This window comes from Trachypithecus francoisi, unplaced genomic scaffold, assembly GCF_009764315.1.
Source record: "Trachypithecus francoisi isolate TF-2019V2 unplaced genomic scaffold, Tfra_2.0 Lachesis_group3, whole genome shotgun sequence".
NCBI lineage: Eukaryota > Metazoa > Chordata > Mammalia > Primates > Cercopithecidae > Trachypithecus > Trachypithecus francoisi.
The window spans coordinates 82,862,287-82,972,677 of record NW_022681468.1 but is presented as its reverse complement, the minus strand read 5'-3'; the positions used below and the strand labels follow the sequence as shown (position 1 = coordinate 82,972,677).

The 110,391-nt window shown below is 44.4% G+C and overlaps 4 protein-coding genes, 1 long non-coding RNA gene and 1 other non-coding gene across 14 annotated transcripts; 3 read left to right on the top strand and 3 right to left on the bottom strand.

Moving 5' to 3' along the window:
* The first annotated feature begins 4,010 nt into the window (after window positions 1-4,010).
* Window positions 4,011-38,036, top strand: RNF212B (ring finger protein 212B). Its single transcript, XM_033188561.1, has 14 exons — window positions 4,011-4,606; window positions 7,111-7,163; window positions 8,159-8,233; window positions 24,104-24,219; window positions 25,445-25,505; window positions 26,220-26,248; window positions 28,217-28,263; window positions 28,480-28,522; window positions 29,739-29,799; window positions 30,187-30,235; window positions 33,836-33,875; window positions 34,772-34,869; window positions 35,507-35,568; window positions 37,380-38,036. Exons 1-14 carry the CDS (start codon window positions 4,387-4,389, stop codon window positions 37,446-37,448), a joined length of 1,023 nt encoding a protein of 340 aa, XP_033044452.1. The 5' UTR covers window positions 4,011-4,386; the 3' UTR covers window positions 37,449-38,036.
* LOC117071690 lies at window positions 25,016-25,118 on the bottom strand. Its single transcript, XR_004432446.1, has one exon. It is a non-coding gene; the product is annotated as a U6 spliceosomal RNA (small nuclear RNA).
* Window positions 38,037-40,032: 1,996 nt separating the features above from the next.
* On the bottom strand, window positions 40,033-67,433 carry HOMEZ (homeobox and leucine zipper encoding). 3 transcript variants are annotated; one of them, XM_033188556.1, is made up of 3 exons: window positions 67,388-67,433; window positions 58,707-58,864; window positions 40,033-41,746 (listed from the first exon to the last, which is right to left on the bottom strand). In XM_033188556.1, exons 2-3 carry the CDS (start codon window positions 58,750-58,752, stop codon window positions 40,137-40,139), a joined length of 1,656 nt encoding a protein of 551 aa, XP_033044447.1. In that variant the 5' UTR covers window positions 58,753-58,864; window positions 67,388-67,433; the 3' UTR covers window positions 40,033-40,136. The 3 variants fall into 3 exon arrangements, with proteins under 3 accessions (XP_033044447.1, XP_033044448.1, XP_033044449.1); XM_033188557.1 differs by lacking the exons at window positions 58,707-58,864; window positions 67,388-67,433 and adding an exon at window positions 51,736-51,962; XM_033188558.1 differs by lacking the exons at window positions 58,707-58,864; window positions 67,388-67,433 and adding an exon at window positions 51,568-51,719.
* On the top strand, window positions 58,898-61,634 carry LOC117069973. The gene is made up of 3 exons (XR_004431744.1): window positions 58,898-60,015; window positions 60,645-60,851; window positions 61,174-61,634. It is a non-coding gene; the product is annotated as an uncharacterized LOC117069973 (long non-coding RNA).
* PPP1R3E (protein phosphatase 1 regulatory subunit 3E) lies at window positions 66,286-70,762 on the bottom strand. Of its 5 annotated transcripts, none has more exons than XR_004431740.1 (4): window positions 70,071-70,762; window positions 68,669-69,768; window positions 67,388-67,528; window positions 66,286-66,819 (listed from the first exon to the last, which is right to left on the bottom strand). XR_004431740.1 is itself a non-coding variant. In XM_033188559.1 (3 exons), the coding sequence occupies exons 1-2, from the start codon at window positions 70,485-70,487 to the stop codon at window positions 69,346-69,348; spliced, it is 840 nt and encodes a 279-aa protein (XP_033044450.1). In that variant the 5' UTR covers window positions 70,488-70,762; the 3' UTR covers window positions 66,286-68,096; window positions 69,308-69,345. The 5 variants fall into 5 exon arrangements, 2 of the variants coding, with proteins under 2 accessions (XP_033044450.1, XP_033044451.1); XR_004431742.1 differs by having other exon boundaries at window positions 66,286-66,457; XR_004431741.1 differs by lacking the exon at window positions 66,286-66,819 and adding an exon at window positions 68,060-68,096 and having other exon boundaries at window positions 67,460-67,528; window positions 69,308-69,768.
* Window positions 70,763-74,549: 3,787 nt separating this feature from the next.
* LOC117069968 (bcl-2-like protein 2) lies at window positions 74,550-94,258 on the top strand. 3 transcript variants are annotated; one of them, XM_033188553.1, is made up of 7 exons: window positions 89,315-89,924; window positions 90,289-90,403; window positions 91,108-91,175; window positions 91,487-91,593; window positions 92,068-92,155; window positions 92,241-92,392; window positions 93,353-94,258. In XM_033188553.1, exons 1-7 carry the CDS (start codon window positions 89,574-89,576, stop codon window positions 93,390-93,392), a joined length of 921 nt encoding a protein of 306 aa, XP_033044444.1. In that variant the 5' UTR covers window positions 89,315-89,573; the 3' UTR covers window positions 93,393-94,258. The 3 variants fall into 3 exon arrangements, with proteins under 3 accessions (XP_033044446.1, XP_033044445.1, XP_033044444.1); XM_033188555.1 differs by lacking the exons at window positions 89,315-89,924; window positions 90,289-90,403; window positions 91,108-91,175; ... (2 more) ...; window positions 92,241-92,392; window positions 93,353-94,258 and adding exons at window positions 74,550-74,834; window positions 75,079-75,166; window positions 75,648-76,087; window positions 76,707-79,644; XM_033188554.1 differs by lacking the exons at window positions 89,315-89,924; window positions 90,289-90,403; window positions 91,108-91,175; ... (2 more) ...; window positions 92,241-92,392; window positions 93,353-94,258 and adding exons at window positions 74,552-74,781; window positions 75,079-75,166; window positions 75,648-76,087; window positions 76,707-79,644.
* Window positions 94,259-110,391: the final 16,133 nt, after the last annotated feature.

The window sequence follows — 110,391 nt, the reverse complement described above, 5'->3', positions numbered from 1 at the left end:
TATATTAACATTGTGGCCGGGCGCGGTGGCTCACACCTGCAATCCCAGCACTTTGGGAGGCTGAGGCGGGTGGATCAGGATGTCAGGAATTCCACAGCAGCCTGGCCAACACGGTGAAACCCCGTCTCTACTAAAAATACAGAAAATTAGCTGGGCGTAAGGGCAGGCGCCTGTAATCCCAGTTAATTCGGAGGCTGAGACAGGAGAATCGCTTGAACCTAGCAGGCAGAGGTTGCAGTGAGCCGAGATGGGCGCTACTGCACTCCAGCCCTGGCGACAGTGAGACTCCGTCTCAAACAACAACAACAAACAAACAAACAAACACACATTTAATGGGTTTATTATTGTTTTCAAATGAATTAATAAATATTTAAAAATTTCTCACTTTTAATTGCTAATCTGGTAAATATTGGTAGATGCAGTTATATTAACAAAAGCTCTTTGGAGGGTCTTCAATAATTTTGTAAAGGAAGCCGGCAACCAAAAAGTTTGAGAACTACTATTCTAAGTGTTCCTCAGGAAAAGCTCATTTGCATGCTTTTTGCCAGTGGCCTTTACACCTGAACACAATATAAGGGAATATAAATTTATTGGATCATAATTTCCGTAAAAATCTGGAAAACGTATTCAAATACTATCACTGGTTTTCCTTGAAGTGACAAGGTCATTTTGTTTATTTTTGAGAAAATGCCTACCAAATACCCAAGTGTGAATAGTTTGTACGTTAGATGCTCTTTCAAGTAAAAACAGTATTCATTGGTATCTAGAATGCTTCTGTGGAGAAATCTGATGCCAATCTTATTCTCTCTCTCTCTCTCTCTTTTTTTTTGTTTTTTGGGTTTTTTTGTTTGTTAGTTTGAGGCAGTGTCTTGCTCCCTCAACCAGGCTGGAGTGCAGTGGCGTGCACAGCTCACTGCGGCCTCGACCCCCTGGGATTAAGTGATACACCTGTCTCAGCCTCCCTAAGTAGCTGGGACTACAGGCACCCGCCACCACACCTGGCTAATTTTTTTTTTTTTTTTTTTTAAACGGAGCCTCTCTCTGTCTCCCAGGCTGGAGTGCAGTGGCGTGATCTCGGCTCACTGCAACCTCCGCCTTCTGGGTTCAAACGATTCTCCTGCCTCAGCCTCCTCAGTAGCTGGGATTACAGGTGCGTGCCACTACACTCGGCTAATTTTTGTATTTTTAGTAGAAGTGGGGTTTTGCCATGTTGGCCAGGCTGGTTTATAATTCCTGACCTCAAGTGATCTGCCTGCCTCGGCCTCCCAAGGTGTTGGGATTACAGGCGTGAGCCACCCACTGCGCCTGGCCAAAAATTTCTGAATAAAGTTTGACTTTTTTTTTTTTTTTTTTTGAGATAGAGTCTCGCTCTGTCACCCAGGCTGGAGTGCAGTGGCGCGATCTCGGCTCACTGCAAGCTCCACCCCCCAGGGTTCACGCCATTCTCCTGCCTCAGCCTCCCGTGTAGCTGGGACTACAGGCGCCCGCCACCACATCTGGTTGATTTGTTTTTGTATTTTTAGTAGAGACAGGGTTTCACCGTGTTGGCCAAGATGGTCTCGATCTCCTGACCTCGTGATCCGCCCGCCTCGGCCTCCCAAAGTGCTGGGGTTACAGGCGTGAGCCATCGCGCCTGGCCAACTTTGACATTTTTTAAATTGAAATTTGTTAGTTCTCAATTAATATCACATTGTTCTTTGTCCACATCATTTTTAAATTTTCCTATTTCTGATTTTACACTATTCTTTCAAAGCACCCATTATTTTCATTTCATTTTAGAATATTAGGTAAAAGTTTTCGCCCACTTTATGACCACATTTTATATTGCGTTCTCTCGTTTATTGGAACATTAATTAGGCTTTATTTTCACCTTTTTGTTTCCACAGTAACATGTATGGGATTAGGTTACAGTGTTTGTTTGTCCCCAATCTTTTAAGCGAGATGAATTTTCCTGGGCTGCTAGGAAAAGTTCCTACTCCCCTCTCCCGCCACCGCGAGCCCCTCCTCGCCCTGTGAACGCCTCTGCGGGCCCCGCCCACGCCTCGCGAACGCCACGGAGCCACGTCCACTCTTTTAGCATAGCACCAGGCCCCGCCCACATCTCACACACCGCCCAGGCTGCGCTTAGACTCTTGCCTCACCCGGTGCCAAGTCAGCTGTTTATTTTCCCGCCATTTCCAGCTCTTCGTGAGGAGAAGTGGATGATTTCCTGAGATCTGAGGCCTTCTGGAATCACAGCAGCCAAGCGGGTAGGGAGTGTAGCCAGAAAAAGAACTGGTAAGTTTGAGACGGCTGAGGCCACATCGCCTCTGGAAAGCAGGCGAGTTTTGCCCTCGGGATCGCCTTAATCACTGTTCAGTGCCTTTTTTATGTTGGATTCATCTGGTCAGTTCAGGAGATGACATTGTTGCCGCCCTTAAACAAACCTGGGCATATAGAACGGGGCCTTTTCAGTGGTTTTTTAGACTCACTTGCTGGTGAAAGTTAGTGTATCAGGAGCAAACAAATAGGACAACGAAGCTCGTGGCACTGTGGGATGCGTTTGCGTTGAGCTGTTAATTCAGTACTTTCTTTTTATCGTAAATCTTACGAAGTTTGTATCCCTCCGCGGTTACACACACACGTTCTACGAAAAGGCCGGGTGCAGTGGCTCCCGCCTGTAATCCCAGCACTTTGGGGAGGCCGAGGTGGGAGAATCGCTTGAGTCCGGGAGTTCCAGACCAGCCTGGGTAACACAGAGAGAGGCCTTGTCTCTACGAAAAATAAAAATAAAATAAAAATAAAAAATAGCCAGGCATGGTGGTGCTCTTGTAGTGCCAGCTACTCCAGAGGCTGAGGTGGGAAGATCGCTTAAGCCCAGGAGTTCCAGGCTGCAGCGAGCCCTGATCTGCCTCTGCACTCCAGCCTGGAGACAGAGTCAGACCCTGTCTTAAAATAATAATAATAATTATCCCACACACACAAAAAAACCTTACAAAGTCACATTTACTCAGGTATTTAACAAAGTATATGAAATTGGTATTGGCAGAAAATACAGGATATATGGTTACTGTGTCTAACACGAAAGCTATTTAATGTGGGAGCAAGAACTTTACGTAGGGAATCAGGAAACCAATAATTAAAGATGGAACTTTTGGCAAGTCATTTAATTTCGCTGAATATCAGGTACCTCTTTTGAAAAATGGTGGGACTGAACAAAACATTAAGTGATTTTTCAAAGCCCATTTCACATCTATGATTCTGAGTTTCTTTTTTTTTGAGACAGAGTCTCACTCTGTCGCCCAGGCTGGAGTGCAGTGGCACGATCTTGGCTCACTGCAACCTCCTGGGTTCAAGTTATTATCCTGCCTCAGCCTCCCAAGTAGCTGGGATTACAGGCGTGCACCACCAAGCTCAGCTAATTTTTTAGTTTTTAGTAGAGACGGGGTTTTGCCATGTTGGCCAGGCTGGTCTTGGAACATCTGACCTCAGGTGATCCACGTGCCTCGGCCTCCCAAAGTGTTGGGATTACAGGCGTGAGCCACCACACTTGGCCTGATTCTGAGTTTCTATAGAGTAGAAGGAATGTATATAAGCTGAGACCATACTATCGTTTATCAGCCCTTTTCCCTTAGATAAAATATGTCCCAAGTGGCTAATATGTGATCTTCTCTTTCTGGTTCACTACCTTCTCTTGGCTCCACTCTCACCATATCACAGGAAATAGTTAAAAAATAAATGGATAATTCATTTTTTGTTTTTATATTTTTAGGATTGTATTTTCTTTTTTCTTTTCTTTTCTTTTCTTTTTTTTTTTTGAGACGGAGTCTGGCTCTGTTGCAGGCTGGAGTGCAATGGCGCGATCTCAGCTCACTGCAACCTCTGTCTCCCATGTTCAAGTGATTCTCCTGCCTCAGCCTCCTGATTAGCTGGGATTACAGGCACCTGCCACCATGCCCAGCTAATTTTTGTATTTTTAAAATGTAGAGATGGGGTATCACCATGTTGGCCAGGCTGGTCTTAAAACTCTTGACTTCAGGTGATCCACCTGCCTTGACCTCCCAAAGTGCTGTGATTACACGCGTGAGCCACTGTGCTTGGCCAGGATTGTATTTTCTAATTACAAATTGGCACATGTATTAATCCAGAAAACCTGGAGAAAAAAAAGTAAAGGAAAACATACACACACACACACACTCATAACCTCGCCACTAAAAAAAAAAAATCTCACTACTGTCCATTACTTTTCTAATTGTGTGTTTATATGTACATATATATGTATATGTATATATATCCACATTTATATATAAAATGTTATAACAGTCTGCTGTTATAAAAAGCAGTCTGCTTTTTTTCCACTTTATATGTACATGTACTTCTTCACAACCAATTGGAATACCCACAATCATGTGCCACATCCCAAAAAGCTATCAGAAGCTAAGCAAGCGTGGTTACATAGATTTTGGAACAGCTACAATTATGTTATGCCCTAGGCTATTCTTACTGTTTCTCTTTATCTGCTCCAGAATGGATTGGTTTCACTGCAACCAGTGCTTCCGAAAAGACGGGGCCCATTTCTTTGTCACCAGCTGCGGTCATATTTTCTGTAAAACGTGTGTGACTCTGGGTGAGTGATTCAACTGTGTTCAGATTCAGGGAAAAATGTTTTCATGTAAGGATGTAAGGAGTAGCCATTTCTATGTGTGTCTTAGGATAAAAATCACTTATTAGGTCAATGGTGATACAGATACTGTAGGAAACTGTCAATTTTAGAAATTGAAGGAATCCATTAATAAAGAATGGTGCTAAACTATTTAGCAAATGATTTAGCAAATATATTGCTTGAGGACCAGAGTGTACTCATTAGTGTTTTGAAGTCTGGCAGGGAAAGCCACAAGGCATCAGACTCTTCAGGGAAAAGAGATAGAATAAGTATAATGGATGGGAATAGAGGAAAGTTTGGCTGATAGAAGAGCCATTTCTAAAGGGGAAGTGGTCTAGTATGTGACATCAATTTAATTAGAAATGATGATGATGATACCTTTGCAGCTTAAAAAGCAGTTTCATATGAACCAATTTTATGTAAGCCGTGCCACACGCCCAGGTGGTAATTATTAGTAGAACCGTTTTACAAATGAAGAGACTGGCTCAGAGAGGATAAGTGATTTGACCAAGTTCTTATTGCTATTAAGTCTTAGAAAGGATACGTAAATTTAAGTTTTCTTTCTTTCTTTCTTTCTTTTTTTAATGCTGCAATACTTATAAGGTGTGTAAATCCCTAGAAGAGGGACTTGGGGTAGGGTGTTTTGATCATAGAAGACTTCACAGAAGGAGTGATGCTTCAATAGGGTTTTGAATGATAAAATGGAATTTACCAAGTGGATAAGGCAGGGAAGATTTATTCTAGTTTAAGAGAACAGCATGTACAAAGACGTGTTACATCATAAAACCATAGTGCAGGGGACTACACATAATTGGGATTGTTAGAGTATAAACACTAAGGTAAAACGTGGTGAGAGATGAGGCTAGTGAAGTAGGGAGTGTCGTATGATGGAAGGCTCTATGCACTGGGCTAAAGAGCCTGAACTTCATCCTGCAGGTGATGAAGACCTGTGGAAGTTTTTGTTTTGTTTTGTTTTTGACACGGTCTCACTTCGTGACCCAGGCTGGAGTGCAATGGTGCAATCTTGGCTCACTGCAACCTCTGCTTCCCAGGTTCAAGCGATTCTCATGTCTCAGCCACTTGAGTAGCTGGAATTATAGGCATGCACTACCATGCTGGGCTAACTATTGTATTTTTAGTAGAGATGGGGTTTCACCATGTTGGCCAGACTGATCTTGAACTCCCAGCCTCAAGTGCCTGCCTCAGCCTCCCAAAGTGCTGGGATTACAGGTGTGAGCCATTTTTTGTTTTGTTTTGTTTTGTTTTGTTTTGTTTTAAGAGAAGAATGTTATGTACTTGCTAGCTCACTCTGGCAACGATATGGACTGGGAAAAAGAAAAACCTTTAGTCTTCAGAAAAAGAACAGTCAAGTTAAGCAGCCTCAGGGGAAGCTTTTTTCTCTTTACAAATCTCGTGACCTTTTAAAGTTCTCGCTAATGTAAAAAGCTGTTTACTGTGGTAACAGCAGCTCGCTTTGGAGTGGTTTGTCTCCATAAAGCATATGCCATGTGATGTTTTCTGCTGACATGGCATTTGTCTTAATCAATGACCAGTCCCACTACTAAAATTTCACTTTACAGGGAAAGATTAGGAATCTTAATTTTTGCTTCTTTCAGGTTGGGTTGATTGGGGAATGAGAGTAGCAGAGCTTCAAAGCAAGATTAACAAATATTAGCAAAGTGATGACAAGGTAGGCATAACTGGGGAGTTTCTTACAGTACCCAGTGTGTGCCTGCTGTCAGGTCAATAGAATAAAAAAGAGTAATTTAAAGTTAAGATCTTTGGTATCTTGTACTTTTCCCTACTCTTGTAAATGTACTGCAGTACTTCTGCTGGGAGTTTAGAATTGTCCTTTCTGTTCCACAGAAGAAAACTGGGAATTTATAAAAAGATGGGGCAGGAGGTGCTGGGATGGTGGTTCATGCTTATAAACTTACCACTTTGCGGGGGCCAAGGTGGGAGGATCACTGGAGCCCAGGAGTTCAAGACCAGCTTGAGCAACATATGGAGACTCCATCTCTAAAGATAATAACAAAATTAAAATGAGCTGAGTTGGTGATGTGCGCCTGTAGTCCCAGCTAGCTGGAAGACTGAAGCAGGAGGATCACTTGAGCCTGGGAGGTTGAGGCTGCAGTGAGCCTTAATTGTGCCACTGCATTCCAGCCTGGGTGACAGAGTGAGACCCTGTCTCAAAAAAAATGTAAAATAAAATTTAAAAAGATAGGGAGATGGGTAGAGGTACAGTGTGAAAGCCCTACTTATACATCAACATACTAGTTTGGAAACACTTGTTTAGAGAACAGACCTTAAGTTGGTGTCCTTTTATAACACAGTGATATTCTAAATTCAGTAAGAACCCTTTTTTTCTTCTATTGCTAGCATACTAGATTGTTGTCATGTACTTTAAGTCTTTAAATCTTACCTCATGCTCATGAGAGCCAAACATTTTTTTTCCCTTTTCCTTCCAGAAAAATGTGCTATTTGTGGAACTGCCTGCAAGCATCTGGCTCTTTCTGATAATGTAAGTTTTTCTCCCCCTGCCACAAACGGTCTCATCCCATTTCTGGCCTGTAGGAAGTATATACAAAGTACAGATGATGAATTGTTTTAAAAAGAAAGAGAAGAAGACCAGGCGTGGTGGCTCACACCTGTAATCCCAGCACTTTGGGAGGTCAAGGTGGGTGGATCGCCTGAGCTCAGGAATTCGAGACCACCCTGGGCAACATAGTAAAACTCTGTCTCTACTAAAATATAAAAAATTAGCCAGGCGTGGTGGTGCGGGCCTGTAATCCCAGCTACTTGGGAGGCTGAAGCACGAGAATCACTTGAGCCTGGGAGGCGGAAGTTGCAGTAAGCCAAGATAGCACCACTGCACTCCAGCTTGGGCTCAGAGTAAGACTCTGTCTAAAAAAAAAAAAAAAAAGAAAAAGTAAAAGAAAGCAAAGAAACAAACTTGCAAATAGCCGTTTGTAAAAAGAGTGTAAATAATAGGCCAGCTGAAGAGGCTCACACCTGTAATCCCAGCAGTTTGGGAGGCTGAGGTGGATAGATCACCTGAGATCAGAAGTTCGAGACCAGCCTGGCCAACATGATGAAACCCCCCATCTCTACTAAAAATACAAAAATTAGCTGGGTGTGTTGGTGGGCACCTGTAATCCCAGCTACTCAGGAGGCTGAGGCAGAAGAATCACTTGAACCCAAGAGGCGAGGGTTGCAATGAGCCCAGATCACACCACTGCATTGCAGCCTGGGTGATAACAGCAAAACTGTGTCTCAAAGAAAAAAAAGAGTATAAACACAGATGGAAGCATTATTTGTGATCACTGTTACAGATGCACAAGGTAAGGAGAATTGGACATATAATGTACATCTAGAACAGTGGTGATCTCCCTTTTATACAGAGTGGAGATAATGCCAGATACATTAGAAAAGGTGGTACATCCTTTGTCATATTAGTCAGTATTTTATTTTATTCAATTATGGATATTCTCACAGTGTGTATTGCTCTCTTTATAGCTGAAGCCTCAGGAGAAGATGTTTTTCAAAAGTCCTGTGGAGACAGCTTTGCAGTATTTTAGTCACATCTCTCAGGTATGAGAAACAAAAGCAAGAAAATCTGATTCTCCAGGCAAATTCTAATTGCATCTTATTTCTTTATCAAAGGTTTTCTTTAAACTGCATTTGTACACAATGGAGGGAAATTAACTGCTTTCTTTGCTTTCTTCCTTGATGATACAAATTTCAATCAGTTAACTTTTTATTGACCCAGAATCTGTGATAGGCTATAAAAATCACTATGTAGCTAACATCTTGCCGTGTATTTCCTAGTTGTATTAATTAATTTCTAAGACTAAAGGTTGTTCTAGGGAGCTTTATCATTTTTCTCAGCAGATAGATGCATCTTCTAAAAATTGCTTTGAGTATATAGGCCTGGCCCTGCAAACAATGGGTTTGATGGTTTAACTCGCAATCAGTAACTTATAGCACTAAGATCATGAGAGTACTTCTTGTTTCCCATTCTTACTTTTCAATAACCTTTTTTTTTTTTTTTTTTTTTTGAGACAGAGTCTTGCTCTGTTGCCCAGGCTGGAGTGCAGTGGCCGGATCTCAGCTCACTGCAAGCTCCGCCTCACGGGTTTACGCCATTCTCCTGCCTCAGCCTCTCGAGTAGCTGGGACTATAGGCGCCCGCCACCTCGCCCGGCTAGTTTTTGTATTTTTTAGTAGAGACGGGGTTTCACCGTGTTAGCCGGGATGGTCTCGATCTCCTGACCTCGTGATCCACCCGTCTCGGCCTCCCAAAGTGCTGGGATTACAGGCTTGAGCCACCGTGCCCGGCCTTCAATAACCTTTTTAGTAATACTTACCTCTTCATTTAGTGTTAATAACTGGTTTCTTGAATTTTAGGAAATATTTGTCTTTTCTTGATGTGTCTTATGTTGGCATACAATTGACTTGGTCAGGAGCAACAGGAATGTAGAAGAAGGTAGAGAGAAGGCAGGACAACCATTTGAGAGAATTCCCTAGTTGTAAAAACTTTGATTTTTTTCTTTCTACTCCCCAGTTATCTTAGATTATGCTACAGCCTCATGGAATTCCTATTGTGGCATATTTCTTGAGATTTGTATCACTCTTCCCTTTCTATATTCTTACTTCTTATTCTTTTGAAAGTACCCCTTTTCTAAACCTCAAGATGATCCTTAGTCATTTTCTGGTTGAAGATTTATTTTTCAGTGTCCTGCCTCTCAATCCTCACTCTAGAGATAGAGTAAGGGGAATTAAGGCTTGCTGCTTGCTGTCTTTAGCTGCTAGGTTGAGCCATCATATTTGACATACACTATATTTAACATTGTAAGTATATTAAAATCCAGCTCAGACTCAAGGAGAAATGTAAACAAGGTCATAGGAACAAGAGAAAGAGCAGACCTTTGGTTAATAAATAAACCTAGGCATAGTTAATGATCAGTAGAGAAATCATATGTAGTCTGAATCCTAACCTGCCTGATCATGGGACCAATTACACATGGTCAAACAATCAAGATAAAAGAAATGGAAAGGGTCAGTTAATCATCACTGTAGTGAAGGGTCAATTTAGTGAAGTCAGCAAAGTCTAAAAATGTGTTTTCCTAATTTGTGAAGCTGCATAACTGATCCAGTACCTAGACTGTTTCATTCAGGCTTCTGCTCAAAACATTCTTCTTCAGTCAGTCCTTTAGTGACTCTCATATTTCAAATAGTAGCCCCAGCATTTTCTACTCCTTACCATGCTTTTTTTTCATCGTAGTTCTTTTCTCTAACATTATGTTATATATTTGTTGTCTGAATCCTGCACTGGAATATAAGCTCCATGAAAACAGATTTGGTTGGTTTTGTTTATTGTTCTCTTTTAATAGTCTTTAATAAGTAGTGGACACTCAAAACGTTGTCATTGAGTGAATGATGGAGTATTGCTCTAAATATCTATTTATGTTCCAATTTTAGTATTTATATTTGTACGTTCTCCAATCTTTACAATGACTTAAGGCCATTTTTTCTGCTGCACTTTGTGCTAATAGTTGATCAAACTGCCTGTTTTGAATTCTTTACTCACCTCAAGATAATCTTTCTGAGGGATCGGAGAACCTCATGTAGATCTGTAAGTTTTCTTTTCTTTTCTTTCTTTCTTTTTTTTTTTTTTGAGTTGGAGTCTTGCTTTTGTCGCCCAGGCTGGAGTGCAGTGGCGAGATCTCAGCTCACAGAAACCTCCGCCTCCAGGGTTCAAGCGATTCTCCTGGGGGCAGGGGCAATTTCAGTCTTATTCATTTTATATGACTCCTAACATAGCACCAGGAACATAGAAGGATTCAATAAATACTTTTTGAAAGAATTAATGAAATAATCTTCCCTATTGAAGTTTTCCTTTAATGTATATGAAATACAGTAAAGTGATAATACTGAGAAAACTGTTGGTGTAGAAATCTAATGACCAACTCGGCCTGCTAACTTATCTCTTTATTTCTTTGAGCCAGTCATACTTCCTCACATGTAATATGAAATAATAATACTCATCCTACTGCTTATGAAGATCCAATGAGACAATGTTTATGGAAATATTCTGAAAACCGTAAAGTACTTTAAAACAAACAAACAGAAACAGAGACAATCTTGCTGTATTGCCCAGCCTGTTCTCAAACTCCTGGCCTCAAGCAGTCCTCCCACCTTGGCCTCCCAAAGTTCCAGGATTACAGGTGTGAGCCACCACGCCCAACCTGAAAATTGTACTTTATTAGTTTAAAAAATAATGTGGAAAAGTCATGAAAGGTTATGAGTGATCACAAACTCACTTAAAAATAGTTAAAGATCATATATGTAAAAAGAAGTCTGTATTTTAAAAAATTGTTGGCCGGGCATAGTGGCTCACCCCTGTAATCCCAGCACTTTGAGAGGCCAAGGTAGGTGGATCACCTGAGGTCAGGAGCTTGTGACCAACCTGGCCAACATGGAGAAACCCCTTCTCTACTAAAAATAAAAAACTAGCCAGGTGTGTTGGCACATATCTGTACTCCCAGCTACTCAAGAGGCTGAGGCAGGAGAATTGCCTGAACCTGGGAGGTGGAGATTGCAGTGAGCCGAGGGAGCTATCGCGCCATTGCACTTCAGCCTTGGCAACCAGAGCAAAACTCCATCTCAAAAAAAAAAAAATTGTTTTCAAAGGGAAATATAAACACCCCATCAGCTTTTTTTTTTTTTTTTTTTTTTTTGAGACGGAGTCTCACTCTGTCGCCCAGCCTGGAGTGCAGTGGCTTGATCTCAGCTCACTGCAAGCTCCGCCTCCCGGGTTCACGCCATTCTCCTGCCTCAGCCTCCCAAGTATCTGGGACTACAGGCGCCCGCCACCATGCCCGGCTAATTTTTTAAAATTTTTAGTAGAGACGGGGTTTCACCGTGTTAGCCGAGATGGTCTTCATCTCCTGACCTCGTGATCCGCCCGTCTTGGCCTCCCAAAGTGCTGGGATTACAGGCGGGAGCCACTGCGCCCGCCCCCTTTTCTTTTCTTTTTTAGGTCCACTAGTTTTCATGCAATCACTTACTTTTTTAATAACAGCTTTATTGAGATGTAATTAACATACCATAAAATTTACCCTTTTAAAGTATGCAATTCAATGGTTTTTAATACATCTACAGAATTGCACAAACACTATTGCGTAATTTTCAAACATTTTCATCTCACCCCAGAAAGAAGCCCTGTACTTATTGGCAGGCACTTCCCAAACCCTTCCCACCCTCCCCATCCCCAGGCGATCACTAATTTACTTTCTGTTCCTATGGTTTTGCCTGTTCAGGACATAAATATAGAATCATATAATGTATGGTCTTTTGTGACTTGCTGCATTCACTAAGTATAATGCTCTCAAGTTTCATCCATGTCGTAGCATCTGTTAGGACTTTATTAATATTTCATTCCATTTTATGGCCAAATAACAATCTATTATATAAATGGATATACATTTTACTTATCCATTCATTAGTTGATAGACATTTGGGTTGTTCCTACTTTGGGACTATTATAAGTAATATTGCTGTGGAACATTTATGTATAAGTTTTTACATGGACATATATTTTTATTTCTGTTGGGTATATACCTAGGAGTGGAATTTCTGGGTCAAATAGTAACTCTATATTTAACTTTTTTAGGAACTGCCAGACTGTTTTCCCAAGTGGCTGTAACGTTTTACATCCTTAGCAGCTGTTTTAGCCTGTCTGGGCTGCTATAATAAAATACCTTAGACTGGATAATTTCTAAGTAACAGAAATTTAATTCTCATAGTTCTGGAGGCTGGGAAATTCAACATCAAGGCCCCAATAGATACAGTATCTGGTAAGGGCTTACTCTTTGCTCCCAAGATAATGCCTTCTTGCTGCATCCTCACATGGCAAAAGTGGCAAACAGGCTTCTTTTTTACTTATTTTTTTGAGACAGGGTCTCACTCTGTCACAAAGGCTGGAGTGCAGTGGTGTGGTTGTGGCCAGTGGTGCAATCATGGCTCCCTGCAGCCTTGCCCTCTTGAGCTCAGGTGATCCTCTCACCTCACCCTCCCAGGTAGCTGGGACTACAAGCACATGTCACCACACCCAGCTAGTTTTTGTGTTTTGTTTAATAGATACAGGGTTTCACCATGTTGCCCAGGCTGGTCTTGAACCCCTGGGCTCACGCAGTCTGCCCGCCTCTGCCTCCCAAAGTGCTGCAGTTACAGGCGTGAGCCACCGCGCCCAACCCCAAGCCTTTTTTTTTTTTTTTTTTTTGAGACGGAGTCTCGCTCTGTCGCTGAGGCGGGAGTGCTGTGGCACGATCTCGGCTCACTGCAACCTCTGCTTCCTAGGTTCAAGCAATTCTCCTGCCTACACCTCCTGACTAGCTGGGATTACAGGCGTGCGCCACCACGCCCGGCTAATTTTTGTATTTTTAATAGAGACGGGGTTTCACCATGTTGATCAGGCTAGTCCGGAATTCCTGACCTCGTGATCCGCTCACCTCAGCCTCCCAAGGTGCTGAGATTACAGTCGCACCACCACGCCTGGCCCCCAAGCCTCTTTTTATTTATAAGGCACTGATCCCATTTATAAGGCACTAATCCCATTCACAAGAGCAAAGCCTTCAGGACATAATCACCTCCTAAAGCCTTCATCTCTTAATACTATTGCATTGAGAGTTGAGTGTCAACAAATGAATTTTGTGGCCAGTAAAGACCATTCAGACCACAGCAGGCCAGTAAATATTTTAAGCTTTGCAGGCCATACAATTTCCGATGCAGCTACCCAACTCTGCTGTTGTAGCATGGAAGCAGCCATAGACAGCATGTAAGCAAATGGGTATAATTATGTTCCAATAAAACTTATTTACAAAAGCAGACAGCTAGCCCAGCACGGTGGCTCACACCTGTAATCCCAGCACTTTGGGAGGCCAAGGTCGGTGGATCACAAGGTCAGGAGATCAAGACCATCCTGGCTAACACAGTGAAACCCCATCTCCACTAAAAATACAAAAAGTTAGCTGGGCGTGGTGGTGGGCACCTGTAGTTCCAGCTACTGGGAAGGCTGAGGTAGGAGAATGGCGTGAACCCAGGAGGCAGAGGTTGCAGTGGACTGAGATCGCGCCACTGCACTCCAGCCTGGGTGACAGAGTGAGACTCCGTCTCAAAAAAAAAAAAAAGAAAAAGCAAAAAAACAAAACAGACAGCTGGTCATGTTCAGTTGTTTGCTGACCATTGGTCTATTTTATGTTTTTAAAGGATTTTTGAAGTCACATGTTTTTACTAATATATACATACATGATTGCTACATATACTATTGGAATAAAATCAGGTCAAGATTTGATCTCATCAATAGACCAGAGCTTCTCCATCCCTCATTTGAATTAAGAATTTGAACAACTGAGGTACTCAGTGGGCCAGATGCAGTGGCTCACACCACTTTGGAGGCCAAGGTGGGAGGATTGCATGAGGCCGGGAGTTTGAGACTAGCTTGGCTAACATAGTGAAACCCCACCTCAACAAAAAATTTAAAAATTAGGTGGGCATGGTGGCACACACCTGTAATCCCAGCTACTCAGGAGGCTGAGGTGGGAGGATCGCTTGATCCCAAGAGGTTGAGGCTGCAGTGAGCCATGATTGCACCACTGTACTCCAGCTTGGGTAAAAATAGAGAAATTAAAAAGAGATACTCAATGGCGCTTTTGAAGAAAAGTTGTATTTAGTTTAATATTATTTTACCCAAAAAGGAAAAGCTGTCAGTATTTAGGACTTCCGAAACAGTGTAGTTGAATTCTTCATCACTACTGAGCAGGGGATGGAGGAACCTTAGGCCAGTGTGAGGTTGTATTCCTTTGATCATACAAACTGTGCAACCCAAAACTTAACCCTCTGCCTGGTGCGCTGCTGTGGCTCTCATTCAGAGTGGGTACTTCAGACATCTTACTAACAATCCTCCAATTGCTTTTGCTAAGAAAGCATTTTTAGGGTTCTTTTTTGCTCTAATCTGTTCCCTCTGAGCCATCACGATAATCTATTTCAATTGCAAATCTGAACAAGTAACTGCCTTTTCAAAATCTTTTGGTGGCTTCCCATCACCTAAGTTTCAGACTGCTCAGAGTGATACATAGTTACCTTAATGATCTGGTTCCTCCTAAACTCTCCAATTTCAATCACAACTACCACCTCACATCTCATATACAAACACAAGTTTTTACATAAGGTTATTTATTATTGAATCTATTAGGCAGATTTAGTTCTTTGCAGTTCTTTTACAGACCATATACTTTCATACCTTTATATCTGAAATGCCCAACTTCTACATTTTTTTTTTAATTTATTTTATTTATTTTTTTTTTGAGACAGAGTCTTGCTCTGTCGCCCAGGCTGGAGTACAGTGGCCGGATCTCAGCTCACTGCAAGCTCCGCCTCCCGGGTTCACGCCATTCTCCTGTCTCAGCCTCCCGAGTAGCTGGGACTACAGGCGCCCGCCACCTCGCCCGGCTAGTTTTTTTGTATTTTTTTAGTAGAGACGGGGTTTCACTGTGTTAGCCAGGATGGTCTTGATCTCCTGACCTCGTGATCTGCCCGTCTCGGCCTCCCAAAGTGCTGGGATTACAGGCTTGAGCCACCGCGCCCGGCCAACTTCTACATTTTAAAGACTAAGTTAGGCTGGGCATGGTGGCTCACGCCTGTAATCCCAGCACTTTTGGAGGCTGACGGGGGTGGATCACCTGAGGTTGAGGGTTCAAGATCAGCCTGGCCAATATGGTGAAACCCCATCTGTACTAAAAATACAAAAAAGTAGCTGGGTGTGGTGGTGGCGTGTGCCTGTAATCCCAGCTGCTTGTGAGACTGAGGCATGAGAATCGCTTAAACCTGGGAGGCAGAGGTTGCAGCGAGCCTAGATTGCGCCACTGCACTCCAGCCTGGGTGACGGAGCGAGACTGTCTCAAAAAAAAAACAAAAAAAACAAAACTGAATTAATAGTTACCTCTTAATTATTATCTCTGTATCTTGTACATTCTTGTGTTCTGCATATAACATAGTGTTTTACTTATTGGTTCATGTGTCAGAATGTCTCTTCTACTAGACTGTGATAAGCTACTGTGAACCTGGAAAATCTGAGATAAGTCTCAGTTAATTTAGAAAGTTTATTTTGCCAAGATTGAGGACATGTGCCCATGACACAGCCTCAGGAGGTTCAGACGACATGTGCCCAAGGTCAGAGTGCAGTTTGGTTTTATACATTTTAGGGAGACATGAGACATCAATCAACATATATAAGATGAACATTGGTTTGGTCTGGAAAGGTGGTACAGCTCAAAGTGGGAGAGGGCTTCTAGGTCATAGGTACATAAGAGACCAATGGTTGCCTTCTTTTGAGTTTCTGACTAGCCTCTCCAAAGGAGGCAATCAGATATGCATGTATCTCAGTGAGCAGACGGGTGACTTTGAATAGAATGGGAGGCAGGTTTGCCCTAAGCATTTCCCAGCTTGACTTTTCCCTTGAGCTTAGTGATTTGGGGGGTCCAAGATATTTTCCCTTGACACTACTAAAAGACAAGAACCCATACTGTTCATCTTAGCATTTCCAGTTCTTATGCCTGGCATAATATATTCAGTAAAGTTTTGCTAAATGAAATATAATCTTTGCACTGTATGTTTTCTGCCCCTGTGTGAGACATTTTCTGATACCAACCGGTTCTCTGACACCAACTAGGTGTGGAACAATTCAATTCAATTATTTCCTAGAGTTTTAGTGTCATACTTCACATGTTTAGGGCTCAGCCTCACACGACTGCCCCCACTCTGGACACCAGCCACAAATGGAGTACCTAGGCTACAATACTTCAGACTGGCCAACCACAAACTTGAGGATTCTCATGAACTTCCTCCTGCTCCCCCAAGCTTCAATAACTTGCTAGAATGACTCACAGAACTCAGAAAAGTACTTTACTTATTATTACCAGTTTATTATAAAAGATACAACATGGGGGCCAGGTGCAGTGGCTCACACCTGTAATCCCAGCACTTTGGGAGGCCGAGGTGGGTGGATCACCTGAGGTCAGGAGTTCGAGACCAGCCTAGCCAACATGGTGAAACCCTGCCTCTACTAAAAATACAAAAAGTAGATGGGTGTGGTGGCGGGCACCTGTAATTTCAGCTACTCTGGAGGCTGAAGCAGGAGAAACACTTGAACCTGGGAGGCGGAGGTTGCAGTGAGCCAAGATCATGCCACCGCACTCCAGCCTGGGTGACAGCGCAAGACTGTGTCTCAAAAAAAGAAAAGAAAAGAAAAGAAAACAATACATCATGGGAATAGCCAAATGTAAAAGATGCAAAGTATGTGAGGAGGGGTGCAGAGCTTCCATACCCTCTCCAGATGCACTACTCTCCCAGCACCTCCAAGTGTTCACCAACTTGGTAACTCTCTGAACTCCCTTGTTCAGGAATTGTTATGAAGGTTCCATTGCATAGGCATGATTGATTAAAGAATTGGTCGTTGGCGATTGAACTCAATCTCTAGCCCCTTTTCCTTCTCTGGTTGTCAGGGGTGGGGGTGGGGTGGGAAGAAGGGTTGGGACCCCAACCCTCCAAACAGTGTTTGGTTCCTCTGGCAACAAGCCCCCATTTTGATGCTATCTAGGACCCCACCAAGGGTCACCTCATTAGCACAAATTCAGCTATGGTTGAAAGGGGCTTGTTATGAATAACAAAAGATGCTCCTATCACTCAGGAAATGCCAAGGGTTTTAGTAACTCTGTGAGGAACCAGGGACAAAGACCGTATATATATTTCTTACACCACACCCTGTTCAAAAGATCCTCCTCAAAATCAGCCCATTAAAAAAAGGTTTATTATGATTTTATCACATATAATTTCAAATGTCTAAAAGAGTATAATCATATGTATAATATAATTAATTTCTGAACCGTATCAGTTTCATTGCCCTGTGCATGGCAAGTTAGTACACCAAGACACTGGGTTGCAGCAGAGAAAGAGGTTTAATCATATGACAGCTGAACAAGGAGATAGGAAACCTCAAATTTGCCTCCAGGAGGAGTTCGAGGCTAGAGGTTTTTAAAGGGTTGGATGAGTAGTAACCCAAGGTGTGGGGATCATTGCTTGGTTAAAGAATGCAGGGTGGAGTCATGAGAAGGGTAGATGAAGAAACTGCATTCTCGAAAATGTGATTATAAAAGTTTACAAAAACCCCAATTCCCCAGAGAGCTATGAAATGAGCAGAGTGCAGAACATATTCTATCAGTCTCTTGAAATACTATTTGCCCTCTTAACTGATATGGCAATGGAGGAAGAAAGTAAGAATGTAATAAAAATATGAAAAAAGTGAAAAAAAAAAGAAACTGCATTCTCATGCTGATTCAATTCCTCTGTGGGGGTCTTCAGACTCACTAGTGTCAGCTGTTCCACTGGAATTCAGGATCTGAAAAATATCTTAAGCAACTTTTAAGCAAAAACCTTATGATTCTAATGTCATATTCTGTTTATGAGAACAATGAGGAGGCAAATGGTCAGCATCTAGTGTGACGTGACTTTCGCAGCTAAAAGGAAATGTGCCAAAGTGCAGCCTGATGAATCCTTAATTATAACTATATTTCTGTCCAGAACCAAGCACGTAATTCTTGTTAAACCCTATGAGGACGGTTTCATTTCCATGCATCCATCACTCCACTTCAACAATTATCGGTGAATGGCTAATTTTCCTCCATCCATACCTCTTGCCACCCCACCCAGATTATTTTAAAGCCAAAACCAGATACTACATCATTTCAATCTGTAAATATTTCAGTGTGTATCTCTAAAAGATAGGAACTTTTTTCTTAAATATAACCACATCATGCTAAAATAACAATTTCATAATATTATCAAATAATCAGGCTGCATTCACATTTCTCCAGTTGTCTCAGTTTTAAAATGTTCCCACATTTTGAATTGAGTTTCAATAAAGGTATATATTTCAGTGGTTATGTCTCTTAAGTTTCTTTTACACTGTGAGTTTTCTCTCATTTCTTTTTAAGTTATTATTGAAGAAAATGGTCTTTTGTCCTATAGAGTTATTCACAGTGTGGATTTTGTTTATTGTACCTATGGAGTCATTTTATATGTTCCTCTGTCCTCTATTTCCTGTAAATTGATAGGTAGGTTTAGGGTTAATCACCATCATTGGTTTGGTGGCAGGGGAAGGTAAGGCAAGACCACTTTATTCCAGTGTCGTATTCCACCAAGAGGTACTTAATGGTCTATGTCTCTTATTTTGTATGAGGGTAGCTGTTGATGAACTTTGCAGAGATCCTTAATTCATTAGAAGTTGTAAAATTCCAATTCTGTCATCATTTCTCATTTTTTTAGTTGGAGTACTTAGAGAAATGTCCTTTTATCAAGCGAATGATTATCCAGATATATAGTTCAAAAATACTAAGACTTGCTTGTTCCTATTGTGGCATGAGGGAGTTTCACAAAAGATAGATAAGGCAAACTAATAGGTTTTGAATGTCAAAGAGAGATCGTGAATTTACCAATATCTTTAAAGTGAATTTCTAAAACTTGGTGACTTATTTACAGATGTTCAAAAATTAAATTGCATGCAAAAATAAATCTTCAACTAAATAAAAATGCTGACATTTAAAAATAAGAACTAAGGCTAGGCACAGTGGCTCATGCCTATAATCCCAACACTTTGGGAGACCGAAGTGGGAGGACTGCTAGAACCCAGGAGTTTGAGATCAGCCTGGGCAACATAGTGAGACCCTTTCTCTTAAGAAAAAAAAATTTAAAAATTAGAGGGGTATGGTGGCATGCACCTGTTGTCCCAGCTACTCGAGAGGCTCAAGTGAGAGCATCACTTGAGCCCAGGAGGTTGAGCCTACAGTAAACTATGAACAAACCCCTGCACTCCAGCCTGGTTGACAGGGCAAAACTCTGTCTCAAAAAAAAAAAAAAAAGAAAAAAGAACTAAGACTGGGCATGATGGCTTACTCCAGTAATTCCAGCACTTGGAGGATGACCTGAAGCCAGAAATTTGAGACCAGTTTGGGCAACACAGCAGGACCCCATCTCTATCAAAATAAAAATAAATAAAAATAAGAACTGGGAAAGTCCTTCTTTAGTACAAAAATGATAATCAAACTAATATTCATTTCCAAAGCATATATTACTTTTTTGTATGTGTGTGCTTTTGGTAGAGAGAGCGTTTTGCCATGTTGCCCAGGCTGGTCTCAAACTCCTGAGTTCAAGTGATCTGCCCACCTTGGCTTCCCAAAGTGGTAAGATTACAGGCATAAGCCACTGCACCTGGCCTACTTTTATAAACAAACAGGAATGTTTTGTTTATAATAACCCACATTGGACCAAAATGTCTTATTGTAGTAAACCTACTAAGCTCCCCCTTTGCTTCCATCACTGTGCCTCTCTCAGTATTTTTCAGTTATTTCTCCTTTACTCTTTCTACCCTTTTGTTGGACCTAATTCAGAACTGAAGTTTTAATATACTCTCTCAAGCATATAAAATAAAAATTATGTTTCATATATAAAATAAAGTTTATACAAGGCTGTTGGTTTGGATTGAGTTTCTGCACTAGGTCCAGCAGTCCAAACCAAAATGGAATTACTCATGCTGACAGTTCATCTGATCTTCCAAGAAATCAGGAGAGAGAGAGGTAATAGGTAAATCTCCAAACAGGCCAATTTTAGCTGGCATAATAAAGAAGTCCCCTCTGCTTTAACCTTTACAAGGAGAGTAACTTTGAACCAACCCATGCACTTTTTGTTCTCTGTTTCTGCTTTCTTCAGCCCTTTTCTGCCTAAAAAGCCAACTTGTTTTCTCAATCGGAACACTCATTCTGTTTTTTAGAACAATGTGTTGCTCAAGTCTAGAATTGCAAATCAAAGCCAGTTAAAATCTTTAAACTAGCTGGGCACGGTGGCTCACACCTGTAATCCCAGCACTTTGGGAGGCCGAGGCAGGCGGATCACCTGAGGTCCGGAGTTCAAGACCAGCCTGACCAACATGGAGAAACCCTGTCTCTACTAAAAATACAAAATTAGCCAGGTGTGGTGGTGCATGCCTGTAATTCCATCTACTCTGGAGCCTGAGGCAGGAGAATGGCTTGAACCCGGGAGTTGGAGGTTGCTGTGAGCCGGGATCGGGCCATTGCACTCCAGCCTGGGCAACAAGAGCGAAACTCCATCTCAAAAAAAAAGAAAGAAAAAAAAATTAAATTTGTTGTAATTTTGTATTTTGACACGTTATCAATAGTAAAATGGTAGGAATCTAGAGTGTGAAGACCATTATATCCTTACCTGGTCCTATTATGGAGATAAAGGAAAGGAATCAGGGTATAGAAGTAGATAGTTTCATACCAATAAAATGTTGGTATCAATGTTCCAATAAAACAATATTTAACACTTGAATTATCCAGACAATGTTAAGTGTTATCATCAATAGAACTACTTTATTTATTATCAGCTCTGTGTTACTGTATTAACAAAATAATCCCACCTTTAAGAAAAAGTAAGTGATTGGGAGGCCGAGGCAGGAAGATTGTTTGAGACCAGGAGTTCAAGACCAGTCTGGGCAATATAGCAAGCTATCATTTCTAAAAAATTTTTAAAAATTTTTAAAAAAGCAAGTGAGCAAGCAAAAGTTAATCTTCTTTGGAGACAGGAAAGAGACCAACCTTTTCATGAGGCTGAGGGATTTGAAGGATTGCTAACTATTGGTAATTTTTTTAAGTACTGTACTGAGGTACATTACTGAGTTAGATTTTAGAATCTTCTTCAGTGAATGTATTTGATATAGGCTAAACATTTGTACCCTAGTATCAGGCAAAATCACTTCTTCTTTAATACTCCTTGCTGGTTGTTTTCTGGACTGGTCTTTCTTCTTGGAATGATCAGTTTTTTGGGACAAGTAGACAAAGTAGGTCTGCTTAGGCCTGGCAAAAGACCTTCCCATAATCCAGTCTGGCTCCCTGGAGTTCCACAGTGGGGTCTGTTTGTGCACTTATGACCCTTGGTAATGTCAAACGGAGGGCTAACTAATCTAGGGTAGGATTTGACTTTTCTTGATGCTAGCCTGATTTTGACTTAATTTTACTTCCGACTAACCCCAAGGGTAGGATTAGGATATTTGGGATACTAACATTGTGATTTGGCTGTCTATTATATAGCTTTATCTCTGTTGCCTCTCACCCCCACCCCTGCCATTTCAGGTAATTCCCAGGATTCAGAGTAACTTTTATTCTGCTTCTCCACTGTTCAATTTTTTTTTTTTTTTTTTGAGATGGGGTCTCACCCTGTTGCCCAGGCTGGAGTGCAGTGGCACAATCTTGGCTTACTGCAACCTCCACCTTCCGGGTTCAAGTGATTCTCCTGCCTCAGCCTCTCCATTAGCTGGAATTTCAGGTGCACACCACCATGCCCGGCTAATTTTTGCATTTTTAGTAGAGACGGGGTTTCGCCATATTGGCCAGGCTGGTCTCGAACTCCTGACCTCAAGTGATCTGCCCACCTTGGTCTCCCAAAGTGCTGGGATTACAGGCATGAGCCACCATGCCTGGCCTCCACTATTCAAATTTTCTAAAATAATTTTTTTAAGTTGGGCTCTTGCTCTGTTGCCCAGACTGCAGTGCAGAGGCACAATCATGGCTCCCTGCAGCCTCGAACTCCTGGGTTCAAGCAGTCCACTCACTTCAGCCTCTCAAGTAGTTGAGATTACAGGCATGTACCATCACGCTGGGCTAAAATTTTAAAATTATTTTTTGGCCGGGCACAGCGGCTCACGCCTATAATCCCAGCACTTTGGGAGGCCGAGGAGGGCGGATCAAGAGGTCAGGAGTTCGAGACCATCCTGACCAACATGGTGAAACCCCATCTCCATTAAAAGTACAAATATTAGCCAGGAGTGGTGGTGGGCGCCTGTAGTCCCAGCTACTCAGGCGGCTGAGGGAGGATAATCGCTTGAACCTGGGTGGCGGAGGTTGCAGTGAGCTGAGATCGCGCCACTGCACTCTAGCCTTGGCGACAGAGCGAGACTAAGTCTCAAAAAAAATTAAATTAAATTAAATTAAATAAATAAATGAAATTATTTTTCGTAGAGACAAGGTCTTGCTATGTTGCCTAGGCTGGTCTCAAATTCCTATTGTTAAGCAATCCTCCTGCCTTAGCCTTGGCTTCCCGAGTCTCTGAGATTATAGGCGTGATCACCATGCCTGGCTTAAAATAAACATATTAGTTTTATTAAAAATGAGGGTTTAAAAAAAAATAGACTAGAGTAAATTCTTATCTATCTAGAGCTAGTTTAGTTTACCTTTAAGTAGAAAGGAAACTCTTAAGTACAATTCTTTAGTAAGGTGGCAAGAGCAATTTGAAAATTGAGTGAGAACAAAAAGTTTATGAGAAGGGTACCAAGATCTAGGAAAGGACCCTAGACAAAAGAGGGTTTATAGTCTGAACAGGGAGGAAGCAGATGAGACATAAATACTGCTGTGTACTCAAAAGTAGAGCCTGACAAAGCTAAAACACTTTCTAAATATTAACTTTTGATCCGATTCAGCAATCCCATGATAGACACATTAGTATAGCAAATGGTAAAGTGAGGCAAAAGATAAAATTATGTGTGCATGCCCAGAAAAAACATTCAAGCATAGTTAATCTCCTTCTGTGCCTCTCCACCCTTTCCTATAGCAGCATAAGCAGCCTGCAGGTGACTCTGTGTAGGTGTCTTTAGGGAAAGTAAATTGGTCACCAAGGCTCTGTAATAGCTATGAATGTGGAAGCTGATCCAAACTAATAGTTGACAAGTTAGAACCAATTCTAAGCTTGAAAAACAGTTTTTTAAAAAATCTCTCTTCTTGCACGGGATGAAAAACTATATTTTTAAAGGGTCATTCTGCTATGGTAGAATATTCGCATTAAGATAGTAGAAGGGGCCGGGTGTGGTGGCTCACGCCTGTAATCCCAACACTTTGGGAAGCTGAGGTGGGCAGATCACCTGAGGTTGGGAGTTTGAGACTAGCCTGACCAACATGGAGAAACCCTGTCTCTACTAAAAATACAAAATTAGCTGGGTGTGGTAGCACATGCCTGTAATCCCAGCTACTCGGGAGACTGAGGCAGGAGAATAGCTTGAACCTGGGAGGCAGAGGTTATGGTGAGCCGAGATCACACCATTGCACTCCGGCCTGGGCAACAATAGTGAAACTCTGTCTCAAAAAAAATAAAAATAAAAATAAAAAAGACACTAGAAGGCTAGTGTCCTGGAAATAAGTGCTGAGCTCTCTAGTTCTGGGACGTTGTTTATTAGGCCAGATGTTCTAGAAGAAAATGAGCAGTATAATAAAGTATGATTTGATGGCTTTCCCTTTGTTGCCAGAAGTGAAGGGAAAGGAGTTATGGGAGAGTATGTCAAAGGCTTGTTTTTCCCTAGTAGGTATGGAGTTTCCAGAAGAAACAAACAGATCTCCTCATCGCCTTTTATAAGCATAGAATTACAAAGTTAGAAACAGCCATGCAGGAGGCACAGCAGGCACTGGTCAGCCAGGACAAGTAAGTAACATATCAAATCACAAGAGAGCTTTTTTTTTTTCTTTCTAAGAAGTGACAGTCCTTATTTCCTTGTGTTTGCTAAGCCTGGAAATTGCTCCATATGTATTTGTTTGTTTGGGAAAATCGGGTATAGAATTTTTGATCCCCTGAATCTCCATTTTTTTCTTTCTTCCCTCCAGAGGCTCTCCTCACTTTATAGTTTTCCTCTTCTATTTCCCAGTATCAAAAACTGTTTCCCAGGCCAGGTGCAGTGGCTCACACCTGTAATCCCAGCACTTTGGGTGGCCGAAGCAGGAGGATCACTTGAGGCCAGGAGAAGGCCAGCCTGGGCAACATAGCAAGACTCTAAAAACAAAAAAAGTTTTTAAATAAAAAATTAGCCAGACATAGTGGTTCACACCTGTAGTCCCAGCTACTTGGGCTGAGGCTGGAGGATCCTTTGAGCCCAGGAGTCTGAGTTACAGTGAGCTATGATCACACCACTACACTCCAGCCTGGGTGAAAAAGTGAGACACTGTCTCAAAAACTAAAACAAAAAAAACTTCTGCTTCCTTGAGAAGTCAGATATAGCTGATTCACACTGATAACACTCCTTGTAGCCTCAATCTCCTGGGCTCAAGCGATCCTCCCACCTCAGCCTCCCAAGTAGCTGGGACTACAAGTGCACGCCACCATGCCTGGCTAATTTTTGTATTTTTTTTTTTGTTGTCGAGAGGAGTCTCTCCATATTGTCCAAGCTGGTCTGGAATCCTTTTTTCTCTTCTTTCAAAGTTTATTATTATTATTTTTATTATTATTTTTTATGGAATGCTTCAAGCATTTACATGTTAACTTTCTTTGGGGGCCATGTTAATCTTCTCTGTATTGTTCCAATTTTAGTGTATGTGCTGCCAAAGCAACCACAAGATGGAATCCTTGATAAAAATTTTTAGACATCAGCAGGCGAGGGGGGTGTGTGTGTGTGTATGGGGAGAGGAAATGGAATTCTTTGCAAATTCCCCTGAAATCATACCAAGTAATTGCTTATTTTGTCCACTTAATTGTTCTCATTATCAAAACCCTGCCATTGTCTCCTTGAATCACCAAATTCCTGATAGAAATAGCTTGTATAGCTGCAAGCATTTCTCAATAAGTATTAACTAAATGTTAATAGTTATAATAATAAAAAAAATCAGGTTTTTAATCCCTGATTTGCTGCAGCTGATTGGTTCCATCTTTTGCCTAGAGAATTGTCAGTCTTAAGGAAGGAGAATGGAGAACTGAAGAAATTTCTAGCCATTCTAAAGGTGAATGAAATAGATTTTACTTATTATTATTTTCTCTGTTACTTTTCTCATCTATCTAGCTGATTATATAGAATAGTGTTTCCTAATCTTTTTCTCATCATGGCACACACAGAAATTGATATTTGTACAATAAGCACACTACAGTAAATGGATGAGGTCTCAGCAGACCTTGGGGGACTGAAAGGATCAACTTATAGCACACTTGTAACCCATTCCTGAACATCAGTGAGTCATGACCTACCAGTTGGAAAGTTCTCTTATAGAAGAGACAGCTGTTGCAACTTAAAAATTTCTCTTCGAGAAACTCAAGGCACCTCAGGACCCTTCCTCTGCATCACACTCTTTCTTCCTAAATAGTTTTTCTTCCTAAGAATATTCTGTGTATTTATATAATTTTCCTATTGATCCCACTCCTGTAATTATTCTAGCACATTGTGGTGTGTCATTTTCCTTTCTCTCCCCAGAGACTCCATATTTCCCCACTTATGTTAGTCTATGGGATTCCCTATGCACTCTTACAAAGAACTAAAATTTTATCCCCTCAAAGCTAATAATATCCTAAGGAAATACTGCTGCTACTTTTCCTCTTACTGGGAATCTTAGCAACCATGACTAAGGGGCACTGAGCTTAGTTAGCTAGCAAGTAAGATTGAAGATCTGTTGATTAGGATCCTCAGTTGTAGCCTTCTTCACTTCTGGTTTTTTCACCTATAGGAATCTCCAAGTCGGTACCAAGGAAGCAGGTCAGTTTTATCAGCTTCCATACTAACCCAACCCCCTGAAAATTCCTATTCTTTCTTGACTCCTGGCTGTGTGAACTCAGAGAGAGAAAATGGCTAATGCATTTGGCTTTCACTTCTGCAAGAAAGAGTTATTGAAAGTGCCGAAGTAAAATCTTAATTGTAATGCTCAGCCTTGACTGTCATCTTATGAAATCCTACCGTTTGAAATGCTGGTTCCCCGGTGCCATAAAGAAATAGCATTTGAACATAAATTTAATTTACTCAGCAAGGACATTTTTACTTCCTGCAGAAAGGGTACACTCGCCAGCAGTTTTGCCACGAGATTACACTGAACAAAGGAGACAGGGTCATTTATAACCTGACGCATCTACCTTACTGCTGTGTCCGGTTTCCATTGGCTGGAACGAGACCTCACATTCTGTATGTGTTCCGATTGGCTAACAACTTAGAACTTTTTAAAAGAGGCAAAGGTAGAGGAGAACCAAGGAAGGAGGAAGTAACTTGTGGAATGCTGAGAAAGGTAAAAACACCTTCAAATAAGGAAGGAACAGGCTATAACCTAACGCTTGCTTGGACCAATGTAAGCATGCCAGGGCAAATATTTAGGCTAAGTTGTGGGAGCTAAGAACATAAAGTACATTGATTTCTTTATTACGGCTAGCAGATATTTAAGAATGTTAGTACAGGTCTTTAAATAAATTTTGCTTTTAAGAGAAGTTACTGTTTATTCCTAATTAGACAAAGAGGAAAGGCTTTAAAGAGGAAACTCTACTTTTTACACTACTCATCCTTCAAAATTCAACTCAGTCATTTCCTCTGTGAAGACTGCATTAGGTGGAATTAGATGGTCTATTCATTCATTGAGTAAATATTAAGTGCCTACTATTTATCAGGTACTATGTTATGGGCTGGATATATGCTACCAGTCCTTTCTAATTAGTGATATATATGCTCTACCAACTCTTAAACATATTTTTAGTATCGGCCGGGCATGGTGGCTCACACCTGTAATTCCAGCACTTTGGGAGGCCGAGGCAGGCGGATCATGAAGTCAGGAGATTGAAACCATCCTGGCTAACATGGTGAAACCCTGTCTCTACTAAAAATAAAAAAACAAAATTAGCCGGGCGTGGTGGCGGACACCTGTAGTCCCAGCTGCTCAGGAGGCTGAGATGGGAGAATGGTGTGAACCTGGGAGGCAGAGCTTGCAGTGAGCGGAGATCGCCCACTGCACTCCAGTCTGGGTGACAGAGCGAGACTCTGTCTCAAAACAAACAATTGAAAAAAAAAAACTATATATATGTGTGTATATATATATTTATATATATTTTAATATCAGCCCTGCACTATGGATTAAAAAGACACGGCCCTACATTCATAGAAGTTACAGTCTAGTGTTGTTTTGTCCTTCTGTTCTTCTGATAAGCCCACTACAACACTTAAACACTGCTCTGATTTTTTTTTAATCTCTCCCACTAGCCTGTAAGCCTCTCAGTTATTCTAGGTATTTTTGTAATCTCAGGATCTAGGAAATATAGACCCAAATATATGCTCGTTGGATGGCATCCTTCTTTCTGGTTATTTTGGGTTTAGTTCTTTTTCTAGTTGATGAGATGAGACTTTTTCTAGTAGATGAGACAATGGAGGGATGTATGAATGGGTGGATAGATGTATGGTTGAGAGTACTTGATAAGGCACTGAGGAGGGAAGAAAGGTGTACTTTAAAGCTTCTATTATAGGCAACACAGAGGTGGAGAAAGCTCCAATTAGGGAGTTGGAAAGCAACAGGTTTTATGTGGAAACTTTGCTTCCATATTTCAGGATGCTACCTATGATACATGAGAGTAAGCAGTTTGTGCTCAGAGAGGAAGCTATTATTTCTATAAACAGTGATCTGATTGATCCTCTAAAGTTGCACTTAACCTCTGCCCAGAGAGATTAGAGCCACCTCTTTTTTTTTCCTTGCAGGTCAACCACACCTCGACCAGTGGGCATTACTTCCCCATCGCAGTCAGGTGGAGAATATTTTTCCCCTAAATATCTGTGTGAGATGAATATCCTTTCCTTATGTAGAAGATGGTTTCCTCTCAGAGACAATAATGTGATCTTCCTAACTTTATGTATAATATGAAAACATTATACCACCAGATAACCACGCACAACAAATTGGCCAGGCAAGGCAGGTGCACGATTGATGGCAACTTTTTATTCTGTGGTTTATTCTCTTTCAGTTACCCCACGACCCAGTTTCCAGCATAGCAGTCAAGTGGTCAGGTAAGCCTACGCAGCAACATTAAAACTGTTGGCAAAAGTTGGAAGATAAAAGAAATATCTAGTTGTAGCTCAGATTGGGACTGATGAAATTTTAGGTCTATGTAGAAGTTTAAAGCTAGGGTTTGTTTTTTTTCCCATGCCAAACTGTATCCAGCTTTATTAAAGATACTATCCATAAACGATCATGGTATTTCAGGCAGGACATGGGCAGACAATCATTAACAGTATACAACAACTTTCAAACTCCCTTCTTCAATGGACTACCAAAAATCAGAAAGCCACTATAAATCCCAATGAAATCTTCATCTCATGCTCTGAACAGGGAAAGTTTAGAGTGAGGGTTGACGTTTCACATTTAGCATATTGTTTAACAACTTTTCACAAGCCAACCCTGACTTTCAGGAAGTGAAATGAAAATGGCAGAATTTATCTGAAGATCTACAATCTAGAAATGGAAACACTGCTCTTTTGACAGATGCCATCTCAGTGACAACACTGGAAAGTCCAGATTGCCTGACAAACTGATAATCAATGACTGGGGGTCAGGTCCCAACAGATGTCTGGGCTTAAGGGAGTTAAGTCTATGCTGAAAGATGGAAAGGGAGAAGAGGACATAAAAACGAATTTGTTTTTTAATACCACAAGACTTTTGTGCTAAGGTGGCCATGTGTGTCAAAGTCAGGGAATCCCTCCTTCTGGGAGCCAAGAGGAAGTCTCTCAGAACTAGAAGGGGAAAGTGTTTTCCTCACATCAATCCAGCTTCGGAGACTTTCTATTAGTGGCATATGCCTCTTCCCCAAAAAACAACAAGTGTTCTGTGTTTTAACAACATATAAAGCTAGGTTTTTTGAGGCTGGGCACAGTAGCTCACGCTTGTAATCCTAGCACTTTGGGAGGCCAAGGCGAGTGGATCACTTGAGGTCAAGAGTTCGAGACCAACCTGGCCAACGTGGTGAAACCCAGTCTCTACTAAAAATACAAAAGTTAGCCAGGCATGGTGGTGCGTGCCTGTAGTCCTAGCTACTTGGGAGGCTGAGGCATGAGAATCACTTGAACCCAGGATGTGGAGGTTGCAGTGAGCTAAGCTTATGCCATTATGCTCCAGCCTGGGCAACAAGGCGAGACTCTGTCTGAAAAACACAAAAACAAAAAAACAACAATAACAAGTAAAACTAGGTTTTTGCCTTTTTTTTTCTTTTTGTTTCACCTTATACAGTCGATCCTCCTCAGCGGAATCTATTCCTTATAGAGAGGCTGGCTTTGGTAGCTTGGGACAAGTAAGTAATGTTCACCTTATCTTTCAGATTGAAGTTTCTAATGCTAAATGAAAGCAAAGGTTTATCAAGAACTTAAATTTATATTGGTTTTGGCATAAATTATCTGATGTCTTACTGGACCCTATTTTCTTCTGGCAATGGACACCTGATGTTAGAAACTGACAGAGAATAAATAGGGGTGGAAATAGTGAAAGTGTTTAAGGACTGAATCAACAATGTCCATAGTGTTCATTTTGGAAGGAGTGAAGTATGGATCTTTCTTAGACTAGTATGCCCACTGTAGTAGAACAATATATGCTTGAATGTGTAGCTATAGATAAATAGGGAATAGGGAAGCCAGATAACTGAGATATATTTATTAATTAATGCTTATTATTTGTCTATCAGGGAGGCAGAGGTCTGCAGGGACGAAGAACTCCCAGAGACTCTTATAATGGTGAGGTGGGGGGGCAAGGGTGTCAGAAATCAACCTACTCTATGCAGAGATCTGCAGATTTCTGGTTTTCTATGCATAATATAATGCCATTTCACTTGTTTTTTTCCAGACAGCGATTCCATGTATCCATACATGTATTACAAATTTTTCAAATAATGATGTTTTTGTTTTCCAACTAATAAGGGGAAAATAAAGATTTGAGTGATAGAAAGTCGTTGAAAACCTCTGGTTAGGAGATGGAGGGTAACTTTTCAGTAAAATTGACTTGGATTTTTTTGAATTGCCACAAGATGGCATTATAAGCTAAGTATAAAAAGAAGGTTCAGAAGATGCCGATTGTTGGCCTGAAGGGTATCTGGCTTCTTTGCTGTGTTTTAAACATAAAAATATTCCAGTGAAGGAATATTTTGGGTCTGCTTACTTAATTTCTTAACTAAAACCCCTTAAAATTATTACTGTTGTTACCATTTTCAAAGGCATTAGCCAGTACCTAAAGAATACGTATCAGAGAGGACTTTCACAAGAAATAATTTGAAATTCCCAAATACCTTTTTTTTAATTCTCCAAATAGTCTCCCACTAAATCTCCCACATTTGAAATCTCCCACTCCTTTGAAAAACATAGATGTTCTAGACAATTTATTTCTCTTAGGTTAGTAACAACAATGTTCTCTTTTTTATTCTGAATTTTAGTAATTTGAGTCTTTTCCTCTTTTTTTTTTTTTTTTTTGGTCAATCATTTCAAAGAATTCGTTCTGTTGAGAGTCTGTATTTTCTATTTTCTGTTTTATTTACTTCTGGTTTAGTTAGTTTCCTTCCCTCTCGTTATTTTGGATTTAGTTCTTTTTCTAGTTTCTTAAGGTGGAAGGTTCGATTATTGATCTGAGATCTTTTTTACTGCTGATGTTTCCAGTCATAAATTTCAGTTACAAGCACTGCTTTCACTGCATCCTATAACATTTGGCATGCTGTGTTTTGTTTTCATTCATTCCAAAGTTTGTTTGTTTGTTTGTTTTTTGAGATGGAGTCTCACTCTGTCACCCAGACTGGAGTGCAGTGGCGCCTTCTCAGCTCACTGACACCTCCACCTCCTGGGTTCAGCCTCCGAAGTAGCTGGGACTACAAGCTCACGCCACCACACTTGGCTAATTTTTGTGTTTTTAGTAGAGACGGGGTTTCACCATGTTGATCAGGCTGGTCTCCAACTCCTCACTTCAGGTGATCTGCCCACCTCAGCCTCCCAAAGTGCTGGGATTAGAGGCATGAGCCACCACGCCCAATCCCATTCCAAAGTATTTTTTAATGTCCCTCGTGATTTTTGTTTTTTGGACCCATTGGTTGTTTATCAATGTGTTGTTTAATATCTACATATATGTTAAGTTCCCAAATTTCCTCCTGTTATAGATTTTGACTTTCAGTAATTTAAATCCTTTTAAATTTATGACATAACATGTGGTCTATCCTGGAGAATGCTCCATGTGTATGTGGGAAGAATGTATATTCTACTATTTTTGGGTGGTGTATTCTATAGAGTCTGCTAGGTTTAGTTAGTATATTGTGTTGCTCAATTAGTACGCTTCTGTTTCCTTTCCTTGCTGATCCAGTCCAGTTGTTCTGTCCATTATTGAAAGTGGGGTATTAAAGTCAACAACTATTATTGTGGTTTTTGGTTTTTTGTTTTCTTGTTTTTTTGAGACAGAGTCTCGCTCTGTTGCTGATGCTGGAGTGTAGTGGCACAATTGTGGCTCACTGCAGCCTCCACCTCCCACGCTCAAGCAATAGTCCCACTTCAGCTAGAACTGAGTAGCTAGAACAAAAGGCATGTGCCACCACACCTGGCTAGATTTTTTATTTCAATTTTCATGTCTTTGTAGAGATGAGGTCTGCCTGTTCTGCTCTGGCTGGTCTCAAATTCCTGGGCTCAAGCGATACTCCTGCCTCAGGTCCCAAAGTGCTGGGGTTATAGGCATGAGCAACCATGCCAGTCCTTATTATTGTCAAATTGTCTTATTTTCTCTTCAATTCTCAATTTTTGCTTAATGTATTTTAGGACTGTACTGTTAGATGCATATATAAATGTTTCTCTTCTTGATAAATGGACCCATTTATCATTATTTAATGCCTTTGTCTCTTGTAACAATTTTTTTTTTTTTTGAGACAGAGTCTCACTCTCCTCTTGGCTGGAGTGCAGTGGCAAAATCTCGGCTCACTGCAACCTCCTCCTCCTAGCTTCAAGCAATTCTCGTGCCTCAGACTATTGAGTAGCTGGGGTTACAGGCATGTGCCACCACGCCTGGCTAATTTTTGTATTTTTAGTAGAGATGAGGTTTCACCATGTTGGCTAGGCTGGTCTCGAACTCCTGGCCTCAAGTGATCTGCCCGCTTTGGCCTCCCAAAGTGCTGGGATTACAGGCATGAGCCACGATGCCCGGCCCAACAATTTTGTCTTAAAGTCTATTTTGTCTGATATTAGTATAGTCACTCTTTTGTTCACTGTTTTTTGCATGGAATATATTTTTTCATCCTTCTCCTTTCAACCTATATGCATCTTTGAATCCAAAGTGAGTCTCTTGTAGACTGTGTATAGTTGGACTTGTTTTTTCTTTCATCTGTTCTGCCAGTTTCTGCCTTTTAATTCATTTACATTTAATGTAATTACAGATAAGGAAGGACTGACTTCTGCATTTTGTTATTTGTTTTCTATATGTCATGCTTTTTGATTAGCCTTTTGTTTGTCCCAGCTGATATTTATCTCCTTAGGCAGCCAAACAAGTGCTTCTAATTGTTTTCAACAGACTGGAGAAAGGTTTTTCTGCACTTGGTAAGCTCTGAGCTCCAAGTCCTGGTGAACTTGAGCTCCAAATCTTGGTGCTGTCAAATAAAGACAACCTTGAAAGTGGGGTCTTCCGGGGAACCACTAGACAGGTCAAATAATAACAATTCTCTGGGAATGAGTCCTTCAAAAACTCCAACCCTGTTCCATCCCCTCTAGTGACTGCCAGACTGTTGGTTTTCACCATGAGTGTGCCCTGTTGGTTTTCAAGGCTACCATGGAGCCAGAGAAGGAGAAATGGCAATAAAGCAAGTTAAAATGCCACAAACCTTGCTGTTTTTACTAACATTCTGCTATTTTTCTTGAATAAACATTCTCCAGATTACTACAAGTCCTTTGTTAATTCCCAGATTTCTGAAGAAGTTGATTCTGACCATTATGCCAATTTTCTCATTGCTTTTATGGAGGAGGAAATTTTTGGAGGTCTTTGCTCTGCCATTTTTGTTGATGTCACTCATAACTAATTTTTGTCTTTACCCATTCTTTCTGGTGATTTCCATCTTAGAGGGGAAGCCAAGGCACAGATACATTAGAGCACATGAAGGCAGTGAGGGATCTCAGTCCACAGACTCATGAAAGGGAGAGGAAAGCACCTATAAGAGATACTGCTATGTGATTTGTGAGCTTTTTCACTTGGCATTAGCCCCCAACCCTAACGTATATACTAAAAATCTTTTATCTCCATTTCCTTTGCCCTGGCCCCAAGTATACCTGAATCTCTTCTTCAGTTCATGGATGATCTCACAGGCTTATTTTTATGCTTTCCAGAAACCCCTTCACCAGCTTCAACTCACAGCCTATCTTACAGGTGAGTAACACTGTGCTTCCTTTTTCTTGGGATGTGTTCATACTTAAACTCTGCCAGCAGGCTTGGTGCAGTGGCTCACGCCTGTAATCCCAGCACTTTGGGAGGCTGGGGAGGGTGGATCACGTGAGGTCAGGAGTTCGAGACCAGCATGGCCAACATGGCGAAACCCTGTCTCTACTAAAAGTACAAAAATTAGCTGGGAGTGGTGGCAAATGCCTGTAATCCCAGCTACTCAGGAGGCTGAGGCAGGAGAATTGCTGAATCCGGGAGGTGGAGGTTGCAGTGAGCTGAGATAGTATCACTGCCCTGCAGCCTGGGTGACAGAGTGAGACAATGTCTCAAAAAAACAAACAAAAAAAACAAAACTCTGCCAGCAGTCCTAGGGTTACTTCTCCACTGGCTTGTACCACTGAAGTTTATAATGTGCCTTATAAGCAAAAAGGAAGTTGGATAGCACTGTGTTTAATATACATCCAAATTACTGTATTTTGGCCAGGTAGTGGCTCCCACCTGTAATTCCAGCACTTAGGGAGCCCAAGGTGGGAGGATTGTTTAAGCCCAGGTGTTGGAGACCAGCCTGAGCAACAAAGTGAGACCTAATTACCCGGGCTTAGTGGGTGTATGCTGGTGGTCCCCACTACTTGGGAGGCTAAGACGGGAGGATTGCTTGAGTTTAGGAAGTCAAGGCTGCAGTGAGCCATGATCATACTACTGCACTCCAACCTGGGTAACAGAGTGAGACCCTATCTCCAAAAACAAAAAAATTATCCTCAGTTGCAAGCAGGGGATTTTTTTCCTCTCTGGCCTAACTGTATAGGCTCTTCCATTACATATGCTTTTTATTTTTACTTTTACCTTTCCTTTTCTCTGCTGATGCTTTTATTTCCTTTCCTTAGACCTTCATCTGCCTCCTCTGGACAGGGGATTTTTTCTTTCAGACCATCCCCAAATGGGCATTCAGGCCACACAAGAGTCCTCACCCCTAACAATTTTGGTAAGTTAAATAACATTTCTAAAGGAATGGAGCTTCAACTATAGACACATATACTAAACTGAAGATTTTCAAGATGACAAGATATTGAAGTTTGCCTCCCAAAGAGCATTGTCTGTAGTTGGCTCCTTAATATTCTTTAAGAGCCATCCCATTTTCTTCAGAGTGAAGGGAAACTCTGGGTTTTGCCTGATTAGCACTCATCCTGTCATCAGTCAAGTCCTACTGTTTAGCCAGAAGGTTGGCCTATAGGATTAAACTGGCTTCTCAAAAGTCCCTATATTGAAAATGGTGGGCACTTAGTTCTGAGGATTATAAGGCCAATATCCATTCTTTTCCGCATCTTTTTCAGTAAAGGTGGTACCACCAGTCCGCTTGTTAAGAGGCTGCCATCTTCCATAGCTCACCTAAATCTTTATATTGCCTGTCTTTCCACTCATAGTTAAATCTCAGACCTCTGCCAGTACCTGGTCCTCACAGGAAAAGAACAGACTTTATAACCCATTTCTTAAATTAATAATTGTGTTTCCCTTCTGAGTAGTGTTCCTTTAAGAACTACCTCGTTACCCTGACCCACAAGTAACACCGCTGAGAAACTGCCCAAGGAAGTCATCTTTCACTGTTCCATTCTGTCCTTCAGCTCAGAGGGAGAGCAGAACCACACTAGAGAGTCTTCCTAGTTTCCAGCTTCCAGTCCTGCAGGTGAGACCTGGCTAGTCTAACTTGTCTGTGCATAAAATCTCACATGGTTAGGCCTGCACACTAAATGCCTCAGGGTAGTGGAATATAACCAGTGAAGAATGACATGGGTTTCAACTCTGGTAACTGTATATTCACAACCTTCCAGAATGGTCTCAATTCCAGATTTTATCCTACTGTTAGATTAGCTTCCTGGTTTGGGGTTTTAAAATGAAGTCACATGGTAGTGAGAGGCTTTAAAGTGAGAGGTCTTGGCCAGGGTGAAATAAGTGTGGACACACTGCCATTTTCAGTAGTTCCACAATAAAGTGTTTTCTATGAAATGTATCTTTTGGGTAGAGGTACTACTTGAACTAGGAAAAACCACATTTACTTCTCCAGAGACAGCTAGAGTAATATTTTGTAAATTTATGGGACTATGATTCTGATTCCAGTAACAAAAGGAAAAGGGCATGGTAACAAGGAGAGGTTGTAAAGAGTTCTGTTAAATGAAAAGTCACCGGGGGTGGTGGCTCACGCCAATAATCTCAGCACTTTGGGAGGCCGAGGCGGGTGGATAACCTGAGGTCAGGAGTTAGAGACCAGCCTGACCAATATGGTAAAACCCCATCTCTACTGAAAATACAAAAATTAGCTGGGTGCGGTGGCAGGCACCTGTAATCTCAGCTACACGAGAGGCTGAGACAGGAGAACTGCTTGAACCTGGGGGGCGGAGGTTGCAGTGAGCTGAGATCATGCCACTGCACTCCAGTGCCTGGGTAAACAGAGCGAGACTCCATCTCAAAAATAAATTAAAAAAAAAAAAAAAATCTAGTCTTGCCTTTTTTTTTTTTTTTAAATGGCTTGGATTTTGAGCATATTTAGGCCCTTTTTTCACTCCAAGCTCCTGGTGTCCCCAGGGACAGTTCCTTCATACTAAGGTAGGTATATATTTTGCTCCCATATTCCAAGATGCCCTTTATTTTCATCAGTAAGAAATTAGGGTCTCAGCCTTAAGAGGCAACACTGGGGAAATAACAGTCCTCCCTAAGATCCTCACAAATGGGGGGATTAACCTACAGATGAAAAAATACTTAAAAGCTCAATAAACCGTCTACAGATATTTGGCCCCTAATTGGATCTTGACTGAAACAAGCTGTAGAAAAAAAAAAAATTCATGAGACAGTTTAACAAAATTATCTATTGGACATTTGATATTAACTAATTGTTAATATTGGGGAGTTTTTGGTATGATATTGTAGTTATGTTTTTAAAAATAGCCATTCTCTTTTATACATACATACTAAAGTATTTATGGATGAAAAGTCAAATGATGTCTGGGGTTTGTATCCCTAATTTAGTAGGGAGGGACAGTGGAAGAGTAGAAATAAAAGATTGGCCATGAATTATTTGTTAAAGATGGACAAGGGGCACATGAGTTCATTATACTATTCTATATATTGTTTGAAAATGTGAAGAAATTTTAAAGTTATTGAAGGAAATGCCACCTCCTCAGAGGCCTAAGAACTCTGCCTCCCTGGTAGTCATCTCTGGGTGTGGTAATCATATGTCCCAGATTTTCCAAAATAGTTTAATTTTCAAATATTCATCCTTATTATTATCACCATAACCACTGAAATGTTCCAGAGACTGTCACACTAGATGTAGCAAATCCTAGTTTGGAAAAGTTAGTTATCATGCAATGAAGAAAATTATGGGGAAGCAAAAGCAGTGGTGTCTGTCTTGATAAGCTTCATACAATGGGTTCAGAGAGACTTTCTTGCCCTTTTTGTTGTTATAAACACCCACATCTACCTTTTTGTCCTCTGCTGCAGACTCTCTACCAACAACAGAGGCAGATGGGATTACCCAGTGGGAGAGAAGCATGGACCACTTCCAGATAGATCATCTTCAAGGTCTGATCTATACATACTACTGAAGGATGGACTGTAGCTTTCAGTACCCATTGGGGTGATGGTCCCGGAAAATTTATCCCTGCATTGTTTCCTAGTTTCACTCTGTACCTTATGCTCCCTCCATCTTTACCCTATTCACCCTTATCACCTCCCAGGACAGTGGTCAGGTCTTACAAAAGGCTAGTGCTTCAGGAAGATGTTTATATCTCTTCCAGAAGAACTTGGTAGCTCCCCTCATTTCCTACAATTTGAAACAAAGGTCATAAAAATAATTATTGGCATCATGCTTGGTTGGGAGTTGGGAATGGGGATTGTGATGGATCATATACTTATCACTGTTTCATTTCTGGATTTCATTTTTAGCTATGGATATACTGTCACATTGCCAATGTTAACAAGTAACATCTCTGTTCTTTGTCCTTATTGTACTTTTTCTATTCGCCTATTGTTTCCTCTATGCTTAGTTACTATTAAATGCTAATTTTCTTTTCTATTGAAAACAACTGTTGGAGACACTGATTTTCAGTTTAGTATATAGATAGTAAAATTAAGATGACACCCTTTTATTGCTACAATTCTATCACTATTACAAGTTCTAGAATGGTGGAATGGGCAAACACTACCACTGAGATCAAACATGTATTCTACTTTGGGTACTAAAAGGCAGAAATGAGGAATTAAATAGGTTAGCCACTCACAAGTTGGCCTTAAGCAAAAATACTGGGAAAACAGAAAATAGCAGGCATCTGCCAGAAATAAATTAGCTCTTGGGAATGACCTTGTATCTGAACTAGGATCCCCATACCCTTTCTAGTACTCTGAATTTATTTTAAAGGCATTTCTAGACACCTTCTCTTTTAGGCAAGAACCTGTCCTGTAGCAAATGGAGTTACCTCCAAGATTGTATCTCTGTTACTCCTGAAGCCTCAGAAATTTCAGTCATTATCATTTGATGGCTGAGAAACAACCTGGCTAGTGACAGATGCTGAACTACTTCCTTTTAAAGTTTTTATTCTTCTGTTAATTTACCTCAATAAGTCTTGCCCCTCCAAACAATAAATTAAAAGTATGCTGAGTTAGAATGTTAATGGATTTGGTTCCATTAATCTCTAAACCATAGGAGTGGCAAAGTGGATGAGAGAGAAACAATTTTATTTTTGGCCTTTTTATTATTATTCTAGCATTTTAGGGCTTCCACTCTTTTATTTTTAGATGGTTAACTCATTGATGATACCTATTTGCCATATAGCTGATCCCAACTGATGAAAACCATTCTAAAACATTAATAATTAGTTCACTTAAAGACGACAGTCCCTCTGTCCCTAAGACAGATCCTATAAAAAGAGGGAAAAAGTCTCTTTTTCCGAAACAAATTGACAGCCAAAAGATGAAAAATTAGTCTCTGTCAAGTTGGACAGGAGGTAGTTATCAGGTTTGTAAAACCAAACCTGGAACCTACCTCCACTGCCCTTCAACAAGGGGAAACTATTCCCTCTCTTACACCCCTTTGTAACACAATTCTACTTTTTAAAACGACATCTTTCCTAATTACCACCTCCAATAAATATCCATTCTAAATTATTCTCCACCCAATTATTAAAGTTTTTCACAAGCTCGGTGGGGGAAGATTTACCCTGAGACAAACAGTGAACAGAGTGAGGATTTTGGAAAGACAGAAAAAGCTACAAAGCAAAGTGGTCCCAGCATAAGAACTGAAAATAGCCGGGCACGGTGGCTCACGCCTGTAATCCCAGCACTTTGGGAGACTGAGCCGGGCAGATCACGAGGTCAGGAGATCGAGACCATCCTGGCTAACACGGTGAAACCCCATCTCTACTAAAAATATTTAAAAATTAGCCGGGTATGGTGGTGGGCGCCTGTAGTCCCAGCTATTCGGGAGGCTGAGGCAGGAGAATGGCATAAACCCGGGAGGCAGAGCTTACAGTGAGCCGAGATCGCGTCACTGCACTCCAGCCTGGGTGACAGAGCAAGACTCCATCTCAAAAAAAAAAAAAACAAAACAAAACCGAAAATATTCTGCCACCTGTGATTTAGTCATGAAGCAGGTGAAATAGTCAAGTTGGTATGAGGAAAAGGAAATATTAATATTTGTGATGAGATTGGGACTTATTGAGAATCTTGGTTGTCTAGGAAATGATCAGTTATTAAGAAAAAAATTAAGAGTCAGTTGCATCATGCACAGACTTGTGCTCAGAAAAGGGGTGCAGGGTAGCCTTATATTCCAGGTAAGATAGTGGGATTGGGGATACACTGGAATCATCAATCAAATCAGAATCCTTTACTCCTCCTTTCCAGTCCTCCTGGAGAGGTGGAGCCAATGTCTGGCCTCTCTATAGTACACTAAGGGAAAAGAACAGCAGACACGAGGAGAGCAGGAGCAGTTTCCCAGCCCATGGTTTCCCCAGATCCTTAGCACTCTCTACACTAAGGTTAGAGCTCTGGATTTCTGCTGATCCAATCCCAGCCTTACTTAGTGCCCTATGGTCATTCTCCCTGGTCCACCCTCACTATATTCCCCTGCCACCCACCCTGAAGAACACAAAGCTTTTTCGTTCTCTGCCACAAGGTAATTTTAAAAATGTGGTTTCTTTGTTTAAACAGTTACTAAGTTGGTTCATCTTTTAATAACAGACCTCCCCTCCCCCAGCTCCCCACTCAGTCTTGTATGATCACATCATCATCATCATCATCATCTTCCTCCTCCTCCTCTTCTTCCTCATCACCTTCTAGCAATTCTTCCTCCTCCTCTTCCTCTTCTTCATCTAGACAAACTACCACCTCAGCTGGCTGAGGTAATCGAGAGTCAAACCAATCCAGTACCTGCTGGGTGCTAAGCCGTGATGCCTGACTCAATTGAGGGATATCAGTTTCCTGTAGCTGTTGGTGGGCTGCCCAGTACCTCTCCAAGGGTTGTATATCCGGTGGGGGTGGAGGGATCGGCAGAGGTGGTGTCTCAGCCCTTTCATTCAAGGAGCGGGTTGATGGTGGTGGTGTAGGAATTGCTAGGTCTTGGAAACTAGGGGCACCAGGTACTGCGTTGTCCCGAAACCATTTTAGTTGCCCATGCTTCAAGGCATAACGTGTGTCACCAAACCACTGAATGATCTCAGGCCGAGGTAAACCAGTGATCTGTTCTAACTTTTGGTAATCCTCACGCCGTGCCCATTGGCACTGTAAAAAAAAGGATTTGAGGATAGCCAGCTGCTCTTTGGTTTTGCGCTTGGTCTTTCGCTGGCGTTGCATATCTGGGGAAAGGTACTCTGTGGGGCCAACCCTACCTGGTACTGAATTATGCCGTAGCCCTTGGGGCCAGGCTGGTTCCAGATGTGGGGGTAATGCCTGTTCACTGGGTGACACTGACTGTGGGATACAGCCTAATGGCTGGAGGGGTTTAGAGGTGGCAGTAGCTCCATTAGCCAGTACCTGGAAAGAAGAAGAAGAGGTAGAGGAAGAAGAGGGAGTAACACTAGATGCTGACTCCTCCTTACAACTACTGGCAATTAATGCAATTGGTGGGGGTTTATCCCGAGCTTGTGGTGGGGGGACGGTTGTGGAGTGGTTCCAGGAAGCAGTACCTATGCCATGTGACTGGTTGGGACCCCTGCCTGCCTGCTCCTTTGAGAAGCCACTGCTTTGACGATGTTGCCAAAAATCTGATTGGTGGGGGAATGCTCCACTGCCAGGTGTCATCAGGGACTCCTTTAATTTCTGGTGACTCTGTGGCAGTGGTGGCATCTGAGAGGACTCCTCAGGCTCTACCTTCAATCCTTTCGTCTGGGTGGGCTTGCTAAGAGACGGAGGACCTATTCCAATACCAACTTGTTCTGGAGCTGGCATTGGAGGAGGAGGCACCTCCTCTGGGGGCCGTCCTGCATGATGAGTAAAAGAGAGAAGGGATTTGAAATGGAGTTGGTCCCGACGGTAGACTACTCGGGCTCGAGTCTCTTCTATTTCTTCAGATGACCAGCTAATACCACAGCGGAGGCGCTGGGCCATAAACCAAGTCTTGACTTTCTCCATCTGCAACCCATAACGTAGGCAGAGAAGGGCAATGTCTGCTAGGCTGGGATAGGGAAAGTAGCTGAAGGTTTTTAGCAGGTGTTCATTGCTGTCTAGCTCACTGGTCTGGGCTGCTTGGGTCCACACAAGCTGTAGCTCCTCAGAGATTGGAGGGAGGCAGATGAGCCCCGCTGGTGAACTACTGAGACCGCTGGCCTCTTTATTAGGAGGCATGGTGCTTTCTGATTTGTGCCCTTCAGAGATAGCTGTAATAAGAAAAGAAACAGCTCAATCACTGGGTCTCCTCTTCTGACACATTGCTCAATTTCTACCAAACTAACTGCTGGACACCAAAACAATTAAGTTTCTATTTGTATCATGTTGTATTGCTTTTTAAGTGCTTCAACAGTTTCTTATTTAATTTTCATAAACAAGTCATCAGACCCTGCTTTAATTCCCATTTTCTGTGGACTAAAGTCCATAGATGTTAAATTACTCCAAGTCACATGACTGGTGAGTGTTGTTCCAAGAAAAAAATCTGTTTTTAAAGCCAGCCATGGTGGCTCATACCTATAATCCCAGCACTTCGGGAGGCCTAGGTGGGAGGGATTGCTTGAGCCGAAGGGTTTGAGACCAGCCTGGGCAACACGGTGAGACTACAAAAAATTTAAAAATCAGCTGGGCATGGTGGTTCATGCCTGTAGTCCCAACAACTTGGGAGGCTGAGGCAGGAGGACTGCTTGAGCCTGGGAGGTCGAGGCTGCAGTAAGCTATGCTTGCACCACTGCACTCCAGCCTGGGTGACAGAGTGAGACCCTATCTAAAACAAACAAAAAAAGGCCGGGTATGGTGGCTCATGCCTGTAATCCTAGCACTTTGGGAGACCAAGGCGGGAGGACCACAAGGTCAGGAGATCGAGACCATCCTGCCCAACATGGTGAAACCCCGTCTCTACTAAAAATACAAAAATTAGCTGGGCATGGTGGTGAGCGCCTATAATCCCAGCTACTCAGGAGGCTGAGGCAGGAGAATCATCTGAATCCAGGAGGCGGAGGTTGCAGTGAGCCGAGATCAGTGCTATTGCACTCCAATCCAGCCTGGGTCACAGGGCAAGACTCCATCTCAAAAAAAAAAAAAAAAAAAAAATCTGTCTTTAGAGGTTAAGAAGGAAAACTGATCCTGATATAGCTTTTTTTAGTGTGTGTGTGTGTGTGTGTGTGTGTGTGTGTGTGTGTGTTTGAGACTGAGTCTCACTCTGTTGCCAGGCTGGAGTGCAGTGGCACTATCTTGGCTCACTGCAACCTCCACTCCCGGGTTTAAGCAATTCTCTGCCTCAGCATTCCGAGTAGCTGGGATTACATGTGCCCACCACCATGCCTGGCTACTTTTTGTATTTTTAGTAGAGACGGGGTTTCACCATCTTGGCCAGGCTGGTCTTGAACTCCTGACCTCGTGATCCACCGGCCTCTGGCCTCCCAAAGTGCTGGGATTACAGGCATGAGTCACCACAGCCAGCTGGTAGGTTTTTTTTTGTTTTTTGTTTTTTTAGAGAGAATATTGCTCTGTCACCCAGGCCACCCAGGCTGGAGTGCAGTGGCACCATCATAGCTCTGATACAGCCTTCATCTTTCCTATTCAAACCCACTTCTAGAAGCTATCCACCAACTCTCACCTTCTAAATTCATGGAACAAGAATCACACAGTGAAGACTCAACCACAAAAACAAGAGGAGCAGTAATTTCAACTTGTTTGTGTGTGTGTGTGCATTTTTGTTTTTGTTTTTTCAAGAGACAGGGTCTCACTCTGTTGTATAGGCTGGAGTGCGGCGGCATGATCATGGCTCATTGCAGCTTTGAACTCTTAGGCTCAAGCAATCCTCCCACCTCAGCCTCCCAAGTAGCTAGGACTACAGGTATATGCAGCCATATCTGGCTAATTTTAAAATTTTTTGTAGACAGGGTCTCACTATGTTGCCTAGGCTGGTCTCAAACTCCTAGCCTCAAGTGATCCTCCCACCTCAGCCTCCCAAAGTGCTGAGATTACTGGAGTGAGCCACTGCACCTGGCCCTGAGAACTGTTTTTTTGGTTTTGTTTTGTTTTGTTTTTTTGAGCAGGGTCTCGCTCTGTTGCTTAGACTGGAGTGCAGTGACATGATCTCGGCTCACTGCAGCCTCTGCCTCCTGGGTTCAAGTGATTCTTGTGCCTCAACCTCCCGAGTAGGTGGGACTACAGGTGTGTGCCACCATGCCCTGCTACATTTTGTATTTTTAGTAGAGACGAGGTTTCACCATGTTAACCAGGCTGGTCTCGAACTCCTAACCTCAAGTGATCCACTGGCCTCAGCCTCCCAAAGTGCTGGGATTACAGGCCTGAGCCACGGCGCTTGGCCAGAACTGTTAATAACTATTTTTTTTTTTTTTTTTGAGACAGAGTCTTTTGTCACCCAGGCTGGTGTGCAGTGGTGCGATCTTGGCTCATTGCAACCTCCACCTCCCAGGTTCAAGCAATTCTCCTGCCTCAGCCTCCCAAGTAGCTGGAATTACAAGCATGCACCATGATGCCCAGCTAATTTTTGTATTTTTAGTAGAGACGAGGTTTCACTATTGTTATAAATAAGGTTTCGGTGCCACAAAAGAAATAGCAATCGAATATAAAATTTTTGTTTTTTTTTCTTCTCAGCAGGGCAATTTACTTCTATAGAAGGGTGCGCCCTCACAGATGGAGTAATGGTGAGCACACACCTGGACAAGGGAGGAGAAGGGGTTCTTATCCCTGACACACGTGGCCCCTGCTGCTGTCATTCCCCTATTGGCTAGGGTTAGACCACACAGACTAAACTAATTTCGATTGGCTAATTTAAAGAGAGTGACCGGGTGAGTGGTTTGGTTATGGCAGAGCAGGAAATCGGAATGAGTCAGGGTGGAGAATGAGTCAGGGTGGAGAATGAGTGAGGGTGGAGCAGGTAATCGGAATGAGTCAGGGTGGAGCAGGTAATCAGAATGAGTCAGGATGGAGCAGGTAATCGGAATGAGTCAGGGTGGAGCAGGTAATCGAAATGAGTTAGGGTGGAGCAGGCAATCAGAATGGGTCAGGGTGGAATAGGTGATCGAAAAAGGTTGCTTTACAAGGAAGTTAAGTTTAAAAGTAGAAGGCAAACAATTGAACATACTGACATATTGATTCTTTGAAGAGAAATTTAGAACTCCTATCTAATGCTCTGTTGGCCAGGCTGGTCTCGAACTCCTGACCTCAGGTGATTCACCTGCCTCGGCCTCCTAAAGTGCTGGGATTACAGACAAGAGCCACTGCGCCCGGCCACTATTTTTTTTTTTTTTTTTTTTTTTTTGAGACAGAGTCTTGCTCTGTCACTCAGGCTGGAATGCAGTGGCTGGATCTCAGCTCACTGCAAGCTCCGCCTCCCAGGTTTACGCCATTCTCCTGCCTCAGCCTCCCGAGTAGCTGGGACTACAGGCGCCTGCCACCTCGCCCGGCTAGTTTTTTGTATTTTTTTTAGTAGAGACGGGGTTTCACCGTGTTAGCCAGGATGGTCTTGATCTCCTGACCTCATGATCCGCCCGTCTCGGCCTCCCAAAGTGCTGGGATTACAGGCTTGAGCCACCGCGCCCGGCCTACTATTTTTTTTTTAGAGACAAGGTCTTGTTGTTACCTAGGCTGGTGTGCTATGCATAGGTGCAATGATAATGCACTACAGCCTCGAATTCCTGGGATCAAGTGACCTTCCTGCCTCAGCCTCCTGAGTAGTTGGAACTACAGGTGCACACCATTGTCCCTGGCTTGTTACTAACTCTTTGGCTGCTAACAATTTATAATTATATTTAGAATGTGGAGCAATAGATTGGGAATACAACTGATGAATATCTGGAAGGTAGGACAGCACTGTCCTCTGCCCAGCCCCCCTTTTCTCTTTCCCTTCTTGGTGGTGGAGTGTTGGGGGAAGGTGATTGACAGTACCTTTAAGCTCTAAGCCCAAATCTCATAGCTTTCTTTTTTCCATCTCTTGGTTGGATGAGAGATATGGGTCAGAGATCTGGGATAAATGAGGCTCACTCCCCTACCCCTTTATATCATGTGAAAATGGAGAGGGGAACGTTTCCTCCTCCAAGTCAGCCTTGGAACAAAGGTTATCCCCTCCCCCAGCCTTTGTCTCTTCCAACAGCTCAGCTTCTCCCCAGGGAGCCCAGAGAGCTCCCTCAGTCACTAACAGCCCCCTCTACACAGGGCAGAAGGTCTCCTGTGCTTATCTTTTCAGCCCAGCTTTCTCCTCAAGACCAGGTGGATAGGCTCATTATAAATTGTAAGCAGGTCCTGCAAGCTACCCAGCAGCACACTGCTCCCAGGGTTATGGGTATGGGGACTGCAGGCATAGCCCTTGACTGTGCTTCTTTCCTGAAATAACTGCTCAGTTATTTCCCAGAATATTCTGTTGACAATTTTTAACTCAGCTTCCTGTGTGGGCACTAGAGACCCTTTAACATATCCATCACCCTTTACTCTTAGGGGAATCCCATCTGTTTTTATTTTATTTTATTTGGAGGCGGAGTCTTGCTCTGTCACCAGGCTGGAATGCAGTGGCTTGATCTCTACTCACTGCAACCTCTGCCTCCCGGGTTCAAGTGATTCTCCTGCCTCAGCCTCCTGAGTAGCTGGGACTACAGGCACGTGCCACCACGCCCAGCTAATTTTTTGTATTTTAGTAGAGACAGGGTTTCACCATGTTGGCCAGGATGGTCTTGATCTCCTGACCTCGTGATCTGCCTGCCTCAGCCTCCCAAAGTGCTGGAATTTCAGGCATGAAACACTGGGCCCAGCCTTCCATCTGTGTTTTTAAGTATTACTCCTGATCTGCTAAAGATAGGACAGGATTCCTATGTAAATGCTACATGATGAATTGCAAAAATAAACCTCAAGTCCATAAATTTAGAGCAATGTGGCAGCAAGGATGGTACACCATGATTTTTAAAATTCAGAAACATTTTAATATGTGTCACCATTTCCTTTTAACAAGCAAATCTAACCAACTGAGGCCATGCAGACCTGAAAGCAATATTGCTTGAAGAGCCCCTTAAGAGGGTCAATGGTTTGGAAGGCCGAGGCGGGTAGATAACGAGGTCAGGAGATCGAGACCATCCTGGCTAACCGGGTGAAACCCCATTGCTACTAAAAAAAAAAATACAAAAAAAACTAGCCGGGCGAGGTGGCGGGCGCCTGTAGTCCCAGCTGCTCTGGAGGCTGAGGCAGGAGAATGGCGTGCACCCGGGAAGTGGAGCTTGCAGTGAGCTGAGAACTGGCCACTGCACTCCAGCCTGGGCAACAGAGCGAGACTCCGTCTCAAAAAAAAAAAAAAAAAAAAGAGGGTCAATGGAGGCAGCATGGCATGACGGGTAGAAATATGAATTCTTCGATAAGGCCAGCCTCTGAGTTTAAATCCTGGTTCTGCCACTTATCAACTATGTGATCTCAGGCAACTTAACTTTCATGAGCCTGGTTTCCTCCTATGTAACAAAGTGAAGACAGTGCAGAGAGTACGTAATAGTACTATATGCTAGGTGTTATGCATAGGCAGGGCATAGAGCAACTGTTAGGGGATGGATGTCCAGGGTGAGAATTGATGCAACTACACTTTCTAGAATGTTGCTTGTCCTTGGGCAGTTATTTAACTCCTCTAAGCCTTAGTTTCTCATCAGAAAAAAAAGCACCTTGGGCCAAGTGCAGTGGCTCACGCCTGTAATACCACCACCTTGGGAGGCCAAGGTGGGCAGATGGTTTGAGCCCAGGAGTTTGAGACCAGCCTGGGCAACATGGTGAAACTGTCTCTACAAATAATAATAATAATACAAAATATTAGCTGGGCATGGTGGCTCAACTGTAGTCCTAGCTACTCGGGAGGCTGAGGTGGGAGGATTGCTTGAGCCTGGGAGGCGGAGGTTGCAGTGAGCCAAGATTGTGCACTGCACCAGCTGGGTGACAGAGAGAAGCCCTGTCTCAAAAAAAAAGAGAAAAGCAAAAAAGCACCTACCCAGCAAGTTTATTACTAAATGAAAAAGTGCACTTGACATTGTAACTAGAACAAAGTAAGGGCTCAGTAAATAGCAGCTTTTATCATGACTTTTAACTTCATGGAGGTGATTTTGATGTAAAGTAATGCTCCTCCTAGACAATGGGGTAACTGGGACAAAGACTGAATCATTTAAAAATCACTGTTTTCAATCTATTTTTGCAGAGCCCTAATTCTAGCTAGTGATGAGGAAACCAGTGTATCTATGATTCTATGCTTTTTATATTTTGGGGTTTAAATACAATTTCAGAATGTATTTATTGCTTAAAAAAATGTATGAAAACCACTGCTTTAGAATTGCATCCATAATTTGGATCCTTTGTGATTGGTATGTCAGTTGCCTATGTGATAGTGCCACCTTTGCCCTTCCAGGTTCATCCAGGACACAGCTGAAATGGCCTGGGAGGCACTGCTTGCATGGCCAGGTGCTAAACTAGTATTTAGAAACTGTGGCCCACTGGGAACACCACCAAATCCAAGTTGGAGAATACTTTATGATGGTAACGCTTGACATCTACTTAACCTCATTTGTGTCCTATTATATAAAGATACAATAACACTTTAGAGATAAGGAAAATAAAGCATGAGGAACAAAGCAGTCCAGTGTGAGGATGAATACTGCCAGATGAGAATATAAGGCAGGCACATTTATAAGTATTAACAGTTGTAAGGAAGCATGTTACTTTCACTTATGTGGCTTGATGTCCTTCACATTCTTGGCATCAGCTTGATATTTCAGTGTAACATACAGTACTGAAAACAACATATTTGGTGTACTATATGCATCCCGTTTTCACTTACACAAAACACCAGTTATGGAACACTTCCTGAAACAGAATGGTGGCTTAAATCAAGGCACAGCTGTATAGCTGGTACTTCCCTGGAAGAATCTGGCTTTGAACTAAGAGAAAACTATAACCAGAATGGCTCATGAGAATTATAACAAGTAGGGCAGACCCTATAGTAATCAAAATCATAATAAAATTCTTGTGTGTCCATTTTGGATTAAGTAGAAAAAGAAGGGAATCAAAAGCTGAAGTGAGGAGTCCTAGCACAGGGGAGGTAGTGGTGGTGGTGGTGAGTATCTATTCTGAACAACTTCTAAATTTGTATCCTTATTAAATATGCCAGATGTGTCCCACTGCTACTTAAAAATCACTAATAAAAATATATGGAGTCATGGCCAGGTTGCAGTGGCTCATGCCTGTATTCCCAGCACTTTGGGAGGCAGGAGGATCACTTGAGCTCAGGAATTCAAGACCAGCCTGGGCAACATAGCAAGACCTTGTCTCTACAAATAAATATATAAATTTAAAAAATAAAAACAAATTCTCAGCCGGGCATGGTGACTCATGTCTATAATCCTAGCACTTTGGGAGGCTGAGGCCGGCAGATCATGAGGTCAAGAGGCTGGCTGAGGCCGGCAGATCATGATCCTGGCCAAAATGGTGAAACCCCGTCTCTACTAAAAATACAAAAATTAGCTGGGTGTGTTGGCATGTGCCTGTAGTACCAGCTACTCAGGAGGCTGAAGCAGGAGGATCACTTAAACTCAGGAGGCAGAGGTTGCAGTGAGCCAAGATTGTGTCACTGCACTCCAGCCTGGCGACAGTGAGACTCCGTCTCAAAAAAAAAAAAAAAAACAAAAATTCTCACTCTCTCTCTGAGTCAATATAACACCCTTCTTTCCCTTGGGCTTTCCATATCCCTGGACAGATGGCAGACAAGAATGGATTGTCTTAAACTTCCAGTTTCTGTGTTTACACAGTCCTAGGAAAAAGAGGACTCTAGAACTTTAGGTTTGAACCTAGGCTTATCGTTAAAGTAGGAGACAGTTAAAATGGGAGGCGAGGCTGGGTATAGTGGCTCACAACTATAATCCCAGCACTTTGGGAGGCCAAGGCAGGAGGATCACTTGAGGTCAGGAGTTCGAGACCAGCCTGGTCAACATGGTGAAACCCGTCTCTATTAAAAATACAAAAATTAGCCAGGCATGGTGGCATGCGCATGTGGTCCCAGCTACTGGGAAAGCTGAGGCAGGAGAATCGCTTGAACCTGGGAGGCAGAGGTTGCAGTGAGCCATGATCACACCACTGTACTCCAGCCTAGGGGACAGAGTGAGACTCTGTCTCAAAAAATAAAAAATAAAAATAAATAAATAAAGTGGGAGATGAGATATGATCCTGCAGAGTTCCCTAAATCTTTATTTAGAGGCAATCTGAAGTACTTCTGAAATGTGTTTGGGGATACAGTTTTAAGGGCCTTAAAGATGTATAGTGATATTCAGCTTATATCTTCTTAACTTTTTAGTTCATGAACCTCTGAGAATCAGACAACAGTTACAGACCCTCAGAAAGTTATGACTAACCTTCCCGAAATAAACATTCACACTTACACAATAAACTCAGGGGCTTTAGTGACTGCCAAGAAGCCAGGTTAAGGATTACTGCCTCATGTCCTTCCAACTTAACAAAGGCAATAGTGGTAATCACTTAACGATGAACAGTTTGATGTGAATGAATGTAAAGAGTTGATGTAATACTCAGGAATTCAAGTGCATTTAGAAGGGACAAGGTATTTGTGATATTAGTTGGAAAGAGTGGAAGGGAAGGATGCTCACCTGGGCCAGGAGCCTGGCTTAACTGACCCACTGGATTACATGACCAATACCATGGTGCCCTGGAAACTAAAGGCCAGTAGGCTACTACTAGTGCGCCAAAATCATCTGCTTCATTCAGTTGTCCTGTGTGCTGGGGCCAGTTTTGTGTGATTACAAACCTGCTTATGTCCATACTTTTTCAGTGTCTGTATAATAATGTAATTAAACCTCATGTAAACCTATGAAAAATCACTGCATTGAAAACTGTTCCTTCAGGAATACTGTTTTTTTAAAAATTGTTCCTATGAAAACTAAGTCAAATGTTTTGGAGAGACATAACGCAAAGAAGAGTATGCATTTTAAAAACTGTTGAGTTGGGAGTGAGCAAGACAACTGTAAAAGATTGAGGGGTGGGACTTAATCTCAAAAGTACTCTGCACTTAAAAGCGTCTGAATTCTTACTTCACTTTAAATAAAGCAAAACGGGAAATCAAAGATGATGAAAGTGCCTGAGTGGCTCTCATCTCAGACTGCACTCTAGAATTACCTGGGAAGCTTAAAAACCAGGCCACTCTCCTCCCCATTCAGATTCAATAGTCTGTACTGGGGTCCAGGCGTCCACAGTTTTTAAAAGTTCTCAGGGTACAGCCAGGTTTGAGACTCCCTGTGTAGTTAATACTGGGAAGAGAATTGGGAACTCTGAACAGCAGTCTTAGACACAAGAACAGTCTCACCACTACATCAAAAGATTGGTGAAATGGACATACTTTTAATTATAATGTTTAAGATATGTATGCATTATCTTTAAAATTCCTAATCTGGTTTTTTCAATTACAACCATCTAACCTAATCATGTAATATAAAAGGGCTTCAAGTGTATGATGGGAAGGAGGTTCACATGACAAAAAAAAAAAAAAAATTATCCTGATCTGGGCCCACATTACCAAACAGGTCTCAGCTTGAGTCTTCTTTCAGTTTAGGAGTCTCAGAATAGGACGCAACACTAGGAACCCCAGAGGACTCGGGTTCTCAGTTTCCTGGTTGGTTTTCTGAGTATGGCTGGGTACGGGAGTCAGAGGGGCAGTTTCTTCTAAACCTTTCATTCCCAAAGGCCGCTGATCCCCCAGAAGCAAGGCCAGGTTCTGCACGTGTGTTGAGGTCGCCAGGAGGTAGCCATGGGGGTTGGGGGTTTGTGTGGCGGGGGCGGGGGGGGGGGGGGAGGTGGCCTGGGAAGGAAATGTTTCTCCTATCCTCCATTTCACAGGCAGTCCAGAAGGCTCCGAACTGGGTCAGGGAACAAAAAGTTGTTGTTCTTGGGACGATGAGCCCCATGAGGCAGGCGAATCTCAATCCTACTCTCGCCAAGGGCGCCCCAACCCAACCTTCTTGCCCTCCCCTACACAGACACTTACCCTCCCCTAGTTACAACAGGGAACCGAAAAGTCCAGAGGAGAAAAAAGAGAGAACCGAGCCACTTCGAACCTAGAATTCTCCCCCCACCAGCGCGGGGATGGGACTCCAGAGGTGGGAGACCGTACACGAGCTGGGAGGGGAAGTCCAAGGGGCTGGGGATCACTCACCGCGGTCCAGCCCGGGCGGCGGCTCCCAGCCTCGCACCATGGGCCGGGGGGAAGTGGGGGAGAGGGCAGGGGGCCTCCGAGTGGGAGTGGGGTTGCTGCCCGGTGCGGCCGCTCCGAGCCCACCCGAGCGATGGCCGAAACCGGGACTGCCCCCCCGCACCGCCCCGGGAGCGCGCCGGTCTACCCAGCCCTGCTCGAGCAAGTTGGAGGCGGGGCGGATGGGTGGGGTGGGCGTCCAGAGGCGGTGCCAAGGTGGCCCGAGTCGTGATTGGTGGGCGCAGGCGGGCGGGCACGGGCGAAGTGCACTGGGCTGGCCATTGGCTGCGTGGGTCTCGGCTGAAGTCGACTATTGGCTGCGTGGGCCTCAGCTGGGGTCATCTATTGGATGCGTGGGGCAGAGAAGATGTCCCCTGGGGCCAAGCTGCGGTGCATGGTACCTCCCCCTACCCTCGACCTATGGGCGCTGGACCTTTGGAGTACACCCGGCCAGGATCCTTCCGAAATTCCCCAAGGAGGGACAGTACACTTTGCCGAACTGTCTGGACCGCCAACAACTCCCAATTTGTTTCCTTCTGAAGGAAGCCCTCCAGGAAGACCTTTTCAGTGCCTCCTCCCGAGCCATACACACGAGCTGCGCCTTTCCCAGCCAAGAGCCCAACCGCCACCAGCAGCGTCAGCAGTAACAAAGCGCCTAAAGCAACCGGGAACTTGTTCTCGAGATGGATCAGATGTCTTGCCACCCGGAAAGACGAGGACCTTAGGAGCCTGCGGGCGACTTAGGCCGTTCCCCGGGTCAAACTGGCACCAGACCGATGTTCCCAAAGATGAAGTGCTGGAGCAGTCAGTCACCTCATTGGGACCTACCAGACCCTCAGGATCCCCTCCTTGCCCTAGAAAAGAGGACCCGGAGTTCTGCATAGTATTTGTTTTTCACTAGCTAGAAGGGGATGAAGACTGAGGTGGGAGAATGACTTGATTCCAAGAGTTCGAGGCCAGTCTGGGCAACATAGTGAGACCTTGCCTCAAAAAAAATTTTTTTTTAACTTACAAAAAGAAAGGGATGACAATAAAACGGACTTCACCAAAGCAGTATCCCACACAGTATGAAGTTATAGGCCAAAAATTGTATTTTAGGATTCCCCATCTTCTGTGAGACAAAGTAACAAATGTAAGAAGCCAGATTTGCTCAATTCTGCTTGGCAACATAATTTCACAAAGCCTCTGACTCTGAAGTCTCTGGGAAGACCCTTTGAAGACAAAACAGGATAGGGCACACAGTCAACCATGTCTCTTGCCTGAGTCACTATGTTCCTTAAAAGATAAATGGGCTGGGAGCGGTGGCTCACAAACCTAATCCCAATGCTTTGGAAGGTCAAAGAGGGAGGATTGCTTGAGGCCAGGATCCAAGACCAGCGAGGGCAACATAGCGAGTCCCTGTCTCTGCAGAAAAATTTAAAAATTAGCTGGACTTGGTGGCATGCACTTGTAGTCCCAGCTACTCAGGAGGCTGAAGCAGGAGGATCATTTGAGCCTAGGAGTTGTAGGCTGTAGTGAGCTATGATTGCACCATTGCACTGCAGCCTAGGCAACAGAGTGACACCCTGTCTCTAAAAATTCATAATAATAATAATAAAAGATAAATGATCCTAGTCCTTGCCTTTTCCTGCACATAAGATGATGTCTAACGGGGTTAAGGATGTTGCCTCTATAATCTATAACCAAATGTACTCTTAACCCAAACTTTTATGTGATTCTGCTTTAATGTAACTTGTGAGCAAATTTGAGGTAACTGCTGAGCACATACTGAACCCCCACTGCCTCCCAAAATGCTGAGATTACAGGCATGAGCCACCACGCCCGACTGAAGCTTTCTAAAGGGCTGCTTGCTTTTGGTCTATAGACCCGAGTCTACAATCCTCAGTAAGATTTCTGATTACAACTCTTCTCTAGTAAACATGCCTAAAACTTGGAAACAATCTTTTCTGAAGTGACTCTTCTGTTCTCATGTTGGTCTTTGAAAAAGTCTCTTCTTGCCTAGTTAGGTAATGTAACACTGTATATATAATATAAAACATTTTCAGACTTTGTGCTGTATTCCCAGACCTCACCACTCCCGCTCCTGACATACCTCCAAGAAGCCATCATAATGTATTCTTCATTGCTGCATTCTAAGGTACAGAGCTATTTTAAGGTGGCCAGGCATCATATCTCTCCTGCAGAATTGAGCTCTATTTTCTGTTGCTGTCCCTGTATTTGCCCCTGCCTCCTCTCCTCCCTCATTTCACTTAGTAACAATCTCAACCTAATAGCCAGTCCCACATCCTTCAAACTGATATCTGGCAAAAAACATCATGGGGTAAACAATGGAAAGACATAGAAATCAGATTTAAGGTTAGACACTTTTGATCCTTTAGGGTTTGAAGGAAGGCTGGTGACATATACAAACCTTTCATAAATCATGATTATCCGCAATGCCTTATTGGTTTGTACATAATGAAGGGAAAAGTGAAACATTTTAGGCAGCAGCAGCAATTCTGTTACCTGTGGAGAGGTCATTCCCTTATAATCCAAACAATTAATGAGACTGCATTGACTGAGAGGAATTCATGCGTGTTTGACTAGAAAGCTAGGTAAGAACTGTCAGTGGGAACCAAACACCTGACCCTGGAGTGTTCAATGAGTCACTCTGGATGTCACTAATCATGGACTTGGAATTACAAAAGGTGAATGGCCCAGTTACCTTTCTTGTCTCAGAAAGACACTGCCAAGAATCAGGAGTGGGGGACAGAATCAAAGACAGATTTAGGAATAAGGGGAATCCAAGGAAGGGAAAAGAAACTCTCCTGCCTCAGTTCTAGAATGTAGGCTGAAGCCTCCTCCTTCTATGTGGGCTTCTCCCTATAACTTTGGATGGAATGGACTGGGCTGGGGAAGTGAAGGGAAGGGAGACGTCCAGGCTGACAAGAGTCCCACCTTTAGAAAGACAATAACCTCCCCCAACTCTTCCAGGGATCACTGCTAAAGAATGGGGACTCATGTCATCCTCACTGTAGAGATGTTAATGCTCCATCTCTAGTGAAAGCCTTCTTTCCCTTCGCATGAGTGAGACATTAGCAGAGCTGACCAGAGCCATATTTTACTCTATACCAAGCTTGTTCAACATGTGGCCCAGGACAGCTCAGCTTTGAATGTGGCCCAATACAAATTCATATACTTTCTTAAAACATTTTGAGATTTTTTGTGTGATTTTGTTGTTGTTATTGTTGTTCATCAGCTATCATTAGTGTTAGTGTATTTTATGTGAGGTACAAGACAATTCTTCTTCCAATGTGGCCCCAGGGAAGCAAAAAAATTGGACACCCCTATTCTATAGCTAAGGAATCTAAAGTTTCAGAGTCCTTCCCTGCACAGACTCACCCAAGGCATGGGAGGAGCCCCAGCAATGTGCTAACGCAATTGTAGGCTTTTGTAAAGTTTGACAAAATATATTTAAATGGTAATTGGTTAAGATTGAGGTCTCCTAGATGACAGGTTGATGGGGGCAGCAAACCACCATGGCCCATGTATACCTATGTAACAGACCTGGATGTTCTGCACATGTAACCCAGAACTTAAAGAAAAATTTAAAAAAAGAGAAATTTTTGAATCTTAATTTTTATTCTGCAATATGGATGTAGAAGTCAGTAGAAAAACCCAGCATATTAATAATTTCACATTTCTTGACTAACCTCAAACTTAAATGAGCTAAAGTTTACTGTAGTTTTTCCTCCTCTAGTTGCTTTCACACTTTTAAAGATAGTAACAAAATTATTCCTTTGAGATATTTCTGGTGAGATGTATATCTTTACTGTTGGATTGTTTAACAAACAATTAAGCCTAGAAGTTATTTGAGTACATAAAGGTGTAAGAATGATACAATGGAATTTTGGGACTGGGGAGTGGGGGGGAAGAGTGGGAGGGGAGTGAGGGATAAAAGACTACACATTGGTTGCAGTGGACACTGCTCAGGTGATGGGTGCACAAGAATCTCAGAAATCACTACTAAAGAACTTATTCATGTAACCAAACACCACCTGTTCCCTAAAACCTATTGAAATAAAAAAAATTTTAAAGGCAAAAAAAAAAAAGATTGAGGTCTTTTTCATTTATGATTTCACTTCTATCACATGTCTCCTTTTGTCAGGTGGCAATGGAAAAACCATGGACATTTTGGGATTGGCAATGGGAGTTGGGAATACATTTTTTTTTTTTTTTTGAGTCAGTGTCTCGCTCTGTCCGCCAGGCCGAATGCATTGGTTCAACCATGGCACACTGCAGCCTTGACCTCCCCAGGCTCACGTGATCCTCCCACTTCAGCTTTCCAAGTAGCCAGGACTACAGGCACACCGCCACAGCTGGCTAATTTTTTGTATTTTTTTGTTGCCCAGATTGGTCTCAAACTCCTGAGCTCAAGCAATCTGCTCACCTTGGCTTCCTAAAGTGTTGGGATTACAGGCATGAGCCACTGTGCCGGGTGGCAATACATTTAGTGTGGGTTTAGTAGGTATACTTAAGTGATTTGCAGTTACTTCTGTGAATAAATTATCCCCATGTAGTTATAATGTTATGAACTGAACTACATCCCCCCAAAAATTCATGTTAAAGTCTTAACCCCTAGTATTTCAGAATGTAACCGTGTTTGGAGATAAGATCTTTAAAGAGGTAACTGTGTTAAAATAAGGTCTTTAGGATCCGGGTGCAGTGGCTCACACCTGTAATCCCAGCACTATGGGAGGCCAAGGCGGGAGGATCACTTGAGCCCAGGAGTTTGAGACCAGCCTGAGCAACACAGCGAGACCCCGTCCCCTGTCTCTACAGAAAATAAAAAATTAGCCCAGTGTGATGATGTGTGTGTGTAGTCCCAGCTACTTGGGAGACTGAGGTGGGAGGATTGCTAGAGCCCAGGAGACTGAGGCTTCAGTGAAACATGATCACACTACTGTTCTCTAGTCTGAGTGACAGAGTGAGACCCCATCTCAAAATAAAATAAGAAGTGAGGTGAATAGGGTGGATTCTTATACAGTATTACTGGTGTCCTTATGAGAGGAAATTTGGACACAGTTGTGTACACAGAGCAAAGAGCGTGTGAAGGCACAGGGAGAATATAGCCATTTAGAAGCCAAGGAGAGACCTCAGAACAAAGCAACTTCCCCAACACCTTGATCTTGAGCATCTGGCTTTCAGAACTGAGAAAATAAATTTGTTTTTCAAGTCACCCAATCTGTGCTATTTTGCTATGGCAGCCCTAGTAAACTAATATGCATAGCTTCCAGAAATAATGTCACCAATTCGAATAGTATATGGCATTAGTTATTACAAATTTGAAACACTACAAGTTTGACAAAAATCCTAAAAAGTTATGACATTATCACTTATAAGGTGTGAAGATAAAATGTTTGTAAATTATCAAGAATTTTTAAAATGTGGCCTGGTACGTGGCTCATGTCTGTAATCCCAGCACTTGGGAGACTAAGGCAGGAGGATCACCCTGGGCAACACAGCGAGCACAGCGAGATTGTCTCTCTCGCTCTCTCAAAAAAAAAAAAAAAAAAAAAGGCCGGTCGCGGTGGCTCATGCCTGTAATCCCAGCACTTTGGGAGGCCCAGGCCTCCTGAGCTCCTGATCACGAGGTCAGGATATCGAGACCATCCTGGCTAACATGGTGAAACCCCATCTCTACTAAAAATACAAAAAATTAGCTGGGCGTGGCCGGGCGCGGTGGCTCAAGCCTGTAATCCCAGCACTTTGGGAGGCCGAGACGGGCGGATCACGAGGTCAGGAGATCGAGACCATCCTGGCTAACACAGTGAAACCCCGTCTCTACTAAAAATACAAAAAAAAAAAAAAACTAGCCGGCGAGGTGGCGGGCGCCTGTAGTCCCAGCTACTCGGGAGGCTGAGGCAGGAGAATGGCGTAAAACCCGGAGGCGGAGCTTGCAGTGAGCTGAGATCCGGCCACTGCACTCCAGTCCGGGCGACAGAGCGAGACTCCGCCTCAAAAAAAAAAAAAAAAAAAAAAAAAAAAAAAAAATTAGCTGGGCGTGGTGGTGGGCACCTGTAGTCCCAGCTACTCAGGAGGCTGAGGCAGGAGAATGGCGTGAACCCAGGAGGCGGAGCTTGCAGTGAGACAAGATTGCACCACTGCACTACAGCCTGGGCGATGGTGCGAGACTCAGTATCAAAAAAAAAAAAAAAGCCGTGGTAGCACATGCCTGCGGTCCCAGCTACTTGGGAGGCTGAGGTGGGAGACTCACTTGGGCCCAGGAGGTTGAGGCTGTAGTGAGCTGTGACTTCGTCACTGCACTCCAGCCTGGGTGACACACTGAGACCCTGGCTCAAAAAAAAAAAAAAAAAGAAGTGGGGGATTTTTGAAATATCAATCTTTCTGGAAGGCTGAATTACTTTTCTCTTTAGGAAAACATATTTATCATATGAAAAGGCTATCAAAGAGCAGGCAGCTTAAAAAAATTGTAGACCAATATATAGGTTTGTGAGGTAGACAATTTTTGACAGCTTTTAAAAAAATTATTCGTTGACAGCTTTTCTCATTCTAAAACAAATATTCACGTTTTCCCCCTAATCTTGTATTTATTTTTCTTAAAGGGGGCCCCAAAAGTTACACATTTCAGGCACCCAAAAACCTGGATCTACCCCTGGGACTAACCAAATGGATATGGGGAGTTTCTGGGCCATTTGGGGAAATCATACTCCAGTACCCTGGGCTCTGTCTCCTAAGACATATCAGAGCTGGAGGGCTGATTAGTACGAGCTGCAATGATTGAGGATTTCGGATAGACTTGGGATAGCAAAAGCTGCATTGAAGGTTAGTGGAGAAAAGAGTTCAGACACACCTAACCAAAAATGTGAGAAGTCTGCAATGAGGTTGGGGCCACAGAGACCCTGGACAATAAGCCATGGAGTGAACCCACTTACCTCTCCTGGGGTGTCTGCTCCGCATGCTGATTCTGCTCTTCAGCATATCTTGTTTCACTGACAACACTTACTGAAGAGTAAGTGCTCTGTGCCGACATCACAACTTGGCCATTATGATGTAATGAGGAGGCATCTGTTATTCTCAGGGTAGGGCTTCCCTAGTAGGAACATTCTAATTACTTTGAGGGTAATTGGATTCTTTCATTATTCAAGTGATGTAGAAGTCAATCCTGTTAGAACTTAATTTTTTTCAAGGACTCCTTCCTTGTATAATGTATCACTCCATTCTGAATTAGGCAGACAGCCTTGCTTTTCTTTTCCATATTTGTCCTCCTCCGCCTTAGGGGGTTGCATTTGGTAAGTGCTTTGCTCTTCCATCCAGCACTTGAGAAGTAGAATGTAGGCCGGGTGCGGTGACTCAGGCCTGTAATCCCAGCACTTTGGGAGGCCGAGGGGGGCGGATCACGAGGTCAAGAGATAGAGACCATCCTGGCCAACATGGTGAAAGCACGTCTCTACTAAAAATACAAAAATTAGCTGGGCGTGGTGGTGCATGCCTGTAGTCCACGCCTGTAGTCCCAGCTACTCCGGAGGCTGAGGCAGGAGAATTGCTTGAACCCAGGAGACGGAGGTTGCAGTGAGCCGAGATTGCATCACTGCACTCTGGCCTAGCAACAGACTAAGACTCTGTCTTAAAAAAAAAAAAAAAAAAGCGGCAGCAGAATGTAATTCAGATGGCCTCCTTAAGGAAGGATTCCCCCACCCAAGGAGAAACGCAGGGCTTTCCCCAAGCTCTTCCCTTTAACTGTTGGTTAAAGCAGTTGGTACTGGGTTCCAGAGAAGAGCTGGGCCTTGGTAAATTTCCCACTACCCAAATGATGATAGGATCCCGTTGGGAGTGTCTTACATCAGGCCTGCCTGAGTCCTCCAAAAATCTTTCCTCTGGGCGTTTGCATAGCCAGAGGGCACTCCAGTAGAAGAACAGGACTTTTAGGAAATAAGGTAGCTCTCTAACCAGGGCCATCTCTAGCTCCCTGAGCTCTAGCTGAAGAAGGGGAGTAAGTAAGGAGGTCTCTCTCACAGTCTCACACAAAGCAGACTGCTCACAAACTGACTGGAGGTAAAGCACCCAGGAAGCAACTGGCTACAAAAGCTGCTCTAGCCGGGCGAGGTGGCTCATGCCTGTAATTTCAGCACTTCGGGAGGCCGAGGCGGGCGGATCACGTGTGGCCTGCAGTTCGACACCAGCCTGCCCAACGTGGCAGAACCCCGACTCTACTAAAAAAAAATACAAAAACGGCCGGGAGCAGTGGCTCATGCCTGTAATCCCAGCACTTTGGGAGGCCGAGGCGGGCAGATCATGAGGTCAGGAGATCGAGACCATCCTGGCTAACACGGTGAAACTCCGTCTCTACTAAAAATATAAAAAATTTGCTGGGTGTGGTGGCGGGCGCCTGTAGTCCCAGCTACTCCGGAGGCTGAGGCAGAAGAATGGTGTGAATCCGGGAGGCCGAGCTTGCGGTGAGCCGAGATCGTGCCACTGCACTCCAGCCTGGGCAACAGAGCTGACTCCGTCTCAAACAAACAAACAAATAAATAAACAAAAACTGGGCGCCTGGCGCAGGGGCTCACGCCTGTAATCTCAGCACTTTGGGAGGCCGAGGCGGGCAGATCATGAGGTCAGGAGATCGAGACCATCCTGGCTAACACGGTGAAACTCCGTCTCTACTAAAAATATAAAAAATTTGCTGGGTGTGGTGGCGGGCGCCTGTAGTCCCAGCTACTCCGGAGGCTGAGGCAGAAGAATGGTGTGAATCCGGGAGGCCGAGCTTGCGGTGAGCCGAGATCGTGCCACTGCACTCCAGCCTGGGCAACAGAGCTGACTCCGTCTCAAACAAACAAACAAATAAATAAACAAAAACTGGGCGCCTGGCGCAGGGGCTCACGCCTGTAATCTCAGCACTTTGGGAGGCCGAGACGGGTGGATCATCTGAGGTCAGGAGTTCGGAACCAGTCTGGCCAACATGGTGAAACCCCCGTCTCCACTAAAAATATAAAAATTAGCCTGGCGTGGTGGCGCGCACCTGTAATCCCAGCTACTCTGGAGGCTGAGGCAGGAGAATCGCTGGAACCCCGGAGGCCTAGGTTGCAGTGAGCGGAGATGGCGCCACTGCACTCCAGCCTGGGAGACAGAGCAAGACGCCATCTCAAACAAACAAACAAACAAACAAGCAACAACAACAAAAATTGGCCAGCCACAGTGGCTCACTCCTGTAATCCTAGCACTCTGGGAGGCCGACGCAGGCGGAGGTCAGGAGTTCAAGACCAGTCTGTCCAACATAGTGAAGCCCCGTGTCTACTAAAAAAAAAAAAAAAAAAAAAAAGCCGGGTGTGGCGGTGCGTGCCTGTAGTCCCAGATACTCGGGGGCTGAGGCAGGGAGAATCGCTTGAACCTGGGGAGGCTCAGGTTGCAGTAAGCCGAGATCGCGCACTGCACTCCAGCCTGGGCGACAGCAAGACTGTCTCAGGAAAAAAACCCAAAAAACAACACACATGCACTCCCCCCTACTCCCCACAAAAACTGCTCACAAGGGTGCGCCATCTACTGGAGGGTGAAGAAACCTCGTTATTACAGGCCTGGTACTGTGGTACTCCCTGAAATTAGACATTATCAGACATCTACTGAACTGATTTGCAAACTTCCCTTCCAGCATCTGGTGTGAGAAATTGCTCAGGACTTTAAAAGAGATCTGCAGTTCCAGAGTGCAGCTTAGTGGTGCTTTGCAGGAGGCAAGCAAAGCCTATCTGGTTGGCCTTTTGAAGACACCAACCTGTGGGTTGTCCATGCCAAACGTGTAATACCTATGTCAAAAGACATCCAGCTAGCATGCTGCATGCGTGAAGAATGTACTTAAGAATCCATTATGAAAAAACTAGCCGGGCGAGGTGGCTCATGCCTGTAATTTCAGCACTTCGGGAGGCCGAGGCGGGCGGATCACGTGTGGCCTGCAGTTCGACACCAGCCTGCCCAACGTGGCAGAACCCCGACTCTACTAAAAAAAAATACAAAAACGGCCGGGAGCAGTGGCTCATGCCTGTAATCCCAGCACTTTGGGAGGCCGAGGCGGGCAGATCATGAGGTCAGGAGATCGAGACCATCCTGGCTAACACGGTGAAACTCCGTCTCTACTAAAAATATAAAAAATTTGCTGGGTGTGGTGGCGGGCGCCTGTAGTCCCAGCTACTCCGGAGGCTGAGGCAGAAGAATGGTGTGAATCCGGGAGGCCGAGCTTGCGGTGAGCCGAGATCGTGCCACTGCACTCCAGCCTGGGCAACAGAGCTGACTCCGTCTCAAACAAACAAACAAACAAATAAATAAACAAAAACTGGGCGCCTGGCGCAGGGGCTCACGCCTGTAATCTCAGCACTTTGGGAGGCCGAGACGGGTGGATCATCTGAGGTCAGGAGTTCGGAACCAGTCTGGCCAACATGGTGAAACCCCCGTCTCCACTAAAAATATAAAAATTAGCCTGGCGTGGTGGCGCGCACCTGTAATCCCAGCTACTCTGGAGGCTGAGGCAGGAGAATCGCTGGAACCCCGGAGGCCTAGGTTGCAGTGAGCGGAGATGGCGCCACTGCACTCCAGCCTGGGAGACAGAGCAAGACGCCATCTCAAACAAACAAACAAACAAGCAACAACAACAAAAATTGGCCAGCCACAGTGGCTCACTCCTGTAATCCTAGCACTCTGGGAGGCCGACGCAGGCGGAGGTCAGGAGTTCAAGACCAGTCTGTCCAACATAGTGAAGCCCCGTGTCTACTAAAAAAAAAAAAAAAAAAAAAAGCCGGGTGTGGCGGTGCGTGCCTGTAGTCCCAGATACTCGGGGGCTGAGGCAGGGAGAATCGCTTGAACCTGGGGAGGCTCAGGTTGCAGTAAGCCGAGATCGCGCACTGCACTCCAGCCTGGGCGACAGCAAGACTGTCTCAGGAAAAAAACCCAAAAAACAACACACATGCACTCCCCCCTACTCCCCACAAAAACTGCTCACAAGGGTGCGCCATCTACTGGAGGGTGAAGAAACCTCGTTATTACAGGCCTGGTACTGTGGTACTCCCTGAAATTAGACATTATCAGACATCTACTGAACTGATTTGCAAACTTCCCTTCCAGCATCTGGTGTGAGAAATTGCTCAGGACTTTAAAAGAGATCTGCAGTTCCAGAGTGCAGCTTAGTGGTGCTTTGCAGGAGGCAAGCAAAGCCTATCTGGTTGGCCTTTTGAAGACACCAACCTGTGGGTTGTCCATGCCAAACGTGTAATACCTATGTCAAAAGACATCCAGCTAGCATGCTGCATGCGTGAAGAATGTACTTAAGAATCCATTATGAAAAAACTAGCCGGGCGAGGTGGCGGGCACCTGTAGTCCCAGCTACTCGGGAGGCTGAGGCAGGAGAATGGCGTAAACCCGGGAGGTGGAGCTTGAAAAAAAAAAAGAATCCGTTATGATCAGGGAAACTTCATTCTCAAAAAAAAAAAAAAAAAAAAAAGTCTCTGCTTCCTGTTATGGCAGTTCTGAATGTTAGATTTTTTTTTCCCCCATGGGGTCAAAAGGTACCTAAGTATATGACTGTGAGCAGAAGAACAGGAGACAGAAGTCAGGTGCTGTCAGTTTTTCAATTTTCATTTGTGTGTGAATTTTTAATATAAATGTGGGTGGGGAAGTAAAGCATTAATGCAAGTCAAAATGTTTCAGTGGTTCAACTTTATAATAATTATAAGCAAACTTACTAAATTTTCCTGGACACACACACACAAAGAAACAAGGTGACCAAGAAACTGAGTCAAGGAGGGAATCTTGCTTCTGAGTCTCTTGCTGCCCTTAGCCCCAAACACACAATACTTCTGAATATCTTATGACATACTTTCTTTTCATATTTCAACTTTATTTAAAATACGAGGTTTTATGTCCAGAAGGGAGGGCAGTTGCCCATGGAAGGCAAAGTGAGGCACAATACTATTGGGTTGAGGGCCAAGTGCACAGGGTTGCACTGTGAAGGAACTGGGGAGGCTCTGGGAGGGCCTGGTGACAACAATGGATTTGAGGAGATTCACATAGGAAATTTTCATTTCCTCCCCAGGTTAGCTATTCAGTGGATGGATTATTCAGTCTTTTTAGCAAGGTCACTGCTCCTTAGCAACATCAACAAAAGTGCCAAAGCTGGGGACACAGAGAATACTGTCATTGTCTTTTGTTTCTCTTTTTCGCCTGGATGGGGAAAGGAATGGAAACTAATAGCAGAAAATGAAACATTTATGTTATCCCTTGCCATGAAAAATCACGGGTTTGTGTAGAGACCTCTTTCTTTTCTTATTTTTATTTTATTTTATATATATTTTTTGAGGGTCTCACTGTCACCAGGCTGGAGTGTAGTGGTGCAATCATAGCTCAGTAACTTCCAACTCTTGGGCTCAAATGATCCTCCTGTCTCAGCTTCCCGAGTAGCTGGGACTACAGACGTGTGCCACCATGCCTAGCTAATTTTTTAAGTTTTTTTTTTTTTTTTTTTTTTGAGGCGGAGTCTCGCTCTGTCGCCCGGACTGGAGTGCAGTGGCCAGATCTCAGCTCACTGCAAGCTCCGCCTCCTGGGTTTCCGCCATTCTCCTGCCTCAGCCTCCCAAGTAGCTGGGACTACAGGCGCCCGCCACCTCGCCCGGCTAGTTTTTGTATTTTTAGTAGAGACGGGGTTTCAGCGTATTAGCCAGGATGGTCTCGATCTCCTGACCTCGTGATCCGCCCGTCTCGGCCTCCCAAAGTGCTGGGATTACAGGCTTGAGCCACCGCGCCCGGCCAATTTTTTAAGTTTTTGTAGAGACAGGGTCCCACTATGTCGCTAAGTCTCAAACTCCTGGGCTCAAGCAACGCTCCTGCCTCAGCCTCCCAAAGTGTTGAGATTACAAGTATGAACCCCCACACCCAGCAGAGACCTGTTTCTTAGCCTGGGAATCAGATGCGATCAGGAGACCTGAGTTTAAGTCCCATCTTGAGCTGCACTAACAAATTCTATGACCCTGCTAGAGTCGTTTCTCACCTCTGGACCTGTGTTCTCTTCTGTAAAGGAGCCTGGAGCCAATGATGTCTGAAGAGAAGCCTTGTCAGGTCTAATTCTATGACCTGCAAACTGTAAAGATCCCAACAGGCTCCAGAAAAACAGCAGTTAGAAACAAGGGAGTGTAGGTGTTAGATGGAAAACCGAGGAGCTAGGGCTCACAATGAAATGTTTTTCTACATTCACAAAGAAAAACAAACAAAACAGGATGGAAGCTATGGGACAGGTAGGTGTAGGAAGATAGCTGCGATCTGGATGAGAGGAATGGGCAACAGAGCTGGATTGCCTCAAGGACCCAAGCCTATGACCCTAGTAGTGTTTTCTCTTACAGCACTTCCCAGTCCACAGCTGACATGTTATATTCCAAATTGCTCCTGTTCATATAGTCATGAGCCGTCAGAGGAGTTTCCACCACAATGCCTATGTGTAACACATTAATAGGGTGGCTGAAGATTCCGCTAAACTTCTAGTGTTCCCCGTGTCAGATTAGACTGCACCTGGCTGGGAGAAAGCAGTGGATGCAGCTCTCTCCCAGCACACTCAGCTTTGCTTACTAGGGGTATGAGAAACACAGATGGAAGTTTTGGAAGAGCAGTGCAAGACGGAAAGGGCATACTGACTAAACTTGGTTGATTTGCAGATGGTGGGGGTTGTGGTAGTGCTGAATCAGCTCAACCCAAAGTGAGGAAAAGCCAGGGGGTTGGGAAAATCTCAGTGCTGAAGTCCTGGGAAAGGAGTGCACACCAAAGGCATCAGGGAAGGGAATCTCTCCTGAGAGCCACTCAAGAAATATTAGTTTCTTCCCTATTTTACAAGGTTTGGTAGCACTGATAGTTATGTAAGTCAGGTTCCAAGGAGACACCCATTATTTGTGTGCATAAGAAAGTAGCTCAGCCAGACCCAGCCCTGAGGCAGTGGGGAAACTAACAGCTTACCCAAGCCTTGGGGCAGCTCAATATGGGAATAATCAAGACCAAAATGTATAAAGCTGAGATTGGGGGGAGTGAGCCAGGGTACTTCTCAGAGAGAAAGAGTTTAGGGAACAGGATTATCATTAGCATATCTCCACAGAGTTGGCACTTACCCAGTAACATCAGGATTCCTAGAAAAGGCCCAAGCACAGACCCTCTAGCAGGTGTCTTAGTCATGGACCCAACCTAGTGGCAACAGTAGGGGATTTATCTGTTCAAGGCCAGTGGGGGAAGAGGGAGGGAGGCGGCACACCAACAGGTGTGGAGTGCTGGCTAGGGCCAGGAGACAATTCCAATGTATGGAAAGGCTAGAGTGTAAGTAGGCAGGTGAGGGGGGTCCTGTGCTGATCCTGCATAGATGGGACACTGACACAGGAGACAGCAGCAAACTCCTTTGAGTCACAGATGAAGCTTGGGGGCCCCCTGTCTTCTCCAAGCCAGTCCAGAAGATTGGCAGGATGGGAAGGCAGAGCACAATCAGAAACTATGGTCTTTTCATAATAAGAGATTATAGCAAGGTTTTTAATTTTGTTTTTAAAGAGGAAAAAAATATAACATCATGGTTACACAGAGGCTTTGGAGATTCCCTGGGTTCACAATCCTACTTCCGCCATTTACTAGCTGTGCGATCTTGAACAAATCACTGAGCTTCTCTGATCCCGTTTCCTCACCTCTAAAACATAGATAATGATAATGTTCTACTCATAGGGTTGTTTTGGGCATGCACGCAAACAAAACAGATCTTATGATCGAATCATAGTTCTGGAAAGAAAAAAAAACAGATTTTAGCACACAAGTATTAAGTAAATGTGAGCCCTCACTATTGTTAATACAACATGGCAGTGACACACATACATTAGACAAGAGATTATTACAAACTGAGCCTCCACCCAGTCTCCCTATTATCCTCCCGTGGGTTCCTAATTGATGACTAAACAGTGCATTGCTGGGTGGCTTCCAGTAGTTTCTTTCTTCACTTTGCTGCAACTTTGAACTGAAGGTGATCCACGTGGTACATGACATTCTTCCTGTTTTCTTCACAAGGATGATGTTTAAATGGGCATTTGTTTGAGGAATGACTTGGAGGGTTCCTCTCTTTCAGTCATCTTTTCTCAAAGACTAAGGTTGTGGACAGGAGGGGCATGGTAACAAGCCCCATACTCTATTCTTCTTCTTTTTTTTGGGGGGGGGGATGGAGTCTCACTGTCACCCAGGCTGGAGTACAGTGGCGCAATCTCAGCTCACTGCAACCTCCATCTCCCCGTTAAAGTGATTCTCCTGCCTCAGCCTCCCGAGTAGCTGGGACTACAGGCATGAGTCACCATGCCTGGCTACGTTTTGTATTTTTAGTAGAGACAGGGTTTCACTATGTTGGCCAGGCTGGTCTTGAACTTCTGACCTCAAATGATCCACCTGCCTCAGCCTCCCAAAGAGCTGGGATTACAGGCATGATCCATCGCACCCGCCCCCACACTCTATTCTGAATGCATGTATGGGCACATGTGCATGCCTGTCCCCCTTCACTCAGTGATAAGGAAGAAGGGGAACCAGAAATTTCTCTTTGAGAGATTAGTAACAGAAATGGGTGTGGGGAGTTGGTTACCTGGGAGATCCTTGTTCATTTGTAACATCATAAACTGCTTCTTTTCCTCCTCCTCTCTTCTAGAAGACTGTCAAGGAGCCCGAGTGAGGAAAGTAGACCAACCATGGTCTTGGAGAAAAGAAAATAGGGTTTCCATCCCTTCTGTAGGGAGAAGGAATAGCAGAGATGAACAAGAATGAAGAAGGAAACAAATGGAAATAGACAAAATGAAGGTAAATACCCTGTATGTTAAAAGAAAAAAGTGATGAGAAGGGAGAGACACAAGGAAAGAAAGAGAGAAGCAAAGAGGTTAGGAATAGGGTAAGAGAAAGGAAAAACAGCAGCCAGCAGAGGAATCACTCCCCTCTTAAGGTTAACCAGGAGGAGAGACATAAGGCATGAATGTGAGTGGGTATGAGAGTCCAGCTTTCCCACTGCACTTGCTCTGGTTATGGAGCAGACTGCCATCTTCTGGTGTCATTTACTATTCAAGTTGCTTAGGTGTTTTATTTGTTTGTTTTGTTTTGTTTTGTTTTTCTTACAACCAAGTGGATTGATTGAAATGTTTTGATTCTTCATTTGAAATGTTTCTATTCCACATACCCATTATCTTTTATCCCCACAAAAGCCCCTAACATTGTTTCCTTTAATCTTTTGGGTTCTCAAGCATCATTTTCACCAAAAGAGATGTACCTATCCACAGTTGTCTCAGAGCATGGAGGCTGAAAGTCTGTGAGGGCAAGAGCAAAATGGAGCAGATGATGGGCTGATGGTTGGTTATGGGATGCTTCGTGGGCTCTGGAACATCTGTGCCGAGAACTGGAGGACCCATCCTCGGCCCCAGCCAGATGCTTGGGGTACTATGTATTCTGAATCATAGCACTAGGTTGCAAAATGTGGCTTCTAATCTATACTCTGCCATGTACAGATCACAAAATATCACACAAGGAGCCTTAAAAGATCATCTAACCTAAATCTAATTTTCCAAGGAAAAAACTGGGGCACAAAGAGGTGAAGTAACTTGCCCAAAGTTATATAGCTAGTCAGGGAATTCCTTTTCGGAGACAAAGGAAATCAGAATAGTCATTCTCCTGATTCACCGTCCCTCGACAAACAGTCCATAAAGTGCTTGGAGGTTATTAAAAGGCACCCCAGAAAAGTAAGGTTGGCATTTTCCTGGAAGCCCCTGAGTGTACAACCCCTGAGGCACCACAGTATTTGGCTATAAAAACAGGTCTGGAGTTGCTTTGGCCTCCATTTTAATCCCTAAAGCTGCCTGGAGGCTGGAGCTCTGATGGCTACCTGTCATCACTCCCCAGCCAGTCCGCGGACACCGCAGCCGGGAACTGTCAGAGGTAACAAGGGAATCCGGTCATAATGCCAAGGACCAAGGAGCAGTGGCCAGGTTCCTGGGATTAGGCAAGGCAATTATGGCTGAGTTAAAGCTAGGATGGGTAGGACAGGGGGATCTGAGGTGGAAAAGGTGGGTAAGAAGAGGGAATGCGCCAGCAATCTAAATGACTTCGACTGGGTGGGCTACTTCACATCATACCTCCTCCGTCTCCAAAAGGTTCTTAACCTTCTTCAACTGCCTAGGCCTGATGGACCACCTCCTCCTCCCTTTCTCCCAGTGCCCACTCACTGAAGGGAAAGCCACCATCATCCTCATTCTTTTCCTTTTTTTCTAATCCCTCCCGTGCCGTTTCGGGTCTCCTTCCTCCTACAGTCTGGGTCCCTTTCACTCACATCCAACCAGCTTTTAACACCCGGATCTCCCTGAGCTTCGTTGGTTCCGCCCACTCCCCCGGCCTCCCCGCCCCCACGCCCCTGATTTCCCCACCATTCTCGCCCTCCTCGGCTTGACTCCCTTGGACCGCTCCCCGCCAATCCCGGTCTCTCCTATTCCTCCCCGCCACATCGGGTCCCCCCGCCCCCGGGTGCCTTTGGTGTTTTCAGCCGTCGGCTGCAGGCGCCTCGTCTCAGATAAAGTGGATCCAGCCCTGGGGCTCCGGGGCTCCGCCACTGCCCGGGTGCTCGGGCCCACGTAGAGCATAGTCACGGCCGCCGTTGTTGTCCCAGAACTCGTGACCTGTCACACGGTAGCGCAAAGCGAAGAGCAGGGCGCCCCCAATCGGCGGCGCTGGCAGGCGGAAGGCGAAGCGGTCGGCGCGCGGCGGAGGCGGGGCCGGGCCGGCGTAAGCCGCGGGCGCCTCGCGTTGGCTCCGCCAGCCGTCCGCACTCCAGCGCACGCTCACGCGCTTCTCGTAGGCCAGGTCCAGCACGCGCGCGCTCCCGGCCACGCCCATCGGGCCCGCCTCCGCGCGTTCCAGGCAGATGCGCTGCGCCTGCAAGCGGGCGGCGAAGCCTGGCTCGCTGGCCGGCTCCAGGGCTGCGCGCGCCTCCTGGAGGAAAGAAGAAGCGGGAGGAGGGAGTCCAGGGCGGAGAGAGGGGAGAGAGAGGGGGCGGTGTCAGAGCGAGGCACTGGGCCAATCAGAGGCCGACTCCGGCGTCCACGCCCGCAGAGTGCGGCCCCGCTGCCAGGGTGGCCTAGAGCCACTCGCAAATGGTGTACCCCAAAAGGGATGGGCAGGCGCAAGCCCAGGGATGGGATGGAGATGGGTGCTCTTTGGCAAATCCACTCCCACACGCCCGCTGCGGCCGACAGGGGGAGGTCCCCAGGAGGGGAGGTGCCCCCGCCGCCTACCTGGAGGCCGCGGGCGCGGGGCTGGCAGGGCGCGAAGTGGCGGAGGGCGTCCCTCTGCAGTTGGATCTGCACGTGGCGGGGCACCCTGGGCAGCTCACCGGGACGGAAGCGGCGCACGGCAGCCAGCTCCAACCCCAGTGCGTCGGCGAAACGCACTCTCTTGCGGGTGTCTGGGCTACGGCTGCGGGGCGCCCGAGCCCCGCCGCCTCCGGCTGGTGCTGAGCGGGCCCGGCGGCCCCGACTAGGTGCGTGAGCGCGGGATCGTGCCCCGAACCGCGTCCCGCCCTCGCCTGGCTCCTCCTCCGGCTCCTCCTCGAGGCTGGGCCGCTGGCTACGGTAGTAGGCGCGCTCCGTTAGCGCGGCAATAAAGCTCAGGTTGCGGGGAATGTCGGTGCCCGGGGGCCGCTCACGGGACATGGCAGCCCCCTCCCCGGCGGGGCCAGCCCGCAGCGCCACCGCGCTCCCCTCTCTTCCTCTCTCCCGCCCGCCCCGCGTCGGCGCAGAAGTCGCTGGGTCCGCTTCTGCAGCCCCTCGCCACTGCGTACTCTCCTTCCAGTCACCTCCAGGATCCTCCACCTCCCGTTGCTTTGCCTCTTCTCTGTGACTACCTTTCCCTCCCTCTGGCCATCAGCTTCCAGGGTCTTAGACTATCACATCCTGCCTCCTGCTAGCGGTCTGCTCTGAGCGTGCGCTCAACGGCACTCACCCTCCGGTTCCAAGGCCCTCTCGGCCCGGGTCCCCCCGCCCACAGCCCTCTGACAGGTGGCTCCGCTTGTCTTCGCTGCTGCACCAGGGGGCGGGGACTCCACCTTTTCGGTCCCCAGTGAGGCCACTCAACCTTTTTAAAAAAACACCCACGGGCCGGACGCGGTGGCTCACGCCTCTAATCCCAGCACTTTGGGAGGCCGAGGTGGGAGGATCGCTTGAAGCCAGGAGTTCAAGACTCAGCCTGGGCTACATAATGAGACCCCCTAATCTCTATAATAATAATAATAATAATAATAATAATAATAAAATGTAAAAAGTCCTCAACCTTTCCGGCATAGCATAGGAAAGGTTAACGCCGGGAAGAAAAAAATAACCTTTCATTTTCTTGCAGGGGAAGGTTCAAAACGTCCAGCATGTGACTTTATCTTTGGGGTTCACTGTTTTCTTTTCTGAAACCTAGGCTCCTGGTTTGGGCAGAGCGTGGTGGTGGGTGCAAAGAAGGAAAGGTCATGAAAGCTAGGTAGAGTCTTTCAAATAGAAGGTGAGAATGTGACACCCCAACTGAGAACTGCGGGAAGACCTAGCTTCTAGTGACCTTGAGCAAACAAGGCATAACTTCTCTGGACTCAGTGTTCGTGTGTGTGTGTGTGTGTGTGTGTGTGTGTGTGTGTGTGTGATGGAGTCTCACTCTGTCGCCCAGGCTGGAGTGCAGTGTCGTGATCTTGGCTCACTGCAAACTCCGCCTCCCGGGTTCAAGCGATTCTCCTACCTCAGCCTCCTGAGTAACTGGGATTACAGGTGTCTGCCACCACGCCTGCCTAATTTTTGTATTTTTAGTAGACACGGGGTTTTGGCATGTTGGCCAGGCTTGTCTCGAACTCCTGATCTCAGGTGATCTGCCCGCCTTGGCCTCCCAAATTGCTGGGATTACAGGCATGAGCCACCACACCATACTCTGAACTCAGTGTTCTCATCTGTAAAAAAGTGGTGGAGTTCTGATTTCTAACCCAAGTGTAAGCCCTTTGAGGGCAGGAGCTATGTCTGATTCATGGTGTTTTAGTATATGGTAGGCATTCAAATTATTGAATGAACAAGCACTCAACAACTCTCTTGGAGTTGGGACTGTGGAATTCCCAACTACTGGGAGCTTCCAAGAAGGACAGACCTGGCTTTTTCCCCTTTCTTTCTTTCTTTTTTTTTTTTTTACATTAGTGAAAAAAAAAAATAAAAGTGAAGTGTTTTTAGGTTTTTTTTTTTTTTCTAACTTTCCTACTGATCTTATGTAGCACTTAATGTGCTAGGTACTGTTGTAAGTACAACTATCAGAGAAATAGAGACTATTATGCCTAGTTTAAAGATGAGAAAATTGAGGGAGGGGAGAGGACTCTTGCCCAGGGTCACATAGTTAATAATTGGGGAGGTGGGATCAGGACCTAAACAGTTTAGCTCTAGAGTCCACGCTCTTATCCACTTGGTTATATAAGATTAAAACATTTAACAATAATAGGTAACATTCTCAGAGTGTTAAAAGAGGGAATCTTAGAGTAGAAATGAAGTCTCTAAATTTAAAGCAGCAGGATAGTTTAACTGTAAAACCACAAGTGACTAAGTTGAAAATAAACCATGAGACACATGTTATCTTATTATTATACAACTCATTCCTGTTTACATGTATTCACACTAGTATTGACTGCAGCAATACTACTTAGGACTCATTTTTAAAGCAATATTGACTTTATTTTATACATATATAGAATGCATGGATGTATTCTCTTCATATCATTATATATGATACAAAATATACAATGTATATATTTTGTATATATACAATATATGTATATTATATATAAATTAATGTATAATAAATCATACATTAGTTTGTATTACAAGCAAGCTGACCCAGGAGTTTGAGATCAGCCTGGGCAACATAATGAGATCCCCATCTCTATAAAAAATAAATTTAGCTAAGCATAGTGCAGCACACCTCTAGTCCCAGCTACTGGGGATGCTGAGGTGGGAAGATTGCCTGAGCCTAGATGGTGGAAGCTGAAGTCAACACTGATTGTACCACTGCACTCCAGTTTAGGCCATGGAGTGAGACCCCTGTCTCACAAACAAACAAACAAACAAACCAGGAGTGCAAATGAAGACTTGGAGTAGGTTATTCTCTAAAGGGGGCAAGCTTGCTGGTGGCAGCCAGAATGATCAGGCTAAGAGCAAAAAAGAAATAAGATTGGCTGAAAGGATACAGCCATAAAGGAGTGTAATAGGCTGTGTGTTTAGAATAGAGGAGAGAATTGAGTGTGGACATGTAAATGGTGTGGATTCAGACTATGAGAACAGTATTGACTATGCGAAGGCAAGAAGTGATCTTGAAGCAATAGTGTCAAAGTTACAGCATGAGATGGGAGTCCTAGCTTCTTGCATATCAGTATATGTCTTTGTGCAAATCACTTAACCTCTCCAAACCTCAATTTCCTCATTCATAGAATGAGGATAAAACAGCATATGGATTGGTGACAGGATAAAATATACATGTAAAAAAAGCACAGCATCTAATAACTCCTCAAAATATGTTTTTACTTTTTTTTTTTTTTTTTTTGAGATAGAGTCTCATTCTTTCGCCCAGTCTGGAGTGCAATGGCATGATCTCAGCCTCCTGGTTTCAGGAGTTTCTCATGCGATTCTCATGCCTCAGCCTCCTGAGCAGCTGGGATTACAGGCTGGCTAATTTTTGTATTTTTAGTAGAGATGGGGTTTTGCCATATTGGTCAGGCTGGTCTCAAACTCCTGGCCTCAAGTGATCCACCTGCCTTGGCCTCCCAAAGTGTTGGGATTACAGGTGTGAGCCACCAAACCCAGCTAGTTGTTACTATTATTGCTGCAGAAAAGACCTTACTTCTCCAGTGACCACAGGGCAGATGGTAATACAGAGGCTTGGTTTGAAGGTAGAAGTAAAGGGAACTAGCAGAAGAGGAGAACTGGGTCGCCTCTTTCTGGCCTTTGGTTGGGTTGCTTTTTAAATGGAGCTGAAGAAAGTGCCAGATCCAAGAGCCCAGGGGGCTGGCTATGAGTGCCCTCATGTGGATCAGCTGTGGTCAAACTGCTTCACACCTGTGACCTGCCCTGTATAAATATACTGCCATGTATAAATTATAGCCCCATATATATGTAATCTGGAAGGATAAACATCAAGCTTAACACTGGCAACCTGCAGGGAGGGAAGTGGAATTGGGTGTGTATGTGTGTGTGTGTTTGAGAACCTGTATTTTATTACTCCATACCTCTTTATTGTTTGATTTTTTTCACAATGAGAATTAGTTCCTGTGTTGGGTAAAAAAAAGAAAAGAAAGAAAAAAACACTAAAATCAATCTGATTACAAAAGAAGATGAATTAAAGAAAAGTACCGGCAGAAACTGCTTGTGATCCAAGTCCTGGCTCCTTGATGCCTGGCTGAAGCCCAGCCCACAAGAAGAACACTGGGTTAAAGGTCCTGGAGAAAAGGTGGGAAAGGTTTGGTGTCTGTGTAGTGTCTGCTAGTCCCAAAAGGGTAAGGCACCTGGTAGACGCTTCCCAGCTTAATGGGAACTGCTCCTGTTTTCCAGGCACACAATTCAGGGCTGGAAAAGTTCAACAAGTGCATGGAACATCGGAAACCTCCTGGAAATGCTAAATTTGCCCCAAGATGTCCTGAAGTCCAGCATATTTCTCTGGGCAGCCTCGAGGCTCAGGAGCCCAGCCTAGCCCACCGTGCCCTCTCAGCCAGCCCTTCATTGCCTTCAGCAGCCCTCCCTCTTCCTGAGTAGTGGCCCTTCGCAGGCCTGCGTCCCAGCCCCGCCCCTCTCTCTGGACGCATCTTTGGGCCCCATCATCACCCGGCGCCGGGCCCTCCCTCTGGCCCCCCTTTCTCCTCCCTCTTTCCTTCCCTCCCTTCCTCCCTCTCTCCCTCCCTCCCAGCTCCTGCACCAGGAAACGGCCCGGATCCCGGCAGCGGCCTGACCCGTGAGATCCCTAACCTGGCAGGCGGGCGGGGTTGGAGACTGGCTGAGGTGGGGGTAAGGGAGGAGTTGGGCCTTTGGGCTGCACTAGGGGGAACCGCGAATACAGATGGTGTCGGCAGGAAGCCCTTGGCCCTGGGTTTCCCGGGAGGACAGTCATTAAACATGGATTCGGCCACACAGCTGGTAGAGCGTTGGGGGCAGGGGCCCAGGCCCAGAGCTGCAACCCCAGCCGTTCCCAGGCCAGAACCTGATCCCTGGCCTTCCTCTCCTGGTTCTGATCTCCCCCTCCCCTTTCCAGAGCTCCACGCTGGCCGGGAGGATGAAAGGCCCCAGCTGGGGGCTCCTTGCCACCAGTGCTGTGTCTTAAGAGCTGCCATCCCGGCTGGGTGAGTGTCTCCTTCCTTTCTCTGTGTGGAGTCAACCATTGCATCTCCCACCTTTCTGTTCAGCCCATCTGCTCCCCCTCATCTTGTGCCTCTGCCAACATCTTTATATCTTGCATTTGGGGAGGTCCTAAGCCCCTTCCTCTAGCCAAGAAGGTGTGGACTAAGGAGGCCCGGGGTTGGGAGGGTTGTAGGGGTGTCACAGAGCTGACGTTGTCTTATTATGAAAAGAATCTAAAGTATCTCTAAACAGAAAATTTACTTGTTTTAAATTTAATTTGGCATATTAGGAATGTAATGGCCAGCCCCTCACAGCCTGGTCTCATATCATGACTTAATTCCCTTGTTCTTGCCTCTCCCTGTCCAGTGAGCGCTGAGCATTTCCTCTCTCCTCTTCATCTCACTGGGTTGGTCAAACCAGAAATGCCCCTTCTGATTCTCTCTCCATATATTCATGCCAGTCTTTCATCCTTGCCTCTTATAGCTGCCCGGATGGCGACCCCAGCCTCGGCCCCAGACACACGGGCTCTGGTGGCAGACTTTGTAGGTTATAAGCTGAGGCAGAAGGGTTATGTCTGTGGAGCTGGCCCCGGGGAGGGCCCAGCAGCTGACCCGCTGCACCAAGCCATGCGGGCAGCTGGAGATGAGTTCGAGACCCGCTTCCGGCGCACCTTCTCTGATCTGGCGGCTCAGCTGCATGTGACCCCAGGCTCAGCGCAGCAACGCTTCACCCAGGTCTCTGATGAACTTTTCCAAGGGGGCCCCAACTGGGGCCGCCTTGTAGCCTTCTTTGTCTTTGGGGCTGCACTGTGTGCTGAGAGTGTCAACAAGGAGATGGAACCACTGGTGGGACAAGTGCAGGAGTGGATGGTGGCCTACCTGGAGACGCGGCTGGCTGACTGGATCCACAGCAGTGGGGGCTGGGTAAGAAGCTTCTCAATTGCTGCTCTGCACATCCCTCTGCAAAGCTGGTCTCCAGGGGGAAGATGGGGGCTCTGATTGGAGACTGAGGCAGCTATGTTGGGAATGAGGTGCGGGACTGAGTCTCCCCGTCTGGGTGGAATCAGATTGAGAGATACCTGGACTCTGCACTCCAGGGCTGCCATGCAGTCAACACTGGATGGGCTCATGGTCCCAAGCAGAGGACAGAATCCACACCCAAGGAGTGCCTGCAGGGGAATGTTGTCAGGGACTTTTTGCACCTGAGTCATGGTGTGGGAGGTGGGGAGGACCAGGGATGGGTGGTGGTCAGGCAAGCCTTGGCAAAGGATGCTAGTTCTGAGCAGAATTTTTCACCAAGGAAAGGATGGAGTTCACTGGAGGCAGAGTGGGCGGCAAATGAACCAGTCTCTCAGGGTGGGGGTGCACCTGGGGGGATCAGAGGGGCTTGCAGCCAGAAGAGCTTTGACCAGAGAGGAGCTGGGTATGGGGTAGTGTTGGCAGTGGATGGAACTGGAACTCTTCCTCTCCTCTTCTGTCCACTCTTTCCTCTCCTGATATCCCTTTCTCCTTCTTTCTCTCCTACTTCCCTTCTCTCCCACAGGCGGAGTTCACAGCTCTATACGGGGACGGGGCCCTGGAGGAGGCGCGGCGTCTGCGGGAGGGGAACTGGGCATCAGTGAGGACAGTGCTGACGGGGGCCGTGGCACTGGGGGCCCTGGTAACTGTAGGGGCCTTTTTTGCTAGCAAGTGAAAGTCCAGGGCCAGGTGGGGCTAGGTGTGGCTGGGGGCCAGGAGAGCAGGAACAGAACAGAGAAATGCCCTTGGAAGAAATGGAGTTGGTGGATGGGTGGGCATGGAACAGGATGGGCAGGGGAAGGGTAGTGTGTGAGGCAGCTGAGTAGACCAGGTAGGCGATTGGAAGAGTGAGCAGGACACATAGGTGAGGGGAATGTTTTGGCAAGTTTAGGAACGCAGGAGATGGAGTTGATCCAGGGCTGGGGGAGGTGGGAGGGATCACACCTATAGGTGTGGGCACATGAAACGACCTGGAACTTGGTTCGCAGCCCTGAGGAAGGTGGACTTGCATAAGCAGTTGTATTCCATTAGATGAGTGGGATTTGGGGAACACAGAAGGCACATCCCTTTGGAATGGAAGCTTGGGGGTTTTCAGGTGATAGGGAGAGGTGGCTCTAACAGTGGGCTGCTTGGACACGCGTGTGCATGTGCACGCATGCTGGTGTGCATGCTGGGCTGCCTGGCAAATCTGGTGGTGGTGGGATTCCTCAAGGAGAAAACATTCCCTCTTGCAATGGCAAGAACTAGGGGCAGTTCTCTGTCCCTCCTCCCAACCCCTCCTTTCCCATGTCCTTGTCCTGATGCCTCAAGGCTTAGAGAGAAACATTGTATCCAGACCGAGGGCTCTGCTGCTTCTCTCCAGAAAGTAATTGGCAAGGCTTTGGAGAGAAGAGCAGTTCTGCAGCTGGCCTTGTTCCTTCATCATCCCCCTTCCTTGTGCATCATGCACTTGCTGCTGCCTCCCGGGCTCTGATAGAAGAGCAGGGCTGTTGAGCCTGGATGGGTGGAGGCTTAGGTAGCTGGACCTGCCTGCCACCCTCCTCTCCCACTCAGGCACAATGATGCCTAAAGTGTTTCCAATCTCTGGGACCTCTGTACCCAAACTGAAACTCTAAATTGGGGCCCTAACTAATTTTCCTTTCGAGGTTGTGGACATAAGTGCTGATCTTGAGTACAGTCTCGGTCCCACACTGTGTCTCAGTGAGACTGTTGATGCCTTGAGAGGACCATTTCAGCTCTGAATCCCTTGGGTGTGAGGGTGATGGGCACTCCAGGACTGGCCTATGCTGTGTTGTGGGCTTTGGTTCGGCTTTATCAGGGGCCAGGCATATGGGTTCTAGAGTACCTACCATGACCTAGAAACATTTATGATTTATTTGAAGCCACACTGTTTGCATGGGTGTTACTTGTCTGTACCTCAGAGTCTGAGGATGTTAACTTTGGAACTCGCAGTCCTCTAGAACAGCTTCAGATTATGGCTTTTTCATTTGAGGAAGAAATTATTCTTTCCAGTTGCATGCCCTGAGCCAGACCTCACTGCTGCACTTTCCAAGGTGCTAAGATTGCTGCTCTCCAATGCTAACTTTCTGATGCAGTGCTCTAGAACCCTGCCTGTGGTCCTGAGCACTGATCAGCTTAGCTAGACCATGGTTGACTCTTCTTGGAGATTTTCACTTGGTCCTAGAATGTGGCAACGTAGTTGTGCTCGCTAGAATGTGGGACCAAATTGGCCTCAGGTGTTTAGTCCAGACTTCTGCTTTTGAGAGAGGGCTGCACTTTTTAATGGTATTTCTAGGGGAGGTGGTAGGCTGCATGTGCCACTTGGTCTTGTTGTGAGTATGCTGACACCAGAAACTCAGAGCCAGCTTGTGGCAAGCAGTTGGGGTCGGGGGTCTCTGACTTGCTCAGGACAAACTAGGCCAGTGGTTTTCAAACTGCTTGGCAGAGCCCTGAAGTTTCCTAGGGGTTGCCTCAGGAGTCCTTGGGGAGATGAAGGGGGTGGGGAGTTAAGCAGGCTGGGCAATTTGCCCTCAAACTGAACAGCTCCCCTTGTAGCTGTCTTACATATCGGGGTTCAGGGTAAGATTTTATTTGCATTAAGGGATTTGCTGCTGAAAAAATGTTAGAAAACCACTGACTAGACCATCGGCTCCAAATTGGAACCTGTGCTTCCTTCCCCAGGTTTGGAGCACACTCTTCACCCTACCCTCTACCACAGGACGCATATCCCTGTTAGCATTCCCCGGGACCTTTAGCCAAGAGGGGCTGCAGGGACCATGGCCAGGTTACCCAAATGCCCTGCTCTGAAGCCTTGACACCTGGGTGGAAAGAGAGGCTGTTTTCTGAAAGGGTAAAGGGCTTGGTCTGGATTCCCAGAAACAGAGCTTAGATGGGACCACAGTGGGCAATTTTGACCTGTCCTGCCCTTCTTAGCTTGAAGGGAAACCCCAGAGACTCTTCTGTCAGGGAAAACTAGGGACTCTCTTCTAGAGCCATATAGTTCCTTGGGATTAGCTCTTGGCCAAGAAGGCCGAGTATGGCTCCCAATTTTTAAATCCATTTCATTTTTTAAAAAATAAGGGAAATAAATGTAATTGCCATTTTTCAAAGATTAAGTAGGAGGAGAGGGGTTTCTTGCTCTCCAGAGCCCAAAGGGACAAATAGAGACTTTGCTTAGGCCAAGGAAGGAGCAGAAGTAGGGCAACTTGGTCCTGCGATTATTAATCCCACTCCCCACTTATTCTAGGGCACACATACACTATTTTACTTTTTTAAAATCATAAAACGGCAGAACAGATTTGGTTAGTTTAGAAGAAAAGAAAGCTCTATAAATATAAATCTATATTCCTGTATTTTTATTTAATAATTTATAAATACCAAGTTCATTTGACTTTTATTTTTGTGTAATATGTAATGGTCGTATTAAAAAAAATAAATAAAGCCCAGAAGTTTAATGAGAAGGACTGAACAGGGTTTGTGACTTCTACACTGTATAGCCTGGGGTCAGGACATTTCCTTGATCCAGTCATCTCTTCATGACCTTGTAAAAGGCAAGAATTAGAATAACAGGGATTTGAGAGAAAGTGTTGGGATCATTAAAAAAAAACAGTCTTTCCCCCATCCTCCTCACCCGACTCCTACACCAGCCAAATGGTCAAAGCCAAGAATTCCATCTGTTCCAACCTAAGCCTCGGGAGGGTGTGTGTATATGGTACTCTGGGACTGCCACTAACAATAACCAAATGAAAAACAAAGAAAACCTACCAAAAATCTTTGTATGCTAGTAATCAAGTCCCCAGTTGTGGTTCAGGCTCTAATCAGAAGAGTGTGATAATAATAAACATTTCTCCATGGTGCCTTGCTGCCTACCTCAGACTTAAAAATAGGTCTGGGCCAGGTGCGGTGGCTCATGCCTGTAATCCCAGCACTTTGGGAGGCCGAGGCGGGGAGATCACTTGAGGTCAGGAGTTCGAGACCAGCCTGACCAATATGGGGAAACCCTGTCTCTATTAAAAATACAAAAATTAGCCAGGCATGGTGGTGCGTGCCTGTAATCCCAGCTACTCAGGAGGCTGAGGCATGAGGATTGCTTGAACCTAGAAGGTGGAGTTTGCAGTGAGCCGAGATTGAGCCACTGTACTCCAGCCTGGGTGACAGAGGGAGATTCTATCTCAAAAAACAAACAACAACAACAAAACATAAGGGGGGTGGGGGGAGGGTCTGGCAAAAATTGAGTCCCTGCTTCCTTTCCTGCTCCTGTGAGATATTTGCTTTCAGCCATTTTAATGCAAATTGATAAACTGGATGGAATTTCTAGGAATATTCAGCCCATCCTTCTCTACCTCTAGTCTTGGACCACATCAAAATCATGTCTAACTGAAACAGTGATCCTAATTTTAAATTTCAGGTGGGAATTTCTAACTTTTCTGTAATCCAGTGCAATAGATTGGTACTTGGGTTTATGTGTTAAATTGTGAGAAATATAATTGCTTAGAGAAATCCAGCATTCGCTTTCTATTCTCTATACAAAAGCCGACATGGAAAGCCATATTAAAATCAGAGAATGGCTTAGTGAATGTGGCACTATGGGAAAGGAAATTAGATGTTCTTAATAGTTAATATCATCAAGTATGATAGCTGCTGCAGTTAGCTCCACTGCTGTGTGATTGATTTAATGATTGATTTACATTTGCCTAGTTCCAAAAAATATTTGCAACATCTTACTATAATACACAAAATAATAGGAAAACATAAATGTTTTAAGTCAGGGTGGGTTGAATTTCAAGTTTAAGTAAAAAAAATAAGTAGGGGTAAAGGGAAAACTGAAATAAGATGGCAGCAAAAGGAAAATTAATGCACAGAAAAACATTCTATAAGTAGCATTTCCAAATATTAAAGCTAGGCTGTGAATTCGGCTGTGAGCTTCTTGGTGGCTAAAGCAAATTAAAATACAAAATGAAATTCACATTCCTCTTAGGATTTATAAAAGCGTATTAGTTAAGGGGGCAAAAAAAAAATTGTGGCTTTTCTGAGAAAACAGTGATACAGTGGACACCACCTTATGTGACATCTAAAAGCAAATATGATGTGGAGTTTTGACCACTGTTTCTTCGAAAAACACCAAATGGAGATTCAGAAGGTCCTAAGCGAGAAATAACACTGGTGGAGAACTGTACGAAGGAAATACAATCCATCTATCGCTTTAGATAGTCCAAAATTTAGTCCTATATTAAGCCAAATCATCACAGAGCAGCATATTTGGGCTAATTTGTGATGAGCCTAATAGAACACACCTAGGGCCATCTGAATCTATTAGAAGGTCCTAAGTGTGTTAGGACAAATGACATCTTCAATAAAGTTGTGCAACACTTAGTTACAATTTCTAGTAAATGGATAGACTGTAGATACTGTTTTTTTTTTTTCTTTTTTTTGAGACGGAGTCTTGCTCTGTCGCCCAGTCTAGAGTGCAGTGGCGCGATCTCGGCTCACTGCAAGCTCCGCCTCCCGGGTTCACCCCATTCTCCTGCCTCAGCCTCCTGAGTAGCTGGGACTACAGGCGCCCGCCACCACGCCCAGCTAATTTTTTTATTTTTAGTAGAGACCGGGTTTCACCATGTTAGCCAGGATGGTCACGATCTCCTGACCTCGTGATCCGCCCGCCTCGGCCTCCCAAAGTGCTGGGATTACAGGCGTGAGCCAGGGCGCCCCGGCCTCTGTGTTGTTACTTAATAGCAGATCCTTTGAAGACTTTAAAAGCTGCCTTAAGGCTGGGCGCGGTGGCTCACGCCTGTAATCCCAGCACTTTGGGAGGCCGAGGCGGGCGGATCACGAGGTCAGGAGATCGTGACCATCCTGGCTAACACGGTGAAACCCGGTCTCTACTAAAAATAAAAAAATTAGTTGGGTGTGGTGGCGCAGTGCCTGTAGTCCCAGCTACTTGGGAGGCTGAGGCAGGAGCATCGATTGAACCCTGGAGGTGGAGGTTGCAGGGAGCCGAGATGGCGCCACTGCACTCCAGCCCGGCAACAGAGCTAGACGCTGTTTCAAAAATAAATAAATAAATAAATAAATAAAATGCTGCCTTAAATGCAGATATAGGAGAAATACAGAAATAAATCAACTATTTTGAAACTCAACCAGAAAACACACCATAATGAAATGCTGTGTAGTTTATTCAGTCAGTCATTTATGCAGAAAATATTCAAGCATCATCTGTGTGCTAAGCACAATTACAGGCTCTGAGTTAGAGTGAACAGACAGATGCAAATCTCTGTTCTCATGTTGCTTATGTTCTAGTAAAAGAAACAAAAAATTTAAAATTATATAATATGTGAGAAGGTGATGAATACCATAAAGAAAAGCAATTCGTTGAGGGGAATGTGTGTGTATATATATACACATATAAGAGTTCAATTTTAAATTGAGTGGTCAGAGAAGACCTCATTTCTGAGGTGACTTTTGGATAAAACTATGACAAAATTGGAAAAATATATTTATTGATGTGGGAAGATGTTTGTCCTTTTTTTTTGATTGGGTAAAAAAAAAAGAAAATAGATTAGAAAATAATATATACAGTATGATCCCATTTTGCTAAAATATTTATATCTGTGTGCCTTGATATATATTTGCATATTGAAAGTTTCAGGAAGCATATATGCCAAAATATCATTAGTGATTGTCTCTGGATAGTGGGCTTTATGAGTGCTTTTATTTTGTTATTTTTGCTGTTAGTATTTTCTGATTCTTTGACCATGAACATATATTTCCAGATATTTCCAGTACAGTATATTAAAACAAGTTCTTTAGGTACAAAATTTTTAAAAAGTTAACGGAGCAGAATGGAAATTAAGCAGCCCAACAGAGGGTCCTTCACATTTAAGTGGCTACCCCACTTCTTGTTTTTTTTTTTGAGACGGAGTCTCGCTCTAGCCCGGGCTGGAGTGCAGTGGCCGGATCTCAGCTCACGGCAAGCTCCGCCTCCCGGGTTTACGCCATTCTCCTGCCTCAGCCTCCGGAGTAGCTGGGACTACAGGCGCTCGCCACCTCGCCCGGCTAGTTTTTTGTATTTTTTAGTAGAGACGGGGTTTCACCGTGTTAGCCAGGATGGTCTCGATCTCCTGACCTCGTGATCCGCCCGTCTAGGCCTCCCAAAGTGCTGGGATTACAGGCTTGAGCCACCGCGCCCGGCCGGCTACCCCACTTCTATGCAAAGGCAAACTTAGGGAGCTAAGGTAAGCAGGACCAGACCACATTAGAAGATTATTGAGGTCTGCTTCAAGATAGAGGTCAGTAAAGGAGAAAGGCTCCAAGTTTCTACATCAGCACTGTCCAATAGAAATATAATGCAAGCCACATGTAGTTTTACATTTTCTAGTAACCTCATTTAAAATGCAAAAAGAAATTATTAAACCAATTTCAATAATATTTTATTTAGCTCAGTATATAAAAATATTATTTCAACATGGAATATGAAACAATTATTAATGAATTATGTCACATTCTCTTTTTCTTATAAGTACCGCGCGCTAACCGATTGTGCCACTGGAGCCACACATTCTCTTTTTCATACTAAGTCTTCAAAATTCAGTGTGTATTCAACACTTTCAGCACATCTCAGATTGGACTATTCATGTTTCAAATGGTCAGTAGCCACATGTGGCTAGTGGCTATCATATTAAAGTGTAGCTCTAGATCATAGATCATCATTGCAGTCTGTAAAAATTTCAAAGTAGTTCTAGATCATAGAGCATTATTGTTGTCTGTAAGAATTTCAAGAAAGGAGATAAAAATAGGGATTAAACTACCAAGAAGTCAAATATTTATGTTGTTTGGTAAGAAAACTTTTCTGGGAAGAACTATGAATGCCCTCACCCATTTTTACTACTTAATTCTTCTTTTCTCAACTCCACGGAGCCATTCTCTTCTTCTTTTTTTTTTTTTTTATCGCCCAGGCTAGAGTGCAGTGGCGCGATCTCGGCTCAATGCAACCTCCGTCTCACAGGTTCAAGTGATTCTCGTGCCTCTCAGCCTGCTGAGTAGCTGGGATTACAGGCACATGCCACCATGCCCAGCTAATTTTTGTATTTTTAGTAGAGACAGGGTTTCACCATGTTGGCCAGGCTGGTCTTGAGCTCCTGACCTCAGGTGATCCATCTGCTTCAGCCTCCCAAAGTGCTGGGATTACAGGCATGAGTCATCGCACCTGTCCCTCAAATAGTCTTTTAAATATGTTTGCTTTTTTCTTTTTTGAGACAGGGTCCTACTCTGTTGCTGAGGCTGGAGTGCTGTGGCATGATCATAGCTCACTGCAGCCTGGAACCCCTGGGTTCAAGTGATCCTCCTGTCTCAGCCTCTGAATTAGCTAGGACTACAGGTGTGTGCCACCACACTCAGCCAAATGTGTTTGTTTCTTTCATAAGGTAATCATGCCTATTAGAAGAAATTTGAAAGTTGGAGTGATTTTTTAAAAATAAATATGTAATGGGCTGGACATGGTGTCTCATGCCTATAATCCCAACTTTTTGGGAGGCTGAGTTGGGCATATGGCTTGAGCCCCAGGAGTTTGAGACCAGCCTAAGCAACATAGTGAGATCTTGTCTCTACAAAACTAGAAAAAATTAGCTGGGCATGGTGGTGCATGCTTGTAGTCCCAGCCACTTGGGAGGCTGAGGAGGGAGGATCGCTTGAGCCAGGAGGTTGAGGGTGCGGTCAGCTGTGATCATGCCACAGTATTCCAGGCTGGGCGACAGAGACCCTGTCTCAAAAAATAACGGCAACAAAATAAACAAGTAAATAAATAATGATTGTGGAAAATTTGTAGAACATAGAAAATTATAAAGAAAACGAATCATAATGCTGTCACCCAGAGATAACTATTTTGGTATACTTCTTTCTAGTATTTTTTGGTCTACTTTTATGATCATACGATTTTGTATACGCAATTCTGCTTATCATTATATTGCAAGCATTTTTCTTTGATGTTAAAACGTTTCAAAGGCATAATGACTATATACAATTACATCTACTTGTGTACAATAATTTTAATGCCCACTTGGTCATTTATCTGTATTTTTTCACTTTGATAAAAATATTTATTCTGGCTGGGTATTGTGGCTCACGCCTGTAATCCCAGCACTTTGGGAGGCTGAGGTGGGCTGATCGCCTGAGCTCAGGAGTTCAAGACCACTGTGGGCAACATAGTAAAACCCCATCTCTACTAAAATACAAAAAAATTAGCTGGGCGTAGTGGTGGTGCGCCTGTAGTTCCAGCTACTCAGGAGGCTGAGGCACAAGAATCGCTTGAGCCCTGAAGGCGGAGGTTGCAGTGGGCTGAGATTACACCACTGCACTCCAGCTTGGGCTGTGGAGTGGCTGTCTCAAAAAACAAAACAAAAACAGGCCGGGCACGGTGGGTCACGCCTGTAATCCCAGCACTTTGGGAGGCCGAGGCAGGTGGATCACGAGGTCAGGAGATCGAGACCATCCTGGCCTAACACGGTGAAACCCCGTCTCTACTGAAAATACCAAAAAAAAAAAAAAAAAAAAAATTAGTCGGGCGTGGTGGTGGGCGCCTGTAGTCCCAGCTACTCCGGAGGCTGGGGCAGGAGAATGGCGTGAACCCACGAGGCGGAGCTTGCAGTGAGCGGAGACGGTGCCACTGTACTCCAGCCTGGGCAACGGAGCGAGACTCCGTCTCAAAAAAAAAAAAAATTATTCACAAATTGGATTACATTTTTAGAAGAGATAACAGGATTACTGGGTTAAGAATCTCAACTTTTTTTTTTTTGGAGACAGAGTCTTGCTCTGTCACCCAGGCTGGAATATAGTATCATGATCTTGGCTCACTGCACCCTCCACCTCCCAGGTTCAAGCGTTTCTCCTGCCTCAGCCTCCTGACTAGCTGGGATTACAGGCGCTCACCACTACACCCAGCTAATTTTTATACTTTTAGTAGAGACAGGGTTTCACCATTTTGGCTAGGCTGGTCTCAAACTCCTGACCTTAGGTGATCCCCCCACCTCGGCCTCCCAAAGTGCTGGGATTACAGGCATGAGCCACCTCGCCTGGCCTTTTTTTTTTGGAGACAGGGTCTTACTCTGTTGCCCAGTCTGGAGTGCACGTAGCACCATTATGGTTCACTGTGGCCTCAGCCTCCCAAGTAGCTGGGCAGGGACTACAGGCGCATGCCACTATGCCCAGCTAATTTTTGCATTTTTAGTGGAGTATGGGTTTTGCCATATTGCCCAGGCTGGTCTTGAACTTCTGGACTCAAGCAATCTGGCTCCCAAAGTGTTGGGATTACAGTTGTGAGCCACTCCGCCTGATCTTAAGAATCTCACCATTTTAAAAGCTTTTGGTACATATTGCCAAAGAATAGAAAGATTGTACTGGTTCTTGCTCCTTTTTTTCTCCCATGCCTAAGTTTTTTTTAAAAAATCATAGTTGTAATTATATTTTATGTACAATTTTACATTCTTCTTTGGCTTAACAAAATTATTTTCACATGTTTGTCACACTAGGTAACCCTTTTAATAGGTGCGTAATAATTTTTTCTTGGATATAATTATAGTTTGCTTAAACTTTTGTCTATTGTTGGATTTAGTCTTTCCATTTTTCACACATAATTTTTATGTATTAAAGCAGGCCTTACAGTAGTTTTGATCTGAGCTTTGAAAGCTGGCTTTGAATTCCCTACACACTATTATATATATTACATAATATATATTATGTATAATATATATATTGTTTATATTTTTTCCTTTGAGACAGAGTCTTGCTGTTGTCCAGGCGATTCTCCTGCCTCAGCCTCCCGAGTAGCTGGGTTTACAGGCGTGTACCACCATGCCCAGCTAATTTTTGTATTTTTAGTAGAGATGTGGTTTTGCCATTTTGGCGAGGCTGGTCTGAAACTCCTGGGCTCAGGTGATCCTCCCGCCTCAGCCTCCCAAAGAGCTGGGATAACAGGCATGAGCCACCGTGCCCAGCCAGCACTGCACACTTCTAATTAGTCCAATGACTTAGGCAAGTTTCTTCATTTCATTAAGCCTTTTTCTTTTTCCCTAAAGAAAGTTATGGTTTTGGAAATATTTTCCTCATGGGGTTGTTGTGAGAGTCCAATGAGATAATAAGGAGTGGTGCTTATTACAAAATTGAGCGCTCAACAAAAATAGGATTCAAAGCCATTTTAAAAAATCACATTTCCTTTCATTGGCTTGATTAAATTGGGTACCAATAAGATAAACAAATCTTGATTAGGTTAAGATTAGTATAAAAGACCTTTCTTCCAGGGTATTTAATCATTTAGAGCTTGTGTTCGGTGCTCAACTTTAGTTATCCCAGATCACTGAAGCTGAGATGGCTGATGAAGTAATTTGCAGTGAAATTTTAAGCAACTGTGACTCTGCTCCAAGTTCCCCAGATCTCGAGGTAAGGAATTGTGAGAAAAAGTGGGGGTGAGGGGAATAGTGGGATATAATGAGTCACTTTTGATTTTTTGGTTTGCTAATGAAGGTGTTCTCTTGTCCAAATCCCTCCGCCAACCATGTTTGTTTAACTTTTTGGTTGGGCTTATATGTTATCTTTCGAACTGTAGGTTAGTGTGCCCACAAAAATTTCTCTTGCAAACTTACACTGCCATTCCTTCCTTTTTAATAAATATGTTAGATTGCTACAAAAATGTGGCAATCCTGCCCTCCGGGGCTAGGTCTCATTGATATTTTGGGTGCAGCCGTGTAGTGGGAGCCTGCCAGGAGAAATTCCTCTGGGATCTTGGGAGCTTGAGGGCTGAAATGAAGCGTGGCACCCAGATCCCCAATCAATGCATGCTCAATCAACAAACATCTAACAGGACCTTATGTGGTAGGCATATTGCCAGGCCGTGGAGATGCAAATATAAATAGTATCCGGCCTCTCATTTGAAGGCACTCACAACCTAGTTAAGAAACAGCACAGGCCGGGCGCGGTGGCTCAAGCCTGTAATCCCAGCACTTTGGGAGGCCGAGACGGGCGGATCATGAGGTCAGGAGATCGAGACCATCCTGGCTAACACGGTGAAACCCCGTCTCTACAAAAAATTACAAAAAAAAACTAGCCGGGCGAGGTGGTGGGCGCCTGTAGTCCCAGCTACTCGGGAGGCTGAGGCGGGAGAATGGCGTAAACCCAGGAGGCGGAGCTTGCAGTGAGCTGAGATCCGGCCACTGCACTCCAGCCTGGGCGACAGAGGGAGACTCCGTCTCAAAAAAAAAAAAAAAAGAAAGAAACAGCACAACAACAATTAAGTGCGCTGTGGAGAGAGGCCCACTTGTCCTGGGAAATGAGGGGAAGCTGGGGTTTGCAGTGGTTTGGTTGAAGGGGGACTACATGTTAGAGGCACAGACAGGGTGCAGGTACAACCAATGGAACAAGAAGGGTGGAAGGAAACAACATCCACAAAGTAACCACATGTTGGGGTGTCGAAGGCTGTGATTTACGGTTTTGAGGCTTTACCTTGCCAGCAAAGGGGGGCCAGTCTGTTAGCGGTGCAGATTGGAAGGGTGACATTGGAAGCTGTCCAGGGAAGAGAAGAAATTGGAACTAGGGAGCAGAAGGTCTACGCAAGAGGGCGGGACAGACAGGACTCGTGACTAGTAGCTCTGGACTGAGGAATCCTCCCTGCTTTCTGGTGTGGGAGAGCTCGTGGATGATGGTGCCAATAACCTGGATGGAGAAAGTAAGCTCCCTCCTGGAATGATTCATTTACAACCTCCATTTTCAGCAACATCCCATCTACTGGTGCTTCCTGGTCAGGATACAAGTTTCCTGACACTGCTGCTCTGTTTTGGGCCTCACCCGGCCAACAGCTCACTAGCTGGCAAGCAGTAGTATCAAGATGGCGGCCCCCTAAGGGCTGCCTAGTCATGTGACTTCGGGTTTCCCAAGTTTGAAGCCCGGCAGTCCGTTCGGGGGCAAGGTTCACCTGTCACGAAACGAGTGTCACGCCTTCGAATCTCGCGAGCCAATCGGCATCTGAGACTGGGCCACTGCGGTGAGGCGATCGGAAGATTGGTCCTTTTCAGTCGCCTAGCTAGGGCCAATCACGGGGCGTCCTATACTTCGCGGGCCCGCCAGTAGGCCAGGGAGAACCAGGAATATCGTCACAGCGTGGCGGTATTATTACCTAAGGACTCGATAGGAGGTGGGACGCGTGTTGATTGACAGGCAGATTTCCCCTACCGGGATTTGAGAATTTGGCACAGTACCCCGCCCTAGAGGTGGGGTCTCATTTGATTGCCAAGTAATATTCCCCAATGGAGTACTAGCTCTTGATGACGGGCAGGCAGCTTGACTAATGAGTCCTCGGCGTGGCCGGCGCAGCTCTCCAATCGTCGGGCGGCGGGCCCCAGTCTGAGCGGCGATGGCGGCGGCGGCGGCGGCGGCAGCAGCAGCGGGGGCTGCGGGCGGTCGGGGCTCCGGGCCGGGGCGGCGGCGCCATCTTGTGCCCGGGGCCGGTGGGGAGGCCGGGGAGGGGGCCCCGGGGGGCGCAGGGGACTACGGGAACGGCCTGGAGTCTGAGGAACTGGAGCCTGAGGAGCTGCTGCTGGAGCCCGAGCCGGAGCCCGAGCCCGAAGAGGAGCCGCCCCGGCCCCGCGCCCCCCCGGGAGCTCCGGGCCCTGGGCCTGGTTCGGGAGCCCCCGGCAGCCAAGAGGAGGAGGAGGAGCCGGGACTGGTCGAGGGTGACCCGGGGGACGGCGCCATTGAGGACCCGGTGAGGGAAGGAGGGCGAGCCAGCAGGCCGGCGACTGGCCGGCCGGGTCACTGGAGGCCCAGAGCTCGGGCGAGCGGGAGGCAGGCGGGGGGTGGGGTTGGGCGGGGAATAACGTGGCTGGGGCCGGGTCGGGCCGGGGATGGGTCAGCGATCACTACAAGGGGCCCGACTGGCTTGATTGGGGCGTCACGGGTGCCTAGTGTTGTTCTAGAGAGGGTAGCTTGCTTTTCTTTTATCACGACCCTCGCATGGGGCGAGGGAAATGGCCGAGCGTGGCTGAGGCCGCGCTCCGGCCGAGAACAGGGCATAGCCCTTGCGTTGGTTCCTCTTAAGCTCTCCTCCATACCCTCCCCACTTATATTAGGAGCTGGAAGCTATCAAAGCTCGAGTCAGGGAGATGGAGGAAGAAGCTGAGAAGCTAAAGGAGCTACAGAACGAGGTAGAGAAGCAGATGAATATGAGTCCACCTCCAGGCAATGGTGAGTAACTGGCGATAGCACGCGGAGCCAGGATTCTCGGGCTGGAAGGGTTGTGGGGAAGATGGGGAATGTGGGGTAAGATACTCGGCACCCTGGAGCTGCTTGTCTGATCTATTATGACTGTGCCGCGGTCATAATCCGTTGTGTGGTTCGCCTGACCTTTGTGAGGCAGAACCTATATTTTGGTAGTGGTAGCCTTGTGCTTCCCTTTGTCCCTGTTATAATTGTGTTGCTCTTTGTTCTTAGTCTACGTCTATCCTTTGTAGAGGTTGCAAGCTCGCATTTGACCTTCAAATCTAATAGTTTTTCCTCCAATTGGAGACGCTTTAGTTAGGATTCTAAGAGAAAGCAAGCTGCAAGGGGTTTCCCCTTTAATCTAGAACTGTGGAGTCTCAGCCCACTTAATTTTGCTCACTCTTGAAAGCATTTCAGCCAAAGCCATTCATTAGGGATTTGATTTGGAGGCAGGAGGGATTCCTATACTGTTGTAAGTGTGTATTCGTTTATTCTTTCAATTTATCGAATGTTTAGTGAGTACCTGCTATGGACTCGGCACTATTCTAGGTTATGGGTACAGCAGAGAACAGAACAGACCAAAATCTTTGCCTTCGTTGAGCTAATGGGATAGTGCTGGTGGTGGAAGTGCAATATATTGGTCAAAAACAAGTGTGTGGGTTTTTAAAAATATTATTTTTTCCTGATAGCTGGCCCAGTGATCATGTCCATTGAGGAGAAGATGGAGGCTGATGCCCGTTCCATCTATGTTGGCAATGTATGTGCTGGGGCTCTAATTGGGGTTGGGGGCAAGTTCTTTTGGGGAGTTATTTAATAGTCCTGTAAGGAACATCTCCGGGATCGGTGTGGTTTTGGGTGTGTGTGGAGGGAGTGGGGGAAGGAGGTTAAAGGTAATGGAATGATCAGTAATCAGCAAAGGCTCTGGGTTTGGAAGCAAAAGGATTAGTTCCTCAAATTACCAGATTTCATGTGCTTTGGTGTATAGATGGCCCAGACCAAAGGCTGGGGAGGGTTCCTGTTGAGACAGGAATTTGCCTGGTGCCTGTGAAATTTTTCTCCTCTCATCAGGTGGACTATGGTGCAACAGCAGAAGAGCTGGAAGCTCACTTTCATGGCTGTGGATCAGTCAACCGTGTTACCATACTCTGTGACAAATTTAGTGGCCATCCCAAAGGGTAAGTAAAGGGGAGTAAGTTGAGATAATTTACAGTGCAAAAATAGATAAATTATGTTTTATAGTGAGCAGTAAGTTATTTGCTGTTAACACAGGTGATCTGTGTCATTTAAGATCATGGCATCAATTTTGATATATATCAGGAGTTGTACCTAAATGTCTTCAGAGACCAGATAACAAAAATGAAGCCTAGGTGTGGGTGGGATCACAAACTAGAAGGGGAGGGGCAGCTTCTACTTGGCCTGTTATGGCCATATGGAAATTCAGGCCCTGTGTGTCTTATTTTTACCAGTTTCAAAGAGTAGCTGGAAATTTTAAAATTTAAATGATTTTGAATGAAATTTTCCATTTAGAAGAATTTTGACAAATAAAAAATGTAATCACATTGTAGCCCAAAAAGAAGCATGCCTGCAAGTTGAATTTGACCTGTGAGGTATTTGTAATCTCAGAGAGATACAATGACAATTCTTTTCAGGTTTGCGTATATAGAGTTCTCAGACAAAGAGTCAGTGAGGACTTCCTTGGCCTTAGATGAGTCCCTGTTTAGAGGAAGGCAGATCAAGGTAAGCCTATGTCCATTGCTCTTCTGGTTCTGTATAAACTCTCCGGGTTGACTTTAAGGCTATCATTTGTTCATCTCTGACTCAGGTGATCCCAAAACGAACCAACAGACCAGGCATCAGCACAACAGACCGGGGTTTTCCACGAGCCCGCTACCGCGCCCGGACCACCAACTACAACAGTTCCCGCTCTCGCTTCTACAGTGGTTTTAACAGCAGGCCCCGGGGTCGCGTCTACAGGTCAGGATAGATGGGCTGCTCCTCCTCCCCGCCTCCCATGAGCCCTGTATGCTTCCTTCTCTCCTGGTCTAAGGAACCTCCCTCCCCCACCCCTCCCTGTGGTCTTCAGGAACTTTGTCTCCTGCCTGTGCAGGGTGAGGAAGGTAGTTGCAGGCCAGGCCAGAAGGCCAACCTCATCATCTTTTCTGCAGTAGTAATTGGTGATAAGGGCTGCATCCCTCCCTTGGTTCAAAGAGGCTTCCACCCCCAGCCTTTTTTTTCTTGGGAGTTGGTGGCATTTGAAGGTGTTTACGCAAAGCCAGGAGGAACAGGGCCTCCAGGCAGTGAAAGCACTGCTTGGATATTTGTTACTTTTTTCTTTTTTCGGAGGGAGGGGTTGAAGACTGAACCTCCCTTGGAAGAATACCAGAGGCTAGCTAGTTGATCCTCCCCAACAGCCTTGTGGGAGGATTTTGAGATATTTACTCTTTATTTGAGCCAGTCTTGCAAGGTTAACTTCTCACTGGGCCTAGTGTGGTGTCCAGGTTTTTGCCTTGCTTCACTTCTGTCTCTTTACATTTAAATAGACAGGTTAGGCATATAAACCTTGGCTTTTCATAAACTCTACCTGCCTATTCCCAGGAGTTAGGGAGGATCTATTTGTGATGGCCTAGGGTATAAGAGCTGTGGAGGACTGAAAACTGGATAAAAAGAGGGTCGTTTTTCTTGCCCTTGTTTCTCACTCAAATGCGCTTCTTTTTTGCCACTGTTTGGCAAAGTTTTCTGTTAAGCCCCCCTCCCCCTGCCCCAGTTCTCAAGGTGTGTTACTATTTCTGGGATCATGGGGTCAGTGTTAGGACACTTGAAAACTTCTTTTCCCCACTTCCCTTCACAGTAACTGGGGCAAGGGCCCACGGGGAGGGGCTTGTACTGAACTATCTAGTGATCACGTTAACACCTAACTCTCCTTCTTTCTTCCAGGGGCCGGGCTAGAGCGACATCATGGTATTCCCCTTACTAAAAAAAGTGTGTATTAGGAGGAGAGAGAGGAAAAAAAGAGGAAAGAAGGAAAAAAAAAAGAATTAAAAAAAAAAAAAAGAAAAACAGAAGATGACCTTGATGGAAAAAAAATATTTTTTAAAAAAAAGATATACTGTGGAAGGGGGGAGAATCCCATAACTAACTGCTGAGGAGGGACCTGCTTTGGGGAGTAGGGGAAGGCCCAGGGAGTGGGGCAGGGGGCTGCTTATTCACTCTGGGGATTCGCCATGGACACGTCTCAACTGCGCAAGCTGCTCCCCATGTTTCCCTGCCCCACTTCACCCCCTTGGGGGCTGCTCAAGGGTAGGTGGGCGTGGGTGGTAGGAGGTTTTTTTTTACCCAGGGCTCTGGAAGGACACCAAACTGTTCTGCTTGTTACCTTCCCTCCGTCTTCTCGCCTTTCACAGTCCCCTCCTGCCTGCTCCTGTCCAGCCAGGTCTACCACCCACCCCACCCCTCTTCTCCGGCTCCCTGCCCCTCCAGATTGCCTGGTGATCTATTTTGTTTCCTTTTGTGTTTCTTTTTCTGTTTTGAGTGTCTTTCTTTGCAGGTTTCTGTAGCCGGAAGATCTCCGATCCGCTCCCAGCGGCTCCAGTGTAAATTCCCCTTCCCCCTGGGGAAATGCACTACCTTGTTTTGGGGGGTTTAGGGGTGTTTTTGTTTTTCAGTTGTTTTGTTTTGTTTTTTTGTTTTTTTTCCTTTGCTTTTTTTCCCTTTTATTTGGAGGGAATGGGAGGAAGTGGGAACAGGGAGGTGGGAGGTGGATTTTGTTTATTTTTTTAGCTCATTTCCAGGGGTGGGAATTTTTTTTTAATATGTGTCATGAATAAAGTTGTTTTTGAAAATAAAAATTGTTTGGCCTTTTGGGTGTAAGGATTATTTATCTTCCTATTCTCTCTTAGATCACAGATGGCTATTAATTCTGCTTTGCGGTAGAAGTACTGGTGGTGTGGAAGGGAGGTTGCCACTTGTGAATTAAGGAGTAGGAGTTAAATTACAACTAGCAGGAACATTATGTGTTTAGTTGAGAATGATAGGTTTTCTGCATAACATGTAACCCTGATTGGCATTTGAGAGAGAAGCCTGGAAAAGTAAAAGAATAACCAAATTACTGACCTAATGGCGCTTTTGTGTGCTCCTGATACAACTTACATGCAAATGAACTATCCATGCCAGCAGCCCTAGAGCTTTGGATTGAGGTCTGGTTAACCTTTCTTTGGGGGTCTCACTAGGTTGACCAGGCTTTTCTCAAGCAATCCTCCCATCTTAGCCTCCCAAAGTGTTGGGATTACAGGTGTGAGCCACTGGGCCCAGCTACCTTTTCTCTTTTGCCTCAAGGTGGGCCCAAGAAATGCAAAAGACAAAAGACACTTAGCCAAGAGACAATGGGAAAGCTTGTTTTTTCCAACAATACAGTAACTAATGTGTCTAGCTAACTTATGTTGATTGGACCGTTTTATTTTTTTGAGATGGTCTTCGCTTTGTCACCCAGGCTGGAGTGCAGTGGCTCACTGCAGCTTCAACCTCCTGGGTTCAAGTGATCCTCCCACCTCAGTCTCCTACACAGCTGGGACTGTAGGTGCCTGCCACCGCACTTGGCTAATTTTTTGTAGAGACAGTTTTGCTATGTTGCCCAGGCTGTCCTGAACTCCTGAGCTCAAGCAGTCCTCCTGGTTTGGCCTTCCTATAGTTGTGAGCTGCAGTGCCTCGCTAGGATCAGTTTATTAGGACTTCACAGATGGCTTTCACTGTTTTTATATCTAAAATTTGTCTTGAGCATCCTAATTTCTCCATTTTTTATTCCATTGTCAGAGTAGTCTTAAAACTTGAACACTACATCATTAGCCAGCTCAAGCCTTCAGACTTTGTTGCCTATAGAATTCCTTAGGATTTCAAACTTACTATTTTTTCATTTACTTCTCAGGATGTTTTGTTCACAATTGCCTCTGACCTGGATGCTCTTCAAAAATCATATGTTAAAGAAATGGCTCTGTGGCTGGACATGGTGGCTCATGCCTGCAATCTCAGCACTTTGGGAGGCGGAGGTGGGCGGATCACTTGAGGTCAGTTCGAGACCAGCCTGGCCAACATGGTGAAATCCCGTCTCCACTAAAAATACAAAACTTAGCCAGGCATGGTGGCTTGCACCTGTAGTCCCAGCTACTCTGGAAGCTGAGGCAGGAGAATTGGTTAAACCTAGGAGGTGGAGATTGAGATGAACTGAGATTGAGCCACTGCACTTCCAGCCTGGGTGACAGCGAGACTCCATCTCAAAACAAACAAAACAAACACAAAACTCTGTTATATCTGAAGCCTTAACCCACCTCTCAAATTGCAGTATTTTCTGAAATGTCAGTGTTACCCACCACATATTTTAGCATTTTGTCATTTATTCTACCTTCTGCTATGGGTTAGGCATTTGAGGTCTATCTTTTCTCCTAACTAGATTCACCTAAAATAGTGCCTGGTGATCTCTGTGGCTTCTGCAGAGGCTGATTAATGAGGGTCTGGATAGTGTTCAATATAAACTTTTTTTGTTTGTTTGTTTTTGAGGCGGAGTCTCGCTCTGCCGCCCGTACTGGAGTGCAGTGGCCAGATCTCACTGCAAGCTCCGCCTCCCGGGTTTACGCCATTCTCCTGCCTCAGCCTCCCGAGTAGCTGGGACTACAGGCGCCCGAGTAGCTGGGACTACAGGCGCCCGCCACCTCGCCCGGCTAGTTTTTGTATTTTTAGTAGAGACGGGGTTTCACCGTGTTAGCCAGGATGGTCTCGATCTCCTGACCTCGTGATCCGTCCGTCTCGGCCTCCCAAAATGCTGGGATTAGTAGGCTTGAGCCACCGCGCCCGGCCAATATAAACTTTTTACTGGAAGAATGAAACAACCTAAGTGACTTGTTGCTGTTAATGCTGTGATGGCCTCATCTGTCCACCAGGGGGCACTAAATGGCTGGCTCTAAAAGATCCCTATACATTGTTGGGTCTTGGAGGGTGAATCATGTTTTGACCCTTCTCTGGTTTAGTTTTCCATGTTCAGTCAGTTCTACTGTATCTTGTCTATTCTCTCTATTCCTACATTCACTGCTTGAGTAACTCCCCATCATCATTGCAGGGGTCCTGGCAAATGTATTGGCTTCAAACTTTTTTTTTTGAAAAGTAAAAATTCCTAAAAAAATTATTTTAAAAAATGGGGTCTTGTTATGTTGGCCAAGTTGGTCTTGAACTCTTGGCCTCCCAAAGTGCTAGATTTATAGGCATAAGCCACCATGCTCAGCCTCCAAACTTCTTATTGCCAAAAAAGTCCTCTATGATGCCACTGATAAGTACAAACACAAACATGGAACTACAACCTTTTTTTTCAGACAGAGTCTCGCTGTGTCACCCAGGCTGGTGTGCAGTGGCACGATCTCGGCTCACTGCAACTTCCACCTCCTGAGCGATTCTCCTGCCTCAGCCTCCGGAGTAGCTGGGACTACAGGGGACCCCCACCACACCCGGCTAATTTTTTTTGTAGTTTTAGTAGAGACGGGGTTTCACCGTGTTAGCCAGGATGGTCTTGATCTCCTGACCTCGTGATCCACCTGCCTTGGGCTCCCAAAGTGCTGGGATTACAGGCGTGAGCCACCGCACCCGTCCGGAACTACAACCTTTTTCAATCTGATCCTGATTACATTTCCCTTCCACATCCTGCCCTACACCTGATGTACTATGCATTCTATTTATTTTCATGTATCCCTCACGCTGTTCCCTCTAGCCTCCTATGCTCATTCCAACTCTTCTATCAAAGTCATGCATATCCTTCCAAGTGTAAGCCAGGTACAACAGACATGAAGCCTTTCCTGATTTCCTAGTCAGAAGTAATCACTCCTGCAGTCAGGACAAACTGGTCCTATCCCTGTTTAATATTTACTTTGTGGTTTTATGATGAAAATAACTACATTTCTGTTTTCCCACTAGAATGCAAGCTCCTGGAGGGCATGGATTGTGACTTTGTGTCTACTTCACAGGGCCTGCCACTTAGTAGGTGCCCAGAAGACGTTTATTCACCCTGGGCTTGCCTTTCCTGTCCTGGAGAAGGTAGGAACAACAATAGTGTTGCCTTTAACCTGGACCTGATAGTTTTCTTCTTCCTCCAGAGAATCCCTGATCTCTTAAAATTTGGTTGAGATCTAAAGTTTATTTTGCTTGACAACTCCTTTTCTAGAGTTTTTTTTTTTTCCCCCTGAGACGGAGTTTTGCTCTGTCACCCAGGCTGGAGTGCCGTGGCCCAATCTCGGCTCACTGCAACTTCCACCTCCCAGGTTCAAGCAGTTCTCCTTCCTCAGAGTAGATAGGACTACAGGCACACGCCACACGCCTGGCTAATTTTTGTATTTTTAGTGGAAACGGGGTTTCACCATGTTGGTCAGGCTGGTCTCGAACTCCTGATCTCGTGATCCACCCACCTCAGCCTCCCAAAGTGCTGGGATTACAAGCGTAAGCCCCCTCGCCTGGCCTTTACTTTTATTCTTTTTAAGAGTCAGACTAACTATTTTACTTAAAAGATACTAGGTTTAGAGGAAGAAGCATGGAAAGAAAGTTACTTTCTTTTTTTGTTGTTGTTTTTTGTTTTTTGTTTTGAGACGGAGTCTCGCTCTGTTCCCCAGGCTGGGAGTGCAGTGGCGCGACCTCGGCTCACTGCAAGCTCTACCTCCCGGTTCACGCCATTCTCCTGCCTCAGCCTCCTGAGTAGCTGGGTCTACAGGCACCCGCCACCACATCCGGCTAACTTTTTTTTTTTTTTTTTGAGACAGAGTTTTGCTCTTGTTGCCCAGGCTGGAGTGCAATGGCGCGATCTCGGCTTACCACAACCTCCGCCTCCCAGGTCCAAGCAATTCTCCTGCCTCAGCCTCCTGAGTAGCTCGTATTACAGGCATGCACCACCACGCCTGGCTCATTTTGTATTTTTAATAGAGACGGAGTTTCTCCATGTTGAGGCTGGTCTCGAATTCCCGACCTTAGGTGATCCGCCCGCCTCGGTCTCCCAAAGTGCTGGGATTACAGGCGTGAGCCACCGCGCCAGGTGAAAGTTACTTTCCTTGGGCAAGCTTGGTTATTTTTGGTAGATGATTTCTGTCAGTCACTCCTGATCAGTTCTCTGTTAACTGAGGGATAGAAATGAGCCCAATCTCACGGGAGTTCTATGGAAAGAAAGAGACTGGGAGAGTCTGTGTATAAAATCTGTCTGGGATGAGGGTCTGTGAGTCAGAGATCCTTAGAGGGCCTTTGGATGATGCAAAATAAACCGAGGCAACCCAGTGCTTTTTAAGGTAGGATTCGCCCAATCCGACATTGGCAATGGAGAAAAGAAGCAATTGGTGGGTTTTTACAATAATATTGCTGCTTTCCTTGTTTTTGTGTATGGTTAGAATGAGCAACCTTTCTCAAATTATGATCACATTTTATTATTATTATTATTATTATTATTTTTGAGACAGAGTCTCCCTCTGTCGCCCAGGCTGGAGTGCAGTGGCGCGGTCTCAGCTCACTGCAAGCTCCGCCTCCTGGGTTCACGCCATTCTCCTGCCTCAGCCTCCTGGGTAGCTGGGACTACAGGCACCTGCCACCACGCCCGGCTATTTTTTTGTATTTTTAGTAGAGACGGCGTTTCACTGTGTTAGCCAGGATGGTAATTTCTTTATTTTTTTAGTAGAGATAGGGTTTCAACATATCGGCCAGGCTGGTCTTGAACTCCCGACCTCATGATCCGCCTGCCTCGGCCTCCCAAAGTGCTGGGATTACAGGTGTGAGCCACCACGCAGAGCCAGAATTTTATTTTATTTTTTGTAAAGATGAGATCTTGCTATGTTGCCCAAGCTGGCCTCAAACTCCTGGGCTCAAGTGATCCTCCCACCTTAGCCTCTCAAAGTGCTTGGATTACAGGCATGAGCCACCATGCCGGGCCCAGTATTCCTTTTTATGGCTGAATAGTATTTCATTGGATATAACACGTTTTGTTTCCATCATCAACTGATGGACATTTGGGTCGTTTCCATTTTTTTGGCTATTACAAATAGTCCTGCTCCAAACAACTGTATAAGTTTTTGTGTGAACATATGTTTCATTCTCTTGGGTATACTTAAGAATGGAGTTGCTGGGTCATATTGTGCTATGGTTTGAGTGTTTGCACCTCCACCAAAATCCATATGCTGAAATCCTAACCCCCGAAGTGATGATATTAGCAGTTTGGTACTTTTGGGAGGTAATTAGGTCATGAGGGCAGAGCCCTCATAGGAGAAGCCCCAAGAGCTACCTTGCCCTTTTACATCACATGAGGATACAGTGAGAAGGTGCCATCTATGAACCAGGAAACGGGATCTCACCAGATACCAAATCTGCCAGAACCTTGATATTGGGCTTCCCAGTCTCCAGAACTGCAACAAATAAACTGTTGTTCGTAAGCCACCCAGTCTACCTTATTTTGTTACAGCAGCCCAAATTACTGGACTAAGACCCATGGTAACTACCTTTAACCTTTTGAGGAACTGGCAGACTGTTTTCCAAAGCAGCTGCATCATTCTACATTTTCACCAGCAATGTATGAGGCTTCTGGTCTCTTTACATCCACACCAAACTTGTTATTGTCAATCTCTTTGGTTATAGCCATCCTAGAGGGTATGAAGAGGTATTTCATGGTGGTTTTAATTTGCATTTGTCTGATGACTCAAAGGTGTTTAGCATCTTTTCATGTGCTTATTTGCCATTTGTATGTGTGTGTGTGTATATATATATATGTCTACTCAGATTCTTTGCCCTTTTTCTTTTTTTGAAACTGGGTCTCACTCTGTCCCTCAGGTGGAGTGCAGAGGCGCAATCATGGCTCACCACAGCCTCAACCTCCCTGGGCTCAGGTGATCTTCCTACCTCAGCCTCTTGAGTAGCTGGGACTACAGGTGTGTGCCACCATGCCCGGCTAGTTTTTAATTTTTCTAGAAATGGGGTTTCACCATGTTGCCCAGGCTGCTCTTGAACTCCTGGGCTCAATCAATCTGTCCGCCTCAGCTTCCCAAACTGCTGGGGTTATGGGGATGATCCACCAAGGGTGACCCTCATTTTTAAATTAGATTGTCTTCTTGTAAGACTTCTTTTTAATTTTTAAATTTTTTTTTAATTTTTATTTTTAGAGATGAAGTGTTGCTATGTTGCTCAGGCTAGCGTACATAGGCATGGTACTCCAGTGCATGCCATAGTGCACTTCAGCCTTGAACTCCTGGCATTAGGCAAACCCTCCACCTCAGCCTCCCCAACAGCTGGGACTACAGGTGTGCATCAGCATGCCCAGCCTTCCTTTGCTGAATACTGAATACTGAAGACTAGACTTATCAGATATATGACTTGCAAATATTTTCTTCCATTTTGTGGGTTATTTCTGTCCTTTCTTGATAGCATCTTTTGAAGCACAAAAGTCATGAAGATGTATCTATATTTTCTACTGAGAGTTTTATAGTTTTAGCTCTTATGTTTAGGTCTTTGATCCATGTTGAGTTTTTTTAAAAAATATTTATTTATTTATTGAGACAGAGTCTAACTCTGTCACCCAGGCTGGAGTGCAGTGGTGCAATCTCGGCTCACTGCAACCACTGCCCACTGGATTCAAGCAATTCTCATACCTCAGCCTCCTGAGCAGCACCTCCTGATTACAGGTGACTGCCACCACGCCCAGCTAATTTTTGTATTTTTAGTAGAGACAGGGTTTTACCATGTTGGCCAGGCTGGTCTTGAACTCCTGACCACAAGTGATCTGCCCGCTTCGGCCTCCTGAAGTGCTGGATTACAGACATGAGCCACTGAATTCCGCCTTTGAATTTATTTTTGTGTATAGTATAAGCCAGGGGTCCAGTTTTCTTCTTTTGCATGTGGATATCCAGTTGTCCCAGTATCATTTGTTAAAAAGACTTATTTTCCCATTAAATGGTCTTGGTCCCCGTTTTGTAAATCAATTGACCAGTCTCTGGACTCACAATTCTATTCCATTGATTTTCGTGTTTGTCCTTATGGCAGTAACACACTGTCTATATTACTGTAGCTTTGTAAAAAAATTTGAAATTTTAGGAGTGTGAGTCTGCCAATTTTGCTCTTTTTCAAGATTATTTGGCTACTGTGGGTCTTTTGCATTTCCATGTCAATTTTAGAATCAGCTTATCAGTTTCTGAAAAAAGACAGCTGGGACTTTAATAGTGAATACACTGAATATGTAGATCAATTTAGGGAGTACTGCCATCTTAATTATATATATATGTATATACTTAATTTTTTTATTTAATTTTTTTGAGATGGAGTCTTGCTCTTGTCACCCAAGCTGGAGTGTAGTGGTACAATCTTGGCTCACTGCAGCCTCTACCTCCTGCATTCAAACGATTCTCCTGCCTCAGCCTCCAGAGTAGCTAGGAGTACAGGCACACTCCACCATGCCTGGCTGATTTTTGTATTTTTAGTAGAGAAGGGGTTTTACCATGTTGGCCAGGCTGGTCTTGAACTCCTGACATCAAGTGACTTGCCTTGGCATCCCAAAGTTCTGGGTTTACAGGCATGAGCCACCATATCTGGCTCATCTTTTTTTTTTTTTTTTTTTTTTTTTTTTGAGACGGAGTCTTGCTCTGTCGCTCAGGCTGGAGTGCAGTGGCTGGATCTCAGCTCACTGCAAGCTCCACCTCCCGGGTTTACGCCATTCTCCTGCCTCAGCCTCCTGAGTAGCTGGGACTACAGGCGCCCACCACCTCGCGCGGCTAGTTTTTTGTATTTTTTAGTAGAGATGGGGTTTCACCGTGTTAGCCAGGATGGTCTTGATCTCCTGACCTCGTGATCCGCCGTCTCGGCCTCCCAAAGTGCTGGGATTACAGGCTTGAGCCACCGCGCCCGGCCAATACCTGGCTCATCTTAACAATATTAAGTCTTCCAATCCGTGAACACAGGATGTCTCTTCATGTATTTAGGTCCTTAATTTCTTTCCTTGGTGTTCCATAGTTTTCAGTGTACAAGCCTTGCACTTCTTTCTTTCTTTATTCCTAAGTATTTTGGGATTTTTTTCCTGCTGTAAATGGAATTGTTTTCTTAATTTCATTCTCAGATTTTTAAAATTGCTATTATATGGAAGTACAATTGAATTTTTATATTGATTTATTTTTTCCTAATTTGTTTTTAGAGTCAGAGTTTTTCTGTCACTGAGGCTGGAGTGTGGTGGTGCATTCATAGCTCACCGCAACTTTTAACTCCGGGGCTCAGGTGATCCTGCCACCTCAGCCTCCTGAGTAGCTGGAACTACAGGTGTACATCCCCACACTTGACTAATTAAAAAAATTTTTTTTTGTAGAGATGCAGTCTTGCCATCTTGCCCAGGTTGGGCTCAAACTCCTGATCTCAAGTGATCCTCCCACCTCGGTTTCCCAAAGTGTTGCGATTATAGGCGTGAGCCACTTTGCCCAGCTATATTGATTTGTATCTTGCAAGTTCAGTAACCTTGCTGAACATATTTATTTTTAATAGTTTTTTTTTTTTTTTTTTTTTTGAGACGGAGTCTCGCTCTGTCGCCCAGGCTGGAGTGCAGTGGCCGGATCTCAGCTCACTGCAAGCTCCGCCTCCCGGGTTTATGCCATTCTCTCGCCTCAGCCTCCCGAGTAGCTGGGACTACAGGCGCCCGCCACATCGCCCGGCTAATTTTTTGTATTTTTTAGTAGAGACGGGGTTTCACCATGTTAGCCAGGATGGTCTCGATCTCCTGACCTCGTGATCCACCCGTCTCGGCCTCCCAAAGTGCTGGGATTACAGGCTTGAGCCACCGCGCCCGGCCTTTAATAGTTTTTTAATGGATTTCTTGGTATTCTCTCTAAATAAGATCATGTCATCTGCAAATGTAGAGAGTTTTATTTCTTCCTTTCCATTTTGTGTGGCTTTTATTTCACTTTCTTTCTTTATTACCTGGGCTAGAACCTCCAGTACAATGTTGAATAAAAGTGGCAAGAGCAGGCATCCCTCTTTTGTTCCTGATCTTAAGGGAAAATCTTTCAGTCTTTCACTGAATGTGATGTTAGCTGTGGGTTTTTCATAGATGTCCTTTATCCACGGATGTTTGAAATAAACTTGCTGTTCTCCAAGCACACCATATCATGTCATACCTCTAGGCTTTATAAACATTTGCTGAAAGAATAAACAAATATTACTCAACTTTTGGAATATCTACCATGTGTCACACATTGGTGTTTCTAAGTTGAATAAGACAAAGTTACTGTCCTCCTCAAGGAGCTGCAAACCAAAAATAAAATTTGAAGGCCTCCCATGTACATCTGAATGGACTTCTTCCTTGGTTGGGGCACTCTAACCTGAAAGACTGTTTCAGGCTATGATGGGAAGTGGGGGTCTGACGTGCCTCATTATACCCCTCTGGCGCTAACATCAACACAAATCTTAAGTCTGATAAGAAACATTTACAGGCCGGGCACAGTGGCTCTCTGAAGCCTTCATCTTCATAATAAAACCTAGGTCTGGCCGGGCGCGGTGGCTCAAGCCTGTAATCCCAGCACTTTGGGAGGCCGAGACGGGCGGATCACGAGGTCAGGAGATGGAGACCATCCTGGCTAACATGGTGAAACCCCGTCTCTACTAAAAAAAAAAAAACAAAAAAAAGCTAGCTGGGCGAGGTGGCGGGCATCTGTAGTCCCAGCTACTCGGGAGGCTGAGGCAGGAGAATGGCGTAAACCCGGAAGGCGGAGCGTGCAGTGAGCTGAGATCCGGCCACTGCACTCCAGCCCGGGTGACAGAGCGAGACTCCGCCTCAAAAAATAAAATAAAATAAAATAAAATAAAATAAAATAAAATAAAAATAAAACCTAGGTCTCCAAAACCTCTTATCTTACTCCAAACATTCCTTTCTGCTGATAATTATTCTTTCAACCAATTGCCAATCAGAATATGTTTAAATCTAATTATGGCCTGGAATCCCCTGGCTCCGCCTTTGAGTTATCCCACCCTTCCAGATCCAACCATTGTAAGTCTTACACAACTGATTGATGTCTCCTTAAAATGTATAAAGCAAGCTGTACTTCGACCACTTTGGGCTTGTGTCCTCAGGACCTCCTGAGGCTGTATCCTGGGTGCATCCTTAACCTTGGCAAAATAAACTTTCTGAATTGATTGGGACTTGTCTCAGCTAATTTTTGGTTTACAAATTGGTGACCATGAAGGGACTCTGAGTGGAGATGTAGCCCTGACCTTTGACTAATCTCCTGTTGGTTCTTGGCACCAGCTTGAGCTATCTTTATGGCTCAAATCAACAGGACAATTCGATTTGTTGAAGCTTGGGAACTCCCCTTTCTCCAGATAATCCCTGATCTCTCAAAATTTGGTTGAGATCTATTGTTTATTTTGCTCGACAACTCCTTTTCTGGAGTTTTACTTGTTTCCAACAAGGAGGGCAAGTTTTCCTGCTTCCATGATGTTGGAAGGCTACTGCTTTCCAAAGATATTCCCTTTTAGCTAATATCTAACAGGGAAGGCAAATTTGAGTTTCTTCCTGCTTCTAGGATGGTAGAGAGTAGTCTTCAACCTAAGACCCATTTTTAGGTAAGAAGCTGATTTGGTTTTCTTTCTTGCTTGCTTGCTTTTCTTTTGTCTTGAAAATTCTCCATAATGACTAAAGGTTAAAGTTGACAACCAGCTGGTCTTATTTTCTCCTTACCATTAGAGCGTTAAGTGATCATATTGTTGGTTTTCTTTGTTATTGTCCCTTTTTCCCATTGGATTTGACCAACTCTACCTGTCTTGGTCAAATCCTAATGAAATTCCAAATTATGGGGAACAAGGCCTCTGAATAAGCTAAAATTTCTCACAGGTGTAAAAAGAAAAAGAAACCATGGGCATAGTTTCTGTCTTAATTTTGCTGTCTTAATTTCCTTCTATCCTATTCCTCCTTCCCTTTTGCCATCTTCAGTGCCAAGAAAAAATCTAGAGAAGGCTTCTAATGACCCGAATTCCTCAAATAATTCAAAACAAAGGTGCAACTCATCCCTTTTGGAGTGTTCTGGTTTCTTTTTGAAGTTTCAAGAGTCATAGGCAGATTCTTCTTTGGTCTAAAGTTCTGCTCTCCTGTATTTTATTACCTGACCTCTCTGGCTTTGGGGGATACCAAAGATTACCTTGCACTGTGTGAGGATTTGACTTTGGTGTGTGTAATGGCAGACAAGAGCTACAAAGTTAGGCGTGGCTGAGAACAGTTTACAGAAAGTGGTCTTAGATTTTTTTTTTTCCCTCCTGGGAAGATATTTAGGATCCTAATTCTAGTTTGGAGGTACATTTAAAAAAGTGTCTTCCCCAGCTCGGTGAGGTGACTCATGCCTGTAATCCCAGCACTTTGGGAGGCCGAGGTGAGTGGATCACAAGGTCAAGAGATTGAGTCCATCCTGGCCAACATGGTGAAACCCTGTCTCTACTCAAAATATAAAAATTAGCTGGGCATGGTAGTGTGCACCTGTAGTCCCAGCTACTCAGGAGCCTGAGGCAGGAGAATTGCTTGAACCCAGGAGGTGGAGGTTGCAGTGAGCCGAGATTATGCCATTGCACTCCAGCCTGGTGACAGAGTGACACTCTGTCTCAAAAAAAAAAAAAAAAGTGTCTTCTCCATTGCCTTTCCTCCTGAAATTAGCCTTGGTTGGTTGCTCTGCATTTGTGGGAAGAAGTGAACTGTCCTTTCCATGGATAAATGAGAGACTGAGTTTCCACAGTTCTAAAGAGAAAGGGCATTTTGCTCTTCCCAGTCAAAAGGTGCCCCTGAGTGACAGGGGGCTGAGTGGAAATGTTGGGGGGTTGAGTCCCCATGATGTGCAGTGGCCCTACAGGGAACTCCAAACAAAATTAGTTTAAAAAGGCTCATCCAGGAAGCACATATAGGAGCTGGTCACCCCATGCTATCAGCCCTCCTGGAGGTGCTAGACCTCCAGAGAGAGAAACTGAGACACATTGTGTGTGACACACTGTGGAGTCTCACCCACAACCAGCACACTTTGCCGCACTCCACCAAACTCTAGGCCACAGCTCAGTTCCTCCTTTTAAGAAAAAATGTGGGGAATGAATTTTCTAGGAATGAGGACAGACAAGAAGGATGACCCCCTCAGGCACCCTGTTTGGTTTTATGACCCTTTACTTGCAAGTGGTTGTGTAAATGGAATGGCACGCCAGGTTTTCTAATACTCCAGCTGGTTAAACATCAGGTCTGCTCTTGTGCACATTTTAAACTGATGGGCAAATCACCTCAAGGAGAATTCAGAGCCTGAAGGTCAATCTGCAACTATAAAGTTCCAAAGTTCTCTATTTCTTTGCTTTCTTTTCTGCCTGCTTTAAGTCTGCTGTTACTTTTCTACTGAGATAAAATCCACTGTTGGTATCCAACCATTTCTTTTGTTATTGTTTTTGCGAACCAACGAGTTTTTATTAATGTCTCATGGCTAATGTTCTGAAGTAAAAGCTATAGGATCTTTGGTTGCATGAGTGTGTATGTGTGTTTATGTATACATACATGGATTCTGTTGTGTTTTGGGCCACAAGGTAACAAATTGGCTACCAATTATAGATTAACTATAAATTAAATGATAAGCCCAAATGCATTTCAAGTTTACATGACTTAAGTAAAATCTTTAATAAGCCAGCTTTAAAATTATTGGTAAATATTTGAAATGTGTTAAGAATTGTCAGCATACATTTTTGTTTACATTTATTGATCAGGTGATTTCATACTTATCTCTGCTGAATACTATAAGGTGTCAAAATTTGGCATAAGGGTTATAAAACTATAAACCCAATAAAAAACATAATGATTTTTGTGTATGTCATTTTTAATAAAAAAGAACTTAATATTGTTGATTTAATGAAAACAGTTAAATCTTGAATTATTGGTAAAATAATCATGTATTTAATCTTAAGGTACTTACTTAGGTGATAACCTGAAATTCACAGGCTATAAAAATGGTTGACAGGGAAATAATTTTAAATAATGACTATCACAATTTTCATAAATAATCTAGTTTCTCTCTCTGGAGGTCTATTTTCACACTGCTATAAAGAACTATCCAAGACTAGGTAGTCTGTAAAGGAGAGAGGTCCAATCAACTCACAGTTTAGCATGGCTGGTGAGGCCTCACGAAACTTATAATCATGGCAGAAGGCAAAGAGGAAGCCAGGCACCTTCTTCATAAGGCAGTAGGAAGGAGAATGAATGCAGGAGGAACTGCCAAACACATAAAACCATCAGATCTCATGAGAACGCACTCCTGTGAGAACAGCATGGGGTAAACCACTCCCATGAGTCAATTACCTCCACCTGGTCTCTCTCTTGACACATGGGGATTATGGGGATTATAATTCAAGATGAGATTTAGGTGGGGACACAGGCCTAACCATATCACTAGGTAAACTATTAAAATAATTAGGTAAATGTAATGGAATAAATAATTGTAAACAAACTTGTCATAAATTAGAATCTAAAGTTAAATTAAATATTTCATTAAATGCCTAGGTATTTTCCAATTAAAAAAATTACGGTGTAGGAGAACATTCTAAAAAATACGTTCTTATTAAAAGGTGAATAATTTTTATCTATTCAAAGCTTATTTAAATGTTATGTGTAAAACAAGGTAAGAGGAACCAGGAAATAAGAGACATGCAAAGAAAGTTATAGAAAATAAAGAGATATTTTTGATAAGAAAGCTTAAAATAATTTTATATGAGAAAGAGTCTTGTATGGTAAATTTTTGTTCTAAAACAAAATGGGCCAGGCGTGGTGGCTCACGCCTGTAATCCCAGCACTTTGGGAGGCCGAGGCGGGTGGATCACGAGGTCAGGAGATCGAGACCATCCTGGCTAACACAGTGAAACTCCGTCTCTACTAAAGAATACAAAAAATTAGCTGGGCGTAGTGGTGAGTGCTTACAGTCCCAGCTACTCAGGAGGCTGAGGCAGGAGAATGGCGTGAACCCAGGAGGCGGAGGTTGTAGTGAGCCGAGATTGTGCCACTGCACTCCAGCCTGGGCGACAGCACGACTCCGTCTCAAAAAAAACCATAAATAAATAAAATAAAATAAAATAAAATAAAATAAAATGAATGGATTATTCAAGAAAGAGGAATATTTAGGACAAGCCAAAAGTCCAAGCATGTTGTAAATGGTCTAAGTTGTAATAAGGTTGGTGAAAAAGGAATTTATAAAAATGCAATTAATTGGCTATAATTAAAGGAAATTATAGTAAATAGTTTTTCTAAAAATTGAATTTTGATATTAAAAATGCACTCACAAAAATCTAAAGAATTGGTTAAAACAAGATTTCATTTAAAATAGAGTTACTTAACGTAATATGGTGAGGCTTTGTGTCCCATTTTCATCTTGAATTTTAATTTAACATCCCTCGCAGGTGTTGAGGGAGAGACCTGGTAATGGGTGATTGGATCATGGGGGTGGTTTCTTCCATGCTGTTCTTGTGATAGTGAGGGAGTTCTCATGAGATCTGATGATTTTATAAATGGCAGTTTCCCCTGGGCTTTTCATGTTCTCTCTCTTGCCAGCTGCCATTTAAGACGTGCCTGCTTTCCCTTCCACCATGACTGTAAGTTTCATGAGGCCTCTCCAGCCATGCAGAACTGTGAGTCAATTAAACCTCTTTTTTAAAAAATTACCCAGTCTTGGGAAATTCTTTATAGCAGTGTGAAAATGGACTAATACACAATGCAAGATGTTTTTAATTTTTAAATTCTAGAATCTATTTCTTTTTGAAATTATTCAGATTGATGTCTCAGAAGCTGTATCCTGCTATTTCACTATCTTCTCTCTTTTGAGAAGGCCTGGGATGGTAACTCTCTCCTTCAACTTTTGTTGTAAGTTTTAAAATTAATAGTCTAAAGTAAGGGAGAAAATTTTTGAAACTGGGCAAATGAGAAATCTTTTGGGTCTGCTTTTGCCTACTTTGCCTGTTATATCTATATGTTTGCATGTATCACGAGGAAGTTATATTTCACTATTAAACTAAACTGTATGAAAGAGTTCTAATGATTTGACTTAAAGAAAACTAACAACTCATCAGACTGATAGAACCTAGCTTAGATCCCCTTTAATTCATGACTTTGGCAGTCTTTGGTAAGATTAATTCGGTAAATTTAATCTAAAAATTCTCTGCAATAGTTTAAAATCTTAAAGTGATGTTATGTTAAATTAAGTAACCTTAGGTTTTTTTTCCCACTAGGAGTTTGGGTTACTAAGAGTTAAAATAGTAGGAGCGTAAAAGGTGTTTTTGGTGAAGTTTATACAACACAAGGATGTGGTTCTTGCTAAAAAAAAAAAAAACGTAATTTTTTTCTAGCTAAGAAACCATTTAAGAGTCACTTTAAGATAAAGGAAAAATTACAGAGATAAAACTAAATGGATAAAGAAAAAAATTAAGCCAGGGCAACAAAAATTACCTCTGAGGTTACAGAGAAGATAGTCAATGTGAGGGAAGGGCAAAACCGAGTAACTATTAAACTGTAGGGTACAATGTAAAGGAATTGTCCCATTTTGTAGGTTGGTGTCATCAGCTTCTTGAGAAACCTTTACTATAATGGATAGTAAAAATATTACCTAACTACTTTTAGGACAATTCCTTAATTTTAAATGCTACAGAAGGAAAAGCTTGTTTGGGTTGATGTAAGACCCACAGTTCACTCTTAAACAATCACTGATAACTACATGTGATCCAAATGTACAGGAGGTTATCCCTGAGAAAACAACCAGCCTAGTGGCCACTGTAAGATCAGTTTTCCCTGAAAAGGGGACTGCCTGACTGCCCTATAAAATACCAAGTGCAGCACTCCAAATGAAGCACTTAATATGCTTCATATGTGAGCCATGTGGAACTGGCTTTATGATGACCAAGATATTCTCCCACTGAATATGCCTATTACCCACGTCATGGTAAACCTGGAGGTTAAGGGG

What these genes read in the sequence shown, in the direction of transcription:
- PPP1R3E (XM_033188559.1), bottom strand. Translation starts at nt 70,487, where the DNA reads ATGTCCCGTGAGCGGCCCCCGGGCACCGACATTCCCCGCAACCTGAGC. An exon ending in CCCGCGCCCGCGGCCTCCAG is followed by an intron (nt 69,769 to 70,070) that starts GTAGGCGGCGGG and finishes TCTTTCCTCCAG; the next exon opens with GAGGCGCGCGCAGCCCTGGA.
- LOC117069968 (XM_033188553.1), top strand. Translation starts at nt 89,574, where the DNA reads ATGGCGGCGGCGGCGGCGGCGGCAGCAGCAGCGGGGGCTGCGGGCGGT. An exon ending in TTTAGTGGCCATCCCAAAGG is followed by an intron (nt 91,594 to 92,067) that starts GTAAGTAAAGGG and finishes AATTCTTTTCAG; the next exon opens with GTTTGCGTATATAGAGTTCT. An exon ending in TTAGAGGAAGGCAGATCAAG is followed by an intron (nt 92,156 to 92,240) that starts GTAAGCCTATGT and finishes TCTCTGACTCAG; the next exon opens with GTGATCCCAAAACGAACCAA.
- RNF212B (XM_033188561.1), top strand. Translation starts at nt 4,387, where the DNA reads ATGTGCCACATCCCAAAAAGCTATCAGAAGCTAAGCAAGCGTGGTTAC. An exon ending in AGTCGGTACCAAGGAAGCAG is followed by an intron (nt 26,249 to 28,216) that starts GTCAGTTTTATC and finishes TTTTCCTTGCAG; the next exon opens with GTCAACCACACCTCGACCAG. An exon ending in ACTCACAGCCTATCTTACAG is followed by an intron (nt 33,876 to 34,771) that starts GTGAGTAACACT and finishes TCCTTTCCTTAG; the next exon opens with ACCTTCATCTGCCTCCTCTG.
- HOMEZ (XM_033188556.1), bottom strand. Translation starts at nt 58,752, where the DNA reads ATGCTGAAGAGCAGAATCAGCATGCGGAGCAGACACCCCAGGAGAG. An exon ending in GAGCAGACACCCCAGGAGAG is followed by an intron (nt 41,747 to 58,706) that starts GTAAGTGGGTTC and finishes TTCTTATTACAG; the next exon opens with CTATCTCTGAAGGGCACAAA.